The sequence below is a fragment of the Pithys albifrons genome, chromosome 5, assembly GCF_047495875.1.
Source record: "Pithys albifrons albifrons isolate INPA30051 chromosome 5, PitAlb_v1, whole genome shotgun sequence".
Classification (NCBI taxonomy): domain Eukaryota; kingdom Metazoa; phylum Chordata; class Aves; order Passeriformes; family Thamnophilidae; genus Pithys; species Pithys albifrons.
The window spans coordinates 38508766-38652944 of NC_092462.1; the positions used below are offsets into that span (position 1 = coordinate 38508766).

The 144179-nt window shown below is 37.0% G+C and overlaps 1 protein-coding gene and 1 pseudogene across 5 annotated transcripts; one reads left to right on the plus strand and one right to left on the minus strand.

Annotated features, from left to right (window-relative positions):
• Positions 1 to 3086: 3086 nt before the first annotated feature.
• On the minus strand, positions 3087 to 97561 carry GLRA3 (glycine receptor alpha 3). 5 transcript variants are annotated; one of them, XM_071556259.1, is made up of 10 exons: positions 97166 to 97558; positions 74262 to 74389; positions 67919 to 67986; positions 46131 to 46354; positions 43177 to 43259; positions 30891 to 31028; positions 18304 to 18518; positions 16608 to 16754; positions 11967 to 12086; positions 3087 to 8163 (listed from the first exon to the last, which is right to left on the minus strand). In XM_071556259.1, the coding sequence occupies exons 1-10, from the start codon at positions 97282 to 97284 to the stop codon at positions 7894 to 7896; spliced, it is 1512 nt and encodes a 503-aa protein (XP_071412360.1). In that variant the 5' UTR covers positions 97285 to 97558; the 3' UTR covers positions 3087 to 7893. The 5 variants fall into 5 exon arrangements, with proteins under 5 accessions (XP_071412360.1, XP_071412362.1, XP_071412361.1 ...); XM_071556263.1 differs by lacking the exon at positions 11967 to 12086 and adding an exon at positions 12862 to 12956 and having other exon boundaries at positions 8112 to 8163; XM_071556262.1 differs by lacking the exon at positions 3087 to 8163 and adding an exon at positions 12862 to 12956 and having other exon boundaries at positions 12033 to 12086.
• LOC139672669 (5S ribosomal RNA) lies at positions 66994 to 67109 on the plus strand (annotated as a pseudogene).
• Positions 97562 to 144179: the final 46618 nt, after the last annotated feature.

Genomic DNA, 144179 nt, shown 5'->3' on the forward strand with positions numbered 1-144179 from the left:
AAAACGCTTGCAACACTTCAAAATGAGATATGATTTGTAGCATGAGCAGTAGTTATGCTTTATAATTTTTCTCCTTAATAATGACTGTCAGCGCGGGGAATGTTTTCAGGAAGAATGCATTTGGTTAAAGTTTATCTCCGGGATCAAAACGGAAATACCCACGGCATCCCAATCCGTGTGAGAGTGCGCCATCGTGTGGTCTAGTTTATGCTGTCCTGGGAAATGGCGATGGTTTTGCTACAGTAAAACAAGAAATGGATGGGGATGGAAACCTCATTCGCATATAATGCAATCAAGTATAACTGAAATTTGGAAAGTGTCCAATATCCTCATAAATAAGTTAATCTTACTTCTAATAACGTGTGGGTTTACTCTGGTCTAGTGTACCTATGTAAGGTTTACTCCTACTTCATACAGAATGTGTAAGTTGGAAAGGACCACAGTGGGTCATCTGGTCCAACCTCCCTCCTCAAGCAGGGTTATCATAGAGTGCATTGCACAGGATAGCATCCAGATGGATCTTTAATATCTCCAGTGAGGGAGACTCCACAACCTCTCTGAGCAATCTGGTCCAACGTGCAGTCACTTCTACGTTAAAATTCTTCATATTAGGGTGCAAAAACAAGCTGCAATATCATGTACTTTTAAAAACAACTGTTTAATGTCTTCTGTACCTACTGAATGAATCTAATGAGAAGAACTAAACAAATCCAAGGTAACACCCTGATGTTTAAAAGGCAAGTCAGTGTGTTTTTTGGCTTGTTAAGAGAGGAATGAAAACATGACATAAGTGGGTTTGAGGCGGAACTCATTACCTCAGTAGCAGTTTTAAAGGCAGATCTCTTAAACAGAGAATAACATTAAAAGAACAGGTTTTCCCAGTTTTGTGAGGGAAAGTGCAAAGCTCTGCACCTGGGGAGCAACAACCCCATGCACCAGTGTATGCTGGGGGATGACTATTCTGAAAGAAGGTGTTCAGAACAGGACCTGGGGTTCCTGTGTGTCCCCAGTTGAACATGAACCAGAAATGTGCTCTTGCAACAAAGATGACTAATGGTGTGCTTGGCTGCATTAACACTGTTGCCAGCAGGTTGGGGGAGATGATTTGTTGCCTTCTAGTCAGCGCTGGTGGGACTACGCCTGGACTATTCTGTCAAGTTTAGGGGAATTTAATCAACTTGTGTAAAAATGCAGGTGGAGTTTGGAAACAAGATGGAGTCAGGCTCTTTTCAGTGGTACCCAGTGACAAGATTGACGGCAACGAGCACAAACCAACACACAGGATGTTCCCTTCGAATATCAGGAAAAACTTTACACTCTGAGTGGGACCAAGCACTGGCACATAGAGGCTGTGGAGTCTTCACCCTTGGAGATATTCAAGAGCCATATGAAAATAGTCCTGGGCAGGCAGCTGTAAGTGGCCCTCCTTGAGCAGTAGGTTTGCACAAGATGCCTTCCAACCTCTGCCATTCTGTGACTTTGTGAGTCTGTGAAGTAAATATTGAAATATCTGCTCTATCTATCTATCTATCTATCTATCTATCTATCTATCTATCTATCTATCTATCTATCTATCTAATTTATCTCTATTAAAAACCCATTATATAGGAAACATATATTTGTTTTATTTTTTTATTAAATGTTTGGAAGTATGTTATTCAAATTTTGAAAAAGATTGATTTATTCCTAAATGAAAATTTCCCTGTAATTCTAGTTTTTTGACTTCTGATGATTGTTGTCCTGAGTTTTAAATTTCTTATTCAGAAAAAAAATGTTCCCAGATCCTGACAATGTATAGTACAAAATATAATCCACTGTACAGACTACATAAAATTCAATATTTTAAAAAAAATAAAAATAATGGTGTATTTTAAAAATAATTAGGTATCTATTTATGCAATCATGAAAAAGGATATTCGATATGTTTTTCCAGAATTCTGTGTTGAAATGGCCACATAATTTATGCTATACAATCACATATTGATATCTTTAAGATCTGTTACTTTTTTCTGTGACTCTTGGGTCACATTACCTGGCCTTAATTTCTTGTTTAATTACTTGTTGCACAGCTGGTACAGTGCATCTGCAGTTATCATGCTCTGGGAAATGTGTACCTTATCATGAAACATTTGCTACTGCAGTAGTTTCTAGAAAACATATCTGAACAAGGTCAGAGGCATCACTTATGCTTTGCTTTTCGAAAGACACAATGTTACAGATCTGCTGGAGCAACAGCTGTTGTAAGTAGCAAAGATCTGATCACACAGTTCTATGGGTCTGTGAGGGCTTGCTCAAGATTTCTGTGAAGGTTTCACTGGTGCTCTCGTTATATTTGACTGTTGTTTTGAGAAATTTCCATTTTATAAAGCTCCAAGCCATAAGCTGGCAAAACTGAATTATTAGCGACACAAAATAGACACAAAATAGAAATAGTTCATTTGCGAGTATGTCAAAGTTTTTGTTTTGTATCCCATCAGTGTGAAAGGAGTGAACTGATGTTGATTTTTGTCATATATGGGCAGGGAGTGCGAAACATCTGTGCTGTCTGCTAAAGATTTCTAGCCTAAACAGCATCACACTGACATGTGGCTGTTACTAAGATGACCATTCTCTATGCTCCTTGTAAGTGCATTAACACTGCTGTAATCAAATGAGCAGAACTCAGACTCTTGTCCAAGGATTTATGTGCTAACTTCAAGCATTTTCTATCAAAGAGTGCTTAGGAGGGCTCATGGTTCTATAAAATTTTTAGAAAACTATTTTGCTGCAAGTGAAATTCTTTGCCTTTTTGAATAAGATCAAAAAGACTATTTTAGAGTGGCTGTTCTTATTTTGATAGATAACTTTCCCTGGGTTTTCAGAAAGAGCTTTTATCAGAACTGGAACCCATATAACAATTGAAGGCACTCTATCCTTCTCGCTCAAGTTTTCACACCTGAAGTACTTAGTGGTAATGCACCTTAATTACTGTTGAGGATTTCATCCTTTTCTCCAGTGGTGTTGATATTCTCTCCTTTGACTTTAAACTCATTGTCTAAAATATCATAAAAATAATTACACAATTTCTGAAAAAAGTTGTTTATTTTTTTGAACAAAATATCTACAATGACATGGGTGACACCATAAATTTCACAGTTTTAACACTTCTGCCTACACAGAATGTCAGCCTAAGTGCAATATGATACTGTAATACAATAAAAAGGAATCTAATCAAATCCATGCACAACACATTTATAGATTTTTACCAAAATGAAGTACTTTAAAATGAAATTGCCATCAGACCAAACTCACAGGAGAATATTTTGAAAATCCACAGACAAGTTAATAATATAGTATCATATCAATTTTTTTTCTTGCTGTAGCCTTTAAAAAGCCAGGATCACTAACACACAAAATACTGTATATTATGTTAAACCTTTATGTGAAAAGTTTATGGCACAATTTCTTTTTATACAGCTCACAATTCCACATTCATGGAACTTTAGTTAATATCACTCTGTTATTCATTAAAATACACACAGAAGGAAAGTTTGTTGCATATTTCACAATGATGAAAGTGAAGAAGTGCAGTAATATTTTAGAATGTCAAGAATATAGGATGAGCCAACATTTTCTCTGGCATCAATCCACTGCTTCCAGCAATCTAACCTGCTTCCACAAGCCTTCCAAACTGATAGTAATTACTGTAGGTGATGCATGTTGCCTGAAGACACCTTTTCCGTAACCACTCCAAAACAGAATACCCATTTTAATATTAACAAGTAGTCTGGTTTGTGAATTACATTTTTCTTCTTAGTTGTCTCTAAAAGGAAAAGAGCTGTGAAGATCTGGTATTGTTCTCATCTAAATAACCATATGTTTGCAGCAAGATGTGGATAAAGTTATTTTACTACCTCACAGGGGTACGGTAAGCATTACTAGCTCATTAAGCAGTTTCACAGTTTAAGGCCAAATTCTGCTCTGTTGGATTAGATTAATTCCTATGATAGCTCAAAAGAGAGCAGAAGTTGCAGAAAAGTACATATGTTCCAGCCAAACATGTCAGCTTGGGCTGGAAATGGTATAAATAAATTAATTTCAATCTAATATAAAATTATTTCTAAAAATAATCTTTTTTTCCCCCTAAGGTTAAGGAAGACTTTTTTTCCCCTATTTTTAAAAATATAAGATTTTGTACAGTTTATTATATTCTATTTTTTATCTATATTAACAGCCTACAGTTTTGTAAGAGATTAAACACAAACTGGAAGCAATACCTTACTCCTCAAATGTAAAGTGCACATTTTAATCACCTAAATATATCTGTCTAGTGAGCAGACAGAATCACCTTGCACACATCAAAAATGATTCTTTATAAAGCAGGTTTTGAAACTAACTATAATAAAAGGAATCTAAAGAAAACCAACGCACGATTGAGCTGAAAAGATCATTAAATGCCCTGGTTTTCCTGAATTCAACTAACCTGTTTAAATAATACTGCTTGCTGTCAAAAGTCCTTGAAAGTAGTGTGTGCTTTATTTTGGTGTTAAAACAGCTGAGTTCTAAATAGTAAAATACTAGTATTCCTTATTCCCTTTCTCCTTCAAGCCTCCTATAGTTCTGTCAGCATTAGAGAGAAAGAAAGCCACTTCTCTAACCATGAAACCCTATTGTGTTGATATTTGAATATAGTTTTTAAAAAAAACCAAAATGCACTTAGTTGTTTGGAATTTAAGCAGGCGTTTGATACTGTGGTAGTTGAGTATTGCCACTGAACCTCAAAAGGAGCTTTCTTATCCTCTCTCAAGGTCCTGGCCTTACGAGGGATGACGTGGATTTGGCCACATCTCTCTATAGCACAGGAAGAAAAGACAGTCATATGAGAAGTTCCAGGCACTGCTTTGGGATTTCTCTCTCCATGTGGCCCTTGTTATGCTATGCACAGCCCACACTTTTCATCCTGCACCTTCCTGTTCTGCTTCTCTTGACATTAAGAAAGTGAATGGTGTGGAAGTCAATCTGCACAGGTAGAAACTACTCGCAGAAAACAATATAGACTTTTCAGAAGTTAATATAAATTGTTTCTCCCTGTAGCTACTTCTTCTATCTGAACAAGTGTACCCGTGGACAGGATATGGTGAGACAGGGAAAAATAATAAGGATACCTCATCCTTCCTTTTTTTCCCCTTCACGGTGACTGTGTCAGCTCTTTAGTAGCTGTGTTACTGTGGTATTCCTCCAGATCCTACCATGTCTCCCTCTCTTTTAATTGTGTTACAATGCCCTTCTAGTGTCAGTATTTTATTTTTCAAATATAGGGCTGGTCTACAAAGATCATAAAAATGTGACCTGAGAAGTGCAGGGTGTGCACCTATAGTGAATAATTACTTGGGACAAAGCTGCATTAGCCTGTCATACAGGGGTTGTGCTTGCAAGAAGCCTTCTTATGTGACTTTGCTAAGGGTCCTCTGCAGTGCTCTGGTCCAGTGACAGTGAGCTAAGGTAGCTATCTACTTCCGCCTAATTAATGTTTTTTTTTTTTTATGTGTGGGAGAAACCCTGCTAGATACCATCTCCCTCAGACATTATTTCCTTGTTGATTATTTTTCTGCTTATCCACTGTCTTTTTTCATGGGACTGTAGCATGAATTCTGAAGTCTGATAAACATTGCAGAGTACCTTTCAATTCTTGCATCTTCTTAATATTATTCTCTGCTGTTTCATTACACAGTTACAAAAGAATCAACTTCCACACTAACCTTAGCTGTTGTCAGTAGCTGCTGATTCTAGCTTTGTACAGAAGTCCGGCATGCCTGCTGCTAGTTTTGGACTTTTCCCCCAGTCAGTGGTGGACATAGGCATTTGTGCCTTGAAGTTTCATGACATCTCAAATAACATTTCATTCCTTCTCTTCCATATGACCTTACACTTAGTCATTTAGTAATAACCTAAATGAAACTTAAATTTTAAGTTATGATTTCTTTTGAAAAGCACAGTATTAGTGGACTGCAGAGGCTTCTGTCACCTTGGCAAATGTAACAGAAAAAACCCCCCACAAAACCAGTTCGGGAAATATCTTGGTTGCATTATCAAAATAGAACATCTTTACTCACCTGAGGGCAGCAGAATGGCATGCCAAATGTTGTGTGCATTTGAAAACAGCCCTTAAACAAAATACAATTGACTTTGCTGATAACAGAAACAAATTAACACCCTTTTTCATACAATGCAGCTAATGGTGACTTTGAGAGAGGTGAGTATAACCCAAACGAAATAGCCATTAGTTCATGATACCCCTTCACACAGGTGAGCACCTTCATAAGTGACTGGGATTTTTTGAAACATGCACATGAAGAAATCAACAAAATGAAGACACTATATCAGCAAGAAAAAATATCTGAAATGAATTGCATTAATTTTAAATTACAAATAAACTAAAACTATAAAAGAATAACAGTTTTAAAATAAAGGCAGATTATACACCTTCTTTCTGACACAGTTTAACAAAATCTGAGAACTACTATTTTGGAATGTCTCCAACTAATCCTTGGAGGAAAACACTAACAAACCAAACCAAACCCAAGATTGCTATGTTATAATCCTCAGTGCAGAGTTACATTGCTACTGTTACTTCATATGTACCATGCCTTTGGCAGTCCACCAGATGTTTGCTTCCAGCTGACTTTGCTTTTGTATACACATTCTGAGCAACAACAAATGAAAAATTTTAAACATGTTCAAAATAAAAATATTTTGCAACTAGAATCAGCCTTAGCTACTGGACTTAGAGTATCTAATAATTCTAAATTATACATTTCCATATCTTAGCATGATTTTGTTTTCCCATAGACAAGACTGATCTGTGTTTCTTAACCAGTATCTAAGTCATAACAATAAGCTTCAAGGAATGAGTCAGGAAACTCGACATATTCATAAATTAAACTTTCTGTATTCATGTAACATGTAGGAGATGAATGTACATAAACATAACTGTGTTCATCCTCTAAATGCTTCACTGAAATGACTCACTATTTTTGATCCAAGATATTTTTGCATTGAATCAAAGCGAAGTATTGAAAAATTTTGATGTAATTTGTCTATTTCAAAAGCTGTATGAGTTTTAAGAAATGAGAAAAAACCCTTTTAAAAATACAACAGATTAAAAATATCTCTCAATTATCAAAGATTAGGTAATTAAAAGAAAAAATCCTTTGCAAGTATTATTACTTTACAAATTTTAATATACTTCTCGAGTGGTAGACTGCTAGGCTGTCTACCTTGTGCTATCTTAGATTATTTCAACATACACCTTTGAGGGGAACAGTTGTATGAAGTATATTGAATAAATTATATGATTTTCATGTGATGAATATGTTCATTGCAAAACCAACAGTACTGTCCTTAAGACTAGATCAAGTCCTTTAAACTGTTATTTCTAATCAGTAATTTATCATTATACTGTAAAATGGAAATAAAATTTACAAATGCTAATCTATTCTGTAATACTGTGGGATTTACCTAGAGTATTCAGGAACCATTTTAAAAATTAAATTAAAAATTAAAAATACATCAGAACTAAAAAAAAATATTAAGGACCATCAAAGAGTAGTGTACAGTTATACCACTATGTAATAGTATGTATAAATACCTGGCAGTAACACTTCAGTAGAGAGTGATTTACAATGAAAAAGTTCTTAATATTTAGCTTGACAAGGAAAGTTTGCAATAGCAGATGTATCTTCTCTGGGAGTCATTCTTCCATCCTACTGTAACAGATCATTGCAGGCCATGCAGGATCTTTTCCCCCTCAATGCTTTTAACTCTTGCAATCACTCCTCTGATGCACATTTCTAAGAGAAAGCCTCTGGCTGAAAGTGACAGCCAGACCTTTATGTACTGCAAGCCTTAATCTTACTATTGGTGAATGTCCTCATGCCTGATGATTTTGTAAATTACCCAGTAAAAAATGTTGAATATCAGAAAGGCTAATGGGAAACAAGCTCTGGATATTGTGTCTATCTTCTTGGCCCGGTCAATGAATACCTTTCTCATCTCATCAGGGCTTTTTGGTACAGCTTGAACAGGATTGTTTGGCCCCTTTTGTGCCATTCCATCTTTTGCTTGCACGCATGGGCCCATTCCATATGCTGTAAAGCTAAACTGACTTTCACGTGCGTCATCATCCTGTTGGACAAAAAAAAAAAAAACAAAAAAGAAGGAAAAGAGTGAGAAAGGTTTTTTTTTTACTATTATTATTATTTACAGAAATCTTACCTGTTGCTAAATAGCTATTGCACCATTACCTCGTGACTTCTTGAATCCACAGTTTATCTTAACTGCTTGAAATTTCATCCCTATCATTATCTGTCAAAATATTGCAGGAGATTTAACAACAGCACAGAATTTTCCTATTTGTTTATAGATTCTGTAGTCTACTTATAGAAATTAGAAAACTTAGCAAACTGGTAGTAATTGCGCACATAACTTCTGATTTGGTTTAAGTTTCCCCATTTACAGTAAATATCCACAGTTTTCAACTGGACAAACTTCACAATGGTATTTGAGAGAACAGCCATTGAATCTGTACATTGCTGATAAACTGGAATCCTGGTCTCTAGAGATACTCATCATAAAATAACTAATGTTGTGCACATTAATTATATTAGTGAGAATTCTGCCTCTTTGACCATCATATATTTAGTTAATCTTATCTGTATGCCTTATTTCTGCTGTTCCCTGTGAAGGCATCAGATAAAAGAATAGTATCTAAAGGATCTTCGTGTAAAACATAATGAATGAAAGCTAAAGGCCAGATTTTTCTTCCCACTCATTATTCTGTCAGTTCAGGGGAAAATTGGCAAAGACATTCAGAATTCAGGGAACCGTAAGAGAGTGATTTTTAATGATGTGTCACAGAAACAAAAAGTAGATGGTTGGAATAGATAGATATTTTCATATTTCTTATTTATTCATATTTACATTAAAGTATTAATTTACACTTAAAATATTTGTATTTACACTAAAAAATATAGTTTATTTGTGGAGGTATATTTTTTACTTCTCTTCACCTGGTAATAGGTATCCTGAAGTGAGACACATATCCAGGCAAATACATGATATATAGTCTGTGAAACTAGGGACAAATTGGGTTCTGACACATATTCCAGTGTACTTCTTCATTATGTAGGCTATTCAAGAATAGTCACACGATTTTGATGTCATTCATCATTTTTTTCAATATTAATTTTAATTTCTGGAATGTCTGATTTTCTTGTCTAATTTAGCCTAGTTGCTTTAGGACTTTATGGCATGTAGAACTTATTATGCATATGGTAGTTTTTAAATAAATATTTTGAAAAACAGCTTTCAGAAGTATTATAAAAAGAGTTGAGCTGAAGTTTCCTTCCCATAAGAGATTTTTTGATATCTTAAAGCTCTTCCTGGCTTAAAGACTAAAAAATATTTGCCAAAGTCAAATAATTGAAGTTTCAAGTCAATAGTTCTGAAGTATTTTTTGTTTTACTTTAACCACTTTATACAAATGCAATTTCTCAGTAGGCATAGCTAAAATCCAAGCTTCCAAACTTTTCCATTTTGAAAATATCTGTTACATTTGGGAAATCTGAAAATGTTTTTCAATTGAGAATTAATTATAAACATATTGAAAGCTTCCATTAACTAGTAGTTCCTGGAAAAAACATTTTTAATTACTTTGTTTAAAAAAAATCTGGTCAGGTTTCTTATAAATATTATTTGAATAAGTTACCTAAAAAAGAATGCAGGTAAACTACTCAATTTGAAATTAATTAGTTGTCCATCAGGACGACGGTCCTGCAGAGCTGTATTTAACACCCAACTGCAATAGTTTTTCAATATATGTAAATTAAATAAACGTAGAGACTAATATAGTTTGTTGAAACTACTATACTTCAAATTAGAATGATTAGAATTTTCCTTTAAAACATAAAAAGAAAGATAAATCAACATGAAAGAAAAAGAGGAGAAAAAATCACTGACTGACTTTACTATGGAAATGAATAACAGAAATACAAAATGATAGGATCATTATTTGATGACGTGATAAAACAGATTTAAGGACTACCACAGTATTCCTCTTCTGCTGGAAAAGAATAGGAAGTAACAACTTTAAAGCACTTATATTCCAGAAGAGTTGTAGTGTTGCATTCCAGTTAATGAAAGTATTAAGTTACAAATGCATGGACTGTGAAAATTTATCATAAAGTTGCCATTTAAACATTGTCATATGCACTTTTCAGAGTTTTGTCTATTCCTGCTTCTCCATAAAATTATGCTTATGATTGCACAAGCTGAGGAAGACAATAAAATAATTCCTCTGAGTAGCAGCTTTCAGTTATGCATGTTTTCAGGATGAGGCACTATGCACTAAGACTTTACAGCCTCTGTTTTAGGCTTACCTGAAAGGAATGATCCTCTAGAATGTTTTAAAGGATAGATCTCTTTTTTTTGTTGTTTTGTTTTGCTTTTTGGGGCTTTTGGCATTTTATTTATGTCTGTAGACATCCTGTATTTAGTCTGCAAGCAGGTTGCTTGGAAATGCTCTCTGTTGTTGTAGAAATGATATGAAGGCCTTTTATGAGTCCTGTATTTCTGCCCAGTGTCTGTTGGATGGTGTCTCCATGAGGTTAGGCAGTATGGTTGGATCCTGCCAAGCCAGATCAAAGTGCTAGCCCTAATGGATATGCAAGAGGTGCCACCATAATTCTTTCCTGGGCTAGCAGCTGGAATATTCAAAATGTGGTTCTGCAAGTTTTCCAGCAGGTTCTTAATGCAGAAGAATCACTAACTTGCAGAAGAATAACTAATCCTCAGAGTCATATGAGGGTGCTTGTGCACAGCAGGAAAGATGCAGTTCCTGTTATTACTGATGTTAACTTTTGAGTGCTTTTTCGAAGGCATTTATATAAAACATCAGTGACACCCCATTATTTTTTTCTTTTTAATTGATTGACTTGGATGAAGTATGCCTTTTTTAGTAGAACTATTTCTCAGAATGCATGTGTCTTGAGTCCTCAGCTGTAGAAATAATCTAATGAATGTACCTTTTATGTGCCAGATAAGAATCTGGACAGTGGATCCTCCTGAAAAAAGTAGGTCTTGCATATTACTTGGATTAGTTGAAATTTTTTCCTTTTTTTTTTTTTTAAGTGATAAGGAAGCTTTTTAAAAATTTTATGTATTTTTTTTAGTGGATCATCATTAAAGAAGAGAAAATTATTTCTTATAGATTTTTGGTAAAACTTCAAAAATCTTATAATGAATGAACTTTAGTAACAGTTTGAGTTGAATGCACTTTTCACACATTCAGCTTCAGAATGAACAACTTGAAAGTTATTCTGCATAGAACTACATATTATTATTTTCTTCATCTCAAAATTACTGAGATTTAAAATGGAAGTAAATTTAGATAACTATTTTTATTTAGAAAGATAGAATTCTTTGGACATTTGAAGGACATAATTTCAATTAGTTTATTTCTGTATCAGCATTGCTTTGCAACATACTTAACTATAAATCAATAGACAGGTGTCTATATATATATATATATGAGCAATAATATAGATAAGGGCTGAAAATAACTCTATAGCCTTTTGATTGTAGTTTGTGGTAGCAACTTGAAAGCTTATCTGAAAGCCTCGACTCTGGTAATTTGAACACTATAAATTTTAGTGTTCAGTTTTGAGAAGGAAAGTGTAATTGTGCTGTTTTGCACTAAACACAGTGCAAAAGTTTAATACTATGTTGTAATCTGGATTTAAACAGATCAAAATGGCACATGAACTTAACAAGACAGTACCTTTATTAACATTTCACGTCATCACATACAGGTAGCAATGAAGGTATAGGAAGTTCACATGGGAAGACATTATTTCAGACAAAAGGACAGGGCCTCTATTAATGATTGGATATAACATTATGACAAATGGGAAATCTTCTTCATAGTTTACCCTTAAATTTGTACTGTAGATTTGAGGCAAAGTCCCGTCTATAGGTCCTGTACATCTCAAGCCATTGCTATGCTGTAATGATTCACTGATTTCATTTCCATCAAGAACTCCCTCAAAATACTTTCATCAAAACGGATGGGTTGACCAAAAAGAAAACAAAAGAAAGAGGTATGATTATCATTAAAACAATCTAGTTTGCATGTCTATTTTCCTCTCTAAAGATATAGTGATCTTTAGATTTTGAAAATAGAATTAAAGGATTGAATAGTCCTGAAAACTAAATATAACAGCAACTGATCTAAAATCAAAGTGTTATTATTCATATATGTACACATTTAATATATTTTTCCCTACAGAATATAAATGCAACTAAGAAAAAGCACTGATTAGAGTTGTGTTTCAGTATCCCTGTATGACTTTTAATTCTGCCATTTTTTCCCTTTTTTCTTTCAAGATGAAAAGGCGTGTAACTGTAAATGATTGATTAATATTCATTCATTCTGAAGGAATGGTAATATAATGTTTCTGAAGTAGTTCTGTTCACTGGACAGGTTTCTTTCTCTGTCAGAAACAAAGCATTATGGTTCATACAGAGTATCAAATGAAGTCTCAAATTTGGAACCAAAATTCCCCTGTTCTCAGGATTCGTTATCCTGTTTTTGTAATCTTAAAGATACTAGACCCTTTAAAAAAAATTCCTATATCTATTGTGATGCTTACTGGAAAACAATAACGAGTAAGTTGTACATTATGTTGCAATAACAGCTTAACAGCTTTTATTTATAAATGTATTTGTAACACAATCCCAGCCACTTCAAAAGTTTTGTTAATTCTGTGCAAACTGGATTGGGCCTCTGGAAAGAAATTTACCTTTCAGTTATTATTCCATACTTACAATCATAAAAATGGTGGCCAGAGGGTGCTGCTATACCTAAGAACCGCCTTTGATGCTGCTGTTACTGTTGTCTGGGAAGGGAGGCCGCAAATGAACTAGATGGTGTAAAAAAGAGGCAGTGACTATAGTTGGAAAAAGCATAAGGAAAATGGCAAGGATAGATGAGCTTGCGATGCCAAAATATCTTGTTACAGCTCTGCACATAATTGCAAATTGTATAACTGTATGATTTACTGCAAGTATCTTATCTGAGTGCCATCATATGCTTTTTAAGAGAGAGATTCCAGTTCCTCTGCATTTTTAATCAGCAATGAGAAGGAATATCCCATAGTTTCAATTAAATTTACAAAATATTCCAACCTATAAAAGCCTTCAAATTTGTTGAGGATATGTTTACAGTTAAAATTGAATTGAATGATTTGAGCAAAATATCTGAAAAATAAAGGAGAGTCAGCAGATATAAATACAAGGTACTACATTTAGTGAGAAATAATCAACTTCACAAGCACAAGATGAAAAGCCAATGGCTCTGCAGTAGTTCTGGAAAAAGATCTGGAAGATATTGAAGGTTACAATCTTGATATCAGTCAATAACATGATGTTGTTTAAAAGGCAAATGGTAAACTGGTTTGGATAAACAAGTGTATGACTTGAATAATTTGATCTTTTGCCTGCTCTCAGCTGTTAGGCTTCATGTTGTCCATGTTGAAAACAGTTTTGAGGAATTATATGGACCTATTAGGAGAATTTCCAAGGAAGGTGAATGAGGAAAAAAACAAAACAAAACCAAACCCCCCAAACCCCCAAACTCCAAAACAAAACAAAAAACTGTACTGACTGGGAATGTTTAAAGAAAAGACTGAATGAAAATGTGCAAATGGGGACATCAAGGAATGAAGTAGGCCATTTTCTGTGCCCTTTCTAGACAATCCATGAGAGATCAAAAAAAGCATTAGTAAAACCTTTTTAAACAGTTGGAATAGATTTCAGGGGAGCTTGTGGAATTTTTGTGACTGAGATGAGTTAGGTATAAATGATCTTGACTCCTAAAGGCACTGAAATTCAATTGTTGCACTATTGCTTTGGTTATTTGGTAAAAATAAATATTTCCCGCAGCAACCATATATTTCTAATTACAAAGAAAATAGACTTTGGAAATTCTTCAGCTGCCTTATTGCAAATAGATATTATTCATATATGTTCTCTTCTGTAAACAGATATGTAAAATGAAGTATTTCCAAACCAATTTTTGGACTTCTGCAATACAGTTGTATCACTGTAAGTTTTGCTGTACCCTTGCAGATAAAATGCCACTGCCAAAAATTTCTGTATTTAACAATTAGAATTCACCTGGTAGAGAAACCTGACCTTAGTCAAATGCCCCAAGATGGGAAGCATACAGAATGTAAAAATCTAGTAAGTTATCCTAACTGCTTTATTTCTCCAATAGTTTTGAACATAAATACTGAATAGAATACTGTTTTTCACTTTGGAAAGGAAGAGGATTTAATCTTCAAGTGAGCCCCTGAACTTTATTTTAAATGCAGCCTTTTAATATAACTCCTTTTCACTGCTTTTGACTTTGTGGACAAATGAACATTTCTTTATGTATGCTAGTTTTAAAAATCTATACAATCTAATTCCTAGTCCAAAAGGATAACAAACACACAAAACTTTATAATCATGAGCTATAGTAACTGACTTTGAGACAGATACAGAAAAAACAAGTTATGATCCTGGAGCCCCCATTTCATGTTAGAAATCGTGGTGAATAAAATAATAACATTTTTGGTAAAGAATGCTTGTTATTAACTTAATTTTTTAATCTGTTAGATATCATTTATTATTCGTATATCAGAGGGTTTGGGATGTGATCCAAATATACATTATGAGGAAAAGCATTGAAATGCATGTCTCCATCTTTCAGAATCTAAAGGGAGTACTTGATACTTTACTATAGACTCTGAAGTCTCTAAACCCAATCCTATAATTTTATGACTACCTAGCAGGCAACCTACTTGAAGCTAAAGATTGTCTAATGAAGTGTAAAATTAGAGTAAGGAATTTTAAGCATGAATTTGATAATATCATTCTGGCAACCACTGATTCAGCAACCTCCCTTTAGTCAATGAGGTTATTCATGCGCATACTTGTTTTATTTAAGAGGTCTTCTCCTAGAACTGCTTTATATATTGTGGATCCTCTGTCATATCCCTCTAAGCTGAAATTTCATTGATTGCAATTGCTGAACAAGCATCTTTGGTGAGCTTAAAGTCTTGCTAAGAAGGAACTGGAAAGAGATTCAGTTTGATTTTGGTGAAGGAAGATATAACCTGCTAGTTTCTAACCCTCTCATCTTAATAACTCACCTGTATTTAAGAAAGATATCACTAAAGTTGAGGGTAGTAAATTTTCTTGAGATCCAGAAGAAACAGTAATACACAGTGAGAAAGATGAATGGACTAAAGGTGTAGTGACATACCACTCACCACAGCTGTTTGTGTTTGATACATAATGCATTTGTTGTGGCTCATCTACCTCTGTCCAGTAATCCATGTCTGCCCCACTCCATCCTTCCTATTCCAAACCTTAAAACAGTTTTTCAAAGAGCTCCCATATTCCAGAAACTAGCACCCTGTCACAAACCTGCTATTTTTTCTGTTACTGTCAGTGAGAAGAAAAAATCACAGGACAGGCAAATGTATGAAAATGTTATTTTCACTTGACTGTCCAGCCTGCCTCTTAACCCATAGTCCTACCAGCAGAGAGTGCTTAGGTAGGCTTTATAGGAGTGCAGATTTTCAATATCTCCTAAGTAAGAGGTAAACAACCTATCAAACATCTTCTCTTTGTGATGTAAGCAGTAAACAGAGGTAAGTCTTGAGGAATGAAAGACAACAGAACTGAATCATGTTGCTGTGGGCAGACTTTCATTCATTAGTTGTATTCTAATGATTGAAAGCCTGTGGAAAGGTGGGTACCCATTTAATCAGTAGGATGAACAATTATTTACTGTTCATAAAATCAGGAGTTACATATCATTGTAAGAAATTTTCAATATTGCTTGATTTAACTACATACTCCAGAGTTCAAAACTGTAGCCTTAGCTATTTGACTTTGCATGCTGGTAGTGAGTTATTTTATGGTAGTCTAACTTCATCTATAAAATAATTAATAACCATTATTATATTAAAGATTCATACTATTTATATGAAGAGTTTACACTAAATTAACAGAACAGGAGGAAAACCCCCAAACTTATCGCCCTTTTAATGTAAAAAGTTTGTTTTTCCACCAGTAATGTTATTTGAAAAAGTATTTTTTGTATTAAAAAAATATTTGCATGAAACACAGCTGTCAAGGCTTTGAATTGGGTACTAAAATGAAATTAGGAAACATTATTTGTTGAATCTCAACATAGTACAAACTGCTGCAAATACCAGTAGCATTCATTCACTGAAGTAAAATCTAACTCTTCTAACAGAGTGAAATTCATGCTTGTGCAGATGGCTCCCCCATGGTCCATGCTTCATTTAAATCCCTCTTAATCCCACTTTTGAGAATTCAAGTTGGATTTATGCAACTCACAGTCCTTGTAGTGACCCTCTGCCCATAGTGAATTATATGCTGTGCTGCCATTTTATTTATATTGCCACTTTAAGCTGCAGTATTTTTGCCAAACTAATCCTGTATCCTGGCATAATTCAGTCAGACTCTTTCAAAGCTGTGAATACCATTACTTTTACCTTGCTCTTCTTCCTTTTGCGGTGGAATCGCAGAAGTTCTTTATGCTGCCTTGACACAAAGTTTACAGCTGCATACTCCAAAAGTGCAGAAAATACAAAGAGGAGACACACTGCCATCCAGATGTCAATCGCTTTGACATATGACACCTATGGAGAGAAGACAGGAGAAGACTGAATATGTTAAAATCAGAGATGTAAAGTTTAGTATTTCGTGTCAGGAGGAAGTACAGTAATATCTTCACATTCCAATAATACTTTTATGAAATAAAAGTTAACATGAAAGTTACATAAGAGGAACAGCAATTCAATCTATAAATGTTATTTTTTTTTACATTTACTCTTTCACAAAATATTAAATGTTCCTTATAGTGTACTCTATATTACATCACGAACCAAATAATCCACAAGAAACACGTGCTTATCCTCCATTTGTCCCACTGAGATCTGTGAATGACAATAAGGAACCAGAAAATAGCTTATTGTAGGACCAGTGAGAATTCCTGTATTAAAATGGCTGCAACTGAAAGTTCCTGGAATAAAAATTAGGTGGAAGAAGGGAAGATATGGAGAGCCCTGATATGTTAATTCATGGCTAATATAGGCAAGTAAATAAATACAGAGGTTTGAACTAGTCCTGTAATTTTTACACAATGAGAGTACTGAAAATCAAACACAGAGTACCGCTCATTGCTATCCTGTATTGCCAAGCTCAGATGCAGGATATAATCTGAACCAAGAAGGCATGGCCTGCTCCCTCTTTGTGTGCACATTTACAAGAGCGTTTTTATATAAGCAACCATAGCCAGCTTCAGGCCTCAAAATGTGAAAGATCTCATCTATAGCTCTCTGTTAACCTCTTACATTGTTGTTTTTCTGAGGTTTTAGAGGATTCCATTTTCTTCTCTGTTGATGCTACATTTGGATGCATTCAGATTCTTATGTTTGAGACATAAAGCATGCTCAGCTCTCTTAGAGCTATCTATTTTATTTAGAAAAAAATGTAGTTAGAAAGCCTAAAATTGTCATGGTAAAACTAACACAGAAGTGGACTTTTTATTATACGCATTTTATTTCTATTAACCTCTATGGCACATGAAGATGATAGAGGAATAAGCCTTAAAATGAGAAAATAAAATATTTAAAGTAATTACAATTCAGAAAACTGACATAGGTAATCATATAAATGAACTTTAAGTGGTTTACATTGTGTTGTAAATTTTTTATACAGTCGTTGGGAGCTGTTTGGATTCACATTTTTCTACATTTTTAAACAAATGTGTTTGTAACTAGTGAGTTAATTCATAATGTAGGCAACTTTTGAGATAGGAATATAATTGCGAACAGGTTAGAATCCATGGCCTTTAGAATTGCAGTCATAGCTGCAAGAATGTCATCAGATACTGGGATGTGAAAAAGGATGAGCCAGTCACTTGATAAGCAGGATTTATGTAGTATTGAATGACATTGTTTTAATTTCTTATCAAGGTTTATAGTAGATATGTAGTTGGCTAAGTAGTTGAGACAGGGGAGACATAGAATATATTTGACTGGACAATCAAAAAAACACCTAAATATTCCAATTCTTTATCTCCTTTAAATGATTGAATGTTAATCATTAAAACACATAAAGTTGACTAAGCGTGTTTGTCACATAACATTATGACTATATAGTACAAACAAAGGAAATTTTGCCTACCTTTGGAAGAGATGCTCGTGAACCTGAGCTTTGTGTTGTCATGGTCAGTACCGTTGTTATGCCTAAAGCCACTCTGGCTGGAGCTGCATCCATATTGATCCAAAATGACACCCAGGAGAGAATCACAATCAACAGACTCGGTATGTACATCTGGATGAGATAGTAACCCATCTGCCTCTCAAGGTGAAATCGGACTTCGATACATGTAAACTTTCCTTTTTATAAAAAAGAAGAAATATTCAATAGAAATGGAGTATTTTTTCACTGTTAACATCTAGTGCATGCTCTACAGAATGTATGCTCTGTTAAATGTTAAATTTGATCACTAATAAAAGATTAATGTTTTAATTTTTCTACAGTAATTTTTAACATGCACAGTCTCCATTTTAACAGATGTATCTATTGGAAAGTAAAGGGACAGAAAATCTGAAAAATTAAAAATTCAGTAAATCCTGAAACTATTATTTACTTATAAAACCTGGATAACAATTCTATGAGAATAGGAAATTTCCTCTGGGTGATCACACCTTTTTTGCCTCTTATGATTTGGAAATATTCTGTGTGCAAAAAAAAAGTGCTTGTTTCCCCATTGTATTTTTGGCTCAATTTTAAAGTTAATTTTATATTTTTTACTCTAAAAAGTTTGGGAAAAATATAGTGAGATCAGTATGGGGCATTAGGTTATCAATAGGAAAGTCTGCTAAATCTCTCCCTTTGTCCCCATTCTACCTGTTCCAGCTCATAAGTGCAATGATCAAGATTTGAACAGAAATTCAAGAACTGAGATTAGGCAATTCTAGGAAGGGAATTAAATGACCTGGTTTTATCCAAGTACTGAAAAACAAAGAACTGCTACTGATTTAAGCAAAATAGAATAAAAAAAATCTATTGCTCACCCAAAAAATGCCATAAACTCATTTCTTTTAATATCTAGATTGCATTTATTTTGTTGGGGGTTTTTGTTTGTTTGTTTGATTGGGGGGATGTTGGTATTTGTTTGTTTGTTTGTTTGTTTGTTTTCCCCACCCTGCAAACTGTAGATCATTTCATAGATCTTGACATGGCCTGATCTCATCAGATTTTCTAATTCTGCTCAACGCTCATATTAGCCGCATATGAATGATGCTGAAGGCAATGCTGTTACTGTAAGTGGTGTATACATGAACAGTTTCTCACAAAAAGAAACATATATGACTCAGTTTTCTTCCTTATTTTGAATGACAGCATTTCCTAATTCTAAGTTTAAGGGGAAAGCTATATAGTTATTTATTTCTTAAGTGGTATGAAGCTTTTTCATTATTTTCCCAATCAATTTTTATTTGGCAAAATGCCATTTTATTCAAAATTGTTCCACATTAATTGTTATTTGATATGTATCATATTAAACAACGTGATGAATTTATTTAGGAGCTTATCCTATACTAATATAATATGTTGTGTATAATGATGTGTCAATAGCATTAGGCATATAGAAATGAGCTTCAGATAAAGTCAAAAGGAAATATTTTTATTATAGGCATATTAAGTTATTAGAAATACCTTCTGAACATTATTTTCATAACAGTTCTCTTAACAGGCCATTAGTTCTTTCTATAATGCTATAATGAATGTCATTTTATGACTTATTTATTCTGACAAGGCACTAAAAAAATTTAGAAAGACATTTGTTATGATGTTCAATTTTAAAATTACATTCTCTATCTCAGGATTTTTATATCTGCAAGCTCAATTATTAGTTTCATTCCTAATTGCCAGTGTTTTCTGAATCCTATCTACACTCCTCGAAATCTGTGTCCCAAATCCTGGCTCAACCATCTGCTGCCCCGGCTTCAAGACTCATTTCTGCTTCAATCACGGGAAAAAATCCTGGTTTAATGAAGTGAATGGAAATTTTGGTATTTACTTCAGAAAAGGCCAGGATTTTTCCCTACACTTCTTTTCCATGGTTTTCAAAAGAATAGCTGCACAATACATTCTTTCACTTAGCTGTTCAGTACACCCTGAATAACTAGAAGTTCTGCACCGACTGGCCTTTGTCTGAATCATATTCTTACTTCCAGCTGGTTCTTACCCTGAAAATTTCTTTTTTTGTGACATTCATTCTGTTAATTCAGCAGCCTTGGACAGCAGCAGTTTCTCCCTCATACATCACAGGAAATTATGGTGGTAAGGAGTGACAGAAATGTACCAACCAAATCTAGGTCTCTTGCAAAGCCACTTTATTTGGCATCACATCAGTAAGAATTATTTAGCATGCAAGGTTTTCTTCTTATAGGGTCCTATATTCTCCTTTCAAAACAAAGTAGGATGGAAAAATTAAGGCACATCAGAGTGCATAATAAATGCATATGCGAAGTGTCAATAAACATTGGCTATTGCTTGTACGTTTTTTTTTTCCTCCAGAGGAACGTGCAATAAGAGATCTGAATCTCTTTCCTGAGTACTGCAATGGACTTGAATTATTACAGACCACTCAGCACAAAAATCTTGTGGTCCTAAACATGGAACAGTAAATAATATAGTTGCTCTGGAACAGATTATGTGGTTTCAAATTTGACAGGTGTATCTGAACTAAGGAGAAAGAGAGGAATAGCTGTGGACAACAGAATCCTTTTGAAATGAAAGTTACTCTAAATTAAAGAAGTGCAAATGGAATATATTGTAACCACAGGGAAGGAGAAAAAAAATGGGGATAATGGAGTGACCAGAACTAGGACTGAATGATGTCTTGGAGGAATTATACTTAATTTTTTGCTCAGTTTTGTATTTTTGTAAACATCATTGGCTAAGGTAAAAAAACCCCAAACCTTGAAATCTACAGCACCAAAACCAAACCAACCAACCAACCAACAAACAGGACAAAGGAAAGTGAGGTGTGTCTCAAAGTGGAAAAATACCTTTGCTTAACTCCACAGCATGTGTGACTTAGAGTCCTGCCTTTGTCTTAGACCCAGTGAGTTTATGGAGGTGCCAGGCATTTATCAGCGCTTCCTAGTCGAGACCACTGTCTTCATCTGTTCCAGTACAGCACTAAACAAGTAATATGTGGTAACTCCCCAGGGACACTGGTGGCTACCAGGTAGACACTGTTACTCCACTACTGACTATTGGAGAAAAGCAGCAGTTGGAAGTCAATCTCAGCACTGCAGTTGCAGCAGTTGCTGGTCTAAGTGTGGAAGAAGTGATAGTTCTGGCCCTTCCTGACTGAAATCAGAATCACCTGCATAAACTTAGCTAATGAAGCAGAGTGGAAATAAACCCTCTTGCAATAAGAGATATGAGCTTCAGATAGGAGGCAGCCAGCAGAGTCTGTGGTGTTCTTTCCCATCTGAAGCCAGCATCCACCTGTGGGCCTCTTTTCTCTTCCTGTATCCCATCTCAAATACAAAGCCAGCTTAGCTGTGGTTTAATCCATTTGATGAAATGCTTGGTCAGAACAGACATACCACCTATAAAGTCACCTCATCTGGCAAAGGAGATAGACAAGCAGCTAAGAGCATTTCTCTAGTAATTCATTAGCAGTCATAAAAGGTAAGCTCTAATTAATTTTGATGTGCACTGTAAATGTCATGGAGAGTGCCTAGGAGGAGGATGATACCTTGCGGTGGTGTGGTTTTGTTGAGGCTTATCAACAAATTAAGACTGATGTTAGTTTTTGTCTTGAGCTAAATATAGATGTGCTTACAATCCATAAAATGAACAGATTTTTGTCATGCAAATGAAAGAAAAACTATTGAGGTCTTCCTAAAGGCTAAACAGTCTTTCCTGAAACAAGGCAATGTTCTTTGTGTTTGTAAGTCTAGCCTTACCAGGGAGTTAAGTGTACTAAACGTACCAAAAGTGTTGACTTGTTCAATCTTGTACCTATGCATGTGAAGTGAATCTACCGGTGTGTTTGCATGTGATGGTGCATTTTTCTCTCTTGCCCATATTCTTTAGTAACAACGTTTGAGCTGCTGGGCTGGCATGATTTCCCTGCAATGTGCATGCTGAAACCAATAGTGTAGTGAAAAAAATATATACTGTAGTCAGTTTATATGGTTTTTCTTCCATCCAGTCAATGTCTAGACCATGTACTGTTTTTTTTGGTTGCTGCTGTCACGGCCAACTGTGAGTAACCCTAAAAGAGCAATTTTCTTCTTTAGCACATCTTCACACTGCACAGCTTCCTCTGATCATAGCAGGTACTGTTTAAACAATGGGTTATGGAGGCAGCACTATGCTTGTGTGATTAAAAAGTACTGTCAGTAGTGTGGGATGTGAAAGAGAAATCAAGCATAAATAGTAAATTCAGGTCATAAAAAGTCCTTCTTTTCAATTTTATCTGTCTCAAACTGTTTCTGAGGTAGTAGTTGGTAGGACTTTGTTCCCTTTTAGCAGCCCTTACGATGTCTTTTGGGGGAAGCTTTTCTTAGTGTAGCACTACAGTGTCATAATCATGTTTGCAATTCCCAGGAAGGCTGAGTAGCTGTTTCTGAAGTTACATAGAAAATTTTCATAAGGAAGAAACACTTTTTAAAACTGAATCAAGGAAATAGTGTGCCTGAGAAATAATTAATAAAGAAAGGACTAATATTTATTAAATCACTATGAAGTAAAAAATAAATAACATAATGAAATATAAAATTAATAAGTATAAAAAACCCAAGAAAACAACTAAGGACGCACTGAACTGTTAATCCATGCAAAATGGAGAGTTATCTGCTGAAGGTTCTTGATACTGCCTTAGATAATAATAAATGCTAGTCTGACCTTCCTTGTAAGTCACTGATAATGTTAACTGTTCTACTGTGAAATATTCTATGGATGTAGAGAGGACTGTGGCTTAAAGACTATATAGTTTAATACAATTACATTGATCTATTTACTGAAAACTAGTAACTTAGACTTGCTGAATAGAGATGATTTAAAGTTTAGCAAAACAACTAAGTTAGGCAAATCTGAATAGTTTTTATGGAGCCCTGCAGAGGATATATCTTGGATCTTGGAAGGAGATATTTTGTATTCTGATTCCAAAACATCTGTCAATATGACTGTAGACTATACACTACTAGTTTTGCCAGTGACTGATGGTCAACAGTCAGCCAAAATATTAACTATGAAGATTTGTTAAGAGAGTCCTGTGGCAATTGGACTGTGAAGATGACCCTCTTTTATAACACTACATTTTCCCCCTTGAAAAAAATATAGAGACAGGTTTAACATGAAATTAGGTACTAAAAGACAGCAGAAAAGGAGAAAGAGAGACTGAGACTACTTCAGTGGCTAGGATATGCTTGAACCAAATGGCTGACTTACTTAGATCTCATAATATAATAGAGAGCTCCTTCCATTTATCTGTCTTTAAAAATCTCTTTCTTAAGCAACTTGTCATGGAGATCTTAAACATTCATGTTCAAAATGAGCTTGAAAATTGTATTAGACAATTTGCTTCTAGGTGCTATTCTAAACCTCAGCAGTTTATAATTTCTAGACTTGTAAAAACCACAGTTCCTCATTTTATGTAGAAAAGATAACATTGCAAAACCCAGCAGACAAACTTTTCTCTATAGAAATAACAATCAAGACAGTTCTTTCTTCTAAAGGCAAAAATTAAAGAGTCATCTAAAATAAAACAATAGGTGAACTCAAGAAACAGATTTTCTATGGATTGATGTAGCATGACTACTGCATTTTATGCCTTTGACTGTTTTCTTATGTTTAATACCTTGGATTTACAAACTCTTACTAAGTAGTTGCCATTGCAATGTTTTAAGTATTCTTATCTACCCTCTGTAGCTCTGTATGAAGGAAAGAAGGACAAAGATTTACTCAAAAAAAAGTCTCTTGCAGGACAACCCACACTAAGAATAGTGTATGAGAAAAAATACGTATATCAAATATGATCTATCTGAAGGCCATCGTAGGAGTAGAAGACCCTTTGGAAGATTTTACCATGAGGAGATTAGGTTGTTTCACCTAAGAAAGCTTTCCTGCCCACAAGAGGCAGCTTTACCAGAGACAGTTTTAGATATTTTCTTCTGCATTCTAGAGAAACTCTTCCTGGTATGAGAAAAAGATAAGTCCTTGCAGACGTGTTCGAAGGCCACCTGCAGAGGAGGGTGCGGGGATGATAAAGGCCCTGAGACGAACAGGGGGTGTGTCTTTCCCCAGGCCCAGTGTTTGAAATACCATTAAGGTCAATGTTCTTTAGTCTTCTCAACTTTGGAAATAAATTTTTCTACAGTCTTTCCACTGCCTGGCATTTTGGGGTACCTGCACATTATCTTACTTCACAGCCATCATAGACCTCCCCTTTTCTGTATTTTTCCAAGCCTTTCCAAATGCTGGTTCTGGCATTCATCTCATCCTGAGCTGAGACACTTCAGTGTGTGGGATAGTAGAAAGCTAGTCTTTTATGTATGTGTGCATTAAAGCCCCAGAAAGATGAAGTTTTGACCAGTACTGTCCTGAAACAGAATCATTCTTCACATAATTAATAAAGAGGTTTTTTAACTGTCCTCCATACATAAATGCTAATGTTTTATCTAGTACACCTTGGCAAATGTTATTGTCTTTAGTGAGAGTGTGGGTATTGGCTCCAAGTGTCTTGAGACAAAATGGATTAGTGAAAAAAAGAGACCCCAAACACCAAATAGAAAACTTCCTACTTTTAAAGTTTTTCATGTTGAAAAGAAATTTTCTGAGGACAGTTTAATGTTCTAACTAAAGTAACTGATTAGCCAAAAATACACAGAGTCTCAAAAGGATAAAAAACTCTATTGCCTTTGGAGGGATGACATAGACCACCAACAATTTCCTTTTGCCTTTTGTTGTGTGCTTCCTTTTTCCTCTGCATCTGCTAAAATAAGATTGTAATTAACCTTTCATGGCAACAGCATGTTATATATCACACTGCAATCGTAATGGCAGATGATTTTCACATAGAGCATGAAGTAGAATGAAATATGTAAACAGTTGTTTGCAAGATGCAATATGTCTTTTTTACTTTCTCTGCTGTTTTAATCATTACCAGAATTACCACAAGGCAAGCAGTTTACTTGATTTTTGCCTTGTCCAACACTTCCTTTTTATTTCTCCCAGCATGTGACAGCATCATTTGAGAGGAGCTCTGCTTTGCTTAGTACTGAAATACAGTTTGCCTTCCAGTGACAATATTTCTTAAAAAAAAAATACAATTCATAAATTATGTGCATGCAGAGTTCATTATTTCAAGACATTTTACCTCTAAAATTGATTACAACTAAGTACATTTAGCTGAAGTTATTTTCATACTTTTCTAAGAAGGAGTCAGGGTAATAAAAAGCACTTGATAAGTTCAGTCTCCAGAAACTGCAATTTGCACTTTAATATAAATTGGAATTTGAGTGTATTTTGCTGACAAAAACTGCTTATAAAAATACTCTCCTTTTCCTCACCATAAAAAAATATAAAACAGGCTTTATCTTTCATCATACAGCTCAAATAGAAATTATAATTTTCCAGTGTCTGGCATAAAGAAGTTCTCAAGCATATGGCTATTGTCTATCTAAATCCAAGATTCACAGAACGACTCTAGGAATGCACTACCACTCAGTTTTACTTTCAAGTCTGTGAATATCAATAGTATATTGGGGGAAATCAGTACTGATGCTCTCACCTGTCATTGACTACATAAATTCCTGGACAGGAAGACAGTGTCTTTATACAGCCATTTTGGAAACAAATACTAGAGCGGGTGGTAAACTTTACATTGGTGTATGACTGATAATGACTACAGTAAAAGAAAGTTGAAAATATACATGGAAAAGAGAAACTAATTTTTTTTCATCTTGATAAATTTTCACTTCAGTTTCCATCTCTCTCAGAATGGAGGACCAAACTGTATTGAGCAGGCCCTTCACATGCTGGACAATCCCCCGCTACATCATGGCAGTTTACAAAGAGAAATATACAGTTCTGTGATGAGGCTGGAGTAACCCCATGCCCTGATACAGGCTGGGGATGGACTGGGTAGATAGCAGTTCAACAGGGCAAGCTTGGGAGATACCAAGTTGAACAAAGGCTTGTGATATAAGAGACTAGCCATGTGCTGGACTGTGCTAGCAGGGGCAGTTTGGGGAGAAGTATGAACTAAAGAGACGTCTAGATGTAACGTTTCTACTTTCAGGACAGCTGCTGAATTTTTGTTCAAAGAGTCTTTAAGGTAGAATCCTTAAGTTTTGATCAGTGCTGTTGTGACAACTGAGGCCCCTTCCCCCTTGAGAAAAATGCCTTGCTGAGAGTCAGGCAGTGCTGTTTTTAGCATCGCATTCTCAGCCTGCCATAGACAGTTTTTGAAAATGTTTATAATTTCTGCTTTGCAGTGACGGAATGAGCAGCTTCAGAGATTCTGCACCTATAGACTACCTCCTGGATAAGCAAATTTCCTTTGGGAAAAATGGTCTGAAAAAAACCTACAAGTTAAAAAGCTATGGCTTAAAAATAACTTCTATAGTCTCAAAAATAGTGGGTTAGGTGTTTGTCAAAACAAGTAGGGGTTTGAATTGTTGTGGGCAGAATAAGGCATCAAAGTTATCTCTCTTTTAATCACTATCATTATCATGTTCCTAGCAAAATAGCAAAATACAAGGCATTAGGTCAGTTGAAGATGAGACCTAGAAGGACCACAGTCTACAGGTTGTTAAGCAATTTGCTTGACCTTATGGGGGAATCAAAGGGATCATGAGAAAAGATTGTGTCTGGGACGTGTGTTAGAAGGTTGAATGGGAAATGTGGAGTTAAGGAAACATGTCATTCATCAAGATTGTAATTATTAGAAAATTGTTAGACCAGAACTAATGCTACCATAGCTCCACTGTTTCCAGGACCACTATAACCAATTCTGGGAGCCAAAAGCCATTAATAGACCTAAGACAATTCTGAGCAGTATCATTCAAGTGCAGGTGTGGTGCATTATCCATGAAGCAGGAACAAAGCCATGACCCAGAGTACTTCTGTTTGTGTCCGTTAGCCAATGCTATTATGCACAAATTGATGTTATTGTATATTGGGCTTTCTGCAGCCATGATTGAAATTATCTGTGATTGAAATAAAAATTAGGTGTTGCATAACAGCCCAGGGGAGTAAAGAGTATCACATTGGAATGTGATAAAGCAAGACCATCCTTGCAACATAAATGGTTTATATGTGATTTTTCTGGTTGTTATGATTCTACTTCACTTCCCAAATGAGTCACTGCAGATATGCCTGTGGACACAAAACATTAAAATTATCAGAAATGTTGTTGTGCCACTTCAGAACACAACACCTGATGAGCTATTTTGCTGTACTTTTGCTGAAACTGTTATGTCTCTATATTTAGACACAGCTTGGTTTTTTTTGAGCTCTGGTTATACTGATTCATTTTCAATTGGGCATGAAACACTGATGAGACATGCACTGATGAGTTTCCACATACTGTCCTGAAGCTTTATGTTAATTTGTTTCACAGGGAGGATCTTGGGATTTTTTTTCTGTTTTACAGGATGTCTTAGAAGAGCTTTCCGTCCTGTATTGCAACTAAATTTAATTTGAAAAGTGTTCTTGGTCACTTACTTCACACCAGCTGCAGTTGCTTAGCCTTATTTTAAGAATTCATTTTATCTAATCTGTCATAGGCCTGAGAAATAGACTTTTTTTCAAGTTTTGAAAACTGATTTTTTTAAAATTTTGTTTCTTGTGATGTGCAAATCTTCCTGCTGCATCTCCTTGCAAGAGTCTTAAGAAAGCACATTATTGATCACATATGTAAGTGACATAGTGAAAATAAACTCTTAGTTGCTGTTCCCTTTTAATATATTGCTTATGGTTTTTTTTTTTTTTTTTTTTTTTTGCCTACAAAGGGTAGTCCGTAATACTGGTTGTAGGAGAGAAATAAAAGGCACTCTTATGCTCCTAGAAACCAAATCTCCCTAATGTGATTAAATTCACTTCATACTAAAGACTTGAATAAAAAAATAATACTCTGGAGAAAATACTATCTTGAAGTGTATCACAATAAACGTAGCTCTGCATAAGTAAGACCAACTTTCCATTCTGATTTGCCCTGCCGAAGTTCTTCTAGATCTGTATCTGTAATTTTGGTGCTGGAGCTCAGAGCAGGCCGCTCTGCTGCTTCCTCCGTTGAGGATATACCCTTCCACCTGCAGATGGTGCTGCTCAGCATCTCATTTCTCCCCTCTGCCCATCACAGGCAGGTTCCACAGTTGTCTTCTCTTTTGCTGATGTTTTCTTCACTCTCCACACTCTAGCTGGATTCAGCCTTCCACGTTTTCTGTGATAGCATCTACTTTGATTTTTTATGGACAAATTAAATGGTCCAATTTTTTTTTTTTCCCAGTAGACTCATGAACTTCCTCCATCTTTTCTAGGTTGTGAATTGAACTCACATTTTAGAATGTGCTTGGGCACAGAAATGCAGTTTGGCCAAAGCAATACAAAGTACAACAGACTGCTGATTGGCCACACTGCCCTCTAGTTTTATCACAGCAGTACCCTCCTTGCACCTAAATGTGACAGAATTGCAGAGATAAGCACACTTGTCTTGAGAATCACAAGGCCTCACATGCCTCGTGTTAATAACGTCTGTTGCCCTTGCTTCTCCACTTAGTTTAGGCCAACAGCAAAAAAACGGCAGATGTAGGGTGACCCCAAGCAACCTAGTGTACTATATCCTGGCATATTTTACCTTGGATGAAAATTTATATCAAATTAAATAGGCTTGAAACATAGATTGTGAAGAAAAATGTAATGCCTGAAAAATAAAGTTTAATCAAAAACATTAGATTTAAAGATGATTATTATAATGTAAGTTCTCAGAGAAATGAGTAAGAGTACAACAGCTTTGCATGTGGGGTTTGGAAATCACTGGAAACTATGAAATTTTAAGACAGGTTTCTTCAGTGTCAGGTTAAGCACCATGGTAATGTCTTAATTCCTCAGTTAGAGATTTTTGATTCATCATGTTATGCAAATGAACTTCGGAAAAATGAGAATACTCTGTACCAAGAATGCTTCTTTTTTTGATATCACTGTACAGGGTATAGAATGCAATTGCAGGCACACATTAAAAAGGCACAACAGCAGGAGAATCCTAAAAGGAGGATAAGTTGCCTGTGTATTTCCAAGGAGACAGTGGAAAAGCATGAAAATAAAATTTTCTTATTTGTCAGAAGGATTATGGTAGTGAAAAATAACCAACAAAACAACCCTGCTATAGTATATGTATTTCCATTTTGAGAAGGTTTTTAAGGATTATCCAGGTATAAGTATTTGTACAGTAAATATGTATATTAGGTATTTCCAATTTATTTTAGAGAACACTTCAAAATGTCTCTATCAATACCTTCTTACTCTAGATGGAACTTATTAGAGAACCTTTCTTTCTCTTAGCAAAAAAACCCTCAGTGTTGAAAAGGCCTTGTCCTTAATCACAACAAGATATTTCTTATGGACAGCATCTATATAATTTTCTCACCCTGACATTTTAGCAGCATCCAAATTAGTAATTTTAATCTTAAATTTTAAGGTATCCTTAATCTAGAATCATATTGGAGAGTGGAATTTAGAAGGGATATGGATTAGAATAAATGATTTCTAGCTTTATTTTTTTTCAATAAAGAATAAGCTATGCATTCTTAGTCTTTGCTACATCTTTTTTGAGGATTATTATGCTTGTGATTGTGTAGCTATTGAGATAGTTTTTTAAAATTAAAAATAAGATAACTATATTATTAATATTAATCCCTCCTTTTTTAAATAATCCCAGAGATAATGAGCTAAATATCTCAGTTCTACAAAGGCTTCAATTCAGTATGCTAAATCATAGAATCATGGGATGGCTTGGGTTGCAAGAGACCCTAAAAACTACCTGGTTTCAACCCCCTTGCCATGGGCAGGGACACATTCCACAAAACCAGGTTGCTCAGGGCTCCATCCAGCCTGGGCTTGAACTTCCAGGGCATGGGGCATTCACAGCTCCTCTGGGCAAGCTGTCCCAGTGACTCACCACACTCACAGTAAAAAATTTCTTCCTAATATCTGATCAAAACCTACTTTTTTCCAGTTTGAAACCATCCCCCTTGATCTGCCCCTGAATGCTGACATCTAGTTTGTACACCTGGACATTGCACGCTAAGCCTGATCTCTGCTTGTTCACATTGCCCCCTTGCTGTATAAACTAGGGCAGGGATACCTGGCTTGGCAACCCTATGTCTTTTTTTCCTGACTGAGCCAGGCTATGGTTAGTGTGCAGCATATGGACCTTTGGATTTCAGTAGTGTTTCAGATCCCACACTATAAATATGGTCATGGCACTTACTGACTGAACTGCTTCTGAATTACTTTGACTATATTTTCTTAAGGTAACTAAAATAGAAATTTGGTCAGTCTTCAGGTAGTTTTATTTTCCAATTATTTAAGATTGCAGTATCCTGCACAATGTACCTGTACATTTTAATCTTCTGAGTTCACTGAGAACTTTTAAAAAATACCCCAACTGTGACATTTATTACAACATGTAAATATAAAATGTCTTTCCAGTTGTAATCACTAATATGCTTTCCTACCTGTATTATAATGTTTGGTGCAATAACATAAATCCTTTTCTTCTTTCAACAGAAACTGTGGTAGAGTGAGACCTTCTGCTACTTGAACTGCTCCCTTTTCTTGCCACTCAAAAATGAGATCATTCATTGTGTATCCAACTGAAAAAAGAAAGAAAGAAAGAAAATAAAAGTCAGCTGCAAACTTTGAAAAACAGGAATGCATCAAACTGTAATATTTAAAGTAAATTTCCTAAAAAGAAGGCAATACTGCTTGTACCTATTAATCACAAATTATTATCTGTCATTCTATACCTCACAGAACCAGAGGGAAAAAATGGGCTTTGTTATGAATCTCTTTTAAAATCTAAGTAATCAATGATCTATTAATGGGTTAAACAAAAGCATCTAAATTAGCTAAACATTCAATTCTCTTCGATGTGTGGGAACATCTTACACTCCCCAAACCATGAATGATAAAGTAAGCCCTTCACACTCAGATATCTTCCTCCTGTTACTTGAGGTGAAATGGTGAATTGTCAAAGCTATGTTTATGGATTAATGTCAATTTGAATTGTTATGTACAAATTCTTCAAAGACAACAATGAATGTAAATTTCTGCAGTGGTACTAGTTAAATTGAAAAACTTTTTCTCTGAAACTGGAACAACACATGGGAAAGCAATTAATTGTAATCTCAACTCTCTGTGGCATATAATGGTATTATAAAACATTCAGTTTTAATATGCAGATTCCTGCATTTATCCATACCCCCGCATGTGTGTATAAGATTTAAAATAACAGTAAAAGCCATACTAATCAAGGACCAGGCTTTGTGAAAGGACAAGTACTTTTTCTTCTGTTTCCCCCCCCCCCTTAGATGAATATTTACATGGGATATCACTGGTGAAAATATCCCTACTTCCTTTGAATATATTAAATTTCCAGTATATCCCTGACATTTTTTTTTTCAGAATAAATTTTATCTGGTTATTACAATGGAAGAAAAAAAAAGGCTTCCTATTCTAATTCAGGTTTCATTAAGACTTTCTTGGATCCTAATAGATATGGACAAAGTGATATTTTAAGACTGAAATCTAAAACTGCATAGCTTCTATTGTTGTGATAGATGAAATGATAAGGATACACATATACCAGAAGGAACCAGAAGAAAAAGGGATCAATTTTTATGATCTAATTTATATAGCTTTCACCTTCTTTGCAATACTTTCTTTCTCTATTCTGACGCTATGGAGCTGCTGAAGATAACCTACTGATAATTGGAAATTCTTTTAACCTTTCAGTAACAAACTACTGCTTAAAGTATTGTTCAGTACTTTCCAAGAGTAACTGCCCTTAAATACTGAAATTTTGGGTTCCAGTGAAGAAAATAACCTGTTTGGTGTGTGGGCATAAATCTTACCCCTTTTATATTCAATTACTTCACTACTCTTTGAATACACATATAAATGCCATTTAGTCGTACATAATGACCCAACCTGCTGACCTGAAATCTGAGGCACACTTCGTCTTTTCGGATCTGCCTATCTTGAATGAACCTAGAAGCTAAGAATTAGTGCTTATAAATTTTAAAATGTTTTCAACACTTCTTCTTCCTTTTAGCTTCTTGATATTTCTTTTAGGGAAAACCTTAGTACAAGCTATTCACAGGGACTCAGGCTGGCTGTTGGTTAATTTGCTATTTTGTTGGGGCTCGATGAATATTCTAAAAACAAGACTGCATACTTGTAAATAAGTATTTAATTAAGATCAAACATTACTCAGCTCATTACAATCATATATCAACTGTGCAAAGAAACAAGTTTCTGTCTTATTGATTGCACGATATTCCATAAAAACAGTCTTAAAATTCATTATTAAATGCCATAAACTATGAAAACCCAGAAGTATATCTCATCAAACTTTTCATAAATTTAGACAAAATGCAGTTGTGTGTAAAGCAGATTATCATTTGGAGCATGTAGATTATGGCCAGAAGTGATATTCTCTGAATAAAACTCATTGAACTGGCAAGAAACAACTGCTGTGTCAAAATGCATTCCCCTAAATCAGATTCATTCATTTCTAATGCATGATGTTAATTTTAATTATCTATCCTGCCCACTAATTCTACTATAATGCAATGTAGTAAAAAAAAAAAAAAAGTAAAAAAAAATTGATGTATTCAAAATGTTGATGTAGAATTAATTTTTTGTCATGTTTACATTTTAAATACCCAAATTTAGCTTTAGTAGTCAATATTGTAACTTCAGTTTTGTAAGTCAAGGCCATAGTAATAAAGTAAATGTATCTTATAATATAGAGAACTTGATAGAGATGTGAGAGATGTGAGTTTGAGTAACACTTAGTAAATTTAAAATAGTATAATGTTTCCACTAGTTATGTTAAATTAAATCAACTTGAATTAAATCTCAGTTAAATTTATGACCCTTTGTTAAATGTGAATGCGTGGCCCAATTGAATGTGTTCAGTGAATTAGGGAAATCTAAAGTCTTGTCATAGTCCCATAACTGGGGAAATAAGAAAACATAAAATATGTACTTATTGAACTATGCGATAACACAGATTTCATTATTTGGTACAGGTCCAAATAAATATCTCTTTATTTTTTTCAAACCACTACATCATTCTTTCTTCTTGGCATGGTGAAAAAGAAGACTGTAAAATATCTAGTCACTAGCAGAATTAAAGCATGATCAGAGAATTTCCATCCCAGGGCATTCTATTCACAAAAGGGCTAAACCCCACATTGTTCTGGGTTAGAAATTTTTCAGGAGGAAGAATAATACTAATTAAGCTGAGTTTCCTCAATATCTCAAAAAAAAAAAGGAAAGTATTTTTGTTTTTCAATTAGTTTTATGAAAAGGACCTGCTGATAGTCCTTAATAATCAGAATGCTCATGGTTCCATGTGCACTGTGTGGAACCTGGGAAAGGCATTTCTGTAGAAGTCACCCTTTAAAACAATCAGTGGCTACGATATTTGAGTATATATACTAGTAAAGTTTAGGTGTGTAGTGTTAAATATGCAATGAGCCTAAAATGCAGTGCTCCAGCACCCTAATTTTAGGACCGCTGTTGATCGTAATAACTGTCCCTTTTTGAATTAGCTGGACTCCCAGCAGTACAAGAAGACATCATGGCAGATTTTAAAACTACCTTAAAGTTCAGCCTCAGCAATGAACTAGAGACTTGTGATGCTGATACTGACAAGGCACCAAATTGTTTAGTGCTGTCAATGGAGGGCAGGAACCCAAGGGCACAGCAAGTAGCAGAAGTGTAGGGAGCTTTGGTCATGAAAACTTTGAAGGCTCAAGGGCAAAGTTTTATTTTTTAGATATAGGATCCTAGAACTGCCAATCACAAATGCTTGTGGTATTAGACCTGTGTGTATAACTTTAAATTCCGATGCCACTGCCTGAGTTCAGTGGGACTAGACAGATCTTTCATGCATATGTATTACATGTTATCTACATAGGCCCATGTTTGCAATATGGAAATCATAAGATGCCATAACAAAGCAAGTCCCTTCTAAAATGTATTTGCCTCACTCATCTAGATGAAAAAATGACATATCCATCCACTGATGAAATGAGCTGCTCAGGAATAAAAATGAAAACAAGTAAATTATTTTACTTTCTGTATAAGCTTAGCTGAGAAAAGGCAAGATGAGAGAAGGGAGTAATGGTGCTCTTCTCTCTGTTCCAGATCTATGTAGCACCAGTCAATTTAACTGATCAAGCTTGTAATTAAATCTGAGTGTTCCCAAGACAGAACTACAATTAGAAAAAATTGATCTGAATGCAGATACTGAAATAGTAAAATTCAATAAGAGATATCTTTGTGTGGTCTCTGAAATTTTCCTTTGATAATCTTGAATAGTGGCACCACTAGCAGAAAGGGATAGTTTGATGAATAGATGTATACAGGAGGATTTCAAACTGATTATCTTCTAGAATAATAAAATGGTTTGGGTTGGAAGAATCTTAATGTCTCTTTAAAAGATCATCTAGTTCCAACATCCGTGCCATGGGCAGGGACATCTTCCACTAGACCAGGCTGCTCAAAGCCCCGTTCAGCTTGGGCTTGAACACTTCCAGGGGTGGGACATCCACAACTTCTCTGGGGCAACCCATTCCAGTGCATTACCGTGCACAATCTTAGGAACCTTTACAATCCAGGAATAGATTATTCTGGCCATGATTGAGAAATACATTACAGGTTTAATGCAGTACATTCATTTATAATAAAATAATCAGAAGGCAGAATAATTAAAATAGGCAAAACATGTTAAACTAAATCCTAGAAATATTAAACTTGAAGGTGATCTGTGCTTTTGGTTCTCACTTAGCTGCTTGTTACCTGATTAATAAATGCAAATTATCTTTAAAGAAAGAAAAATTAACATAAATTTAAGAAAGTCTGAATGTCTGTTGCTGATTTTGATCTGCTTTCAAAGATTAGAAATATACTGTATTTTCCAAATGGTTTCTGAGATAAGATTCCTCCCTGGAGGTATTTAAGAAGAGGCTGGATGTGGCACTTACTGCCATGATCTAGTTGACAAGGTAGTGGTTGGTCAAAGGTTGGACTCAGTGATCTCAGGGGTCTTTTCAAACTTAGCTGATCCTGTGATTCTGTGATCTGAGAAGCTGTGTAAAAATAACAAAGGCAATACTAAATCACATTTCCTATGCAGCTAAAATTTCTCTCAGAAGAGCACTGTATTTTGTTTTCCTATAGAAATAATTTTAGTGGCCTTTTACTCAACTCTAACAGTATAAAAACAGATGACTCAAAGCCAAATCAGAAGAGGGTAGTACATAACTTTAAATGTTTGTTTACTCTGTTTATAGATGCATGGGACTTATTCTGTAGTAGATATAAGTGCTTGGCTCTGACTTCTTGGGAGAAGAGTTGAGTGTAAGATGTTTCTCTCTCTGACTTGCTTTAATTGTGTTCTGCTTTCCATAGGAAATGTGGTACGTATCCCTGAAGGCAGTCTATGTGTCCAGAACAAAAAGCTGTGAATCTGCTTTCTAAGCACGTTTGCCTTTCAGGATAAAATTTTGCTACATTCCTTGTAAATTCTCGTTGTTCAGTCTTACTATGTTATGTCTCTTGCTGCTGCTTTGTGAACAGAGCATATGTATCTCTTACTTATTTGCATTTGCTGCAACCCAACATGATATTCAGCCTCTCACTGAAACAGAAGTCTTCTGACTATGAGGTAGTGTTGATGACTATTATAAGTTGCTAACAGATATTTTTATAACAAGTTGCTGGGAAATACAGTGTTATATAGGAAAGTCTTAGTGGCTACATTTTATTATTGAAAAAAGGACAATCATATTCATGAAGGTGCAGATCACTTTTTAATTGCTGGTCTGAATAGTGACCTTTTAATTCTACATAAACAGCTGAAAGCAATGCTTACCTAGCATGTTCTGCAGGACCAGGCCAACCTAAGCAAATCATGTGCGTTAGTAAAGAGTTCTGTCACTGAAATTCAGTGTGCTAAGGTTTGAGTTTGCAATGCATGAATGCATGAAAGTTCATGAAGGAAGTAGAGTTGCCAAATTGTGTTTTATGTGATACAAACCAGCTTCTGTGGCTGAAGAAGCGAGTGATTATCCATATATTTCTTTTTGTCTGGATGCTGTGCAAGTACTTGCTTGTACTTAATTCTATAAGCGCGTTACTAATCACACAAAATCTAAGTGGCATCATCATAGGATTAGAAAGAAAGGACAGAAAAAACAACATTGTTATGTTGAACAGTGGTATTAAGGAATTACAGGACTGGTTAGGTTATGTTAATACTGTATTAACCCAAAGTCTGAGGTCTTGCTCATCTAAAATGCAAAAGTAAGTGGTAATAGTGGCCAATTACATGAAAAAGATATCATCCCTGGAGGAGAAGGTTGTCAGAGGGAGTATTTCTCAGGAAAACTCAAGAACTGGATGAATACATGGCACTGTATCCTCTGTGCAAACAGCTCTCTTAAAGGGATTTATAATTTTTAGGAGCCTGAAGTCATTCAAGGTAATTAGCTGGAGAAGCATGTACTGGGAGACTGAGAGCTCTGCCTGAGATGAATATGAAGAATGGACAACCAAAGTAGAAATTACAATTATCTGGAAGGGAAGAGGGCCTGAAAAAATTAGGAATCTTGGATTTGGTCTACAGAAATTTTACTTTAGAAAATGATCTGCCACAGAGATGGTGAGAAGTGTGATAAAATGGAAGTAAAACTGTGTGGTCACACTCATGGAGGGCCAAGGCGGAAAAGTTAAGGCCTTGCTGAAAAGTGGTTGTCAGGACTTGTGCCTGGGATAGTTGATGCAGGGTTTTAAATATGTGGAAATCAAATAAAATGAAATGGTGGTGATAGTTTATTTAATTTATCTATACAAAACTGACAGATGGTGGGCAGGAAAGACATATTAATTCCAGCCTTTAAACAGCACTAAAGATTTTCCAGCTAGCATGAAAATTTACAGCATGTTCTATTACAGGTTCAGGAAAAATTTCAGGGAAAAATAGTGATCCTGCTGGAAAAGAGCAGTCCTGCTGAAATATTTCTAAGTATCAAAGGCAATAAGTAGCGTTTGGAAAAGAAAGAACCCAAACTTTTCCCTTCTTCTGAGTCATCTTTCCCAGGAAAACTTAGCTTTTCAAAAATGGCATTGACAAATTGTTATCAACACTTATATTAAGTCCCTGAAAAAAATAATTAGATCGTATTTGTGGGGTTTTTAGCACTATTACTAATAATAAATATCACCTTTTCATTCATCTGGTTTTAAAAGTATAGGAACAAAGCCTGCCTTAAACAAATAGGGTTCCATTTGAACCACATGAGTCCACATGACTCTACAGAACTTATTAGAAGCAAGCTATTTATATCAATTTATGCATGCATGCTAAGAGTAGGAAGACTTTATCTTAGCTAATTCAGTATCAGTGGTAGGCATTATTAAGCCCATTATTTCACAGGTGAGACAGTGAACATCCAACAAGTTTGTCTTGAAGATTATTGAAGCGTTAAACATCTCTTCTCCTGCTTATCCAAGGACTACACCATTACAGAAAAATGAAGTTTGTTATTCAAGGCAGACAATTCCCCTGCACCTTCAGAGACTCCATACCTTTGAACTACCATTGTCTTCACAATTCCAAGAGAGCTCCTTTTTTACATCTGCTGACACAGTCTCATTTGCTAAGTTCATTCCTTTTAACCACCTTTAGCATGACTTTCGAAGCCATGAGGAATAAAGGTTTCGAGAAAACTTGCGATACAGCTGAATACCAATATATCTTGTAAATTTTCTGCTCATTCCATTTTATTACAGAAAGGCTGTGCTTCCCTTGTGTCATTTTATAATCCCTACAGGTATATTAAAACCTCTTTCCCCCATGTTCAATAAAAAATACAGAGATAGCAAGAAACAACTGAGCAGAATATCTAGCATGTTTTTAAAAGAGAGTTTGGTTCAACTACAGAATTTATTTTTTAATTTTTAATCTCAGTGATTTATCTAAATTCCGTTCTCACTTCTTTAATTTTTAGTAAGGTGCAAGTCCGAAAGTAACATTCAATTTAGTCAGCAAACCAAGCAGTTCTTTAGATATCCAGCTGAGTCAAGGACTACAGTCATGTTGACTAGAGTTATTTCACTACTCTACTGTTAGACATCCCAGCAGTTTGCCTCCAGAATAGGCTGCCTGGACATTACTGTTTCTAAGAGCATGACAGAATGAATTGTGCCCTGAATTCCAAGCAACATAGCAGGGGAAAGATATGACAGAACTATCAAATCTGATTTTGGCTTGAGGTTAAAACAAATTATTCTACCATATGCACTAAAAATATTAGCTTAAAAAATCAGCTGTGTTTCATTTCAAGGCTAAATTTATGCTGGAGCTTCAGGAAAACAGGATTTTATTCTATGTATTTCTGAGCTGTTTTGCAAAGAGTCTGCCCCTTGCACTGCCCTCCAAGTCATTCTGATGGAATCTCTCCCTTAGGAATTATAGGTTTATCCCTCTTAGCCTGAAATTCAGCAAAGAATAACATTTTAGGCTCAGCACTCCAGCACATCTTCTTGCTAGATTTTCAGTTGTCACTTTTATACTAGTTTCTGTATGTTCAGCAGCACTTGTACAGTTACTATTGCCCTTTCATCCTGCATTCATCAGGAGTTGAAGACTACAAGTATCTTGATCTTTGTAGCTGTGTATTAGGTCTCACTTCAGATAGGGACAATAGGCAGTGTCACCTGTCTGCAGAGTGAAAACCATAGGATGAGTTGTTGACAAGTTTTGTGCTACTGAAATGGAAAGGAGAGAAGCAGTATGGTTTCTACATTTTCTGGCACAGGCAGGCATTGACCTAGTCTGTCCATAATTTCTGTCACTCAAATAGATGCCTGAGGTTTCCTGGCAGATAAGAAATACACTCCAGTTCTTTCATCTTTCTTATGGTGTCTTTGTGCTGTTGTTGGAAAGGAATAATGTGTACAACATTTTCTGTAATGCATTAGTTTGTACTACTGTAGTCTGCCTACACATCTTTCCCCTTTTACAATCAACAGTTTAGAGATTGGGGGAAAGAAATTGTGCATTCAGCATCATGTAGTATGGAGTGAATTTTCTTTAACAATCCAAAATACAGGAGTGTGATTGTTTAGAAAGACTAAAAAGCCTTCATAAATAAAAATGGAAAATATAAAGACCACTGTTTAATTTGATAATAAGCATCAAATTAAAATTAGGAGGTAAGCAGGTGTTTTTCATAGTATATTATTTCTTTTGTAACTTAGTTTTTCACTATTCTTTGAAAATTCAGGAAGATTAAATGTCACATAAAATTAGAATTCAAACATATGAATAAAGGAATGCTGTGAGATAAAAGTGAAACTTATAAAAGACAGAGAAGCCTTGGCATATGAAAGAAAACCACTTCTTTCCTGGGAGATAGGCCACAGAAATAAGTATGTATCTAGCTGACATTTCTTTGTATCTTAGTCAAGCAGAATAAAGCTAAAATTATCTAACATGCCTATAGGCTGCCCTGTAGTAAGGCAAAGAAAATAGAAGAGATTATTTCATATGTGCATTTTCATTTGCTTCCTTTCTAAGATACAAAAGCAGCTCATTCTAGTTGCTGAAACCATTTGGTAAAATAAATCCTTTAAAAATAAAAGACATTTCCACCCAAATATTTTTCAGTCACTTCATGATGCAAGTGAATTACTTTTACTAGGGGCAAATACAGCTGCTTAGACTGATCTCAGAAAAAACTACATGAGCCAGCCAAAAATAAAAATGTCATTTTGGAAGAAAAGCTATACATGAATTCTCTTCTTAGACCTTTCTGTGCTGGAACAAAAGTATTGATATTGAAGGAAAGTGTCTAGTAATAGAAGAAATTATTTTTTAAAGCAGAGGCAAAACCTAAGATCTCTCTTTTACATTTAACTGTCAGTCTTTGCAATCTGGTGGTAAGATGAGTAAATTCATATTTGCACAATGTCCTAACCAACTTGGCACTCAGTGGCAACACCAGCTATGATCACCACTTTAAAGAAACATCTGTAAGCTCCTGCAAACACTGATTTTTAACCACGGTCTGATGGTCAGATCATTTACTCAGGATGTGAGAGGACTGTATTCTCAGTTTTGAAACCAAGTGTCTTCCACTTCCCCAGACAGGGCAATAACCACTAGGGTTATTGCTTTGATCCCTCTTCTTACATTGTCTCACTGTGCACCATAAAATGCAAGTCAGAGAGCCACACGAGAGTATGACACTGTGGCCTAGAAATTAGAGGTGCTTGGATGCATTCAGGCTCTCAGGATTATGTCAGCTCCTGCCTCAGGAGATTTGATGTGATGCCTGGGAAAATGCCAAATGCACCCATCCTCCTTTTCCCTTCTGTAGTTTTAAATAGAACTGGATACATTTTCTTAGCCAGAGACTCTGGAATTTTAATGTTTCTGCTCATCCTTTTCTATTTATTATAGATTGGTCAGATTTCACACTTTTTTTTTATCTAGTTACTCTCCTGCCCAGCATGTAGATATTTTTTGTAATGCTTCCAGTTTATCTATTTCCTTTCCTGTCCTTCCTCTACAGGGAAACTGGCTATGGAAGGTGAATTCCTGCTCTTGAGAGTCTAGGATCTTGGAACCTATGTCACTGTACCTATCTGCTTTGGATCTGTCCCAAATAATTTCAGGGAACTGCTGCCTTGATCTGGCTATCCTAACTGGTTATTCCATTATCAGACATGTAAGCATAGCCAGAGCTCCCACATGCTTCAAAACTTTCTGCCTCAGGCCACTTTCTTTTTTCAGTCTCTGTTTTTTTTGATGCCTGAAATTACAGGTGAAATGAATAGAGACAAGGTAATATAGGGAAAGCTTTATTACTTGTGACTTCCTTAAGAAACAAAATTTGATCCTTCTCTGCAAATAGAAGACTTTGAAGCATTCATTTGTATTTTTTTCAGATCTTCTTTTTTGAGCATTCTCTCTCTCTCTACTATATGAATGGGCAGCTGGGAATTTACTCCCACTGAATGGAATGATTAAAAACAAAACTTCAGTGAAAAATGTTCTGCTGCAAAATACAGTAGAACATCTACAGAGCTATTCAGCTAATGAATGTTGGTTCCCTGTGGTGCTGTTTAGGGGAAATGTGGTCTCCTGTGAGGTTTCTATAAAACAAAACAGATGCCTATTTTTTCAAGAATCTTCAATTGTAGTCTGACCTGTCCTCACAATGGCTGAAAAAGAGGAAAAATGCAGCTGAGTTTTATGAAGTTGTTACAGCAAAAATTACAAAACTTTTTTAAACATTTTTTTTAAAATGTGACTTTTGCTTGTTCAGTCATACATTACGATGCTCCCTCTTTAAAGTATAATTGTATAAAGTAAATATACCTGACACCAGTATGTACTCTGATACAACTGCCTCATATTAACCTTTTTTTTTAGTCACCTTAATAATACAGGTGCTATACGCTATTACTAGGATCATCTGCTTGGGTTGAATATGGAGTTTTACTTAAAGCCTAGATATGTGTAATATTTTCCTAAATTCCTTGACATTTGCAGCAGATCTCTCAATTTTTGTCAAGAAAATTTCTGCTGTCAGATTCAGCCATTGTTCTTATTTTAAAAGCCTGCTTCATAAAGTTACCATCTGTCCATTGTAATAAAAGATAGATCTGGCTTTTATAATCACCCTGAATTTTTTTATCATAGTATACCACTATTCACGCAATGAACAGTTCTGACATACTGACTGATAATTACCTTCCCAAGATTCTACTTTGCTCTAGTAAAAGAAGAAGTCAAGAAATACTTTAATCAAATTACACGTGTTGTACTTCTCATCTGTAATACACTTCAAATAATCCAGTATGTTCACTCTACATGCAGAATTATTTTTAATATTTTGAAATATTTACAGTTAGTAGAATGATAAGTCTAGATCTTTTAGATGGATGTTTCTTAATCTGTTTTGCCTCTGTCATTAATTTTCACAAACTTCAGATTGATGGAATCTTTCAAAGGATGCTTTATTTTATTTTTGTTCTACGCATCATTAAGAGGACTTTTCTGCAAGAACTCTCTTTTAAAGTCCTCTCATTTTACGGGAAATGGAAATTCCCAAACACTTCATATCACAAGGAAAATGAAAAGTTAATGCTCGTCGTGCCTTCCTCCTCACACATCCTTTGTTAGCTCAGGTCATAACAACAGATAGAATAGTTGATTTATCCTTTTGTCTCTGTGTGTGTATGTGCCTTGAAACAGCATAGCTTCTTTACACTTTTTCATCCTCTCTTATGAAGTAAGACACCAAGGAAGATGATGGAGATGATAAGTACAATATATGACAGGTTAGAAAGTGCTAATTTTTTTCATATGAAATCACATAAATCACCTAATTAAGTTATTCTTATGTTTTCTTTATGCTCTTCCATATTATTAAATTATGGTGAAACCCTATATACAGAAATTTTATATAAACTGTCACTGAGCACTTAAGTTTAGTGTTAACTTCAGATTTTCACAAAGCTGTTGATTACCAGTACAATTAAGGATGAAAGGATCTCTTCCTCTGAAAATCATGTATAATTCACAAATTCTTTTGATAAAATAGAAGATGAATTTTGAAAATTTGCTCTCGTACCACTACAAAGGTTTTTTCTACCTCCTGCATAGTTGCAATCCCTGCAAAAGTATTTATACGATAATACATTACGCAAACTTACAGCTTTCCAGCTGCATTATACATGTTTGCACATCCATTGGAAAATTTTTGAGATCCATCGGACAGGACAGTATTAAAGTCAATCTGAAAGAACACAAAAACCCATTAAAAATATACCACCAAAATGCCATAGAACTGTGCAGGAAGAATGCATTAATACATTCGAACTAATTAGAAGCGGAGTAAATGTTTTCATTTGAAAGCTATCAAAAAGAATGTATATTAGCTGAACCCATTTAACTCACTCAGCCTAGTATGACAACATGGAAAAAAATAGTACAGACTTTCAGAAAAAAAAATTTTTCAGGATGGTTTCCTAACTTTATGAGAAGCCTAAAGGAGTGCAGCAAAAGAGTGCCTTTTTGTGCTACCAACAGAATTATTGTACTGTTCCAGTATTTCAAATCCTTGACATAAAATTTACCTCCAAATTTTCAAGAATTTTGTAATGTATGTCAACTGCAAATCATGATGGCAAAGGAAATTATGTGGTGGTGTCCAGAATAAGATGTTTAAATGTCACGAGAAAGATTTGAGGTAGCATTTTATGATACTGATGGTGGACTGAAATATGCCTGTATTTTTGAACTGCAGCTGTGTTTCACATTACTCCTGATATACTCTGTGAAATACTTGGCAACGTATGGGCAAATGAGGTATTTTTACATTTTACAAAAATACACTAATTTATTTTTGCAGTTATACTCAATGGAATGAGAAAGAAGTATGTAAGAGTTTAAGGCATGTTTTCCCCCACTGGGCATGTTTAGGTATCTCTTCATCATTCATGGCTATGACTGTACCTTCATGAACCAGTTCGGTGGATAGAATGTCCTAAAAAACCTGAGGAGCTTGAATTCAGGTACTTACACATAAGGCTTTTCTAGCACGTTAATGCTGTAATCTTCATCTCTTAAACCCACTCCTCCATTTTTGTCATTGGGTCTAAAGGGAAGTGGACAGTAGGCAGCAAGACTGGCTGTGTATTTCTTTTACCTAGTTGTTGTTTTTTTTTTTTTATGCCCAAACCTTCTTGATTTGTTATAGCTGTAATTTCTGTTTAGCCTGCAAGTGACAAAGCTGCTAGAGGGTGGGTGGGACTGGGGGGAAGACTGAGGAGGAAAATCAGAACCAGGCCCTATTACCATGCTATTAAAAATAGGTCCAAATGCAAAATCTAACAAGTAGGCTGGTAATGCAGCAAGTCATTTCAGAGAAGAGGCATCCAGACTTTGTGCTTCAGTAAATATTTTAGTATTTTATATTAAGAATTCATTAAATCAGGCACTGTAACCTTCCATTATTTGCTTGTCTGAATTGTTCCAATGGAATTAGGGAAGAAGGAGACATTAGGGAATGAAAGAAAAAAGCAAATTTAGAATACTTTTTTCCTGTTTTTTTTTTCTTTTAATGTCAGCACATTAGCAATAGCATATCTCTATTCATCAAAAACTTAACTGACCGAAATGCGCATAACTAAATTAGATGCCAATAATATGATTTTAAATTTGTTTCAGAAATTGTAATAGTTTTTAATTAAATCATGACAACATAAACTTTCTGCCTTCAAAGAAACAGAGGCAATCTCTGATATCTGCTTTCATCACAGTCAATGTTTGCATTTATAATTTAATATTATAATATTTCTCATGTTTGGCTTCTTTTCCCCCATTTCACATGGCCACAAACTTGGTCTGAATCCACTGAAGTTGCAATCCAAACTTTCTTAATTTGAGTGGTGGGGTCTATGCTCTGTGTTGTATGTACCCAGAAGGATTAGGTACAAAGGGGAGGAGTTACTTGATTAGAGTGGAACAGCTGTCAGTGCCTCTTGGGGTGACAGGCATTCTGGATCTAATTGATTTAGATCTCCTTGAATCCAGAGAAGGAAACCTTTTAACTGTTTCTAGTGATAGAATACATATTGTGACACTGAAGACTCAGTATGTTCCCAGCATAGCAGAATAACCTCCTTTTTGATATGAAATGCTCACAAGAATTTTCATCCAATCCTTTCTAGCCATGTCAGCTTGAGAAGGTGCTGCCCACTTGCATTAGAAGGGGGGACGAATGAAACTCTGTTGCTGTTGGTACTTCCATGCCAATCACAAATGTTTCCTTCTTCTCTAGTATACAAACTCTTTTACAGATTCCCGATGTCTCTTCAAAGAGTCTAATTACCCATTCAGTGTCATAAAAGCAAGCAAAGCAAAGCAATAAGTAGGCAATAGTATATTAATTACAAAAAGTGTAACATTTTGCACTGCTTCAATGCAAAATATATCTCATGTCTGATGAGGCTTTAACATAATTATATCCAATGTATTTCTCCTTAGATTGGATTTTTGAAGACAGTGGTAAAATGCCTACTGATGTCTGTATCTGAATTAATAAAAGTGGCGAGAAAAAAATGAGGATAACTACATTTTGTTAATACTTGTGATTGCTGCTTATAGCTTCTTAAACCTTTTCAAAAGTTAACTTTGTACTTTTCTCTCTAATTTCAACACATGACTAATCTTTAAATGTCATACTTCCTCAAAAAGATCATGTTTCTATTTGAAGTGCAACTGCAATATCCAAAAAGGTGAAAGAGAAATAATATTGGATTGCCATGACATTGGAAGCTACAGATTGTGAAACTCATACATAGGCCAAGGCAGATTATAATATTAGAGTATTGTTTACTCTGTGCAGTTTCCTAGTTTCTCTAGGCTCAATACTTCTATGTTAAAAAAAGAAAGATACTTTTCTTATTATTTTTACTATGTGCAAGCCTTAAGAAGGATCATTTTCTATTTTAATATTAACAATGAACAGTAATGTGGACAAAGTTCTGTATTCAGAACTCACAGATGATAGTTCTGCATGACTAGCAACTGAATATATCTTTTAGCAATTCTTAGATATAATTTTGAGATTCTATCTGAAAAAATCATTTCATTAGAGACTCACCTGATGGAATAAAGTACATTTCCATTTTTGAAAATCCGTAACAATTTATTATCTGTTGTAACTTCATGAAAGTTCGCACCTTTTTCATTAGCAAAGAACAAATCAGGTTTCCAAATTGAATCCAACATGGATGGATCTAAATCTAAAGAGTCATCTGGATATTCACTGTATGCAAGACGTGGATCATTCCAATTCTGACGGAGAAAGATGTTCACTCGGTAATCCTGAATGAAAGAGAAAACAAGCCAAGCTTTATCAAGCATAGGGATTTTGCTTTTATTTCATTTCTTAGCCATGTAATCCCCTGTCCATCTGTGAATGACAAAAGAATTACTTAGCTGAGTGCCACAATGATATCTATTTATATTAGTGGGGACACAATGGATAAGAATAAAGATGCATTTCAGGACAATTGAAAAAAAATCCCAGGATAAGGAAATCTGAACTCCATGGACAATTCATATAACTCCATATAGCTCTACCCTTACCACAACTTTGCCTTGAAATGACAATGAGAAGCATAAAAAGAGCTCTATGGAGTCATATTTTGCTGCCCAATTCCTGGCAGGAGCATTCCCACTTCCCTCTCTGTCTGTGAGAATCTGTCCCACTGTAATGGAAGTCAAAACAATTTCTTTTTTTTTCCTATATAATCTAATTAGACTCACCACTTAGGCTTTCTGTGCCTCAATTCTTTACTGAAAATTGTGTGAGCAATAACTTGCCATGCAGCAGCCTGAGGAGGACACATATTCCTCCTCTGTTCCAATGTGATGGACATCATATAAAGCTTTATGAAAAATTAGCTTCATTACAAGTGGAGTCATCCTAACTTCTACAGACAGTCTTGTCTTAATCAGGGTGCATTTCCAGAAAAAAATGAAAGGAGTGCTTTAAAGTTCTTGAATTAATTTTGGAGCTGTATAAGCTTTCTGTCAGTGACATTGTATTTATGGCTGCACACTTTCTTAAAATTTTACTACTCTGAGAAAAATATTTATTTTTAAATGAAAGTGATTGTCAGCATCTTACTACCTTGTATTTAGAATTAAGACTGAGCACAAGGGCATAAGAACTATACTTTTATTTGTCATAATAGGATCGTCTTCATAATTTGAACTGCATTAATGAAAAAGATAAAGTAGAAACAAAGACATATTAGCTACAAAGGGGAAAGAGGAACTGATTGTCAAACCTCACATGACATTTCTGAATGTGACAAAAGTAAAAACATCACTTATCATTAAAAAAGGTGATGAAAAATAATTTTAACCACAAAACTTTTTAGAATAGGAAAAGAAGTGAGCAATACAATTTGGCCAATAACTATGGGTACTAGTAATTATAGGTTAGAATAGCTAGTTAGAACCCATTGGTCTAGAATTCCAGTGTTGTACCGATATTGCTCTTAGGAGACTTGAAACATGCAGACATGTAGTTGTGAGGATCATGTCAACAGACATAATAAGGGACAACAGGAACCTCAATATGCAACATTTACTCCTGAGAAACAGTTTTCCATATACAGTATCCTGCTATTTTTGTCAATTTAATTTACTCAGCTTGAATAAGAGTAGCCAAATAGGCAAAAACATGCTTGCCAAGCATTTGTTACTGATAATGAGAAAACACTGCACATTGTATAGAGAAATTCCCACTAGAGGATTTTACATTTGTGTAACCTTATACATTTTCAAGACAAAGAAAGTAAGTGAAAACTACACCTGAAGAATGAAATTGTTCAAATTTCTATTTTCAGCAGAGAGGAGAAAGGCTCTCTGTTCAAATGAAAACATTGAACATGTAATGCCAAGTGGAAAAACATAGCATTTGGGGTTTAAAAAAAATTTTAATTTGTTCAACACATACACCCCAATCCTCATCAGGAAAGGACTGAAAGACATTTCCTTTCTTTTTCATCATGGGTAGTGACAGCCTCAAGAGTCATAAAAAGTTCTTAGGAGAAGCTGCTAGCATTTTCCCATGATTAGCACCATGGCATGATGAAAACATAGCCACAGATTTGTACTTTACCAATGTAGAAAGAAGCTTCTGTTTTTGGTTTTTCTAAATGTCCTGGGTTGAGCTGGCAAAACGCCAACTGTCCAGGACAGAGAAAAAGTGTTCCTCCCCCCCCAACCAGCCAAGGGAAGAGAAGAGGGAGAGAGGGAAAAAAAACTTTCAAAACCAGGTTTATGCTGAAACTAACTACATGTGTTTATACAGAGAAGAGAAAACTAAGAGAGAACTACAATATAACACACACTTACACAAGTTATGCATATATAACAAGGAATAATTTCCCACTTTCCAATTAATACAAAGCCCATTACTCTAAATTCATAAGCACTCCAAAAGACATTCAGCAAGAAAGAGAAAGTATAACAACGAAATATTTCTACTTCCCTGAATGCAAACAAAATGCATGCAGAGGCAACAGGAGCAGGGCCTGGCATAGTAGAGGAGCTGCTAGATGTCCTCCTCTTAGTGCAGCCATGATGGAACTGACCAAGCCACTCCCACACACTGGATTTACACCCTTTGAGATGTAGTATGGTATGGAATACAAGATTATTGGCTGGAAGAAGTCAGCTGTTAGCTAGCTCAGCCCAGCTTAAATCAGCTGACAATCTTAGGCCTAGCTGAACTTTAAAACCTAAGTTTAGGCCCACCTGGCTAAACCCATAACACTAAAGTAAGCCAAAATTCTTAGACAAGCTTATGCCTCAGTGTTCATAGAACTGAATTTCTGGTGTCTTCTAAAGAGGATGTAATAACTGCTGAAATCCCCCTGTTTCTTTGCATGATATCCCTAATACCATGTAGTACCAATTTGCTTTCTGGATTCCTGTATGAAATCAAAAAGACAGGAAGAAGCTGGTTGTGGGAGCAGTGATGGTTCTATTGCCTTTCTCAGCATGGGGAATCCTTGTGCTGAAGGAAATATTTGCTCTAAACCTGGGGCACTGGGTGGGAGCACTGCAGCTCTTGGGACTTTATCTGCACTTCAGCCCAATCCAAGTTTGTATAACCTTAGCTATGTCTATTTACTTTACTTTTCTCAATAGAATATGAAAAGTTTGTGAATGTTATTACTTGTAATCCTCTGTGTAAGACAGGTGAAAAATGCATAGCAGAAAGTTGAAATGAAAAAGGAAAATGGAGATAGATAAATGATAGACTCTTTTCAAGGTTATGTTAAGTTATTCTGTATGTCAGATTGAGTAAAGTTTATTGGTTTAAATTGTTTTCAGCTTTTAAGATGAAAAAAATCCTTGTTAAATTTCTCATTGAAGCTATTTTTCATTGTTCCTTGAAAAGTCTGACTTAAATTGTCTCTCATTATTCATTAAAAAAATCCTCATCTATCAAAAGGAAAGATATAAATTTGACTGGTATTTTATGAAGGACAAGTATTCATCATCTCAGTTTAGAAATAGACATTACGAGCACAAGTATTAATTGCTTTAATCAACTAGGGTTGTTTGATGCAACCACAGACACAAGAATCAAATTGCCTGAATTATTCTTTTTTATCCTGCAAGAGGCTTACTATTCCCATGTGGCATTTACCCAAAAGGGTGACTCATAATTCAAATAACTGTGATAAGGAGGTTCCCTGAGGGGAGAGAGAAATAATCTTTTAAGGTGTGGTGACTTCCACAGCCTTGTCTGTAACCTCAAGGCTGGCATTGTCTGAGCAGCTGCTGTACCCTGGTTCTGCAGAACGAGACTGCTTCATGGGTCTGCACTTGCTTCACCTTACTTCAAAATCCTTTAGCCATAGGGGGAACTTTCTTAGAGGTTCAGGATACTTCTTATCTGCTTCATAAGGTTCAATAAAATAAAAATTGGAGATCAGGTAATTGGTCTTTGCTGCCAATGCTGAGGCTGAAGACATTATGGTCTCCAGTACTAACATTTTGATTAGCAATCTGTAAATTCTTATGGTGAAGCCTCATCTCTAGTCATGCCTGTTTGAAAGAATATGTAGAAGAAAGTGCAGAAAAGGATGATACAGGACTGGACAGGATAGTCAGTTCTGTGAGAGCAGACAGGAAAAGTTGGATTTCTTTAAACTGATACTGCAAAGGACTTCTATTAATACTTAATTGATGCCTGCCATCTGTAAATATTTTTATTTTTTATCACATCTTTGCACTCTTACTGGAGTACTGTGTACAGTTCTGGTGTTCCCAGCATAAGGACACAGAATTGTCAGAGCAAGTCCAGAAGAGGGCCATAAGGTTGATGAGAGGACTGGAGCACCTCTACTATGAAGACAAGCTGAGAAAGTTGAGACTGTTTGGACTGAAGAACAGAAGGTTGCGTGGACACTTCATAGCAACCTTCCAGTGTCTGAGAAGGGCCTATAGGGAAGCCAGAGATGGACTCTTTGTCAGGAACTGTAGTGATAGGACAAGGAATAATGGGTAAAAATTGAGAGAGGAGAAATTTAGGTGAGATATTAGGAAGAAATTTTTTACTGTGAGTGTGGTGAGACACTGTAACAGGTTGCCCAGGGAGGTTGTGGATGTCCCACCCCTGGAAGTGTTCAGAGCCAGGCTGGATAAGGTCTTGAATAACCTGGTCTAGTGGAGGAGTCCCTGCCCATTGCAGGAGGGCTGGGACTAGATGATCTTTAAGGTCCATTCCAAACCCTTAACATTCTATGATTCTATGACTGTAAGTCTGAACTGCAGCTAGGATAGTGCCTGTATCTGTGCTGTATGGCAGTTCAGCTGATGACTGCAAACCAATTGAAACAAGCTCTATGATCCACCATGAACTGTAACTCCTTAATCTGTCACGATTTACCATAGCAGCTAAAGAGAAATTAACTGTGATTTAATTAGTACATCAAAACTGTGTCAGAGTATCGAGATTTGACTAATGCCAAACGTCTCTGAGAAATGCTTTTCTGTATGAAGAGCTGTAGGGCATTTACTACAACAAACAATGTAGATATGTTCTTGATTATGTTCTCTTTATTGCAAAACATTCAAAATCATTGAATTCCACAATGTGCTAGAATATCTACTTATTTTCCATAGGTCTTAGGATGAAAACATTGCAAATGGACAGGTTTAGTTAATTTTAGTGTTATTTTGTTGAGTTTATTATCAGTATCAATACCGGATTTCAGTTTCTGTGCTCAAAAATAATAATCAAAAGTCAAAGTTAGTTAATATCTATGAAGTTTATTCTTAAACAAAATAAGTAAACATGGTACTGACCTACTGCATAATGATGTTTGTCACAGCTCCAACTGCATGTGCTAGACTACTTATTAGTTAAAGACTCAATATACTACTTCCATATTTAATGGAAGCTGTGTATTTCCAACTCCTAATGCATTACACTAAAATCACATTTTGTAACTTGTTCAGTGTAATTGCTTTTTTAAGCTTTAGCTCAGGGGCTTTTAAAATGTTTGCACTTTCAAGCAGTAGTATAAGGGATTAGATGCAAATGGACATGACAATTACATGAACAAACAACATGCACTAAGCCTCGGTCTTCATTGGTCCTTTTCATGGTCTCAGTTGACAGAAGATTAGGGGTTTCTTCTGCAAACAAATGATGTGTCCCTGAAGAAGCTTTTGTTCTAACAGCAGAAGACACTTCTTGCTAAGTGAAAAAATAAGTTTTTCTGAGATTATCCATTTGTTCACATGATTTTTTGCTCCCATATATTCCATGTTGTTATTAATGCATTTTATGTATTAGCACTTAGACTATGACAAGTTTTAATGAGTAACTGAATGGGTTAATAGAAATATTTACTGAAAACCTGTTTCACCTCCTCAGGGAAATACAGCCAAATTAGATCAAATACAATTTTGGGAATTCCATATTAATTTTCACTGCTGCCTTCCTTGTGTTGGTAGGCAAATATGACATTGTCTAGAATAGGGTAAGTAATGTAAAATAAAGGGTAAAACCAAAATAGCTCAAGTCCAGAAGCAGAGCCTGATAACTCCATCAGTTTAAACTGATAAAATTGGCTATGAAAAGGAATATATCTCTAATTTTAAACAAACTTGATCAGATGCAAGTTGACTTTATTGATATGCATGAAATGCACAGAGAGGCTTATCAGGAGAATCATGTTGTTTTAGAGGTTTTACAAGTATGCCATGGCAATACATAAAAGTTAATGTGGATTTGAGGAGAAAGGGAACAATTTTGCTAGACAAAAACATCATCTAGTGACATTTGAAAAGCCCCGAGATAATCTACCTTTTGGCTGCTGGTTCAAAAAGATGCACATCTCCTGCAATCCTAGAAAACCAGGGACTCTAAGGGATTATTAAGGTCTCACTAAATACACTTGGACAACTAAATAAAACAGATACAAATTCCATTCAGTATCTGTTTGTTCAACCTGCTCCTTTCATGAAGAAATTAACTTTGTGAACCAGTGCATATGGGTACAGATGAGTAACAAGGGAGAAAGAAGAAATTCCAAGTTGATGGGCTTCCACTAAGTCCATGATGAAGCCGGTGGAAGTACAGGTTACTCATTGAAAAGACAATTCTTACTTTGATAGCTCTCAAGTACTGTGGGTCGTAATACTACAGTAATACCAGAACAGTAGTCACAGGCACAAATCAAATATTTTCACTACATTTTGCTAAGCTAGGAAACAGCCTTGTTACCCTGTAAGGTCTAGTATAAACATTTAAAAATAGAAGTAAAACTATCAAAATTAATAATTAATCAATGTAAAGTAAAAATATATACTTTGAAAACTGTTGTTATACACGTATGTTGTGTATATTATATAATTTTATCAAGACATGCGAATTATTTGCTTTATATATTCAGTTTTCTGAAGTTGTAGAGTAGCCAGGTCCATAACATTCACAAAAATAAGGAAAAATATATTGCAAGCAAAGGAACTAATAATGAATGACTAGAAACATCAAATTTTCAATATTCTAGCCCTTCATACCTACCAGTAGTTAAACCCTTATTCGATTTAAATCTTTTATAAGAAGATAGAGGAACTTAAAGAAGATTGTGAGAGATCCTGCATATTGTAGCTCACAATGTTTGTAGATGGAAAGCAGACTAGAAATCTTCTTTAACTAATCCTGTTATGCCAATAAATTAGCTTTCATATGTTCCCATACATTTACATTCTGGAAATCCATTAATTTGTAAAAGAAATCTAGTGACTGAAAGATCCGGCAATGTAAAGGCTGCTTATTTTTTAAAGCAAGGGGATAAATTCAGATTTGACAGAAGTGCTTTGGAAGATTATTGTTTTATTAAAAACAGGTAAAGAAGAAATAGTGAATACCTGCTTTTTCTTGAATATGTGTGTTCAATATATTTATTTTTAATTCATCTTCAATATCCTCATGATTTTTTATAATGTTTTAGGTCAGTATCTGTTCACACTGTCTTAGTTTCTCACAAGAAATTCCTTGAGAAGGCAGCTGCCTCTTTTGAGTGTTTTTTTTCTGGGAAAGAAAGATATGGGATTAAATTTAGTTCTAGACAAAATGTAGATTTTAAGCCCTGAGGCCTGCCAGTAGAGATCTTTCTAAACTGTGGAGAAGTCTGCATCTTATTTGAGCTGAGTTAGAGTTAAGTTTACTTCACAGTGCCTAGTGTGGGACTATGTTTTGATTTGTGCTGAACACATGGTTGGTAGTATAGAGGTGATTTTTGTTATTGCTGAGCAGTCCCTCCACAGAGCCAAGGCTTTTTCTGCTTTCCACACTGCCACACTGATGAGGAGACTCTGGTTGTATGGAAGATTGGGAAGAGAGAGCCGGGACAGCCACCACCCATTAAGCAAAGGGACACTCTATACCGTATAGTGTCATGCTCAGTATATCTTGGGCCAGGGTGGCAGGGGGAAAGAAGGAAGGGAGGCATTTGGAGTGATGATGTCTTCCCAAGTAACTGTTTGATAGAGCCCAGCTTTCCTGGGAATGGCTGAACACCTACCTGCCTATGGGAAGTAGTGAATTAATTCCTTGTTTTGATTTGCTTTCACGTGCAGCTTTTGCTTTCCCCATTAAACTGTCTATCTCAACCCACAAGTTTTCTAGCTTTAACCCTTTCAATTCTCTCTCTGATCCCACTGGTAGTGAAGTGAGCGAGTGGGTGTACGGTACTTGTTTCCTGGCTGGGGTTAAATCTTGACAAGAGGCGTTTTTGTAGGCTTTACAGTGCAAAAAGGCCTTGGATGAAGTTGGTGAGAAACTCAAAGTCTCTGCAAGTTGGAGCACAAGATGCAGAGGCTCAGAGAAGCCTGTGAGCTGGGATTACCTGCAATTTGGAGAGTGAGAGGAAGGTGACAATCTGTAGATCTCTTTTTAGAGATCCCTATCTGGTGAATCGAAATGGCAGGGTTCTGCTTCCTGGGTAAGGTAGCTAACTAGCTGAGGGGACAAAGGGAAATACTTGGGAGTGAAAGAAGACCCAGAACCCAATTTCTGTGCTGTGGGCTGCTGCTGCTGAGGTCCATGTAATAAGTGAGATTTTGTCATAAGGGTTATTTTGTGCTGAAGAAACAAAACTGTCTGAGAGATGCTGAGGTTTATTATAGTGTAAGTTGGTATTAGAATCAAGAAGGATTTAGGAAAAGAAAAAAAAATAGAGGTCTGGCCCCACTGTTATAATGGCAGTAATGACACAGGAAGGGGCATGTCAGTAAAAAATGTTTATCAGAACACACCTTGCTGTGATCATATTAACTTTTAAAGAAAATTAAAGCCTGATTCACAGTCTCATAATACTTCTTGTTCTACCAGCCATTGATGACTACAATTGATAGGATGCTGTGTATTCTTTATGGAAAAGGAAAAAGACTGTGTAAAAACAGATATTTACAAGGTTCTTTGATAAATTGTATAATTTTATGGTTTAATTTTGAAGTATTATAAAATGTTTTCTTTTTTCTTTTTTTAATATATGATTTGGGATATATCTTTGTACTATGGCTTTGTGTACTGGCTTTCTGTGTCAGATTTGGAAGCAGTGGGAACTGTAGAGGTGGCTTCTCTGAGAAGCTACCAGAAGCTTCCTACAGGTCTGTAGAGCCAAGGCCAGCTGGCTCCAGGGCAAACCTTCCACTGACCAAGACCAAGCCAATCAGGAATCAAAGTAACATCTCTGTGATAACATTTTTAAGAAGGAATAAAACAAAACGCTATTGGGCAGATGAAATTGCCTCCAGACAAGAGCAATGCAGACACCAAGGTCAGTGGACAAAAAGGAGGAGGAGGTGCTTCAGACACTGGAGCTGAGGTTCTCTGCAGCCTGTGATGCAGACTATAGTGAGACAGGCTGGCCCCTCAGCCCATGAAGTCCACAGGGGTGCAGAGATCCACCTGCAGTCCATGGAGGAGTCCATGCTAGAGCAAGTGGATGCCCGAAGCAGGCTCTGTCCCCATGAGAGGACCATGCTGGGGCAATCTGTCAGGGAAAGAGGAGCCCAAGCAGAGGCAAGTTTTCCTGGTGGGAGTGGTGGCCCTGTGGGACATCCACGCCAGAGTAGCCTGTGCCTGAAAGACTTCACCCTTTGGAAAAATGACCCACATTCAGCAATTTGTGAAGAACTGTCTCCTGTGGGAGGGACCCCATTCTGGAGCAGGGCAAGGACGTCTCTCTCTGAGCAGCAGCAGAAACTGCGATGAACTGACCATAACCCCTATTCCTCATCTCCCTGCACTGCTAGTGGGGAGGAAGTAGAACTTGGGAAGGAGAGAGGGGTGGGAGGAAAGGTGTTTTTAAGATTTATTTTACTCGCCATTATCCTGCTCTGATTCTGTTAGTAATAATTTCAATTAATATCCCCACTTCAAGTCTATTTTGCCCATGGCAATAATTGGTGACTTATCTCTCCCTGTTCTTATCTCAACTCATGAACCCTTCATTGCATTTTCTCTCCTCTGTTCTGTTGCAGAAGGGAAAAACAGAGTGGCTTTGGTGGGTACCTGGCATCCAGTCAGAGTCAACACACTAGAGTCTTTTCAGATAAGGCAGTTTACTAAAGCAAAAGCAAAAGTTTGCACGCACATAAGCAAAGAGGAAAATAACAAGGTGTATGGATCCTCTACTCATTAGCAAGTGGTGTTCAGCTATTTCCTGGGAAGCAGGGCTTCAGCACACCTAGCAGTTTCTGCAGAAGGCGAACATTGTAAATGATGAGTGGTCTCTACTTCCTTCTCCTTTCCTTAGCTTTTATATGGTCTTTTCTTAATTCTAGTTCATTCAACAGTTATTCTAAAATTGACTGTAGCTTTTGTTTCTGTAAACAGTGTTAGTAAATTGAAGAATCATGCAAAACTGAGACTGGTTGTACTCTTACAGCAATACATGGGGATTTATGGACTTGACTGCTATTAGAGTTAATGGGAGTTATAGACAAAATCTGCATACATCATGATGAGATTAATTTCCATTGCTTAAATACATATCATGAGACAGCTATACTATTTTAAAAAGTATTACTTTTGGCCTAGTCCTTTGATTTTATATTATTTTTATAATGCCTTTACACTGGTATCTGTGTTCTTATAATTTTAGGAAATATCACTAGTGTTATATAATCTCAAAGGAGTTAATCTTCTTGTATGATTGTAAGAAAATATGAAACTTTATAAACAGCATACTTCATATAATGTGAACAGAGCCATGCAGTGGTGCCATAATCTTATTTCCACAGATCCTCAGATTTTCTACAATAGTGACTGAGTAGCAGTCAGATTGCAAATCAATTATCTTCACAGCTTTTTCTGGATAATGCTGTAATTGCTGTATCAGGAAAAAGATTTTTAGGAACAGCCTATCTGATAGCTGCTCTTCAAGCAAGGTGAAAAGATTAATACAAAAACATGAAAGTATGTAAGCAAATACTGGAAGGGATGGAAGTAATACCATGGGCTTTCATAGTGGAGTGCTATACAAATCATAATTTTCCCTTTAAGAAAAAGAGCAGTCAGAGAAAGAAGAACCAAGGTAAGCAAGCATAGGGAAGTGGAAATAAGAGGTGTGAACTGTTCCTCAGCTTTTCTGGGAGATTGGATGGCTGTAGGTAAACCAAGGATGTAAAAGGGAAGACCTCATTGCAGTCTACAACTTCCTCATGAGGGGAAGAGGAGGGGCAGGCACTGATCTCTTTGCTGTGGTGACCAGTGACAGGACCCGAGGAAATGGCCTGAAGCTGTGTCAGGGGAAGATTAAGTTGGTTCTTCACCCAGAGGGTGATTTGGCACTGAACAGGCTCCCCAGGGAAGTGGTCACAGCAGCAAGCCTGCCAAAGTTCAAAAAGCGTTTGGACAATACTCTCAGGCACATGGTGTTACTCTTGGAGATGGTCCTGTGCAGGGTCAGGAGTTGGACTCGATGATCCTTGTGGGTCCCTTCCAAACTCAGCATGTTCTATGTTTCTGTGATTCTGTGTAAATTGGACTAAAGGTAATGTCTCCTTTGGAATAAGAAGATAAAGATTCTGGAAGAACCATTTGAGTTTTAGGTGGCATTAGAACAGGTGATGAATAGTATTATATATCAAAACTGCCTGCAGGAGCAAGGGCTTGTGCTGATGGTGCAGGAGGTCACTTCAGGTCTTCTGTTGATAATAGTTGCAGTAAGTGGCTATGAAGAAATGGAAAGCTTTGTGTCTATAAACTGAGACGTTCATCTTTCTGTGTTGTACAAACTGCTTTGTAAAATCTTTAACAATGCTTGTTAAAATGGATCAGAGAGAATGATAAAATTATTAGCTCTAGTATGTCTGCAGGAGCTGATTATAGCATCTGTCCTGTAAAATTTATCTGTTTTACATAGAACAGAACAACTACTTGTGGGCTTAGAGTACTAAGGCAACTGTAGGCCTGAATTCAGTCTTTTCTTCAAATGAGGTAAAAAATATTTGAAGCTAGATTTCCCTTGATGTAAGCAAAAATTTGTGAAAATATCTCCCATCATACAAGCGGTAAGACTACTACTGCTACCTGTACCTTAGACTTAAGAAAAAATCTCTGACTAATGTGTTTTAAAACATTTTCAAAACTTGCTTATATCTTAAGTTGATATAGGTAGTTGTATAGCTGATATGACATTTCTCCCAGGATCACGAAGTCAAAGCAGAAGATACCGTACACATCTGGCAGTAGCTGAAGAGAGCTTGAATGAGAGGATACAGCCATTCAGCTTTCACTAGGCCTGGGGTATCGGAATATTTTCCATGTTTTATATGACAGCTGGGACTATAAACTATTGGTTGTGTTTCAGGAAGAATCTTGGAGATTTTACTCAATATTTAACATTTAGTTGTTGCTGTTGTTCATCAAGGAAAAACATTTGTTTGTGGATTTATGTATTGGCACAGAATACCAAAGTGTTTAAGCTTCATGCCTTAGTCTTTTGTGAAACTGAATGACAAAACAAAACAAAACAAAACAAAACAATAAAATTCAGAAAGGGAAGACTATCAGTATTTGCTTTTTTAAAAATTGCAGTTCAATAAATTTAATCTGTAGGTATGAAACTGCACCTTCTGGCATCACAACAATATGACCAGCAAAGAGCATTGCATCTTCAAAATGAGAAAACCTCTTGTCAGTCACTTGAAGCTTTTCTGCATGAGCTCAGAGTGCCTGTTGTCTGCATATCCCATAGTCTAGAAACACTGGTCTTTCCTGTTGGATTAAAGAAGAATTGAAACTTCCTTTATGAAAGGAAATTATTTCATGTAATCAACATCTCTAGACTAATTGCAAAGTTGCAGTTTAGAATAAGTGACACTGCAATGATGAAAAACTGCTAGGCAAAGTTTTGGACATCTTTGAGAGCTTTAGATGAAAGGACTGTCACAGAGGATCTCACTCAGTTGTTAATGTGTGTTTGCAGCATTCCCTGGCAGGCTTTGTTTGCTGCTCCTTCGGCTATCAGCAGGTGACTCAGAGGGGAGTTGGAGGCGGGGCTTGCTCGTTAGCAGGAGAGTGAGAAGGCTTTAAGAACATCTCTAGGGAGCGCAAGCGACCCGGAGCGCGGCGAACAGGAGCGGGCAAACAGGGGCGTGGCACGTCTGTGAGGGCGTGGCACGGCAGTTTGCACGGCAGTTCGCACAGGCAGGGCAAACAGGCAGGGCAGAAGCCTAGGTATTTCTGCAGCTTTTTTTTTTTTTTTTTTTTTTTTTTTTTCTCTCCTCTGTTCATTTGTTTCTTTGTCTCTTTCTACCTTTCCCCCCAGCTTAAGGCAGTCATGCCTCCCAGAAAAATGAAAGCTGTTGCTCCTGTCACCAGTAGAGGGGTGTCAATACAGACAGAACCCTCTAAAAAGGATGCAGCCACTCAGGCCTCCGGCTGCATAGACTGTCTGAGCCTGGACCTACTACCAGAGGACAGTATGAGAAGTGCCTGCATACGATGTGAGCAGGTGAACGATTTGCTGGGTCTGGTGGCAGAGCTAAAGGAAGAGGTTGATAGGCTCAGAAACATAAGGGAGAGTGAAAGGGAAATTGACTGGTGGAGTCACACCCTTTCCACCCCTAAGGAAGCCCAGCAGGAGGTGGTGAAGCCCAGCCCCTCCTGCCATCAGGCAGACGGAACAAACCATAGGGTTGGGGATGAATGGAAACAGGTGCCTGGTCAGAGAGGCAAAAACACCCCCTCTCGACCCCTTTCACCTGCCAGGGTGCCCTTAAAAAACAGGTATATGGCCCTGGACTCGGGCAGTCTGTTGGAGGACAGTCAGGAGGAGGATCTATCTACAAGATCTTCTGGTTACCCCCAGCCTACCGGACGGGTTACGACTACAGGTAAGAGAAAAAAGAGAAGGGTTGTTGTAATAGGTGACTCCCTTCTGAGAGGAACTGAGGGCCCTATATGTCGGCCAGACCCGTCCCACAGGGAAGTTTGCTGCCTTCCTGGGGCCAGGGTGAGGGATATTACCAAAAAACTTCCTAAACTTATCCAACCCTCAGACTATTACCCACTGTTGGTTGTCCAGGTTGGAAGTGATGACATTAATAAAAGGAGTACCAGAGTAATTAAAAAAGATTTCAAGGCACTGACCCGATCTCTTCAGGGGACAGGAGCACAGGTAGTAATTGCCTCAGTTCCTGTGCTAGCTGGGATGAATGAGGAGAGGTTTAGGAAAGCCCAGCTTACCAACAGGTGGCTTAGGGGATGGTGCTATCGTCAAAATTTTGGGTTTTTTGATCATGGCGCGAACTCCGTGTTGCCCAGTCTCATCAAAGCAGATGGGCTTCATTTATCTAGGGAGGGCAAAAGAACTGTAGCCCATAAGTTGGCAGGGTTAGTTAGGAGGGCTTTAAACTAGGTTTGAAGGGGGAAGGGACGGCAACTGGGCTCTCCAGAGACAGGCCTAAGAGCATAGAGCCTGAGTTGAGAATGAAATCAATGGCCCAGCTGAAGTGCATGTACACCAATGCACGCAGTATGGGAAACAAACAAGAGGAGCTGGAAGCCATAGTGCAGCAGGAAAACTATGACATAGTTGCTGTCACAGAAACGTGGTGGGATGAATCACATGACTGGAGTGCTGCTATGGGGGGCTACAAGCTCTTCAGAAAAGACAGGCAGGGAAGGAGAGGTGGAGGGGTGGCTTTATATGTTAGAGAGTCTCTTGACTCTGTTGAAGTTGAGGTCAGCAGTGACAAGGTTGAGTGCCTGTGGGCCAGAATCAGGGGCAAGGCCAACAAGGCTGACACCCTTGTGGGTGTCTGTTACAGACCACCCAACCAGGAAGATGAAGGGGATGAATTATTCTACAAGCAGCTGGCAGATGTCTCAAAATCTCCAGCCCTTGTTCTTGTGGGTGACTTTAACCTGCCAGATATCTGCTGGGAGCTTCATACTGCAGAGAAGAGGCAGTCAAGGAGGTTCCTGGAGTGTATAGAGGACAATTTCCTTCATCAACTGGTAAATGAGCCTACCAGGGGAAAGGCCCTGCTAGACCTACTATTTACAAACAGAGAGGGGCTGGTAGATGATGTAGTGGTTGGAGGCCGCCTGGGGCATAGTGACCATGAAATAATAGAATTTTCAGTCCTCAGGGATGTAAGGAGAATCACCATTAAAACCTCTACCTTGGACTTTCGGAGAGCAGATTTTGGCCTATTCAAAGAACTGATTCAGAGCATACCCTGGGAAACAACCCTTAAAGGTAAGGGGGTCCAGGAGGGATGGACATGTTTTAAGAGGGAGATTTTGAATGCACAGCAACAGGCTGTCCCAGTGTGCCGAAAGGCCAGCCGGAGGGGAAGACGGCCAGCTTGGTTAAATAGGGAGATTCTGCAAGAAATCAGGGATAAAAAGAAAGTTTACAGACTATGGAAAAAAGGGCTGGCTACTTATGAAGAATTTACAGATAGAGCTAGGTCATGCAGGAAAAAAATTAGGGAAAGAAAAGTGGAATTTGAAGTAAATTTGGCTATTTCAGTTAGGGATAACAAAAAGTCCTTTTATAAATACATTAATAACAAAAAGAGGGGCAAGGAAAACCTCCATTCTCTGTTGGACTTGGAGGGAAATATAGTTAAGGAAGATGAGGAGAAGGCTGAGGTACTTAACACCTACTTTGCCTCAGTTTTCACCAGTAAGACAGGTGGCCCTCAAGACAACTGGCCTCTGGAGCTCGTAGACAGGGAGAGGGAGCTGAATACCCCTCCTGTATTCCAGGAGGAAATAGTGACCGACTTACTGAGCCAGCTGGATCCTAACAAGTCTATGGGACCAGATGGGATCCATCCCAGGGTGATGAAGGAGCTGGCAGAAGAGCTTGCCAAACCGCTCTCCATCATCTTCCAACAGTCCTGGCTCTCTGGGGAGGTCCCAGATGATTGGAGGTTGGCGAATGTCACCCCAATCCACAAAAAGGGCTGCAAGCAGGACCCTGGCAACTACAGGCCTGTCAGCCTGACCTCTGTGCCTGGCAGGGTTATGGAGCAGTTCATCCTGAGTGCAATCACACAGCACCTTCAGGGTGGACAAGGGATTAGACCCAGCCAGCATGGGTTTAGGAGGGGCAGGTCCTGTCTGACCAACCTGATCTCTTTCTACGATCAGGTGACCCACCTGGTGGATGAGGGGAAGGCTGTGGATGTGGTCTATCTGGACTTCAGCAAGGCCTTTGATACTGTCTCCCATAATATACTCCTGAAAAAGCTGGTAGCCCATGGCTTAGACAAGTGTAGCCTCTCCTGGATTAAGAGCTGGCTGGAGGGTCGGGCCCAGAGGGTGCTGGTGAACGGAGCTGCATCCAGCTGGCGGCCAGTCACCAGTGGTGTTCCCCAGGGGTCTGTGTTGGGTCCAGTCCTGTTTAACATCTTTATTGATGATTTAGATGAGGGGATTGAGTCCATCATCAGCAAATTTGCTGATGACACCAAGTTGGGAGGGAGTGTCGACCTGCTGGAAGGCAGGAGGGCTCTGCAGAGGGATCTGGATAGACTTGAGAGATGGGCTGATTCCAATGGGATGAAGTTCAACAAGGCCAAGTGCCGGGTCCTGCACTTTGGCCACAACAACCCCCTGCAGCGCTACAGGCTGGGCACAGAGTGGCTGGAGAGCAGCCAGGCAGAAAAGGACCTTGGAGTACTAATTGACAGGAAGCTCAACATGAGTCAACAGTGTGCCCAGGTGGCCAAGAAGGCCAATGGGATCCTGTCCTGTATCAAAAATAGCGTGGCCAGCAGGACCAGGGAAGTGATCCTTCCCCTGTACTCTGCATTGGTGAGGCCACACCTTGAGTACTGTGTTCAGTTCTGGGCCCCTCAGTTCAGAAAGGATATTGAGATGCTGGAGCGGGTCCAGAGAAGAGCAACAAGGCTGGTGAAGGGACTGGAGCACAAGTCCTATGGGGAGAGGCTGAGGGAGCTGGGGTTGTTTAGCCTGGAGAAGAGGAGGCTCAGAGGTGACCTCATCACTGTCTATAACTACCTGAAGGGAAGTTATAGCCAGGTGGGGGCTGGTCTCTTCTCCCAGGCACTCAGCAATAGAACAAGGGGGCATGGGCTTAAGCTCTGCCAGGGGAAATTTAAGTTGGATATCAGAAAAAAATTTTTTACAGAGAGAGTAATCAGGCATTGGAATGGGCTGCCCGGAGAGGTGGTGGATTCACCATCCCTAGAGATCTTTAAATGCAGATTGGACGTGGCGCTGGGTGCCATGATCTAGTAAATGAGCTAGAGTTGGACCAAGGGTTGGACTCGATGATCTTGGAGGTCTTTTCCAACCCAATCGATTCTATGATTCTATGATTGAAATTTAAAAGTGAGTCCAGAACTCTGTGTATGAACAACTCATAGGTCTGAAAATACAATAACAAGTATCTACAGTGAAACAGAAGTTCAAACTGAAAATTTTCACTCCGTTTGTGAAAACAGTTGCCTTCAATCCAGGATGAAGTACTAAAATTTCCATTTCAATTGTTTTGATTTGTAATCTGGATTAATTAGTGTGGTTGTGACCCATAATTTATTTCAAGATTTTTTTGAAAGAAGATGAATTGGAATAGTTTGTGTATTAACCCCAGTAAGGTTGGTGGGTCAATCACAACCAACTTCTGTAATGTTTTCTGGAACCTGGAACTGAAATGCAATGAGGTCTTTAGGTAATATGGAGAATAAATGAAAAATACAGACTGCTTTTCCCATTTAACTTTCCCTACTGATAAAAACAGGCCATCTGGATCCTAATATGACTAATTTCACCTGTTTGGTGCTGTCAAGATTTCAAGACAGAACTTTTATTACTTATTGCCAGTAAATTGGTCAGCCATATCTACTAAAATAAAAGCAGACTTTTTGGAATGGCCTAATATTACTCAATAGCCTAACTGTTCTGTAGCCTTTGTTTTGTGTATTCAGTATTTTGACTGTGAGTATTTGCAGCTGAAAATGTTGCCATTGATGTTATTCTCACGCTGTAAAACAGAATAATCTGTTCTTTTTGTTTGTTGGTAATTGCCAGCAATACCACATTGCTCGTAACAATCAGGAAATTTTTTAGCCTTAGGAGATACAGTGAAAGTACAAGCTTAGCACAGTCTGAGCAACAAAAAAACCTGTAAGGAGCTTTTCAGGATATTGTGATAAAAGCTGAAATTTAAGTTCCAGTGCATCAGTAAGAAAACAAATTGTTTTCCAGTAGGATATGGTTCCTATATTGCCAATAAATATTTAACTTTACATGAGCAATCCCACTGAATTGTCAGATTTTTAAGGTTATGTGTGCCTAGGTATATCATCATCTCAAATGAAAAACTTCACATATTAATTCATGTTAATTATGTCAATTTCATATAATGAAATAATTTTATTATGGGCTTCCACATTTTTTTAGTCTTATTTGTTCAGAATTCTAAATCCTTATATGAAAAAAACTTCAGAATAGTAACAACATGTAAAATATGAAAGACTGGACCTAGATTCTCCTTTATATATGTGATGAAATATGAGTTATACTTGGCTAGAGGATGAGTGTGAAATTCTCACTTTGTGAATATCATTGAGACATGCACAGATCTGGTACTACCATTCAGTTCAATAACACAGAAAGATTGGTGAGGTTGGATCCTAAGTGGTACTGCTGATAGCAGTTTGTTTAAAGGGGTTTGTAGTTTTGTGGTTTACTTTGTTTTCTGCTTCCTCAGAGCAGAACCTAAGGAGAGCAGGTTCTTTTCCCTGCTATGAACAATCATTGATCTCTTTTGAGACAAAAAAAGAGAACAAGAAATAACTGTAACTCATACTCCAAAGAAAGGGAAAGAAGTGTAAAAAACCAAGAAAAGATAGAACCAGTTTACAGAGTTAACAAGCTGTAAACCAAACTAAGCTCTTTTTTGGATTGTCTGTCTCCTGAGCTGTTAGATCTCGTGTGGATGACTTTAAGAGAATCTGTTCGTCTGAGACACACAGTGCAGTTCCTATAGCACAGACAGACTCCTCGTCCTTAGTGAGAGGTACTAAGTCTGGTAACGTGAAGTTGGCATAGGGCTACTTTGCAGCTCCTGCGGAGATTTTTAACCCCTTGTTCTTCTGAGACTGTTTACTGTGTTATACACATCCGAGGCAGCAGAGGGAGCTCAAAGATTTTGGTCATCATCGAGAGCACCAGAGAGGCACCGAGGGCCACTGGCAGTGCCAAGGGCAATTACAATGACAGCGAAGGTCGTGCCTCCATGTATTCAGATTTTTTTAAAGCTAGTAAATTAACGACATACCTCATTATCAGCTGGAAGTTTAAAATGCAAGATATCGCTCAGTGGCCAGGTTTTATTTCACACTTGTTGCTTACTTAAACTGTTCTGTTTACAGTTTAGAAAAAGAAATCTTTATCAAGAATATGAGTCATTTTTGAGTCTAAAAGATTGTTCTAATGAGTTGTTTTATGCACAATGATTTATAACAGATATTAAGATGCCTGAATTTTAAGGACTACAGTAAATACAAATGAGAAAATAGTGACAATTGGTGAAATATTGAACTTCAGGGAATTGACTTCTGTTAAACCATTCCGAAATTCCATTTGTAAAACAATGCAAGATGGTTTTCATTGTCATTTTAAGTCAGAAATATTTCAGTGTTGGAGAGAAGTAAAGCTAATAAAACATAACTAGAGAAAACCATTTTTTCTTCTACAAAAGATTTGAGTCTGAGAGGTTAACAGCTGATGACAATAAGCAGTCTGTTTTGAACTGTACCAGTGAACACATTACAGACAGAAGACAAGCATCATGAAGGTCAAGGTTGTGCTTTAAGTGTCCATTTTTTGAATACATATAATCAAGAAAATGAAAAACCTTGTGGTTCTGACCAGGTTTGGTATTTTCTATAACACAGTACATGGAACTATCTGTTACAGGTCAGGTCATTGTCTATTTTGGCTGTTTTAATTTTCTATCAGGGCAACACAGTATAGAATGTACTTTCATTATAAAATAGATGTACTAACTTACTAAATTGCACTAACAGGAAATGTTTATAATTCTCTGGTTTTGGAGAGAAAATACACCTGAGATGTGAACCCTGCCATCCTCTTAACAAATTCAGGACAATTTTAGTAAGTGGTAACAACTCTAGTTTTCTATCTATCCTTTAAATAGTGATGGATCTTTGCACTTTACTGACCCTGTGGTCTGTCTCCTTTTTTGGCCCAGATTCACTCATCCAGATATTAGAAAGTAGCTGTGAAACACTATTCTAATAATGTGGGTATTGCTTAATCCTCTGATTGAACCTGAATAAATCTCTTTAGATACCATGTCAATCTGTTTGGGATTTGCAATCTGGAAGGGCCCCCAAATACAAATTGAAGTAATTTTTCTAACTGAAAAAAGTCACCTACCTCTCTCATTAACATCTACTAATCTGTTCTAAGGTGGGTAAAGACCAGGCATTTGTTAATATCACTTTGGAGATAGCGGACTTAAATTTTTGACTTTATTAATTTGTCTTATTGTTTTCCTAACTATAGGTCCTTGGTTATGTTAGGGGCTTTTCAGTTGTTTTTTGTTTGTTTGTTTTTGCTTTTTTTTTGCTATATCAATTATTTTTAGTCTATGTTCTGTCATTCCAAGTACACCCCTGAAACTGTTGGGATTTCAGAGTATTTACTATATTTGGATCATAAAAACTCACACAGTTGTTCTGCTATCTCGCTGTATTTTAACTCTCTCTGTCACCAAATTACTATATAACAGCTTTCAAACAGGTATTTTTGTCTTCAAAAAACGTGAAGCACTTATATAGATAAGGAATGCCTATATCTCCCATCTAAGCAAATCTGTGCTCCAAGTTATGAACAAACATGTTTCAGTTGTTAAATGAGAATTACCTAGGGGGTTTTTGTCAGTTCATACTTCAATGACTATGGCCATGCCACCCTGACGCCTGATCTCATCAGATCTGGGAAGCTCAGCAGGGTCGGGCCCTGTTAGTACTTGGATGGGAGACCTCCTGGGAATACCGGGGGCTGTAGGTTCTAGTCCTGAGGACGTCGCTGTCACCGTCCAAGCTCACTCGGCTGTGGCAGATGAACCTTAGGAGTTAAAGGGGAGGTCAGTTCTGCGCACGCTGTGCCTCAACTAAAAAATCCACTGTGCAGGCTCGAAGGACACACCCAGGTGGGGAAAGCCCTTCCCAAAATCTTTGTTTGCAAAGCCTAGCCGTGATGATGATGACTTAGTCTTACTACCTTTAGACTTTGACCTCTTTTTCTCCTTCTTTCTTAAAGTTTCCTTTTTTTTTTTACTCTATCATATGATTTTCTTAACTAGGTACATTTTCAGTGTATGTACAAAAGCTTGCAATCTTATATTTTATCCAAATTTTATATACCAGTTCAAAATTTTAGTTATTCTATTATTTCTCTGCAATAGCCCTATGGAAAAAGACTTTTAAAATATACATCTCCGTATGCACTGAATATAATGGAACTATAAAATATTATGAGCAAAACAACTTAATGAATTGGCATTTTTGAGGTTAGAAAGGTGGAACACTATAGAAACTCATATCTATCTAATAATTATTTCATTAAAACTGTCAAATAAAATATACAGAGAAATAAATAGCCCAAAACAATCCTGGGCTTTACTTTTCCTTATGTGTGCTGGTATAATGATGGATTTTCTGTTAGAAAAAAATCAATTGCTAAATAGACATTCTCACTTTCTATTCTCAGAAGTGGATTTCCTTTTTTGTTTAGTTTTAAGTGAAGAGGAGCCCTAGCTAGCGTTAGAGCTTGTGGAATATATCTAACTTGAACTTCAAACATTGCCTATGTCTTACCATGGTTGTCTCTGCAATGGATCCAAAGCTGTTTATAAATATGTTGCATGTGACATTAACTGGAGGACCTGCAAAAGAGAAAAAAAAACCACCAGTCCCTGTTCCAGAATTATTGCTTATTGAGTGACTGTTAAATATAAACCATTATGAAAAAATGCTTACTGACTTAGGAGGAAATAATGCTGCATTCACAACTTACTAATGCACAATTAAATTGCATGATTTCTAATAATTTTTCCTTTTTATTTTTCTCAGAGGTACGCTACTTCACTGGTGAGTTTTAGCAATTAAAAACAAACAAACAAACCAGAGAGCAAGCTCAGTGTAAACTCGCACAGATGGTTCTAGCAAAAAAACCCAAAACAAAAAAAAAACCCAAACGAAAACCAACCAAACAAAAAACCACCCACACAACATCCCATTTGAAATATATAGTAAAAAAATGTTTACATGTCTTTCAGTGAGAATGCATATCATTTCTCACAACAATTAAGGGGAAAAGTGACTTCACTCAAGGCAGCTGCTACCTTTAATGTTATCTGGCATCATTAAGAAAAGAATTGCATTAATGCTGATCTTATCTCTATTGTTTAATGGGAAAATTATTGAGATTTTATTCCAATTTCTCTTAAAATCACACAATTGTTTGGAGTCCATTTAAACTGAATTCTCTGTTACCATGGGTTTTCAGTCAACAGTTCTGTCTTATCCTGCATTTTGAAGTATCAGTAGTGGCAGAGCAGTCATTATGATAACTGAACAATACATCACCTCTTCAGTGAAAAAGGGTTTAAATTATTTTTCTACAAGTCACTTTAAAAATGTCATTGTGGAAGAGCATGCTGATTTCTCCATTATTTTTTATAAGTTTCAGTCTGTGTACAACAGAAACAAAGTTTTTCCATTGAAAGGATTTTTTTATTATATTCTTGCAACTCAATATTCTTCAATCTATAATCTATTTGAGCATTGGAGAACTTGGATTTTTTTTATAGCTGTAAGCAGTTACTAACAATGACAGATCTGTATGTGAAATTTGAGGACAGGTCTTGCAAACCTTTATGTAATATTTTGTTTTTAGTACCACTGAAGTAAGAAACTGCTTTGCCTCTACTGGCAGTTTGCAACTAGCAAAATCTAACATGGCCAATGAACTTGAAAATAAACACTTGCAATATGGGAATGTCCATTAAAAATTCTGTGAACATGACACAACTTGGAACATCCTATTTTCTTTCCTCAATGCAATAATTGTTTTAAAATGCTGTATAGCAATTGCACCAAAACATTTCTACATGTACTTTAGTCTTTGTAATACACATGACTACTCCTATAGTTAAGAATTCTCAGGTAAGGAGGTATCACTTGCAGTCACTTTGATACTTGGTTATTATTTAGGTTGTTGAGTATATGCAGTAATTTGTAGAAATCAGTAAAAGCTTTACATGCACAACCTGTGAAAATGATAAGGAAAAAAGAAAAAGCGGGGAAGATGAGCAAAAGCAGAGTCACTGAAAAGAGTTGGGGGAAAATTGTACTTTCTGCCCATGTCAGTAAATTTCTTTGCAAGGCAGCTTTTCTTTCAAACACTTCCATGTTGTAGGACTTGCCATCATTTCAAATTTGATGTGATACTACCTTGTTTAAAATAGAACTATGCTTTAAAGTATAAGTTAGCTATATAACCATAGTTGCTTTTATTAAGAAAAACCCATAAGTCACTACAGTGATGATGCCTAATTTCAAAAGCAGCATTAAAATAAAATAGTTAATAACTAGTTAAAAGGAGTGCAAAAGTAGAAGCTAAAAGTAGCTTGCTAATGGTTTAGAGATAACTTAAAAGATACTGTGCCAAGAGTGAAAAGAACTTCCCAAAAAAACATGGACAAAAAGAAGTACGAATGCTAAGCTGTAAAAGTTGGAAGTCATATTCAAACATAGGAACTCAGAGAAGCTGAAATAGATTAGAGGGAGAAAAGAAATACAGCTTAAACCCACAAGAGACAGAAAAGCTAACAATGATAGCTATCTACAAAGCATTAAAAATAGAATCCTGCCAAGATCTGAAAGGTGAGGGATAATGATTAAGATATAAAAGTATCCATGAAAGTGCAGAAGGCCAGACTAACAAAACTAAATGAAGACTTTGTAGCAGCATTTGTCTTCAATTGCCAGCTGTGTCAAATACTAGAGTCATTCAGATGGAAAATTTGTATGAGGGTTGTAGAAGACATTTCAGACTAAGTGAACAGGAACAAGGTGACAGGCTGAGGTGATATTAATCTAGACATTATAAAAATCTCTGCAAAACTGTGGATATACAAATCACTTTGAATCAGCTATCACCTGTGCCAATTTTGTAATAGTGGAAATATGTACCATGTCCAGCAAGTATAACTTGAATTAAAAAACCCCACACTTCAGGTATGGTGGTGGACTACATCAACAATGAACTTTTATCTGTGTAAACCTTCACTCTGTGCCAGACAAACTGGTAGAAATTATGAGAACTTTTATGACTATGAGCTCTAGTTTAATATTATATGTAAATAAGAGATATGGATTAATATTATTATATATCTTTATTATATATTGTTATTATCACAGCACCAAGCCTGTCTGAGTTCAAGAAACATTTGGATGATGCTTTCAGGCACATGGTGCAATTCTAGGGGTGTCCTGTGCAGGGCTAGGAGTTGGACTCAATGATCCTGATGGGTTCCTTCCAACGCAGGATATTCTGTGATTCCATAATTATTTTTGCTGAAATAGCATATCTCAGACCTACTGAAGCTCTCTGAAGGAGCTGATGAGGATGTGGACAAAGTTAACCTCATTAAATGAATATTAATTTTAATTGTCATATATACATAATTAAAATAGTTTACTTGGGAGTTTTGAAACTTTTCAACATAATATTTTATCAGAGGTTTTTTAAGAATATTAGTCTTGATCAAATGAATTCTCTCATAGGCTTTTTGCTTTAAAGGTTTTTAATATTAGGAATAAACAGCCATTTTTTCAAAGTTTGAGATGATTGCTGATGAATTCTCACATAGCTCTTCACTGAACCATTATAGATGAAAATGAATGACCTAGAATAAGAAGATATAGCAATACAATTTTGCTCGTGGTATAAGATTATTCAATGTGGTTGTGTATAATGCTGACTGCAAGGAGATGCAGAAAAATCACACAATACTGAGCTATTAAGCTATAAAATGTTTGATGAAAGTCAATGTCAGTAAAATACTAGTAGATTCTTACTATTTATTCCTGCTGATAGGCTCCATATTAATGGTTTCTGCACAAGAAAGAGGTTATAGTAGTTATGGATGGTTCTCTGGAAGCATTTTTTGTAATCAATAAACATATGACAATGCAAAGAATTACATAAAAAATGGCCTAGTATACAAATAGATTGTGAACGTTCATCTTGAATACTTAAAAATTCCCTCTTTGTCTGCTTCAAAAGGATATATTAGGAAGAAAGTCAAAAGGGATCAAAAATTGTATGACAAACTGCCACATAAAGCCAGCTTAAGTAGAACAGGACCCTTCACATTGGAAAAGGTATACAGTAAGGAATAATATGTAAATATGCAAATCTGTAAAGATCAAAAGGAAGTAAGGCTTCTACTTCATTTGTCAGTATGTCACATGGCAATAGAATCAGTGAAATAGTGACCAAATTTAAAGCAAGCAAAAATAATACTTTCCAGTATTCCAAAACACAAAAATTGTCAGAAAATAATGAAAAAGCCAAAAGTGTAAACAGCTTCCAGAAGTGATCAGAGGAATGTATGTGACTGAATTATTGTTGTTTTTTTGTTTGTTTGTTTTTTTCAATTAGGTCTCGGCTTACAAAGTTCCTAAACTTACTATTGTTGAATATATTTGTTGATACCGAGGGAAGTAACACTTTACATTTTCCTCTGGAAATCCCCAAATTACTACCTGCGTATTTCAATTGTTCAATCTTGGCTATATAGGTCTGAAAATATGCTATACTTGTCAGTTTAATTCCAAAAATCTTGAGGCCACAGAAGTTTTTACACATGGGTTAAAAAATTGTGTCCAAATTTGAATGACAGTGAAGTATTTCCCATATTTGCAGGAATGGATATAGTCGGCAGTGTAGAAACTGAGTAAGAGAAGCACCTTGCTATAGATTTGATATAAGGGGGAGAAATAGAAAAGAACTGGAACAAAAAGTTACAAGAGTTCTTAATATTCTGTTTTTATTACATAGCTGAATAAAAAACAAGTCTGCTCTATTATTTTTATTGAACAAATACTGATATGTAGAATTCCTTATGCAAACGCAGAGCATTCAGACAAAATGTATATTATGTGTTCTTGAAGAAGATTCATTATGACTAAAATTGGTAGTTAAAGATATTTTCTACATGGGACTTCTACTGGAATAAAAAATTATCAAAGTGATTGTTGAGTTCTATTATTAGTACTCATCCCTTTTCTTTAAAACTGTTGCTATATTAAAAGCTCAAAAAGCATGAAGCCCCAGCACTTGTTCTAGGAGTAATGCAACTAACCGGAGAGTGGCAAAGTCACTTAAGGAGATACTTATTCTTAGTGGTAGATCTGAATCATTCTGGGCAGATTTGTTCAAACCACACAGCTGTCTAGAAGATTTAGAATGTGCCCTTTTTGAAAAAGAACAGTGTCAAATTAGGTTTTTCTCTTTAAGTTTCAAATAGTTACAAAACAAGGCTCTGAGTCCTTTGAATTATACTTTCAAGAAGTATTGCATTGAATTTGCTAATTTTAGAACCAACTGCCTATTCTTCACTGTAGCCTTATTAGAAGGTTGTAATTGCATGCTGTCGAGGAGAAGCTACAATATCCAATCCTCAAATCGACTAGAGATGTGTTTGAAATTCTAGTGACAAATATCAGCACTTAAAAAAGCAAAAGGCATTCCCAGCTGCAGTAAATCCTGGGTAGTAAGTTTATAGATACAGGACCAACTGTTTATGATTTACTGATGAGGAAGTAATTTGGCAAATCACTTGCATGGTCCTTATGAATCAGACTGGGCAAATTCTGGCAAATCAGCACATAGTGGTGGCTTTAGAGTAAAAACAACTTAAGTTTCTGGAACCTGGAGATGTCAAAAAATTATAACATTTTACTGTTGAATAAGAATTAAGATGGAAAGGCAGTGACAGATGAATTGCAGGAGAAAGGACTGTCAATGTGAAGGAAAATTTTTGTTGTAAACATGGCCTGCTTTATAGTTAAATGTTATAGCTAAGAGAACCTCTTGAACTCAAGAAGATAGGCACAGGAGAAAACAGGTAAGAAAAAGTAAGAGTAATATAATTTTCAAAATGCTATTTCTATTCTGGATGATTTTCAAGACTGATAGCTTGTTTAAAAACTCAGTAATAGAGTTAAATGTGATTCAACTATACTATTGGAACTCCTTGTTTTCAAAAAAAAAAAAAAGGATAGTCAAATTTACATAAACTTTCCAGACTGCAAAAGTTAGAATGGGTGGTGTTTGTCTGTAAAATACTTTACATTTTCATGTAAAAATATGGTTTGTGTAATCCTTCATTAAATACTGTACTTTAGCTTGCCAGAGTGGATAATATGATTTACTCTTAGACCCTTGAAAGATGTAATCTTTTCATTTGCAAGTTTTGGATTTTCAGTCTTCTTTGAATCTTGTCTTGTTTGAATCTTCTTTGTGATAAGTGCCTACAGAGCACATGCCAAGAGACAATTCCAGGTATTGAGAACTCACAGTTTTAGTGGAGAACTGAGAATAGGAAAAAAAAACAAGAGGAAAGATGATCCCTTTGGCATTTCAAAGTATAGCTGGGGCACAGGAGCAAATGATCTAATTTGGTGATAGAATTGGTAACTAAGGTAAGCTGTCTTGAGTTTGAATCTGATGGTTAGGTCATAGGACACTCTTCCTTTTAGTTAAAACCAGGCAGATATGAAGATCTGGCCTATCTTTCACAGAACTTGCTTTCTGGAGTGTTTTAGGCTATGATAAACTAAGATTGAAATCTGAATCCACTAGCAACATTCAGGAAAGAAAATAGATCAACAAACCATATTCAACAATTCAAATCTAATGATAGCTAAATTTATAAAAGGTCAGCAATTGGTCAGCTGCAAAAGTGACAGTGATAGAGTGTACTACTACTGAAATTAACTGCCATACATGCAAAAGAAAGGGAAAAGGAGGCCCCTTTTTAATTTTTCCAGTGAATGTACTTTAACTTCATATTTGTTCCAGAAATTGCATTTGTGTGAGCAGTGATACTGAAATACTGAAAACCTGAAGACTTCATTTTTAAATTACCTTTGAAATTTGGTCTTATCCTTGCATCATAGCCTGACATTCTACCCATTAGTTTATCCAGGAAATCTGATGGCGACATTGGCATGCTACGAGATCTTGCACTGTCCGTTTCCTTTGTGGCTACCAAGCTGACAGGAAGGAAAAATAAACAACTTGTTAGAAATTTTGTTAAGCAAACTTTAATTTCATTTAGTCAGTCATAGTTACTATTTGTATGAACAAGAAAATAGGAAAGCTAAGGCTGCCTTTCCAGCTAATTAATGCTTCAAAAATAGTAATAGCAAATATATTGAAACATTTTCTTTCTATATCTGACATTTAATATGCAAATTTTATTTTGCTAATCTGCAGTTGTAGGTGGCTGTAACTTCCTCAGAACTTCTGAAGATGAATAACACTTTCAGTCAACAGTTATCAATATGTTATCACCGAGTTAAATAATGTCATCTGTGGAAATAGCTGTGTATGTGGAATGCCATATTTTGGAGTCTATTCTAAGATTGGTCTGTTTAGTCAGGTGTGGTGTAATGGTAGCCTAGGCCAGGGGAAAAAAAAAGAAAAAAAGAAAAAGTAGTAAGAATTTTGAATAAAATAGTAATATCAATTTTTGTTTTATGTTGATATTTAGACACAGTAAGACAGATGTTAATCTTTACATTGTCTTAGAGGGGTTTTTTTTTTCTGTTAAAAGAGACTGCTACAGTGGGAAAAAAACCCCAACAAGTTACTGAAGGAACTATTCTAGGACAAAATTTTCTTCTCAGTGCCACATGACAAATTTCATCTTCTGTAGCCTTCTCTCTATATGCATGCAAAACTTCCACTGACATTCTAAAGTGTGCTCCGCAGAAAAGTATTGGCACTGTGATCAGTCATGTCGACCCAAAGAAAAAAATCTTTATTGTTATGGAACTCTTACCTGAGTGCTGCCCACCATATTGAAAAAAAATACAGTCAGTAAATATATACATAAATAAAATTTTGAGTAACATTTTGATACACAGTGCAACTAAAATAATTTGTGGCTTTTGGAGCCTCAAAAAAGATAAAGAGCTTTGGCTGTTTGTGCTGAATTCTAGAAAAAAAAACTGTTGCAGGGGATTTGAATGCCTTTTACTTACCTACTTCATTGTCTTCATGCCAATTCACTCTTTTAGAAGTGCTTAAATATTCCTTTGTTTAGAATTAAGCATGGGGAATAATGTAAAATCCTTAGGAATTTTCTAACATAAGAAAAGGATGATAAACATTAATTGTTAACAGTGTGTGGAGTTTCAAAATGGAAAACTTCCATACAGATATTTGTGTATGCAGAACTCGCGTGGAGTGCAAACTGAGAATGTAACTTTTTCTTCTCAAGACTCTGTTATTCAGGATATAAAAAGTTACACTTTTATGGCAAGTTCCATTTACAAGGTCTACTAAAACTTTTGTCTTCAAGTTTGAAATTTGGATTTAATATCTTAAATAAAAAAATATTTCATATTAGATCTTGAGTGTTACAAATTTGGACACACAGAATATGAACATTGAAATTGCTAGAATGCTATGGTTTACTCATAGTTTAATTAAAACTGGAAGTCTTTTAACTGTAATATTAAATAAAATTAGAAAGGTAAAATTGTTTCTGTTGTTTTGGGGATTTTTTTGCTTATCTAGTGTTTATTCTATTCTATGTATGTAAGTTAATTTGTATTTTTCTAAATTTTTCATGAATTTCTAAATTGTTCTGAATACTTTGATATCATTTTCAGTAAAAATCTTTCTTTGCTCTCCTTCAGTAGCTAACCTAGCTGTATTTCTTCCTATAGCTGGAGAATGTATTTCCTTTTCTGAGAAGGTAAGCAGTTAACTTATTTTTATAGTTCATTTTGAAATTATACTATTGCTATTGTGTTCATTATCAATCATTCTGGGTGGATCTGCTTCATCACAGTATTACAACTTGTAGTCATTTATATTTCTGTAATATCTGATGGATATTATCTACTTGCAAGACAGGAGAATCAAGTCTCTGTGTGTATACATACCACTTAGGTTTCTTTCTAATACTCTTCTACAAGAAATTTATATTTCTATTTTATAGGGTATATAGAATTTCTATACTACAGGATATGTAACCCTATATTTTTATTGCTATTATAAATAAATTATCCAGAACACAAACATAGAAAGAACCATTGCTAGCTTCAATATGAACCACTTTCTCTGAATTAAGAATTTTTTTGTTTGTCCTTTTTTCACTTCACTGAACTTTTCCTAGGTCTGTCTTTGTTGTACTTGTAGTTGTTGCTTTGCCATGGAATAGATTACTTTGAAGATAAGGTAACTAATGCTGAATAGGAAAATTAGTAATTGCTGTGACTGTGGATTTTCTCAAAGTAACATTTACCTTTTTGTATTATTAGCATCATTAATATTTGTTTCATTAGTCAGTTATAAGTCTCAGAATATCTTGAATAATTTTTCCGCCTGCTTATGAAAACAATACATTTCAATATAATTAATGCATTTTGTGTAAGCAAGTTTTGTCTCAGAAACAAGCTGTAACTTGCAATTTCTTCCAGGAATGTTTTCCCTTTAACTCAGTTTGGTGTGCTGTGAGTAAAAGCTGGTTGAGTACTGCAGAATTCTGCACTTTCAATTTAACTTTAATCAAAAACATGTATTTCAAGAATTCTACTGGACAAATAAAACTTTCCTCTGTCTGAGCTGACTTGGGTAATACTCATCTAGTTAAGAATGGGCAAGACTTGATACTACAGTAAAACCTGAGTAAGGCAGTGGATTTTAGGAAGGTAGTTTCTGTTTACAGATTAACATAAAAATTTATTATACATGGTAAGGGATCTTCAGTTTTATTGCACACTGCCTCTGAAAACTAGGCCTCTGGCTAAAGAGTTAGAGAAAGCTACATTCCTTTCATGAACTAAGAATTTAGCTCCTTGTAGTGTTAATGCACAGAGCTTCGTCCTTGACACACAACTCTTACATAAGTCTAGGAACAGCTTTGCGTGCCTCCAGAGGGAATTTATTCTGACTGGTCACAGTTTTTTAAATAATTTGTACATGCATTTTCTAACAGGAAGAATTATAAGAATTTTAATATCAACAAGAATTTTAATATCAGTAAGTGCATTCAAAAGTAAGGTACAATGGACTTGTGATTAGCATAAAGACATTATGCTATTTTAAATTACTGAGAAAGAAAGCTGTACAATTTTTTTTCACATGTAGAGGCCTCCCATTGCTGGAGTCTTTTATTGGAAAGAGATTCTGACCTCACAATCTTTGATTTGTTTATAATTTATGAGGAGAAGTTACCAACAAGAATGTTTGCCTGGGGAGTGATTCTGTGTTGTTTCTCTGAGATATTGGTACATGTTACTGACAGGTATACGTATTTAAACAATTTTCCAATTTCTGACTTTGAGCAGTACATAATTTCACTTTTCTGAATGTATCCTGAACATTTTTACAATGTGAATTAAGCTCTTCCAAAACATTAAAAGGAAATTTGTTAAAGTAGTAGACAAGAATCAAGAAAAATATTGAAAATATAAAGAGATGCAGTGAAAAATTATTGTGATCAATTATGATGAATTTACACAATCAAAAGTTAGGGTAAGAATTTTTGGTTTAAATAAGCTGTTACACAAAGCCAGAAATTAAGAGAGAATTAGAATCACAAGGACTATAATTACTCCTGTCTTTGGTCTAGTCATCTAAAATCTGAGGACAGATAAGCTTTGCATCAATACTGGAAGACTGTCAAATTGGAATTTCATGGTCTGAGATAGGAAGAAGTACTAAATCACCAGGCTCTGACAGTGCAAAACCTACCAAACATCATATTTGAGTCAGAAACTGTTAGGTCAAGCTGAAGACATTAACCCAAGACAATGTGATAGATAGTAAAAAGCAGCCCAGCACAGACAAGATGAAGTTTCTCTAGATGAGCACCCACAGTCTAAATTCCAAACAAAAACCTAAAACCTACTAGTAATAATGGTGTTCAGCACTGCCACATCTGATCTGGAAAGAAAACACAAAATCATTGATGGTTTAAAACTAAGAAATGCAAGAAGAATTGACAGATGTATGAACAGTGATGATGTCAAGAAAATAACCTATTTCTTAAGTTCAATCTATTTAAGTAAAACCACTTAAAACACTCTGAGGAGAGGTATTAAGAGATATATGAACTGGGAATATGGGCAGAGTTGGAGGAAAGAGTTGTGTCTGAAGAAGGATTCAGAATTCATGTCGAACAATTCAGCATGGTGATGGTAAAGTTCTCACTGCACCACTGTGCTATCCAGTGGTGTGGAAAGATTGAAAGAGTAAGTAGAAGCATGAAGGTCACTTATTATTTATGCAATATTAATGAGACCAGTTCTGGGACGTTGCATCAAATTCCAAATCCAAGTTTTAAAAGGACATTAAAACACTAGGAAAGGTACTGAACAAAGCCACTAAGCCATGACCTGAGACTTAGGGAAATTTGCATCAAGTAAGAGACCTTAAAAGCTTAATCTGTTTAGTTTATCAAAAAAGAAAGTTGAAAGAATTAGCATGATTGAAGTGTATAAATACCTTAAAGAGCAGAAAATGTTGGACACTTTATCTAAAGAAGTCAGGCAGAAGAAAAATCAATGACAGTCAGACAAACTCAAATGGGAATTTGAGCACACAGTTTAATAATAAAGATGACTTAACAGAAGATCACACTGTATCAACCAATACAATACAGCTTTCTGAAACAAACAACTTAGCAAAATATAAGGTACTGTGTTTCATATATGGCTAACTTGGTGAAAAGGAATGAACTATGATACACAGAAAAGCAGGCTAAATTCAGAGTAGACATTGCAAACCTCATGCAGAAATCTTCAGACTGTCAAAAGACACTTGATGGATTTGAGGAGCGTAAGGAAGGGAAGTAATGGGCATAGTTCCAAGTGTAAAATGGTGTCTTCTCAGGGTCCTTCTACACAAGACAGAGTTTCAGGCTAGCAGTTGCCTGTACTGTAACCCATAATCAGGGTTGCAAGTTACATGTTGCACTGTTGGCTCATTTTGCTCACTTCCTTCACAACTGGGCATTTGACTTACTAAGCAGTTGTAAGAGCATCAGCTCTTTGCACAGTATAGAATTTAGCTCCAGAATGGAAACTGCGCTTGAGCTGTCCACAAAGTACAGGCATCTTAAAAACTCAGAGCTTGACCACTACTAGAAAAAAATGAGCTAATGTTCTATCTGTGGCATACACCTGCAAAGAATAAAGAATTTTAACCTAGATTTTAATGTTGAATGAAAGCAAATGGATAGGAAGTGGCCAGGAACACATTTAGACAAAAATTAAAATGCTTTCAACCATGAAACAGTTCAGGAATAGTTTAACATGTTGAGCTGAGATAGAAAGCCCTGTGTGTTTCAAGAGGCAGCTAAGTCTTAGGAAGCTGTGACACATATGACTGTAATTGTAGGTGACGGGACTCAGTTCTTTTCCTCTGCTGAGAATATGTTTGCATTATTATTGATTCTTTTATGTTTTTTAAATAATTGCTACTAGAAAAGTCTGATATATATATATATATATATATATATGTGTGTGTGTGTGTATATATATGTATGTGTGTGCATGTGTGTGTGTGTGTGTGTATAGTTAACACAGCTATGCAGCCAGACCATCAACATCTACAGACTTTAAATGGGAGTTCTCATAGCAGCCGGCAATTTAGCTACCAAGATAAAGCATAGGTCATAAATCTGTGCTCCTGAAACGTCTATTTAAAGTAGGCATGTTTGTGAGAGAAAATTTCTCTCTTCCCTTCTTCCAAAAGGAAACAATTAAGAAAAACTCTTTGTAGGGAATTTTACAATCTTCACAAATGTTTCCACCTCTAAAATATCTAAAGCTGCAAAAATCTGATTGCTTTCCCATGTTTTGTTTTGGTTTGTTGTTTGTTTTGTTTTGTTTTTTTAAGAATCACTCTGTTCTACTCAGAAGCGGTCTCTTTTCTACCTATCCCAAATTTCTGCACATTTTTACCAAAGCACAAATAAAGGAAAGGAACTTTACATATGAAAGTGTTTTATATAAGCTTTATTTTTAAAGATTTATTTTCAAAGGCAATTTCAATCCCACTGTCTTTGAGGCTTTTATATCATTTGTGTACTGCAGAAAGTTCTTGTTTTCAATGATTTCTCTCTTTTCAACATTTCATGTTCAAGATGTGTTCTTAAAAATTGCTTCAGTGTGTTGTTTCAGGCTTAAAAATATTTATTTATTTGAAAATATTGTAGAAGAAATGGACTACTGCTAGCATTTGAATAAGAAAGGTTGTATCATTCCAGAAGGACTTAATAAGAATAGTATAGACAAAAATGAAGGAAGAAATTACATCTTACACTGTTTGCTGAGTCTTTTTTTATGTTGCTACTGCAGGCAGGTGATAGAGACTAAGAAAAGATATGGTGTGCTGTAATTATACCTTCCACTGCAATGTTTCTAGAGAAAAATTTCCAAGTCCAAGTTAGAAGAGTTCACTAATTTATCCAAATGATTCTGAGTAGTCTCAAGTCTCCCTGACTTACTTTTGAATGCAATTGCTACAAATTATCTTTGAATTATACAGTAAGTTAAATATTTTTCTTCCATAGTTAAACTACGTATTTTATATTGAAAATGTTATATTAACACCAAGTTACTGTCTTGTAATTTGGCTTGTTCATTTTTCTTATCTGATCATAAATTACTTCTTTTGTCTCAAACACAATCTATTTAAGTCATTCAAAGAGGTAGAAGGTTTGCGTTTCATCTTACAACACATACTATAGTGCTGCTACATGCATTGTGATGGTCCAATAGCTCTTTCATTTCATTACTTAACTTATTCTCTCAGACAGCATGGCCAAATGCCTGGAGCAATTGGATGTTCTGTTTGTGGTCCATTCTCTCCAGCTGATGTTTGAATGTTTTTAATGCACTTTGTATTAAAGTGGTTCACAGAGAAGCTCAAAGAAATTAATTACACCCTCATAAGGAAAGCAAAAACTACAGCCAATATGCACTTAGTTACATCTCTCAAAGAGCACTAAAAAAAAGCATTTCAGTAAATAAGTAACTGGTACTTATTCACTGGTTCACCAATAATGGTTAGGTGAATTAATCTCATGACTACTGCCCTTGATTCTGTAAGTAATGTTGATAGAATTCATCAGTTTTAAAAGAAAAACTTATTCAGTGTAACCATGTTATTAACGAGGCCTGCTAAAAGGAAATGATACTCAAATTGGTAATGATGGATTACAGACATTTCCTTGCATTTTGAAGATTGTAGCAATAAGATTTCATAGTATGAAGAAAGTCTTTAAGTCCTCCTCTGAACAATATAGGTCTTCATAAACTACATTGGGTAGAATTAACAGGAAAAACAAACATAAAGTCCAATGTAAAGAAATACTAATTCCTTTAATTTTTGTGGATAATAAAACATCCATGTCATGCTACTTAACTGAAAAAAATGCACTTTAATGAAAATCTGTGCAAAAATTTTGAAAAACCTTAGCTTTATCCACAGTTGTTTAGCAGAACCAAGTGCCTTGTCCTGCACTTTGGCCACAACAACCCCTTGCAGTGACACAGGCTGGGCATAGAGTGGCTGAAGACTGGCCAGGCAGAAAGGGATTTGGCGGTTCTGATCGACAGGAAACTGAACATGAACCATCAGTGTACCCAGACAGCCAAGAAGGCCAATGGCATCCTGGCCTATCTGGAATAGTGTGGCCAACAGGACCAGGGAAATGATTGTTCCACTTTATTGGTAAGTGGTGAGACCACACCTCAAGTGATGTGTCCAGTTCTGAGGCTCTCAATTTAGGAAGGATGTTGAGGTGCTGGAGCATGTCCAGAGCAGGGCAACGAGGCTGGTGAAGGGTCCAGAACATAAGTCCTGTGAGGAGTAGCTGAGGGAGCTGGGTTGTTTAGCCTGGAGAAGAGAAGGCTCAGGGAAGACCTTATCACTCTCTGCAACTACCTGAAAAGAGGTTGTAGCCAGATGAGAGTTGGGCTCTTCTCCCAGCCAACCAGCGGTAGGACAAGAGGACACAGTCTTAAGCTGTACCAGGGCCCATTTAGGTTAGACATTAGGAAGAAGTTCTACACAGAAAGAGTGATTGAGCATTGGAATGGGATGCCCAAAGAAGTGGTGAACTCACTGTCCCCGGAGGTTTAAGGCAAGACTTGATGTGGCATTTAGTGCCATGATCTAGTTGATAACATGGTGTTAAGTTATAGGTTGAACTTGATGATTTCAGAGGTCTTTTCCAACCTAATTGATTCTCTGATTCTTTTGAGGTATGATGTGTTTAAACTGGTTACCTGAGATAGCTGTGGCAGAAGGGAAATACAATTTTCTAAGTTTTATTGCAATAAACAATTTTAAATTTTGAAAGCCTTGAAGATGAGGCAAATATTGTGGAATGGGAGTTCAGAAGGGGTAGATATTTTTAAAGCAAATATTTTTCATAATTTTAATAAGATTTTAAAACAATCTCTTTACTGAAAATGAAAATTTATCATAAGAAACAAAAGACACATAGAGTTCTGTTATGGGAGGCCATTCATCAACAACATTTATTCATAAAAATTCAGGGCCATTCTGGAAATCCAGAAACTGTGTCAGAGGGTCATAGCTGCATGGATCCAGTACTGAAAGTGACATAGAATAGGCTGTCACTGCTGTCCTGTTCTAGCTCACACAGAGAGAGTTTCTTTTAAGAAACAAAACAAAACTGAAAAATCATCTCTTTCTCTGAATTATCCTTTGGAAGACTCAAGCTCTTTACATTATCTGCATTGTGATCATTACCTTCCTCAAGGTTCATACATGAGGATAAATTCCTTCCAACTCACTTGTATTTCAGCATGATAATAATTCTGCTTCAAATATACTTTATTGCTGAATAAATTAATTTCATTCTGAGGGACCAAGAAAACCAAATGGTGATTCCAATGGGGAAAGAATAGTGGAAGAGGTTGGCATGTAATACAACAAAAGATTGTAAATGAAGGAGAAAGAATTAAGTTAGCAATGTGGTAAAAAAGACTCATTTCTAATGCTTTTCCTTTTATTTGTGCTAAAACTGACAATAATATGTTTTTGCTAAGTAAAGATGAAATCTCTTTTATTTGTTGTAGGTCACAAAGTTGACAGTTCTTAGTACAATGAAAATGCAGATTTTCATATCCTGCAATGTTTTAGATAACAATAATTTTATCAGATCATAGAAAACACACAACTCTCAATTTGTACTTGCCAGAGAAAAGACTGTCATTTAAACTTAGAGAGGAGCAGTGGCATTGTATTTCTAAGATTTTAAAGGGGTATTTTCTAAGAAAAACCCTCAAGAGAATTTTAAATATTTTGTGGAACAAGTTAGATTTTCTGCTGATTTTTCACACTTCTAGATTTTTCTAATTGCCCTTTTATCCTCTTATTTTGACTAAGTGCAAATGGTCAGATTAATTTTTTGTTATAATGCTGCAGAGATCAGTAGAGTCACATCAGGACACATTTTCAGTCAAAGTAATAATTTTTATATGCAACAAACAACAAATTTCCATTTTAAGTTCTCCAATTATCCATTCTTTATGATTTCAGTGGTTATAAATGAGAGCTATATGAAATATACATGGGATTGCACTTCCATACACCTACTAAGAAAACGTTTTCTCTCTGATTTGAATAAAATTAATTTTTCTATTTCAGTGATAGAACTAACATTAAATTTTAGTGCTTTTGTAGCTTAGACAATGACTACAAGAATTTTTTTAATGATGATCCTGATACCTTTATGGTGTCGTGTTTTTTTTTTTCCTTTTATTAATACAGTTGAGAATCCCTTCAGCTCTACGGTGTTCCTCTGGTCTTTTTTGTCATGGTATTAAAATAGCTTGTTCAAGTAAACACATTGACTTTATGTAAACACATGTTTCAAAACTGTACTGTCCTCTATTAGATTCAGTAATGCACAGGAGAGTCCATTCTCTGGGCATAGGTAGGCTGATACATCCATGAGCAGGAACCAACTAATCTTCCTGTTTTACATAAAGTACATAAATTATGTAGAATAGTTTCAAAAAGCTTTGAATTGCTTTGGATTGTTTCAGCTTTCCTTAACAGAGAGAAAAAATGGAAAATAATTGGGTTTTAAGTCTTCTGATTAAGCCATTGTGACAAGATCACCATTATACAGGTCAGAGGCCATTATATTCTATATATTCTATATATTATATTATATAAGGTTAGGTTTGTATACATTTGTTTTAGTCTGTGACTTGGTAAATATATATAAGCAAAATGCTTTACTATCCCCTTATTTAGGAAAAAAACAATCTCTTAGGGCAAAGGAAGAAAACTAATTCAACAGGATTCCTCATAATCCTATGGACAAAGCTTTCTATTGTAATTAAGATACGATTTCAACAAACTATGTGTTGTCTCTGTAATTTTGCTTTCTTGTTTAAGCCAAGTTTATTTTTGTCAATTTCAGCCATGCAGCATATATATTAATATAGTATATAAATTATTATTCTGTTCTGAATATTCATTAACTTTTTTCCCAGAAGCACTTGCTTAATAGTCTTTTTTACCTGTTGCATCGACTATTTTTATAAATTTTCTAAACTCAGGTCTTAGTTTCTTTCAATTTCTGAATTTATTCAACCAACTTGGGGCAGAAAATATTTCAAATATTCAAATTCTGACAAATATTCAAATATTCAAATTCTCTCTCCCAAAGACCTACTAAACGGGTTTAGCTTTTGACAACTTTAACTTTCAATTAAAGATAGTTAGATTTTCCACAAATGCAAATAACTTTTTTTTTTCCATAGCTAATACTTGGCTAGACTGAATGGAATATTTTTGAAAATAGAAACTGTAAACTACTTACTCATAGCAGTCTGAGCATTACTATTTCACTATAAAGAATAATTTGTGTATTAACTGAATAATGGAGAAAAGTTATTGGAGTAATGGATTGACTGCAAAACGACCAAGGAAAATAATTTCTGCATATTATATTTTATTACACCAGATATCCTTCTATAAAAGCCATCAGAGTTGAACTATTACATTTATTTTCATGATTAATGAATGATTCCTCTAACCAATTGAACCTGTACAGGAACTGACTGGTGTCTTTCACCACTATAATGCATAGTAATTTAGCTGATGACAATGAGGAAACACTAGACTGACAGGTGAATTAATACAACTAAAATCTGCAAACTACTGTTTCTCTAGCAAATTCTTCCTAGATCTAAGAGCAGCCTTTAAATTCTGTATATAGATTCCTACAGGTTAATAGCTGCTTTGTTGATTCGGTATTTAAAATACATCTCAAAATGTTCTTTAAATTGTTAAGCTGCATATTACTGGCTGCAAGGCTGACCCTGGCAACTACAGGCCTGTCAGCCTGACCTCCGTGCCTGGCAGGGTTATGGAGGAGATCATCTTGAATGCAATCACACAGCACCTTCAGGATGGACAAGGGATTAGACCCAGCCAGCATGGGTTTAGGAGGGGCAGGTCCTGTCTGACCAACCTGATCTCTTTTTACGATCAGGTGACCCACCTGGTGGATGAGGGGAAGGCTGTGGATGTGGTCTATCCGGAATTCAGCAAGGCCTTTGACACAGTCTCCCACAATATACTCCTGGAAAAGCTGGTAGCCCATGGCTTGGACGAGTGTACCCTCTGCTGGATTAGGAGCTGGCTGGAGGGTCGGGCCCAGACAGTGCTGGTGAACAGAGCCGCATCCAGCTGGCGGCTGGTCACCAGTGGTGTTCCCCAGCGGTCTGTGTTGGGTCCAGTCCTGTTTAACATCTTTATTGATGATTTAGATGAGGGGATTGAGTCCATCATCAGCAAACTTGCTGATGACACCAAGTTGGAAGGGAGTGTTGACCTGCTGGAAGGCAGGAGGGCTCTACAGAGGTATATGGATAGACTTGAGAGATGGGCTGATTCCAATGGGATGAAGTTCAATAAGGCCAAGTCTCGGGTCCTGCACTTTGACCACAACAACCCCATGCAGCGCTACAGGCTGGGCACAGAGTGGCTGGAGAGCAGCCAGGCAGAAAGGGACCTTGGAGTACTAATTGACAGGAAGCTCAACATGAGCCAACAGTGTGCCAAGGTGGCCAAGAAGGCCAATGGCATCTTGTTCTGTATCAAAAATAGTGTGGCCAGCAGGACCAGGGAAGTGATCCTTCCCCTGTACTCTACATTGGTGAGGCCACACCTTGAGTACTGTGTTCAGTTCTGGGCCCCTCAGTTCAGAAAGGATATTGAGGGGCTGGAGTGGGTCCGGAGAAGAGCAATAAGGCTGGTGAAGGGACTGGAGCATAAGTCCTATAGGGAGAGGCTGAGGGAGCTGGGGTTGTTTAGCCTGGAGAAGAGGAGGCTCAGAGGTGACCTCATCACTGTCTCTTAACTACCTGAAGGGAAGTTTTAGCCAGGTGGGGGTTGGTCTCTTCTCCCAGGCACTCAGCAATAGGACAAGGGGGCACGGGCTTAAGCTCCACCAGGGGAAATTTAAGTTGGATATCAGAAAAAAATGCTTACAGAGAGAGTAATCAGGCATTGGAATGGCCTGCCCAGAGAGGTGGTGGATTCACCATCCCTGGAGATTTTTAAATGCAGATTGGACGTGGCACTGAGTGCCATGATCTAGTAAATGGACTGGAGTTGGACCAAGGGTTGGACTTGATGATCTCGGAGATCTTTTCCAACCCAATCGATTCTATGATTCTATGATGAATCTATGATACTGTGGTTTTTAGTTCTAATGGATTTTTTTGCTATTGTGGCATTGCCCCATCAGCTTTGCATGTACTAGGTTGCTGTACTGTCACTCAATATAAACAGGAACAGTGTCCACTAAAGTGTATATCTGTAGAAAAGGAATATTTCTTGTACTTATAATTAATAACCAATTAGAATATTATAAGTATTCTGCTCTTCTTTGTCTTGATTGCTTTTATGAGTTGTAAACTATAACCAAAACTGAAAATGAGTTCTTTGCTATGCTTCTTCTCAGTTTATACTCTTTATAAAATTATTCACACAAAATCTTCAACAGAATTATAAGGTTGAGGTTTACCAAAACTAGATACAAAATTGATTTTTAATTAAAACCTCAGGTTTGTGAAGGTTGAAACACAATTCACTTAAACACCATTCTGTTTGCATTAGGGAAGCTCTGCTTGTGTCAGTTCTGTATCTTGAGTGAGCATGTCCAGTGACTCTAGAAGATTAGTCTTTTTCTCCAAAGTAAGTCTGATGTAAGTTGAGTTAGAGAAAAGCTGAGTATAGCCTGAAAAGTCACTCTATAAAGTGTTTTTTTCCAAAACACTTCTCATGAAAATATTTTGATTAGCCAGTTAATTCTATTGTAGATGTGAGTTATTAATTTAAAAGTTGCACTTCAGACAAAATGTTTTCAGTTGAAAAAACACTGTTTTCTTGAGACAGAGTTTTACAGAAACATATGTTTAAATATTTTTTTATGAAATGTTGGCAGTCTTGGGTAGAATATTGTTCAGTGTCCTTTCTATTTTGTCAGCCACAAACAGTTTGCTAATGTTAATGGAAACTGAAGTTGGGCGCTTGGATTCTAATTTTCAAAAACTCAGAACATCTTCCCTATAGATTTGGTAAAGATCTTTCCTGCATTCTTCAACTTAAACTTCTTTTTCAGCATTGAAAAAACAAGAAAATATTTTCAGAGCTTTGGAATTTTTTGTGAGATAGGAATGGTGATGTTCAACCAGCTGTGTTAATTTATGCAAAATATGTGGATTAAGTAATTTTTTTACTTTTTTATTAAGTCTCTCCAGGATCAAGACTATAATCATTCAGTATAAGACCTTCTTTAACAAAAACAGAGTTGAGCTTCAGGGTGATGAAGAGAATGACAGAATTCATGCCACATTATGACAGAACCCAGTGTTCCTAATGCATGCACTGAAGCATATTCCTTACGGAAAAAGTCAGAGGAAATAATGTGAAGGTTAAAAAAACAGTGCTGCTAGCCTTTCATGCTTCCACCAAAATTATCCTGGTCCACTACACGCATTCTGTTTCACACACAGAAAGTGATGCTTAAACTTCCTCTCAGATACATATTTAGTCTATGCTGTTCTAGTCTTCACTATGTCAGTACCCCCCTAATTATCATCTCAGTCATCTAAGCTTTGTGTTAAGAACTGGAAATAAGCTGCTTGATGGAAAGATCATGACCTGCACTGACCCCCTGCTGCCCCCACAAAGCCTACAACAGCTGAGCGAAGGACTTCATGGGGTCCAGGTAGAGCATTCCCTCCCCTTCCCTGCATGACCATGCAGACATTGAGGACCAACCCCTCAACCAACAAAGGGTGTTGCAGCCTCTATTATGTGCAAGATACCTTATCTCCTGAGGGAGTCATCCCTGTCAAAAAGGATGAAAAAAAGACATTCTGTTAATTATTATTTAGAGAATCTGAATGAATGCCTTTGTACTCACATTTTGATTACAGATGAAAATTTGAGCACTCTAAGAACCAAGGATATGTGTAAAGGCACAACAAAGATAGATAGAAAGAGATAATTTGAGAGGTCATTTGCACAGTGGGATTTGGGGATAAAATTGGTAAAATATTAACACATATATGAAGAAACTTGAAAATAGCATTTTTAATTCCAGTTCACTGTATTGTAGTTTCTGTAATCATAGATTACAGTCTCAAGTGGGGGCACTTCATTTTGTGTAGTAAAAACTTGCAATATTATGCTCAAAACAATTGACTATCAATATTTAGTGTGCAAAAAGTGAAGGAAACTAGAAGATATTTTATTTTACTCTAACAGTTGCAAATTAAGAGTTTAAACAAACTCTGATAAATCTTTTTTTATTTTTAACAAAAAACAAAACCCTGAAAAAATCCCTTAAAATTTTCCATAAAGGATTCTTTCTAACAGACGAAAGCAAACACCCACTATGTCTTTTATGGGCTATAGTGCAGATTTGATACTGAAACCTGCCCACTTTGAATTTAGTTCTGATACTGCTGAGTCAGAGGTAATGGATTTGACATGATACCATCAAGGAAAACATTGCACAGATGCACATTCCTTCACAGAAGTGCTATATAGATGCTTAGGCACAGAATTAACATTTACCCTAGAATACTGGTGTTAGCCATAATTTAGCTGTGTGAAATCAGTGCTTTAATCATGATTGATTTCAAAGTTTTATTTTTCCCAGCAACTTACTACTTCGTGACATTTATTTATCTAGTAGGGCACTCTTAGTCAGCAGATATGTTGCTCGTAAAACTGGAAGTTTAGTTGGTTCCTGTTCATGGATGTATCAGCCTACCTATGCCCAGAGAATGGACTCTCCTGTGCATTACTGAATCTAATAGAGGACAGTGCAGTTTTGAAAACTCTTTGAAATTAAAAGACTTACCAGGACAAAAACTCAGGATGTTTTTCATAATTGAGTCACTTTGTATCCCAGAACATTATAAACCAACTTTCCACAAAATAGCCTCTAAGCTCTGCATCATCCACCAAGATGTAAAGTCATAATAGTTAAAAAAAAAAAAAAAGGTCAACCTTTTGGATAACCATGGTTGTATAATTTTATTAACTGCTGAGTGCTTAATTGTGGAATTAAAATTAATTAATTGTTAATATCATAGAAAATTGTAAATAGCCAATTTTGTAGGAATTCATCTGTGAAATTACATATTCTGGCACTTGTGGATTCTTAGAGATGTTATGTAGGATTACATTAGGTTCACGATTTACCTTCCAGAATTCAGACAGGCAGAATATGTTTATAATATATTTTACAAGGAACTGGAGATAAACTCTAGATATAGTGGAGTCTTACGCAAACTGTACATAGTATATGAAGCCCTGGGCAATGGTGTGATGGGTAGCTTAAGCCAATTTTTTTTTAGATTAAATATATTTATATTTCTATTTTATATCAAAGATGGAATGCAATAAAGAGCCAAATATTAAGACAGTAAGTTATGTAGTTATAACTACAGTTTGAATTTTAATTGGGAAGAGGAAAAAAATTAGTTTTTTAAAAAATGTCATAGCTGTTCTGATTTTGTTTACAATACCCTTCCTAAGTTAGTTTTAACTGTAAGAATCACAAGCAGGTTAACAGCAATTAACTCAGTCTCACAGTTTGAGATAATTTAATACTCCTGTGTTCTACTCTATTGCTTCACCAAGAGAGTCTCAAGGTAATCTGCTGGCTTGCAGTTTCCTATAACCATTGATTTGTATTAATCAGTAGCCGCCCTACTTGTGCAGCTTCACTGTTTCAGCAGTCCCACCACATGACTTTGTTGGGCCAGAGTCTTCCTGAAATTTTCTACCTTTTTGTGGTCTCAGACTGTTTCCCTTGAAAACTGCATTTTGCTAATGTTTCATGTCACCAGAAAGAAACTTCAGCATAACAATATTGAAGAAGACTGATCTTCCTCAGGGAAGTTCCTACCTGGAAATAGCCCTGGCTCTCCCTGCTGTCCCCACGTATTTTGTACATTTGTATTAAGTCCAGAGAAACAACAGGGTGGTGTGTGGTATAGAAAAAATTCTATAAAAAAAAATTTGGAGTGTGAAGTCACCATTTCTGCAGGTGTTTGAGAAAAGACTGGATGTGAAACTTAATACCATGGTCTAGCTGACCTGGTGGTCAGTCATAGGTCAGACCTGATGATCTCAGAGGTCTTTTCCAACCTAATTGATTCTGTGATTCTGATCATTATGTGGAAAGTCCAATTCAGTGTAGATCAAGTATTTCCCCTGTTTGTTGTTGTATTCATCACCGTGTGTGTAGGAGCAATTAGACATCTGACTGGAAACGTAATAATGATATACATTCTTTTATACTTTTATAAACATATGCTGCCTATTTTTTTGCTTTTTACTCATTTCTTTTTATCCTCAGTATGGAGGTTTAAAGACATCAGCTAGAAAGGATCATGTTGCTTTAGAAGCCATAAAAAAATAATGGATTGTGCTAGGAAAAGAAAGTAGTCTTAAAGATCCTCACCTTGTTTTCTCTTGAATTTACTGCGCAGACTGTTCTGCTTCCTGCTGCACTTCTCATTCTTCTGTTTAGGTCCTGCAATCCTGTTAGACACAGTTTTTAGCCGCGTCTTTTCCTACTCTCTGAGATGCTTCCTTTCTGTTGGCAGTTGATATCCCTAAAGAGGTGTTTTTCACTTCGTCTATTCATGATGTCTACATATCAATACAAGTGATACCTTCTATTACCTATCTTCCTTTATTGATTCTTTCAATAAACATCAGGAGAATCAGTAGGAAAAGCAATAAAGAGGACAAGAAGCAACACACACATTCATTGCTTGAGAAAAGCTGATTTGCAGGAATAATTCCCTATAGGTATTATTACATAATACTCAGTAAGGTCATTTGAAGCTTGTATTCTGAACCTGTTAAAATAAGAAGCTCTAATCTTGTAAAAATTTTCATTCTCTCTGGTTGTCATGATTTCTAGGATTCCTGGACAAGACTAATCTGATAGAGGAGCTATTACATTTATCATCATACCAAAGAACAGCATTTATCTCACAATATTACTTGCTTTCAGTTGCTGTTAGCGTCAATTGGCTAGGAATGCATTGAGAGAGGTTGAAAAGTAAGAAAATGTCACTAGCACTGCAATTGAAAGATTCATGGTTTTAATTAAAATTTCTTTTTTCTTTTTTTTTTCCAGTTTATAGCACTATAAACTGAAAAATATACACATTATTTTTCCCCAAAATTATATACATGGTAGACACTTAGAAAAATAACTGAATTTTTATAAAAATAAGGAATGGATAGCAAAAGTTCTGATCAAGTTTGTACTCATGACAAAACTCCTGATTGGTACAAATGGATTTCAGTGTCTTCATTGGTATAGTTGAAATACTAGGGAATTTGAACATTCTTAGTCAGAAAACCCCTGCTTCATTTTGGCTGAGTCTTGGAAAGTACAATGCCTCCATGTGGATACATGCAAGGGAACCCCAATGCTCTTCTCCTAACATTTTATAAGGACCCTTATCACAAGGGTTTGACTACCTGGGCTCAGTGTAAGCGCTGCTAGTGCAGTAGCGCAGCTTGGATACAGAGCTGTTTGTATTGTAAAATCCTCAGCAGGGCTCAGCTCTGTTCTCTCAGGATCTGTTTTTGTTTCTCTTTCCCATGTTTGGTTTTCCTTTTTTTTTTTTTCCCCCACCCTCTAGAATGACAGGGAGATAAATGAGCTAGTGACTAAGTGTATTTTCACCCATTCTTGTACCTTCATAATTTTGATCCTGAGCCTGATCTGCTGACCTGACTCTTTGACTGTGGCCTTGGACCTATCTCTTAACCACCAACTTTGCCATTCAGCCTGATCTGTTTGTTTGAACTGTTCTTCTCCAGCACATGTGCTGTGGGACTGCAAACATTTTTGGTAGGATCCTGCTCCTTCCTGACATGCTGTGAGTCTCAACTCCCAGCTCACCTACCCTTTCCTTGCTACTCTGTGAGACACGTTACATCTTTTTCTTTAGGGCTGGAGGCTGTCAACCAATTTATGTCACAGAAACCATCTTTAAAATTGTGTTTGAGCTGATGAGAAGAGGTAGTGTACCTCAGTGCTCTCATCTTGAATTAATAAATTTTCTTTCACACGCTTTTATGCATTTCCTGATTTTAACAGACACTTTTATTTCTGGAGTAGTACTGTAAGTATAATTCTTAACATATTAATAAACTACTGAAGTCTCATTAGAACACCTGAAAATCTTGATCTTCAAAGATGGGATGCTATGTCAGATTTAATAGTTTTTAGGTGATCTTTTTTCTCTTTTGTTATTTGAAAGCACTAATGCTGGTTTAAAGAATAAGAACTTCTTAAAGCTATTCACCTGAAATCAATTTGCAATGAAATGCAGAAAAAAATTCAAAACCAGTTAACTGTGAACTCAGATATGCCCCAGAGTTAAGTTGCATGGAGGCTTTTTCCACAAGAATCTAATTTCTAAGAGCAATTACCCATGTCTGTGATACTGCTTCTTCAGTGTAAGGCCAATGGAGTAATGAGAAGGCAATACCCTAATTGTGGCATGATTCTTGATCTGTACTAATATGGATAACTAAAGAAATACAACAATAGGAGAATCTATTTTGCATTTGCGATGCCACCTAACTTTTCACCCTCTGCTTTTCCCATACACAGGTCTACATGTAAAATCGATATACCACACCCTTTAATGATAAAACGAGCCTCTGGCAGGTTCCTTACAGTGTTGTTTTAATAGAACAGTGCTGGTGCCCATGCAAGTTCATGGGCTGTTATAAAACTCACTGAAAAATATGATCTCTGTGTTAACTCCACAAATATGATCTTGCTTTCCTCATGACCCCTTGGAATCCAGGCAAATCCAGAGCATTTTTTGGTAATACTATTACTTTAATGAAAACTCAGAAGAATATTCAGTCTTAGGTATTATTATAATTTCAAACCATATCTCAGGAGTGCTTTTGCTTCTTTGGCAGTGAATTACAGTTAATTTTATGCTACATTAAAATCTTTTCCATAGGTTTGACCCTCTCTTTTACATCTACCCCCTCATGCTGGAACTTGGACTGGTAGTCCTTAATAAACAATATTTATTTTGGGGATGTCTGACCATAACTTTTCTTCCCATCCTCAAAAATATTGCATAAACCAGACTGCTGTGTGCTTTAGCCATGTTTTTTTGTGTTTAAAATCTATGAATATAGGATCAATAACTGTGTTTTTCATCTGTGACATAGTAGTATGAACATGCACAATATTATGAAAGACTATTAATAATCACAGAATCATTAAGATTGGAAAAGACTTCAAGATCATGGAGTCCAACCTTTGACTGAACACCACCATGGCAACTTGACCAGAGCACCAAGTGCCATGTCTAATTTTTTCTTGAACACTTCCAGGGATGGTTACACCACCACCTTCCTGGGCAGCCTGTTCCAATGGTCAGCCACCCTTTCAGTGAAGAAATCCTTACTGATGTCCAACCTGAGCCTCCCCTAGTATAGCCTGAGGGCATTTCCACTTCTCCTGTTGCTATTTGCCTGGGAGAAGAGGCTAACCTCCAACTTACTACAATCTCCTTTCAGACAACTGTAGAGAGCAACAAGGTCTCCTCTGAGCCTCCTTTTCTCCAGGCTGAACAACCCCAGCTCCCTCAGCCCTCCTCATATGACTTGCTCTCTAGACCCTTCTCCAGCTTTGTCGTTCTTCTAATGTTTTAATCTTTCTACCATGTCTTTTAGAAATCAAATTGATAATTAGATCATGCAATGACCAATATACATCTTGTTTCAGTCATTGCCAATTTTAAGGGTCTTTTGATGTGGGAAGGGAAAATTAATTATTAAAAAAAAAAATCAGGTGCAGTTTCCTTTTGAAGCATTCCAGTCTTGAGACTTTGCTCATTAAAGTAGCAAGCCTGTAATTTAAACCAAAAAATTCTTTTTTGATTTTATTTGAACTGCACTAAAATAAAACTAAATATCTATCTTCACAGGCATATCATTTAAACAGTAATTTTAAATAGCCTCAGGGCTGCTGGACAAGTATTGAAAGCTTTTCTCATTAGGTTCATCCAGTCTTCTCACACAGCCTTCTGTTTCTTAATGAAGAGCAGAAAAGTTTTGATGTTGCACAATGTAAGAGAAGATAACGTTATTTTTTTACAAAATGTCTGAACAAGTAAAACACTTGACTGCTCCTAGAAATTCACAGCACATCCACTTTCTCATCAAGTGTTATATAGGTGCTAAGACTGTACTCCGAGGGTCTCACAGAGAGTGGAATCAGTATTCTACTATTCTCTGTTCCCTTTGCTCTCATGGAAATAATTTCACAAGGGTTAAGCTGGAAAAGAACTAGCAATAATCACTCCAGGAAACTTGAGAACTTTACATTTGTTAACATTTTGCCTGCTTCTTTCCCCACACTTCCCCCCCACCCCCTTTTGAAAGCATGGGAAAGTCTCATGGGTGTCTTGAACTGACTCGGGTTTCTCATGCATTATTGCTGGATCTAAAGTCACCAGCAGTCTCTATATTGAGATTAATATGAAAGATATACATAGATTCAGAGCAGTTTTCTGAACTCTTTCTCAATCTATATAGTCCTTGTGCACAGTACCCACGTTCACTGTCATAAAATGACAGTTTAATAGCAGAAGGCTATTACAATACCACAGTTATCTGGACATTGAAGACAATAGTTTGATTTTATGCTAAATAAGATACCTGCATATATTTGGAAATATGTTAGTCCAGAATCATGTGATGCAAAATATCTGACTGCTTTTCAAAATTGACATAGTTTCCCCATGCCCTGGATTAAGTGTTTTTATATCATTAAAATAAAAGAAAAACAATCCAACAGTAGCATGACATTTAAATAATATGCAGAGGAAAAATAAGTGCTATAAAAACATTTTAATAAAATAATAATAGCATAGTACTGCTTATATTGAGTAAACCACACAAGGGTTTGGTAATCTAATCTGAACATTAATACTCAATGAAACTGGAAAACTTAAACTGTAATATATGTGAATTTCCTCTTTCCTCACAGTGTAAATTAATCCCTTACCACGTGACTCAGTTTCTTAAATTATCTTTCTTTTGGCACAATTACAATAAAATGACATTATAAACTATGTTATGTATGTTGATAGAAAGCAGGTAGTTAACATCAAGAAAGAAAGATTTGCTGTAAGCCTGTGAGCACTTGTGAAGTGTGCCATCATTGTGAGCCACTTCACGCTGCTATATTAACCTTGTGGTTATAAATCTCTTACATGTACAATCCCCAAACTCTCTTTTCAAATTCAAGTTTCTTTTTTTATCTTTATTCAGTAACAATGTGATTCTTAAAATTGTCTGGCATATTATATGCCATAGTTTGTTTATTGTGATACAGAGCTAGAATATTTGTTGGTAGCAAGCATGGCTAACTGCATTAGTAGTGAATACATGATAACATTGAAGTCTGTTTTGTACATGTGTGATTTTTGTTTTAAAGTTTTCCCTCACGGAGGACTCAAGTTTATTTTAGCCTGCTATCACCTTACTTCCAAAGAATGCTTGTATTAATAGAATAACATTATCTAGAAAGGGTGTGCTAGGCAGAAATCAGAAAAAGCTGAATGAACCTCAGTCTTCTACTCAGGTCATAATTTATGGATATGTTGCCATCTTTCATAACACAAATGCTAGACTCGCAGTAATACAGCAAAAGCCTTCCCTCTTCAGGGAAGTTCTGTAGACTATGCCATCCCTTCACTCAGTGTTTTTCTGTTGCTGTTTAAGACTTCCTTGACATAACACAGTCTGTGATTTTCCTTTACTGAAAAGAACTGAGACAAATAAGGAAGTTCTGTATATTCCAAACTCAGATTACCTTTTGCAACTTTTTTTATATAGACACTTTGCACCTGAAGAATTTCCAATACCATTGATGTTACAATTCCTGTTAAAAACAGTGACAAAACTCACAGATTATAACTGCGAGAAGATGAAGCAGAAACACAGCCTCCTGCTTGAAAAATGCAAAATTCGAGGCAGCGCAATGCTACGCAGTCATTCGCGAAGCGTGGAACCCACGCATTTAGTTGCCGTGCCCTGAGCCTGGCTGCCGAAGGCAGTGAGAACAGGCGGTGACCGCGGCGGTTCTCCGTGCCAGTCCCAGGCATTTCAGCTGCCGGAAAACCGGGAAGGGGGACACTTTTACTTTCCCAAAGCAAGCGACTCACCTGAGCAGTACCGCAGCTTCCCAGAGATAAAACCCCGAGACAGCCGCACGGAGGTACCTAATCCGGGCCATGCTGCTCGGAGATGCGACGGAGCCCGGGAGTGGTGCTGTTCGAGGCATCAGCGGGGCTCGGTGGGCGGCGCGGCTCCCCGCCGGCGGCGGGCAGCGCCCCAGCACCCTGGAGAGCTCCGGCGGCTCCGCGCCCGGCGTCCGCCGCCCACCTACTGTCTCTCGCCCCGCGCCCTCCCGCTGGGCCCCGCCGCGCCCGCCCCGCCGCTCCGCATCGCAGCCGAGCGGGAGCCTAATCCCAGCCTGGGCGGCGGCGCCGAGCCGCGGCGGGAGCCCCCTTCCCCGCCCGCCCGCCCCCGGCTGTTACTAGCAGCCAGCGCTCCGCCGCCGGACGCATCGCGGGCACAGGGCGCGCCGCGGCCCGGCGGCAGCGGGGCGGGCGGGAGCAGGGCGGGGGCCCAATGCGGCCGCCCCCCGGAGAGCGCGGCAACCACGAAGGCAGCGAGGCGGGATCGGGCGCGGCGCTGCGGCGAGGGGGCGCCCTGCGGAGGCTGTCCCGGGCAGCAGAGGTGCCCCGCCGGGAGCGCGTGGGAGGGCTCGGCTGGGGCTGGTGGGGGATGTCTGTGCTCAGAACGACTCCTGCCCTGAGCGCTTTCGCTCCCCCGGGAAGAGGGGCGGCGGGGTCCATGCCTACGCAGGGCAGCGACCGTGAAAGAGACGAGATGAACTCACTGAACCTCGGGTCTCGGAAAGGATTGGTGAAAGAGGGGTGGTTCTGATTTGCCTGTATGGCTGGTGGTATACTTTTTCTTAGATTTAAATGGATGAGGGTGGGGGATTTCAGAATAGTGCTGACTGACACAGGAATCCTGTTCTATTTGACTTTTTCAGAAAAGAAAGATGATCTAGTGAAATAAAGTGGACTAGTAGGGAAATCCAAAGAGTTTGAAAGTTTAGCTGAGGAGGAGAGTGGATGGGACTATGGGAAGGAACAAGCGAAAGAACGTTGTAAGAGGGAAATGAGAAAGTTATTTGTGAGTAGAGGGAGGAACAGAGAGTGATGTTCCAAGTACAGCTGGCAGTAGGAAAGTGAATACAGAATCACAGAATTTTCTGAGTTGGAAGGGACCCACAAGGATTATCAAGTACAGTTAAAGTAATGGTCCATATGGGGATGAAACCCATGACCCTGATGTTAGCACTATGCTCTAACCAAACAACATTTAATGCAAACTAGGAGTTGCTTTCCTTAGAAAAGGATAAGAGTTTATGAGTTGATTTGAGAAGTATTGTTTGAGAAATTCTTGTGGAACTCTGTATGATTTGTGCATGAAGTAAAATGAAAAGATTTATGATGAAGGGCTCCACCTGGAGAGGGACAGAAGAGGAAAATATGTATGAGATTCTAAAGTAGGGAAGCTCAGTGTGAAACTAAAAGATAATGGCCTTCAAACACCCATGTCATGTCTGGGAGAGCCAATAGAAGGAGAAATCTGTGGGGACCAGTTCAGAGACAGACCTCTGCATTTGCGAACTGCATCTGGCTGGGCATATCCCCCTCTCCTTGACTGCCTCAGTATGCAGCTGCTGACTTGGTTTTTCCTGTAACTACTAATTAATGTTAGATAGCAGCCTCACTACTCGTGCAGTTCTATTAGTTGCACAGCCCACATGATTATCTCATGCTGCAGTCTTATTAAAACTATTAAAAAGCCATATAAAACCTAAGTGCCAAAGAAGGAAGCAGATGTGGAAAAAGGCGAGGGTTCAGCATGATAAGGCACATGAAGAAAAGCAAAAGAAACAAAACTGAGAGAATTATAAAAACCTCATTAAAGAAAAAGGAAGATGGAAAGAAAGAGTGAAATATAAAACAACTTTTAATACAGAATAGAAAGAGATTAAAAGGTCATTTAGTAGGGAAGACAGGGAAAAGAAATAAGAAAAGGAATTTTCTGTATTTCTTTTATCCAAGGATAGTATGTGAGTTAGAAATAGGGTTTTTAATTAGAAATTTTGAAAGCAATCACATGTTCCACCTCTGAGTATGTTGTCTTTTTTTAAAAAAAAAATTCTAAAATATTCCACATGTAGGTTTCATCCCACCCAGTTCTTAACTTACATTTTCCAGTTTCACAATATCCTTATTATATTTTTAGCTCCTTGTCAAGATTATTCCAGCAAGTACTGCTAAATAATAAAACCTGCCACATAATTGAGAATCAGTTGGGATTTTTTTCTTAATATATATCAAGTGTACGGCTGAAGAATGCACTAGAATGTCACTAATTTACTTCCTCTCTTCCCTGACCTTTTAAAATAAGTAGTTACACAAAGACAAGGATTCTTTAAATTTCTAGATAGTATTTGCAAGAAGTTGATTCTTTTTTTCTCATTCTCCCTGTAGTCCTGGATGACAACAATGATCATGAAAGGAACTTGTTTAAATTATTGACTGAAAAACATACTAACAAACAAATTAAAGAATCCTTCTATTTACCCAAAGACAGTCTGTCAGTGTAGGTGCTCTAAAGAATCAGTGTAGAGTAATTCCTTTGTATATTCAAAACAGTGGATTCTTATCTTTCCCCTTAAAATAAGTATGTAGTGAGGCTGCTTCTCCAGGCTCTATTTATCTTTGTGCATTATGTACTCCAGTAATTAATTGGTCTAACATTTCATTTATTTGCACTGAGGCAAGGACATTTTTCTTGCACGGTATTAGTTAAAACTACCATCACAAACAGTCCAGGTCTCTAATAGGAACAGTTCTATTAATTATAAATGCACTTTGGATATGCAGTACTCAAGATTCTCAAAATTCTTGTGGGAAAAATTTACACTTACTTGTGCTTTAAGTAGCAACTTTGCCATTGCATCATTTTGTTCTGCTACATAAGACTGCTGTTATCAAGATTTTCAAAATTTTCTGTGGGTAGAGTTGAATATTAAAATACTGTCTTCTGAATTAATTCAGACAACTCACCTTGATTTATAAAAGGTTAGAGTTCAACAAAGCATTCAAGTACATATTGTTGACTACAATGAGGTTAGAAACATACAAGCATACTTCATTTTTAATCACAAAATTTGATAAAATATTCTCTAATTGTTTTAATTCACTGTTCTTTTAATTGCATAATACCTTGGTGTATGATTTGATGCTGTAGTTGTTGCTCATCTTTATGCTCATCTAGTCTAGAGACTAGACAAGTTAGAATTTTTGTTGGTCTCTAAGGGGGGAATGAGGCCTTAGGATTTTTATGTATTTGTAGGTTTTTGTACAGCTCTACAGTTTCTCACACTTGAAGTAGCAGCTAACAGTTTATAACAGCTTCTCACAGTTTGCGCCACATTCCTAAATTTCTGTTTAGTGGTATTTGCAGTGGACAATAGGAGCAAGAACATCATGTTTGGGACACATACACCTGGACCAGAATAAGAAGACATATTGTAGTCAAAACAAGATAGAAGACCCAGAACCCTTGGAGGCACTCCAACAGGGCAGTTCGGGAGGTGGTACCAGGGGCAAAAGTTTTTGGGTTGGATCTACGCATTAGATATGATAATTAAGTAGTATTATAAATTTGTAAGAACCCTATACAATGCACGCACCTTAATACTTCATGCACCTGAAAGCTTCCATTAAATAACTGCTATCTACTTACCTATATTAGTATTATCTCAAAACATTTTTTTAGCTTGATTTTAGGCAACATTTGTACTCAGCAAAAGGTAAGATAGGTCAATTTCATAGAGTGCCTCACTTCATTAACACACAATTTATACAACTAAACACAAAAGCATCCAGCTACTTAAAAGTATTTATACTGAGGAAACAAAGTGCACATACGGATGGAAGGATTACATAGTGTGCTTTTTGGTGTGACAGAGTTCTTCTGGAATATTAAGCCAAACTAATCATAGTGTTAGTCATGAGGAGCTGTTTTATCATTTTAGTGTGACCAGTTCTAAACATGTTATGGTTCAGTATGTTTAAATAATCATTTCATAAGAAGGCAACTGACAAATTTTAAAGGTTTCCGAAAAGAACTACAAGAACACTACAGTTTGGATTACTTTCCTAATATAAGATTTAAAATGTTCAGCTTGTAAAAAACAGAGAGGTTTAGAGGAGTCTTTAGATGCCATCATGAAGTAAAAGCAATTGTGAAGGTCATTTTTAAAATAAGTACAGGTAGTAAATTAGCAAGACTGGAACCTGATAAAAGATGAATTCAGCATAGAAAAGAAATAATCCTACTCTGAAGGAATTAAAGGACTGAAAAAAATAAAGAAGGAGCCAAACTGATCACCATTTAAAGGCTTTAGGTCAGCTGTATCTTCTGTGTTTGGTCCGTAAGGCTCTGGGTAAAATCTGATGAGGTTAAGTTCAAGTCAACAATGGCTTCAGTGTTAAAACGTGAACCTATAAACTCAAAGTGTTTTGTAATGATATATTTAGCTACAAAGTAAAGGTTATTTATTTTCTTAGAAGAGCAATACATTGACCTTACAAGCATTAGGTTGGCTTCCAAGCTGACAGTTGAAAACCACATATATCAAAAAGGTAAGGAATAAAGACCCTGTGTATGTCGTCTTTATCACACTTGTATTGCCAGATTGAACATTCCAGCATTTTAAAAGGGTGTTTTGATGGGATATGACATCACTGTAGTTTTAGATACTAGTTTTACTGAGACATGTTTGATTATGTTAATTAATCTGCCTTTCTCAGTACACAGGATTTCCCAGGATGTAATTCATTCAAGTGTGAAACCCCAGAGGCTTTGACCTATTACTAAACACAAAACTACAAATAGAATAGATGGTTTTTGGTAAACATGATCCTAAAATAGAAAGGCCAATTTCAAAATATTAGAGTAACTTCACTGTAAAAAGAAAATTTAGTTGTTCAATATACCCCAATTGTCGGAGTAGACCCGGGGTTTATACAGTGGCAGAAGTGCTGCGGGAGATGGATGGACGAGGACGCCGAGGTCCGGGAGCCCGGCTCCCCGAGTATGGAGGCTCTGCGAGAGATTTGTAGGGACTCTAGTGGGTTCATGCCCTATATTGATGTTTCCCCAGTTTGAATATTGTGCCCTTGATGTGGCTGCCCTGGTTGTTTTTCCCTTGGTCGTTCCTTGTCCAGGTTTCCTCTTCCCACAAGACCCTCCGGGTCGCGTCCCCCTGTCCCAGCCCGACCCGGCCATGGGGGCGGTTTGCCGGCAGGGCCGCCCACGAGGCGCTGCTGGAGCCCGGGCGGGGACTGTCCCTGCCTCGGAGTGCCGGAAGCCCTACGGTAGAATTTCCCTGCCCATCTCATTCTCCTATTGGTCCTTTTGCCGCTCCTCCCCTCCCTCCTTCCCTTCGTTTGCATGCACCCAATGAAGTGCGTTACTCCGCCTCGTCTCCGCCCCGTCTCCGCCCCTCTTCCCCGCCTACATCCGGGGAATTCCCATGCTCTCCTTATAAGCTAGCGCGCGGCATTAAACTTGGCTTTTCCTCGTGGACTCCTGGCAAGTGCAGACTTGCTCTGTTCGGGGCGGTCGCCGGGCCGGGGGTGGGAGGAGCCGACCTCGCTTCTAGGGGGCTTGTTCCTAGGGAGCCCCGCTGGCCGCTTTCCTAGCCTTGCTCCTGGAAGCAGAATCCTTTCCACCGTATCCGTGGGTTATTCACAATCCGCTGATACCCAATAAACAAGAAAAGGCTTAGCAATGTATTTCAGTCTCTGAAAACAAAGTGGGGTGTCTGTATAAGATCATTTCCTAGACAGTTCCCTCTGTAAGAAATACAGTTGTTCACTTCAAGGCTGTAACATAACATTCCTCAAAATGTATTACCTCAAAAGCATGTCTCGGGATAACTAAAATAAATAGACTTTTTAGTTTGGTTTGCTTAATTGTTGGCAATAGTATTTAATTTTGGGATGCATACAAAGAAGTTGTTTGCAATTCATGATTAACTAAATTTTCAGTCTTTTAGATAACTGTGGTATGAACACCAGATTGCATGTGTTTTTCTTCAGATAATTTTTGTTCTCAAGTACTATGCTTGTTTAAAGGTAAACCGGCCGGTGAAATGAACCCAACTCAAGAGATATTAAAAGTCAGAGTTACAATTTAATAAAAAGATTACAATAAATACAATGATATAGAGAAAAACTTGGTTTCAACTACAAAACCCAGATGTATAACCCAGCACTCTGGGGCACAAACAGAATGATGTTCATTAGCCCCTGTGCCAAGCACCACGTTGTTGCCCTGAATCCAAAGTAAAAGAAAAGGAAAACCTCTTGGTGAGGATGATGCTAGCAGTCTTGTTGAGAGAGCAGTTGCAGGCCTGTTGAGGTTCTGGCCCTCCTCTGGATCTGATGAATGGCACCAGATGTCCCAAAACCTGAAGATTATCTATGCTCAGACTCAGGTGGGAATGCCCAGTACCTGCCCCCTGGGTGTGGAGTTTCACAATGGGCGATTTAACTCTGTGAATCATGGGATATTTTTGGAATCTTTGATGGTCTAGGTTGTTGCAACTGCCTGTTGTGCCAGTCTCTAATTGCCCATAAGCAGACATGACCCCTCAGGCTGGGTGTGAAGGTGCTAATGCCTCCCCTGGCAGGGACTTATCACGCCTAAGTCATTGGTGTAAAGACAGGAACACTCCCCTATGTCATAGGGTTCTCTAAAGCCTAGCCTGTACTCTGAGGTGTCAGGTGTGCCCTGAGCAGCTGCTGCAAAAGATCCATGATTAACAATTAATCAGAAATTAATGGAGGGTGTAGAATATACAGTTTTGGTTATACCCACACAGTGACAAACTAGTCCTGTCCACTGTAACTAGGGCAAGTACTTTCTGTATTATGTCTTAGTTCTCCTAAGTCAGATGGGGTTCCCCAGTTCCAGTGGCAATTGTTCTTTCCATCATGATCTTTAGATCTGTGCTAATCTATAGGAGACACTAGTCTCTTGGGGGATGGGGAGGGGAGGTTATAGTAGTAGGAGAAATTAAAATGCAGGTAAATGGTCTACATATTATTCTTAGTGCCAGAGCTCATCCAATGTTGAGGTATATATCTCACATGTACATATCAAGTGCGTATAGAGGAGAATTTGAAAAATATATTAATAAAGGGAGGACAGATTGGAAACTTTGATGAAAATGCTCACATTCTCATAAGGAACAGATACATACATAAAAATACTACCAAATTGTCTATCTAAATATGAAAATGTGGTTAAATATTAGTCCCTATGGTTACAAAAAGTGTGAATATACAGTCACTTTATATGAAGACAACAAAGCAAGGATATAAATAAAAAGTATATTTGTACTCCAGAAGTGGTCATCACTGAAAAAAAGTGCCCAAGTGTAGGTGTACCTGATATGTTAATGTTCACTGTGGTGTCTTGACTAACTTGAAGCAAACTATGATCTTTTCTTTATATGTTTATAAATGGAATTTCTGTTAGATAATGGATCAGTTGGAACTTAGTATTTTCTCTATGTTTTAACACAAAAGAACAGAACAAACAGTGGTCTATAGAGAGGGCAGAAATGCCCATGAACCACTGTGTGCAGAGTTCCATCAAAAGCAGAAAGATTTGCAAACTATGTTATTAGCTTTGTTTATTAATCAAGGCTTTAGTCCATGAAACTCTGTTTAGCTCAAAGCAAGGGAGCTGTTCTGCTGGAGTCAGCAGCCCTGTGAGTGTTTTGCTGGCTCAAGCCTCAAAGGAGACCAATCCTGCTAGTTAGTGAGTGCTCTCTCTCTTTTTTTTTTTAATTTAATTTTGCGTTGTAATCATAGCAGAACAATTCTTAAATATCCAGAATAGCCTGCCATTTTCCCAGTGTGAAACTTTCAGTTCCTTCCATTTTCTTGAGTGCTTTTGATGGTGTTTTTTTTTTAACTTTGCCCATGGGATAATGTTATATACAAAAAAAATTAACAGAAAAGCAAATTGTACCTGTACAAATTAACTCCCATGGATTTTGACACTAGAAATATGTTTACTTGCATGAGTAAGATGTAGCATGGGTTGAGACTATTTTAATGATATAGTTGAAAATGTGTGGGTCTTGTGATAGGAGGAATTATTACAAGAACACCTCAACTCTATGTTTTATGCTGTGTAGTTGGTGCTTAGAGGCAGGGTTTAGATATGACATTTTTGAAATTTGTTGATGTTGGACTTTGTTTCTATTGGATTATTTCTCATTAAAATTTTAAAAGAAAAAAAAAACCAAACAAAACAGAAACTCAAACAACTTTCAAAACACACTTCTCAGTCCCCAAGAACAGATGCAGGAAAGTAGTGACAGCAGGTGTATACGAAAAGGAAGAATTTAAAGCTGAATACACAGATTTTTTTTTTGTTTGTTTTTTTTTATCCTGCCATACTTTACAGCATTTTTCTTATTCATCTTGAGAATATATGGATTTCACAGCATGTTCTGGAATCTAAGAAACACAAGTATGAATTTAAGGGGACAGTGAATACTGCAGATGTAGAACAAAGTGGAAAACCTCCCATTAATTGTTCTTTCTCTCTTGTTCTGGTCTGTGCTCAGATCCAATGTTTCTACTAACTGTACAGGATACATCTAGCATAAGGTCAGAGGAAGGACATTTTGAGGATATTAAGATACTTTCGATAACCCTTTGATTTCCTGTATGACTTAAATAGGTTGCAGGAGATCCTATATAACAATCTGGGAATGGATTCCAAAGTATAAGACCTGGGCTAGCTTAGTTTGGTAGCTGACTGTCACCTTATGAACCCTGCTAGCCAGAACTGATTCTCAGAATTGTGACTGAAAACTGAAGTATTTTTGTCCATCTTTCTCCCAATAATTTTTCTGAAACACTTTTTGACATCTACTTACTTATTTCAGCTAATTACTTTGCTGTAAAATGTATTATTTTGGTAATGATGCCGTGAATGACCCTTCCCCCCAAAAACAGGACTTCGAGCCACGTTAGTGTAGGGTAAGATAAAAGTGAAGGTCCTTAAATAACACAGGGCCTACAGCCCACAGGAATACAGGGTGACATGCATGTGTCTTAGTTCTTGTTTCCATGGCTTTTGTAATAAGATCCCTCCAATCATTGCTTTACACATTTCTCAGTCCAGTCCCAGTCCCACCCCCTGGTCCAACCCCCTGGAATTGGGTCTGGGGTCGTCAGGACCCTCTGTCTTCATCAGCTCTTCTTCCTCAGGCACACAAAGGTCTCTTGGAGTTCATCCAATTCTGGCTTTTGGGTCACTCTGACCTATGTTTATGTTTCATTCTGTAGGCCTTCTGATATCCTTCAGCTCTTTACCTTGGAAAGGAGTCTAAACAAGATTAATTAACTAAAGGAATTTGAGCTCCCTATTCTGGGACAGGGGTAGTGATAGAAAGGCATTAAACTTAAACTGTTAGAAATATTAACCCTCTAAAAATCTACAACTACTGTGTTCCTAAAATCTACAAAATGTGAAAATCAGAACAAAAACCCTTTTGGCATCAGTAATAATCAATTACATTACATTGCTTTCATATGCACTTTTTACAAGGAATGAGTGCTTGTTAACATATTTTGATTTGCTTATAAGAAGCTGGACAACTGGATCATTTGAATTGAGGTATAATTATCCACCTCCCTGACCTCCTCCCTTCAGCAATTTACTTGAAAATCCTACACTTGGAAGAATCCTTCACTTTCAAGAAATACAACAAATAAATATTTTCTCTGAAACTAAATAGGACATAGTGTAACCACCTTTTATTGTTCTTTACAGCAGTGGACCTAATAGACATTTCCTTTAGGGTAGAACATGAACTATAATAATTTGTAAAAAATGGAAATAGATAATAAATGAGATAATTTATGAGCAGAATGAATTTATAAAACACACCATAATGTACATTTCTTTTACAGTAAATGACTTAATACCTCAGGATTTTGGAAACTGTATTTATGTGAGCAATCCTGATGGTGTACGTTGTGAACTATAGCTTTATAAAAACATAATATATTAATTATAATCATTATATTAATATATTTTCAGAAAGAAATTCAGAGGTACCAGCAAGAATTTCCTCAAGGGAAAGCGAATGCATCCCTTTGCTGCTGTATGAGTTCAGAGGAAAGAGTTTGAAAGAATATGTCAAATGCAGGTTTAAGACCCAGTTTCAGTTTGAATGTTGTTCCTCATCTCTTGTTAGCTAAGCCCATAACCTCATAATCCATCAGACCCTGATAAACCATAAAATACCTCATAGCTCACAAAATTTTGAAAATGTTCATGTTCTAAGTGAGATACAAATGCCTTCAGTTTACTGATCCTTTTTAATATCTTTCTTTTATTTTTGCCGAATTCAACTGGACTTTTTAAAATTCTGGATTCCACAAAAAAGTTTTTCCTGCTCGGAACCCATGGTTGAACACTTTAAGACATCAAAGTCAATTACGCATGATATTTTAAAATTATATATGTAATAGCAATCAACTTCACATAAATAATTTTTCCTCATTGGCATCAAGTCTTGAAGATAAAGGATTGAAAAAGTACTAGCAAAAGATTGAAAAATTTTCTGTTACAAAGCAGATGGTTTACAGTTAGCAACTTTAATTTTAGCAATTGTTTTAGTATTATCATGTAGTGACATAGTTTATTGGTGAAATTTATTATAATTATATATTATAATTTTAAAATTTTATTAGTAATTATTGAATATGATCAATTCATTAAAAACAGGGAAAGTAACATATGTCAATGATTGGTCATAGTTATGGCTATTCTATTTTATTCTCACTTTCTTTGTATTTATCCTAGCTTTCACTTAACTACTTTAAACATAGAGTGCTTTCTGTAGGCTTTCTGTGTAAGAGAAATCACTGTCTGGGACAGAGAAGAGGACTATGCTGTGAAGTCTGCTGTCAAAGTGGTCTGAGCAGCAATATATTGATAGAAGAATTTGCTGTTACTCATGGATCTATCTGACTCAGTGTAGTAATCTGTAATCAAACCAGCTTGAAACATTTTGACAACAACAATAGCCATGCTATGGCAGTGCTCTGCCTTGGCCTAATTAGTCAGGTTGGAAAGATGGTGGGAACAGGATATACACCTGCTTGCATAGCACTGATTCCTCTCCAAATGAGATCTTTTGTTTCTTCAGTGCAGTGATATATCTGTGTATATTGCTAAGGTGATCACAGATCTGGAAGTTCACTTCTGAGACAGTAGGTTTAGTTCACAGGTATTTCGAGTAATTGCACCATGTACTCATTTGGAACCTAATCAAAGAAAATAAACAAAAATATCCCTGTTCATTGGTTTTGAACCATTTTGTCAGATTTTATTCTAGGTGTTGTGCTGGTTTGAAGGTAAACTGACATGAGAAATTAACCTGAATCAAGAGAGATTACAAGTCAGAGTTGCAATTTAATAAAAAGATTACAATAAATATAATGGTATAGAGGGTGTAGAATACACAGTTTTTGTTACACCCACACTGATAAACTGGTCACAGCCACTGTAACTAGAACAGATGTATTGATTATCTTGATGCTTCATGAGCTCACAAAGTCTGCTGGATTTGGTGACTGTCATATTAAAACAATCTATTAATAGTTTCATCACATTCTGAAATATACTATAGTGATCCTACACACTCATGTCAAGGTCCTAAGTGCCCTAATGGCCACTAATGACCCTGACACAGCCTCATCCATGGTCCAATCACACTCAAAATCAATATTGCTATTACTTTTTCTGTTATTTCCTTCTTTTACCAATTTGTTAATCAGCTCTAACTTCCCGTGCCTTTCTTACTGAGATCCCCAAAGAACCGGCACTTCCTCAAAACAACCCTGCACATGCATGCAGAAGACCCATTTAAGCTCGAGATTGAGCTTTCAGTCACAGTCTGACCTACCTTGTAGGCATGCCAGTCTCCAGTTTTGTCTCTTGCTGCTCTTGTCTGGACCCGTATTGTATGTAGCTTTTCCTTCAGTCCTCTCTTTGGCCCATCTCCTTCTGCTCCTTGGTGGATCTCACTCCTGGACCTGGTTCAACCTTTGCAGTGTCCAGTACTGTTGATGGAGCATTACTGTCATGTTGTGTCCACCCTGCTTGGGTGCTGTGGGACTGCACCTCACCAGAGAAGGCATGAGTTGTATTTAGTATCTTCTGGGCTCCTGGCTTGCCTTCCATCCAAGGCCAGCCACCCCTCATCGCTCCTTCACAGCTTGCTGTATGTGTTACTGGAAGCTTTTAAACTTCTAGGAAAATATAGTCTCTGTGAAAGTGCATTGAAGAGTGGGTATGAAAAGCTTCTGTTCTCACAAGATAGTACGAGACCTACTTTGATCCTACAAAAGGCCAGTCTATGAAGACTCAGCAACATAGCATACAGCTCATTGTACCCACATTCATGCTCTAATGATTTTACAAAATATCCTAGTGATGGCAGCTCTCAAAGAGTATGTTCTCCATTGGCTTATTCTTCTCATGTCTGCTTCACTGGTATAGCTTCACGTCTAGTTTTCAAACTAAATATATTAACTTGATATGCCTGACTGAATTTAGGTTTGTTTTTTTTTTTATTCAGTGCAAATACTGAACACAATAATGCAGAAATGCAGTACAAAAATATGTGACTTTATGCACATTATTCTTTTTATTTTAATGCTGATATGCTGTTCATACAGGCACCATACACCAACACAATCTACGAATAATGAATGCTGCTTTTTAAAAACTTTAATAAATGTCAAATCAAAGTATAAACATGTTTGAAATTCATAAACATAATAAAGAAAAAATTCACCTCCTTGTTACACCTCTGTCTAGAAGCTTCAAGCTATACTGAGCATTACACTTTAAGACTTGAAGAGATTTTGCCCACTTGAACTCTTGCAAAGCCTTTGTTTTTTTGATACCTTGAGTTCACATTCAGACAAAAAGCTACACACTTTTCTTTAAGACATTTAATTTAGTGATAAAATAGACATTTTGGCAAGAAAGGATTTGAATGAGCAGCATAAACTGAAGAAAATATTTCACAATATCACTACAGCAAGTGACTAGGAACAAAAAGACTTTCCTATTTCCCTCCGAGCAGCCTTCTGAGCTCTGCTTTATACCCTCTCCCAAGGGTTTCAAGCTATCAGGCATTGCTGTAGAGTAAGGAGCCTTCCCTGCACTCAGCAAACACAAACCTCGTACAACTTAAGTGTAATACCATTACTTAATTGGTTTTAAGTTAACCACAAGAGGCAGGAAAGAAGAAGAAAGATTATGAGAACAAAGGATAAAGATAGAAATAGGGAAGAGAAAAATATAGTTGCCACCAAAAGGTCACTTGGCAGATTCCAGCAGGAAAGGACAGGGGAAGATAAAGATAAAATGAGGGGTTCTGCAGGCAATTAGAGGCTCAGGGGGCGCATGATGTGAGCAGGCTACCAGATAGGCCTTCCTTGATTGACAGCCCAGCACCATGGTTCCTGGGCCACGTGTGCTCTGTGCAGTCTGCTGTGTTGGCTACAGACTTTACCTGTACCTCACTGCCATGAGGCACAAGCATGGCCCCTGCCCTGACACCCCCCCCACACACACCCACAGACAAAATGGTTGATTCAACCCCTGAGTCAGTAAGACATAAATCCAATCTCTGACACTTCTATAAAAGAAGAGTTTTGAGAAAAAATTCTGATAATAAAATATTGTAAAAGCCTCTACACTTGAGATGCATGTAAATATGTTTTTAAATTATTTCTAATAATGACAGCCTGTTATGGGTTTACCTCTTACCAATCTGCTCTATTTCAAACTCAGATAGATGCTAATGCCACCACAGGCAGAATCAGGTGTTCAGCAGATGAATTATATTAAGCTCTTAACAAGTTAACTAAAAAAAACCAAACAACCTGAACTAAGGTACTGCTCATTTCTTTACATAAAGAAGGACAGAGGAGATATCCTCTTTCTCCCAGGCTACTGAAGCAGTACAGGTACCCAGAGAGGTAATTATTAGATGGCTTTATGGGGTGGTGGTGTGGGTTTTCTTTTCTCTTTTCTTTTCTCTTTTCTTTTCTCTTTTCTTTTCTCGTTTCGTTTCTCGTTTCGTTTCTCGTTTCGTTTCTCGTTTCGTTTCTCGTTTCGTTTCTCGTTTCGTTTCTCGTTTCGTTTCTCGTTTCTCTTTTCTCTTTTTTCTTTTCTCATTTCTCTTTTCTCTTTTTTCTTTTCTCGTTTCTCTTTTCTCTTTTTTCTTTTCTCGTTTCTCTTTTTTCTTTTCTTTCTTTTCTCTTTTCTCTTTTCTTTTCCTGGATTGCTGTTTGTTCTTTGTGAATATGGTTAGTTTAAGTTGCCTTAGGATGAAGTAGCTTTCTTTGTATGCTTTATTTTTGTTTTGTTAGTATTTTTTGAGTACAGAGATGAACAACACAGAGTAACGATTTTTAAGAAAGGGGTGTTTAATGTGGTTATGCTTTCTAATTAGGCTTCTCTAACTAGTGTTGTTCACCAGTGAAACACAGATGTGGTGAGAGGAAGAACATATGGAAAAGGTCTTGTGATGTGATTGTTAGTTGATGGTAGTACAACATTTTCTGTCAGTATTGGATTTGTGCCTACATTTTGAAATTATTTCAAGGAGCTTTTTGTCATTGTCTTTCTTTCTGATTTTCTTCTGTAAATGAAAACTCTTTGGATAACTCCACTTCCGTCTAGAGTGCAAAACTCTCCTACAACCAGGCATAATGTGCTCTAAAATTCAACTGCAACCAAAGCAGTGGACTCTGTGTAGGTGTGCACATGTAATTTTTTGCCTAACTAGCTTGACGGTAGGAGAAGATTGATTCAGTATTTGACCACTAGGTGTTTTCGAAGCTGTGCAACTCTTACCACTCACTGTCCAGCTCATATTTGTGTGTAGCAAAATGCTTTATATGATGAGGGGGGTTAGGGATGCTTTGAGAGATGTAGTTCTGTACAGATACTCTTGCTTTGTTGATTTGCTTGATGAAACTATTTGACCATTCTTTTAAAGATTTTTTCCCCCCAACCTCATTCTGGAAAGGAGGAAAGGGTAAGTGGATCATGTGGTTATAATTTAAAGGCTTGTAATTTGAAAATGTCATGCAAGTCTTGAAAGCATAAACTTTCAGTAATGATAAGACTGTGTCAAGCACTCTTTGCATGAAGAGTTCTTTAATATTAGAAAATGGTGAAAAAAATTGCATTCACCTGTTTCTCAAGGTGACTTGTTTAACTTACATTTTAAGACATCTGTCTGCCTTCTGAGACTTACTTCACTAGGACTGACATATGCAGCCTGCAGGGCTGTTCTTCAGCATGTGTGCTTTAAAGAAAAATGCATATAGGACATAGTTTTGAGATTATTAAACACTAGATTGCATTGGATGGTGTGGTCAGCAGGGCTATCGCATTGATCTTCCCCTGTACCTGACACTCATGAGGCCATAGCTTGAACCCTGTGCTCAATTTTGGACCCCTCACTACAAGAAAGGCATTGAAAAAGACAGCAAAGCTAGTGAAGGCTCTGGAGCACAAATCTAATGAGGAGCAGCTGAGGGAGCTGCTGCTTTTTAGTCTAGGGGAAAGGAGACTGAAGGTAGCCTTATTGTTCTCTATAGCTATACTGCCTGTGGCAAGGTGGAGGTTGGTCTCTTCACCCAAGTAACAAGAAATAGGATGAGAGGAAATGGCCTCAAATTGTGTCAGAGGAATTTTAGCTTGGATATTAGGAAAAATTTCTTCTCTGAAATAGTTGTGAAACACTTGAACAGGATGCCCAGGGAAGTGGTGGAGACACTATCCCTGAAAGTTTTGAAAAGTTGTGTAGATGAGACAATTGGGCATGTGGTTTAGGGGTGGACTTGTCAATGCTGGCTTATTGTTGGATTCTTAAGGCTGATGATGCTATGACTCTAAATAATGCTATGATAGACTCAATCTTTCTAATTGGTTGAACAAGTATTTTATAACAATTCATACAAAATGTAGGGTTTAACCTACATTTGGTGCCCAAGTGATTATTGACATGCACGTATTGAATTCAAAGTTCTTATCTACTGGTAAGAAACTGTATGGCTGGATTTGATTCTGAGTCAATAGCTGACTTTGTAGAGCTGTGAAGATCATTGTCCTGATGTGATCTGTGAGTCTGTTATCTGTGCAATGCTGCCTTCAAGTATCTGTATGCAAAAATTAATCTTTGGCTCAATCAGTTATACACTTCCTTTGTAATCCTTTAGGAGGAAGGACAGAGGATATTTGTGCATTTAGCACATTATTGTTGCACTTTGCAGAGAACAGCTCATATATTTCTGAAGGTGAGGTTTTGTTTTGGGTTGTTTTTTTTTTGGGGGGGGGTTGCTTTTAGTTTTTTTCTTTTTTAGACAGAATATGTTAGTGTCATAGTGAAGAAGCTTTTTCAGTAATGACTCTCCATCAGATATTGACTACAAAGTAGCTCTTATTAAATACATTTTGTTTTGTTCTTTAAGATGTGACTTCATAAGTATTCTTTCTCATAGGAGTTTTGCAGGTTATAGGTTAGGTTGTTAACAAACAACACTAATAAAGATTTTTTTTTGTTCTTTTTACATGTTTCAAATGCCTACAGTTTTAAAGGTTTACTGCTGCTTTTATGACTCCTGTATGCTGGAATATAAAGTGTTAGAGAAACTGTTTTTTCTCTCCAAATGCACTGTAATCAAAGACTTTTGCCTCAAAGACACTCACTTTATTCTCAGTGTATTTTTTTGTTATGATATAGATAATTGTTTATCTACATGTAGTAAATTTTGTTTTAAAATTTCTGTTCAACAGTCGCACTTCCTGTATATTTATATTCTGATCATGCACATGATGCATCTCATCTTTAAAGCATCTAAAACCAACTGAATCTTGGATTGACTTGTAGGATTATTTAAATGAATAAGGACAAAACCACAAACAGCAAACTTGCTTTTGTTTTGATTTATCTTTGCTAACTCTTTTCTGGTCCAGTACAGCAACTATTTTGTTCCTAGTTTATCCAATTACAGAAAATCTGAACTGTGTTCTCCTGGATGCTTCAACAGCAGGAGGTTAGAGTGACAACTAGATGCTCAAAGGAGGCTGGAGAGACGATGCTTCTCTGGATGCTGTCGAGGTGTACGTGGAGGAGAGATGTGATAGACAGCTTGCACTACTTAGCTACAGACAGTGTTTTGTTTCTTCTCTGTTTTATTAACTGTTACATGGCCTGAATCAGATATGTGTATTTATGACTTGAGTTCACATGCAACACAGCTTTAAATTTTGTCTCAAATAAGGTTCAAAAGAAATATTAAAATTAGTGATTGAAAATGTTTCTTGCTTGACTTCAAGTATTTATTTTCTATTATCTTTGTTATGTTATCAAGGAGTAGAGAAAATTTCAGAATTTTTAAGTCCCCTTTTTTTGAATAATTGCAACATATAGAAACTTTTCAGAAATATAAAATGGCAGTGAATCATAAAAATGTGTTCTCTTTTAGTGAAATATATATTTTACATATTAAATGTAGCATCCTTTCCTGCATCTTTAGTTCAACATAACATGAATTTTACTTCAGGTATATATAAAGCTGATATGGAGCTTAAGATTTTGTTTCATTTATTATTAAAGCATGCAAACTAACTTAAGTAAACAATTTCAGAAAACAGCAGGTACTGCATGTAAAATTTATAGAAGTGCATTTCTTCCTTAACTTGTAGTAAATTCATTAAATAATACAAAATCATAGCAGAATAGAGATTTTTTATTTCAAGACTTTATCTAAATGTTTTCCTAATGTGAAGAATGACAGTGCCTTCATGAAGATTTTACATTAATAAATAAAACTATGTTTGGGACTTATTTATAGAAACACTTCAAGAGGATCACTGCTGGGAAATAGAGAAGGACCCTTACTCCCAGACTCCCACTCACATAGGTCTTGAATGTATTTCTATACTCAGAAAGTAATTGCTTTGCCACTGAGTAGCCTTTGCAAAGCACAGGCACATGAAGGACCCTATGGTCCTGCCCCATGGAGAAGGAAGTGTGCCCTTCTCTATGAGCAAATGTGTATGTTCTTTCAGAGTGGTATTTCAGAGGATGTTTTTACATGGCACAGTCACCACAAAGACTCTAGAGGCTGAATTTTAAGACTTTAAGAATTCAGCTAATTAACTGGAAGCTAAGTTTTTAAAAATTTCTAATCTTTGTAAATTTGTGGACAATATCCTTAAGCATGCTTTGAGACATGAAGATGGGGATCAGTGGAAATCTGTAGTTTTATATGTTCGTATTTCAGTACTTGTAGCATCAAAATGCATAGTTACTTCAGAGGGAAAACTCTTTCTACATTTACAAAAAAAAAACAAGTGAAGTGGAGATCCATGTGTGTTGTCAGGATGGCAAATTCCCATCTGTCTCATAGTTTTGGCCTTACTGAAGTTTGGAAATGATCATAGAATATGCTGAGTTGGAAGGGATCCATTAGTATCATAGAGTTCAACTCCTGGCCCTGCACAGGACAGCTTGAGAATCACCACCATGTGGCTGGGAACATTGTCCAAATGTTATTGAACTCAGACAGGCTTGGTAGTGTGACCAGTTACCTGGGGAGCCTGTTCCAGTGTTCAAACAGCCTCTGGGTGAAAAACATTTTCCTAATATCTAGCCTAAACCTCCTCTGACAACTTTGTGGTGTTTCCTCAAGTCCTGTCACTGTTCACAGGAGTGAAAACATCAATACTTGATCCTGTCCTTTGCCTCATGAGGATGTTAAAGAGTGTGATGAGGTCTCCCCCTAGCTTCCTCTTCTCCAGACTGAACAAACTAAGTAACTTCAGCTGCTCCTTATAAGGCTTCCCCTCCAGACCTTTCACCACCCTCATGGCACCCCTTTGGATGCTCTCTAATGGCTTAAAGTCTTTTTAAATTTTCTGGCTCCCAGAACTTTGCACAGTATTCAAGGTGAGGCCGCCCTAGTGCAGAGCAGAGTGGGATAATCCCCTCCCTTGACAGGCTAGTGATGCTTTGCCTGATGCACCCCAGGGCATGACTGGCCCTCCTGTCTGTCAGAGCATTGCTGACTCATATTCAACTTGTCATAGGCCAGGACCCCAAGGTTCTTTTCTGTGGCACTGCTTTCCAGCACCTCATTCCCCAGTGTACGTGTACTTCCAGGGTTGCCCCATCCCAGATGCATAATCTGGCACTTCCTCTTGTTGAACTTCATATGGTTGGTGATTACCCATCTCTAATTTGTCCAGGTCGCTCTGAAGGACTTCTCTGTCCTTGAGAGGGAACAGCTAAACTAGGACAGCTTCTCTAAATTTAGTCTTGTCAATAAACTTACTATCCATTCCAGTTCTGTGTCCAAGTCATTAATGAACATGTTGAAGAGAAATGGGCTGAGGATGAAGTCCTGAAGAACCCCATTAGTGACCAGATGCCAGCCTGATGTTTCCCCATTCACAATAACTCATTATGCCTGACCTGTGAGCCAGTTGTTCACATATCATGCAACATGGTTATCCAGCTGTGTGCTGGACATTTTGTCCATAAGGATACTGTGAGAGACAGTATCAAAAACTTTGCTGAAGTCCAAGAAGATTATATCAGCTGACTTTCCTAGATCAACTAGGTGAATTGCCCATAAAACTAAGCTTTGACTGAGATGCCTAAGCAGTGGGAAATAATGTTCTACTTGTATACCTTACAAACTCTGTTAAGTAGCCTTCACAGAAGTATTCTGAAAGCATGGGAATCTTTCTCATGATTATTGGCCCCCTTTGTGCAGATAAGGGGAGCAATTGTTCCTATTTAGAAAGTAATTTGGGAAAGAGAATAGATTTTGCTGCAAATGGATTTTATTGTAAAGTTTAAAAAAATAACACAAAAACCCCTAAAACAAGCTAACAGAAAACACATCCCCCCGCAAAAAGAGGCCAAAACTCCACAACCAATACAAAACACAGCAATAACCAAAAACAGCCCCCTCAGCCCCCCATAACGTAAACCCTATACAATAAGTTTTACTATCTTTTGCTACTATAGGAATGATTTAAAGATAGAGGATTTACACCAATAAGGAAAACCAGCTTATATGTGCCATCTCTAGCCAGTAACTACTTTAAACTTTTTCAGAAAAACTTTATTTGGCTGACTCATAGAAGAGAAGGATGTGTATTCTATATATACACACACACATTCCCCAAAGAAGTATTTTGCATGTCCACACACCTCAAAGAATTTCATTCGGAACAGAGGGATGTGGTACTTAAGAAGACACAACTGCTGACTCTGATGAAGCTGTATTTAGTTGTTTCCCATCTGGGATGTTAAAGTCTTCTTAAGGAAAAACAAAAATTGTGTGTGTGTGTGTAAAAATATAAAAATATATGCTATAATTTGGTTTTCCTTTTATGTAGACAGTGTTACTTCATCCACATCTTCCTTTCTGTCTGTTAGAAGGTTATCTGTATGTCCCTGGGGAAATTCTCAGGGATAACCTTTTAATTCTCAACCACTTCTCTGAATCAGTTAAAACAAAATGCTATTTACTTGTTAAGATAATTTCTTCCTTTTACACAGAAGAGAAGATTTAATGTGCATATTCCTGTGAGTACAGCTTGATCTCAAATAAAGATTTAAAGTGTGCATATTTAAGCACCTTATTGTTGATGGTTTTTATCTAGGAGAGTTAAGTCCATGCATTGCTTTCTGGGGTGATCTGCAGCACTATTGAACAGCCTGTGTTGGCTGGTTTATGATTCACCTCTGTGGAAGTTTGGAATAACTCATAGCATCACCAGACTGAGATGCACTACTGAGAATGGTAAACAATAAGACTAGGAAATGGGAAGAGGAAAATAGGGATGATATTCTGCAACTCTTCTGCAGTTTATATTGTTTCTCTTCATATTGTCTACACTTGTCTCTCCTTTTCAGAAGAGATGAGGCATGGAGGAATTCTCTCTCATCCTGACTTCATTGTCTGGGAGGTAGGAAATAAAAAGAATTTATATTTTATGTAAACTGTAGCAAAAATAGGACAGTGACAACAAGTGGTTGAACAGATAGTATATGTGTTTCTTTTAGAGCAGAGAGGAGTGATGGGGTTTTAGTCAATTAAGCAGGTTGTTCATTGGATGATGTCTTGGTTCTGCTTATATATCAGCTGCAGTCTTATCTGGAGTATCAAGTTTATTCATTCTGAATGATGTTCCTTGTATATTTTTGCACCTTTTTTTCTTTTTTCCTGAGGAGAGGAAGAACTTGAAGCAAGTCTATTTTAGTTACAGATACAGACATTCAGATTCAGCTGAAATCATAAAAAACATGGTGAAATTGGAGTGTATTTTTAGTATGTGTTTTAATATTAAGTTTCAGTGCACAACTCCAGAGATACTGGAAAAATTAACAATATCAAAGTATCATCACTGTTTCAATTGTATATATGTGGTACTTCCATTCTTTATTCTCAGTAATGGTGCTTCTTGCTGAAAATATCAAAATATGGGAGGGTTTTTTTTTCAATAAATGGTCCAGTATGTCAGCCCAGGAGATGAAAGACACAGCTGAGAAATATACCTGTAGTTTTATTGGGTGTGAAATCTTGAAACAGATGAGACCATGATGGTTCAGGTTCAAATTCATTCATATTTGATGATACGGAGTTGTGGTCTCTATGCAGAAATGATGTTGAAGAGTGATTCATACTTTCAGTATGGAGATGTAAATGTGCAAAACTCAAATACTCTCTGACTGATGAGTAATCCTATAGTGGATTTTTGTGACCTGCTCCTTGGAATAAAAGAAGTTGGATGAGAAACTGCAATACAAATGGAAATAGCCTTGCATTACAAATGTAGTGTGTCAGTTCAGCAATTAGGATATCTAAAGATATGAGGCCTATTACCGAGGGAGCAGGAATGCAGTAATGGCAAAAAGTAAATTAAGCTGCTGTGCATTTTCTGGCCTCAGTAGGGTTAGAATGCAGTCTCTGGGAGTACAGATAGAAAATGATGCTGTCAACAGTTCTGTTCTTGCTTCTGTGGCACTGCTTCATACCACTTAAAAGGAAATAGAATTAAATATAAAAGTCAGCAAAGGAGTTGGTTTGGGTTTTTTTGTTGGTTTGTTTTTGTTTTTGTTTTTGTTTTTTTTTCATTTCTCTGAAAAACCAAGGTGTCTCCAAATCCTTTGGAGTTTGTAATGTTCTCTAATTGAGAGAACAGGTATAGTTATTTTCAAAATCTGTTATATGGACTTTTGTTATCTTTCCCAAATCTAAAATGGCAGCAAAAATTCTGTTTTCTGCTTCTTGACATAGTTGAATGACTGAATGTTGATGTGAGATCCATCCAGCTTGATGAGTACAAGATCAAAGATGGATGTAAAGAAAAAATCCCGTCTGTGAGATTTTCAAGAAGACTTGACCTGCTGGAAATATTACTAGTTTTTCATTAATGTCAAGATATTTCTGCTAGAAGAAGGTCCAAAATATTTTTGCTGTATAGAAAAATCTTGACAAAAATCCCATTCATCAAAAGGTTTTAAAAAAGGGGGAACTGCTGAAGCTTTTAAGACATACTTGTCAGCAGATGAGACAACAAAACACATTTAGGAAAAGGCAACTGCTACCTCCACTTAGTTTGAACAGCATTCAGCAGAAATAGTAAGATGAATTTTGACACAATTCAGGAGTTCTATTTGCACTAAAAAGAAAATAACTATGCCCTGCATTGATAAAAAAGTGGCAATACAAAATATGTGTAAAACAAATCCAACCTAACTCATATTGGATTCTTGAAACATCTTAATTCTCTACTTCCTCAGGCAACAGTAAGTTGTATACTTGTTTTACAATCTGTTTCATTATCTTAAAAAGATTGTGAGTGACTGGAGTAAACTGTGATGTCAGTGAAAAATAAGATGAAAGATTTTCTGTTCCAAATATCTGAGCAACGTGTATCAAAAATCCAGACATCATCTGGATGTTTTTATTTTCCGTATTAAAACATGAGACAGAGTATTTTTGTTATAATGATGTAGTCCATGCAGAGTGAGGAGGAAATGTAGAAACATATTTAGACTTATCCTGGCAGTTATGTTTCACTGTTGGGCTTTATTTCAATGATTGTATTTAAAATTGAAATCAAGGAGTGTGCTTTGAAAAAATCTTCAATTCAGTATAACCAGCATGACCCTTCTTTTGCAGTGCACTTTCTTAAAGGTAGTAAATTTTTGACTATTACTTCAGAAAAATGTTTTCTCATTATCATGAATACCTAGATATCTGTTGGAGTCTGCTTTGAATAACTAAAGGCCATTAGGTGAAACAAATGTAAAATGGAAAAACTGTTAAGAGTTCATAACAAAGCTACTTCATGCCTGTTGACAGTAGTTAGCCATAATGTCCTTTATCAGAAGGTTGCACATACAAATGAATTTTTAAAGTTAAATGCAGTTGCAGGCATCTGGCAAAACCAGTGGGCAGAAAATAAATTTCCCTGGGAAACCATGAGGCATTCGGAGCCTGGCATTACAATGAACTAGAATTGCTTTCCAGTCACAAGAAAGGCAAAATTCAGTTATTTGAGACATTTGCTCTGAAAATATTTGAAAGATATGTCTCAACAGACTCTAGAATGCAGCAAGGAAGATGGCTTAGTGTACCCCAGTTTTTCTTTTTCAGCATAGCATTCAGAAATGTTTTGAATGCAAATGTGTTACAAAGAGTGAATGTCTTTTTCTTTTTAAAATATATTACTTATTGAAAAATCACAAATGGGAGGAATTTCAGTATGCTGCAAATATCTTGTTATAAAATACTAGGATATTGGGAGCAGCCTTTCCATGGATGTGACCATCATCAGTCCTCATCACTGAAGGTTTTAAGATACAATTGGACAGGTGCTAAATAATCTTATCTAGGCTCCCTTTCCCAAGAAATATTAGACCAGATGATCTATCAAGGTACCCTCCAACCTGTGCTTTTCTATGATTCCTATGAAGTAAGTAGCTTTTATAATTTATGTTGGACTAGGACTCTTGCTGACCATTTTCAGATAGAAATGCTTTTTGTCCATGATTTCTGAAGGGTTTGTGTTTACTGTTGAGGCTAGAAGGAATTTTTCCTTGTCTTAGGAGAACAGTTTTGAAATACAACTTTTTCTTTTTTCACTGACAACTTGTCAAAGTCAACTGTAACTTATGACCAGTAGTGATTGATATGTCTTATCTGAGATCATTTGCTTTCCAGACAGTGAGACAAATGACAAACTGCCCATTGTGATTTGGATCTATTTGTTTATGGAAAAGCTTGTACTATTTCCCTTAGCTGATTAGGTCTAAGACAGGGCCATTCTGACAAGGTGATGTTGACTAGATCCTGCCAGGTCTTAAAAATGACCGAGACTTAAAAATCTTGAGATGAAGTGAATCTAGATAAATCCTGAGAATGGTGTAGAAATACAGCTGGAAAAGTGAAAAAAAAACCAACTCTTAAGCATGAAGGACCCTATCAGACAGAGTTTAGCCTTTGGTGCCTGATTATTTTCCAGATATTTTTGTATCTTTTGATTTATGAAAATTAATTTATGGAGTGGTGGTTTTGATAGTCTGCTGAGGAAACGTAAATATCTGCATATGTTTCTAATTAAATGTTCAGGAAGAAGAGACATAGATGTATTTTACATAAATGTAGGCCAGTTCCCTTCTTACCTCTACCTAGAACCATCAAACACTATGAAAAAAAATTAATAGAAAAGTTGAACAGAAACTGAAAGCTCCTGACTGTGCTTTATTTAATCTAAGAAAACTGCTCTTTGATAGACTGAGTTATTTTTTTCTTTGATACCCTCTCACAAATGAAATTTGTCAGTGTAACCAAAAATCTACCAGATTCACAAACTTTCCTACCCAAAGAGAAAACAATCCTGCAGTTTGTCATGGTTTATGAGACTCATGAAGAGAGTTCCCAGCATAGTTATATTGGATTTTCAGTAGAGGGATAGAGGGAGGGAAATGCAAGAAAACCCTTAATGTCCTCACTATTTTTTTTCCCCCATGGATATTGGAAATGAGTTTTAATGTATTATTTCACCAAGGCCTTGGAGATACTTCTTCACAGCCTGTAAAAATTCATGTGTGCTGACTGTGTGCTCAGGAGCTTGTGCATGTTGGGGATTGTAAGTGTTTATCTGTTGTTACTGGTAATTCTAACAAAGATCTGACACGTGATGTTGCACTTGAGATTACTGATGCTGTGTTGCCTAACTGCCAATTTCCAAGCACTATGTAACAGGGAAAGCTGTTAATGTGATATGAATTTGTAAAATGCCTTTAAAATAACAGGGTGTTAAATGACTTCCCTGATGTGTTTAGTGGGAAGCCTGGTCAAGAGTGTTGGCTGAGCAGCATCTATGCTGATTAGAAACAGAAGTGTGTAGCAGTATGTCTGGGTAAAGTCACAGCTTATCACTGACAGACAAATGGTGTCATGTACAAAATGACCAAAACTGGCAGATCTTCACCTACTGCAGGTGGCACTGCAGTTCCTAGTTCTAAGACTGTAACAGCAACAAAGGAAACTCTCACCTGGGTAGATGAAATCTCTGATTTTCTTCTTGCAGAATAGGAGAGCTGAACTGCAGTCTCAGCAAAACACAACTAATTCCCAGGGTTGTGAAGCATATTGAAAATAATTCAGTGGTATTCAGCCCTATTGGAAGTGGTCTGGTTGCAAGCGTGCACTGAAATACTGGGCTGGTTTGCAACAATGCACTTTGATTTTCTGTGCTTATGCTTCCCATAAGAAGAAATTTCTTTGCACTCATTAACATAATAAACAAAGGGAGGTTTTAATTTGGCTTAACGGGCCAAATAGAAATTGCCTGACCACTTCAGGAGTTAATACTAACATGTTGGTCACACAGTTCATAGTATCATATAATAGTTTGGGTTGGAAGGGACCTTTAAAAAGATCATCTAGTTCCAGTTGACTTGCCATCACCAGAGACACTTTCCATGAGACCAAGTTGCTCAAATTACTTTCCAACCTGGCCTTAAACACTTTCAGAGATGCAACATCCATAACTTCTTAGGGAAACTGTTCCAATACCTCAATACCCTCATAGTGAAGAATTCCTTATAAACTTAGAGTGATTTTAATGGATCCTTTATCAAACAAAAGCTGAATAAGTGTACATCAGGGATTGTAGTGGAGATGGAGGACACTTACTAGGCTGAAGGGGGATGAGGGGATTTTTATGTAGTTGGTGGGTGTTTGCTTATTGTGGGAGAGGGCGGTTTTATAGTTGGTTTTTTCATGGGACTAAGATTTCTTAATTCCTCTTTTGAGGTTTGTGTTTTAAAGAGTTAAGATCAGGTCATTTTGTAGTGATAAATATTTATATATTAAAAATTATAGGAAATCAGTGCACATCAAGCTAGAATAACTGAGTTGATTCTCAGTGTTTATTTCAATAGGGAAAAAAAAATCAGAAATCCGCATCCTAGATCACATTTAAAACTTACCATTAAATCTTAGATTCCCAGAAAGAACCTCTGCAAGTTGTCAGGTCCAGTCCCCCTGATCAAGAAGTGTCATGTAGAGTAGGTTACCTAGGACCACATCCTGTTGGCTTTTGAATATCTCCAAGGATAAAGGCTGTACCACCTCTCAGGTCAAAAAATGTAGCACACAAATGCCTTTTAGGTACTTCTTGGCCAAACAGATGCTGAAAGGCATATAATTGTGGAGATGACTTCTGTGAGTTGTATACAAAAACATTTTATTTAAGGTTCTACTTGTCCAGTAACTTCTCCTAGAATTATTAGTATTCAGGATTTTTTATTTATTTCAATGCTGTTTCCTTAAGGTGGCTATGCTTTTCAGTGCATTGTTGTAGAACAATTGCCTGGGAGAGCACACTCTTTATAGCACATCTGAATAATGAAATAAAAGAGGGGAAGCCATGTCTCCAAGATGTAAACTGCCTCAATTTACCTTTTGTGGGGTGATGGCCCTGATAAGCCTTGATGGGTTGAGGGAAACGCCTCAGCTCCCTGTAGTGGTGCTCCCAGCTGAGAACAAAGGCTTTCAAACTGATAAGATTAACAAAGGGTGGAGTGTTTTTTTAAGAATGACAGGGCCCTCCTTTGCGATATCTTCTATGACCACTCAAAGAGCCACCACCCTCAGACATCCGTATCACCCCCTCGTCATTGACTTAGAAACACAAAACCACATGAAGAAAAAAAAAGTATTAAAAGTGTGGAGATTAAACTCAAGCAGAGAGGGGGAAAATGCCACGTCTCTGCGAGGGTAACTGCTGGCAGTCTGTCCTGCCTCCTTCCCTTGGAACAATGTAGGGGTGAGAACCATGTGTGTTTTATACTCTATACTCTACTTTCTTTACTTTCTTAAAAAGCTTATTCCTTTATACATTCTATCTTACATCTTATGCTAACAGCTACTTTGATTCTTACTTTATAAGCACCTTCTTTGCTAACTGTATTTTGCTACCTTAATACTAATAACAGTAACTTGCTTTACACTTTGCTACTTTATATTAGTTATTGCTTTCCTTTGTAATGTGCAGTTTCTTTTTTCAACATGTGTGTTGATAAGAAGCAGCTCTGTTCTTTCCTTTTGCTTTGTGTTACAGAGAGAGTGGTGTGCAAGCTATTTTATTGTCCTGTGTTATTGAAAGAGTGTCTAGATAAGTGTTTTAGGTGGCTGTGCTTCTGGTTAGTAGTTTTTTGTTGCTAGTTTTGTCTGTCATGAAAATGGGATACATTGCTGTGTTGAAACTTGAGTTTGATGTGCTTGTCTCTGTAATAATGTGGTTTGTGCTGGTTTCTTTTGGTGTCTTTTATTGTCTATTAAATACCATCTTGCAGCTAAATGTTACTGGCAAAGCGGAACCCACAATAACTGTCACATACTTGTATTAATAAATGTTATTTCGGGAGCTGTTGTGGGGAAAGTTCTTTTCTAGCTATTAAGTGTGGCTTCAAAGCAGAGGTTAGAAATCCTTCCAGTCAGTGTTCTGCCCAGAAGTTTGGCAGGCAGTGCTGGGTTCTCTAACTTTTCTGGAAGTGCTTATTTAGCTGATGAGTTCTCTCTGGCTTCAGTGTGACTTCATATCAGAGGTCAGAAACTCTTCCAACCTGTGTGCTGTCCGTAGTCGACAGGCAGTGTTGGGAAACGTAAGGATCTGGTTGTCTGGAAGTGCTTATTGCTAATATTTTCTTGTTAATACAGTTAAGACTAAAATCTTTGCATTTCTGTCTCTCTCCTCCCTTTCACGTGACACCGTTCAATTAAAAAAAAAAGAGCTTGTGTAAGATATTAATTAAAAATATATTAAAAATCACTATTTGCTGCCTTCATGTACTGAATCTTAATGTAATCCACTTACACCTGATCAACTATCTGCTGAAAATATCAGACTGCTCTTAAGCCCTGTTCCTTCCCCTTCACCAGCAGATACTGAAAAATACATGGTGGAAACAGATACATTTAAGACATTAAAAAAAAAAAAGACGAAGAACATCAAATAGTACTAAGGACTGAAATATTTACTTAGAAGTCTGTCCAAAGAGGAGAACTGCCTCCAAAAGATAATTCAAATGCAACTATATTTTTTGAACTTAACAAGTGAATGCATTCTTTAGCTTTATGTAGATTTTTTTTTCTAATAAACATCTTTCCAAATAGACATATTTAGCAAAAAGGTGCTTGCTAAACTTCATATTTGATTCTGTTCCCTCAGACTTATTATTTTTCTTTTGGTTTTTCTTTTAAGGAATCCTGCTGGAAAACTCATTTTGCACATAGATTACCTAAGGTATGCATGCAGATATTTTCTTTATAGATTATTTTTGATGTGCACTACGTATTTTATTGTAGGCACATTTTAAACTTTCTTACATGTTCAGAAAAATAACAGACTTGTGTATTGTGGCATGAATCTTAAACGTGTGATATTAGAGTACTCTGTGTGATATTACGCTGTAATGACTCCTTTTTGTTGCAAGAAATATTCTCTTGCTTTCTTATGTAACCTTGTCTTTTAATGTGTGAACAATGCAGGCTTTTTCCTGCTGCCATTTCAATGTTTCAATGCCAGTATAGTTTCCTCAACTCTTTTTCAGATATTGAAGATTTTAGGATAGAAACTTTAATTTTAGAGCAAAAAATATTGAGTCGATGATCACATGTATGTGTTCAAAAAAATTATAGCTCTGGAGTATATGGTAAAACCTTCAGCTGTGAATGCTTGATATCCTGTGGAAGTGGGCAGGCAGTTAACTATGTGTAAGACGGATATTAAGTTCAAGTCCTGAAAGACTTGGATATGTGCCTGTAATTCCCACCAGGAAGATGATACTTTAAATGTAGAATTGTTTTAGCAGGACATGCTTTAAAAGGAATCATGGAATGGCATGTGTATCCATGTCTTTGTGCAACCAATGCTCTTCTGGCTGAGCTGTATCACTCCACAGGAAAACAGGTGATTCAAGAGATTACAGTTATTTGCAAATAATCCTAAGATATTGTGTCATGTTTTACAGGCTTTTAAATGTATGCATGCATCATTACAATATGCATATGTAAGTTCAAACTTCAGTCTTAATTATCCGTGAATGTCAGCTATATGCTGGAATATCCATTAGAAGTGTTTCATTTATTGGTCTCGGTTATTTTTCTCTGCTTTTCCAAAACATATATTAATGATAATAAAACTGATACACATTACATAGCATCCTTGGGATTTTTTTCCATCTCTGAAAAAACCATACAAGATTTTACTGGAATGCAATATTAGAGGTTAGTGAACTCACTACAGAGAGAACACAAGAAAATAAATATTCATGTTTAAAACTTTTATAGGCATTATGCAGGATTTTGGTAGCTTTATGGTGGTCTTAATTAAGACAGTAAATAAAGCCTCAGTTTAGAAATATGATTATAGAAAAACATTGATCTTTTGAGGGTTTTACAGGTTTTCACTTTTGGTTTCTAAGGTAAACATGGGGAGTGCTGGTTGACAGTAGCTGAATATGAGCCAGCAGTGTGCCCAGGTGGCCAAGAAGGCCAATGGCATCCTGGCTTGTATCAGAAATAGTAAAGCCAACAGGACAAGGGCAGTGATTGATCCCCTGTACCTGGCATTGGTGAGGCCATACCTTGAGTTGTGTCCAGTTCTGGGCCCCTCACTACAAGAAAGACATTGAGATGCTGACGCTTGTCCAGAAAAGGGCAATGAAGCTGGTGCATGGTTTGAGGTATTATCAGGAACAGCTGAGTGAGCTGGAACTGTTTAGGCTGGAGAAAGGCTCAGGGGAAACTTACTCAGTCTCTACCACTACCTGAAAAGAGATTGTAGCAAGAAGGGAGATTGGACTCTTCTCCTAGGTAACAAGCAATTGGACAGTAAGAAATGGCCGCGAGTTGCAGCAATGGAGCTTTAGATTGACTATAGGGGAAAAGGTCTTCACTGGAAGGGTACTCAGGTGTTGGAATAGACCATTCAGGTAATCATGTGTGGATGTGGTACTTGGGGGGGTGGCTTAATGGTGAACATAGCAGTGCTAGGTTAATGATTGCACTTGGTAATGACAGAGACCTTTTCCAACCTAAGCATTTCTGTGGTTCTAAGTGGTGAAATTGTTGGGCAGGTACTTTTGTAGAATTTGCCTCTCATGACTCCCCATCCCAGATAGAAGTTCATTTATGGTGCACGTGGCTTTTTTAATGTTTGTACCTTCAGAACTATGAAAATGTCATTGGAGGTAAACTTTAAACTCATCATCATGGCTAGGCTTCGCGAACGAAGATTTGAGAAGGGCACTACCCACACTTGCTGCAAGCGTGCTGGTGGCTAAAAAGGCCGGTACGGGATAGGCAGGTCCAGTCACAAAAGGCACAGCGGAACGTCTCCCTAGGTGACATTGGCAAGGAAATGTTCTTTCTGCGTTGTCTTTTCTCCTCAAGACTGACTCTCCGTGCATTCTCAAAGGAAGCAGCAGCGTTGTGAATGGTGTGTCTCCATGAATCCCGATTGGAGGCCAGAGTGGACAAGTGGTGGCAGTCAATATGGCCAAGGCTAAGGTGTTGTTTCAGGGAGTCCTTGTATCTCTTCTTCGGGGCTCCTCTCTTGCGGCAGCCGGTGGCAAGTTCACCATAGAGCACAATCTTTGGAAGGCGGTGATCCTCCATCCTGGAGACGTGCCCTGCCCAGCGCAGCTGCGTTCTCATCAGCATGGCCTCGATACTGCTGACCCCTGCCTGTTCAAGAACAGACACATTGGTCATGTAATCAGACCAGTGGATGTTTAGGATTGAACGGAGGCAGCGCTGATGGAAGCGTTCGAGAAGCTGCAGGTGGTGGTGGTAGACGACCCAGGATTCAGACCCATATAAAAGAGTAGACAGTACAATGGCTCTGTAGACACTAATCTTTGTACTTTTCTTCAGGTGTTTATTGGACCAGACTCTTTTATGGAGTTTTCTGAAGGCTCTGTATGCCTTTGCCAGCCTATTGTCTATCTCTTTGTCAATCTTACTGTCTGAGGAAATGATACTTCCCAGATAGGTGAACTGCTGGACTGACTTAAGCTCTGAATTGCCTATGGTGATGTGAGGATGATGGAAGACTTCTTGAGGTGCAGGTTGGTAGAGAACTTCCGTCTTCTTCAGGCTGACTTCCAGCCCAAAGAGCTCAGCAGCCTCTGCCAAGCAGGATGTTAAGCGCTGCAGAGCTGCTTCTGTGTGAGCAACGAGGGCGGCATCATCAGCAAAAAGCAGCTCGCGGACAAGGTGATTCAGGGTCTTGGTGTGGGCCTTCAGTCGCCTTAGGTTGAATAGGCTTCCATCGGTACGATATCGGATGTAGATGCCGTTTTCTTCATCAAGGTCTGCTGTGGCTCTTTGGAGCATCATGCTGAAGAAGATTGTGAATAAGTTGGTGCAAGAACGCAACCTTGTTTCATACCATTGGTTATTGGAAAGGGCTCAGAGAGTGCATTGCCATATCTGACTTGTCCACGCTGATCCTCATGTAGCAGGATGATCATTTTGAGGAACTTGGGGGAACATCCTAAACGTTCCAAGATCTGCCACAGGCCTTTTCTGCTCACAGTGTCGAAAGCTTTGGTGAGGTCAACGAAGGTTACATAGAGACCTTTGTTCTGTTCCCTACACTTCTCTTGCAGTTGTCTGAGAACAAACACCATGTCTGTGGTGCTCCTATTGGCTCTGAAACCACACTGGCTGTCAGGTAGAAGATCTTCTGCAATAGTGGGTACTAATCTGTTCAGAAGTATTCTTGGAAGGATTTTACCAGCAATGGAGAGAAAAGTAATACCTCGGTAATTTGAGCAGTCTGATTTTTCTCCTTTCTTCTTGTACAGGGTGATGATGACTGCGTCATGGAGATCTGGTGGTAGTTCCCCTTGTTCCCAGCAACGCACAACAAGCTCGTGGAATTTCGCATGGAGTGCTTGACCTCCATGCTTCCAGATTTCAGGTGGAATTCCATCAACCCCAGCTGCCTTGCCAGTTTCACCTGTTTTATGGCCTCCCATAGTAGGGGCTGCATCCACTTCATGTTTCACTGGTTGTTGTGTAATGTGCTGAATTGCTGAGCCTTGGACTACACGGTTGGCACTGAAGAGAGTCTGAAAGTGCTCAGACCATCGGTGCAGGATGGAGGTTTTATCTGTTAGAAGCAGTTGACCATCTGCAATGAGTAGGGGGCTTTGAACCCGACATGTGGGTCCGTACACTGCTTTCAGGGCCTCATAGAATCCTCTTTGATCACCCGAATCTGCGCATAGTTGTGTCTTTTCTGCTAGGTTGAGCCACCATTTGTTCTGGATGTCTCGAAGTTTCTGTTGGAGCTTACTGCATGCAAGACGAAAGGCGGCTTTTTTTATATGGCAAGATGGTTGAGCAAGGTGTGCTTGGTGAGCAGTTCTCTTTTCTTCAGCAATTCCTGGATCTCTTGATTGTTCTCATCAAACCAGTCTCTGTTTTTCTTGGAGGAGAACCCTAGGGACTCTTCAGAGGACTGCAGGATGCAACTTTTAATATCTTGCCAAAGTGCTTCAGGAGAGGGATCTATGGGATTATCTTTAGTTTGAAGGTTTCCCTGGAAGCCGTCTCTCACTGTGGCTGTTTGAAGATTGCTGACTTGGAGCCTCCTCCTCGGAATGCCGCCTCTCTTAGGTTTGGGCTTGAAGTGGAAGTTAAGTTTGCAGCGCACAAGACGGCGGTCTGTTTGACATTCTGCACTCGGTATCACTCGAGTATGACGGACATCACTGACATTTCTCTGTTGTACTAAGATATAGTCAATGAGGTGCCAGTGCTTGGATCGAGGATGCATCCAGGTTGTCTTCAGGCTGTCTTTCTGTTGAAAGATAGTGTTGGTGATGGTGAGCTGCCGTTCTGCGCAAAACTCTAGCAGGAGGCGTCCATTGTCATTGCAGTTTCCAACGCCATGCTTGCCCAGGACTCCTTTCCAGGCTTCAGAATTCTTACCTACTCTGGCATTGAAGTCACCAAGGATTATGATCTTATCATCTGCAGGAACATTTTGGGTGAGGCGGCGCAGGTCTGTGTAGAATTTGTCTTTTTCTGCTGGGTCAGCTTGGAGAGTTGGGGCATATACGCTAAAAAGAACAACATGTTGCTTGTTGTGTAGAGGGAGGCATAAGGACATAATGCGATCGGAATGACCTGTCGGCAGATTTTCAAGTTTGGAGGCAATGGAGTTTTTAATCATGAAGCCAACTCCTGAAAGGTGTCTTTCGGTTTTGGGTTTGCCTGACCAGTAGAGTGTGTAGCCAGCACCATGTTCTTCAAGGCTGCCTTCCTCATGAAGACGAACTTCACTGAGAGCAGCAATGTCAATGTTGAGCCGTGACAGTTCGTGGGCAATTAGAGCAGAACGATGCTCAGGACGTCCACTATCCCCAGTATCAAGCACGGTTCTGATGTTCCAACATGCAAGTGTTAGTTTGAGCACACCTTTGCAGGCAGGTGTATGCCTTTGAAATCTCTTTGTTTTTGTTTGACCGCATGGAAGATGCCGGTTGGCTGTGGTTATCCAGCTGGGTGTGGAGATGAGCTTTGTTTAGGCCACCTTTGCTAGGCCCCTCTCCGTGTGGAGCAAGCAGTGCTGTCCCTAGAAAAGGCTGCTTGGTCATTCAGGATGCTGCCGCAAGAGACTGTCATCTCCGGGGTCAAGTCTCTAATGACCCATATCCTGAACCGCCTGCATGCAGGGTTGTGTCTGTGGCTTCCAACTGCTTCCTGTCACCTGCCGTTTTCGACCCTCACCTGTCGCTACAGGGCTTTGCAATGTGGGTGAACCCTTCAGGCCTGCGCAATGGATTTTTTAGGTGAGGCACAGCGTGCGCAGAACTGGCCCCACCCTTTACTCCTAAGGTTCATCTGCCACGGCCTAGCGAGCTTGGACGGTGACAGCGAATACCTCAGGACGTAGGTTTGGTTAGAGTATCCTTCTCTTAGATGGATGGCCTTACAGGGCTAAACGAGCTCCATCTGCCCGGGTTTGGGGTTGGAGTTGTCCTTCTCCTAGGATGGTTGCCAGACGGCTAGCGAGCCCATCCTGCCCGTGGACACACTTTGTCTGACCCTTCAGCTGAGACCTGTCTGGCATGGGAGACCCTACCGGCGGCACAAACCACCTCCAGCATAGCTCTCAACCTCATGAGGGCACGCAAGCTTCTCCCCGCGACAAGGGGGTGTCCCCAGAGAAGAAACTTTAAACTAATACTGGGGTAAATATTCTTATTGCTTTCAGATATAGAAAGTAGGAAATAAGGCCACAGTAATTCTTGAACTTACTTTGCAGGTGTTTAAGTATCTTGATAGTATTGCATGTTATACGGTTCTGTGAACAATTCAATTAAGAAAAGTATCTAGAATGCGAGTTTTCTGTCTTCAAACAATTGCTTATATGATTCTGTCAAAAGTAAAACAAATATTAAAAAAGTAGCATGGCAGAATATCTCTGAAATTTTCTGTCTGAGGAAGATTTGGGAAGGAAGAACTCAACAACTATTTCAGTAAACAATCAGGCTTTCTATGTGGTAATAAAGTGGAGCCTGCCAGGGTCTGTGGGTTCTGGCTGTAATTCACTACATGGATCTAGGTGACTAAATGAGCCTGGCATTCAACATGCAGTGTAGAAGCACATCAGCCACCTTGTGTGCACCCATGTAATTAACTCTGAGGTAGATTGCCTCCTTGCGTTTGATATGTCCACAGAGTTTATAAAATCTAATTGCTTGATCCATTTAATTGAAAGCTAGTGAAGCCTTAAACTAGTGTCAACTATGCCAGTTTTCTTTAGGTTTTAGGCTGTGATTGAATATATTACTACTCAAAGGTGACCAACTGTGAGGAAGAGGAAGTTGGACTTGGTGAACCTTATGAGTTCTTCCCAACTTGGAATATTCTATAAGTTTATAAACTGTTCCTGAATAGGTAATGAGAAGTCTCAAATTTGGGGGATTTATCATTCTAGATTTGTATATGGTTTACTTCTGAAATATAACATCCAAATTTTCACGGTATTTGATCTTAACAAGAGCTACTTTGGTAAATGAAAACTGACAGGGGATTAAACAACTTTAAGATAAAACTTCAAACTTACAGCAGCTTCTTGAAGATAAGTCGTCCAGAAACTTGCACCCTTTGAGTTTTGCAAAATATTCTTTTTAACAAAAAGTTCTTCTAGAGTATCAATAGAGCACGCTTTCACATCTCTGTAGAGTTGCTAATTTTAAAATAATCAGTTTAGCTGTGAGTTACTCATATGCAAAACAGGAATTCTTGAAAAACAAGAGAAAAGTGAAAGTCCTTATTCTTAAATTTAGAAGAAATATGAAAGTCCTTTTGTTGCAATGGCTAGTTTGTTAGGGTTTTGTGAGGTTTTTTTTTCTGTGTGTGTGTGGTTTTGGTGAGGTTTTTTCTTTTTTCTTTTTTCTTTTTTTGTTATGGAGTATAAATAGAATGGTTTCTTCTGTGTTTGTAAGATCTCAAAAATGTTAAATACTTGAATATCCCTATGCTTTGTTTTATGCTTTTTTGCTTGCATAATTTTCTTTAGTCTCTTTAGTGTGCTGGCATTTTCCCTACAACCTTCTCTCTACCCTACAGCACTTCTAGCAGCAGATCTGTTTTCATAAATCACTTTGAGAGAAGCCAACAGTCATAAAGAAAATATATGTTGATTTCTGCACAGTCCTGACATCTAATGGAAAGTTAAAATAAAGACCACAATAAAATTCTGCTGCAATTCATACCATGCTTGATTTGTGTTGTATGGATGTGCAGTTTTTCCTTTAAATTAGAATATCGTCCTGATTTTAGTGGGGTTTTTGTTTGTGAAATAAGATGGTAATGAAATGAAACACAACTAGGTTCCAGTCTTGAAATCTGTTCTTGTTTTTTCATAAAGGCAAAGCTTGCACTGATGTCAGTGACAGTTTTGCCTGAGTCAGAATTGCAGGATTGGGCTGATAGTGTCTTACTTAATGAGTTTCAAAGAGGAAATTTCATTTCATGACCAGACAGATCATTTTGGAGTATCTTTCACAGCCAGTGGAAATGTTTCTTGTGACCATGTTTTTGTTTTCCTTTTGTTTTCATGCTTCCTAAGGGTTTTTTTCCACTGGGATATGGTAGTCTAACAAATAAGCAGAGTGTTTTACTTACAAGGATAGTAATGAGATTAACATAAGACCATTTTAAAGTACTATTGAAAGATGCATGGATTTTCCTTTTTTTTTTCCCCCCTTAGTTTTGGTATTAGGACTGAAAAAGGTTTTGCTGTGACATTCTTTTTTGCGGCTTTGCTGCTTGGTAACTGCAAGGCTTATTTAATTAAAATAGTAAAAAACACCACACATTTGAATCCTAAGATTGGTTCACAATCACAGATACTTAGCAAAGAGAAGGCTCAGAAGAAAGAAGAGGGAGTTTCAGATTCCATAATAAAAAAGGGAAGAAGTGTGTGTACAGCAGGGGTTGATGTTGCTTTTTTAAAAAATTCTCCATTTGCTTTGACAACAGAACTTGCTGCCTGCTCAGCCTAATATGTACTACCATGCAACTAGTGCCATTTTTGGAAGTAACAAATTTAACCAGCCCTAACCTAAACCCAGGTCTTAGCCAGTTGGTGTTGATAAAGGGAAAGTAGTTATTTTTAGTAGATCTGCTATGTAGATCTTATTATACTTCTTTTTATGGTTTAGGGATTACATTTTTGGGTTTGGATTTTAAACCATGGGCAGTCTTTGTACATGAAGCTCTTTACCAAGCTTTGCAAATGACCTTAAACTAAGGTTGGCTATTACTGAAGTTAAGCCACTCAGCCACAGGCTGTTTCACAGATGATACTGCCTACTAGTATGCAATCACTCCCTGTTTTTAGACTTCAACTGTAATGACTACCACTTCCTTTTGGCCACACACAGTGGAAAACAGATTTTTATTCTTTAAACAGGTGCAAACACTAATATATTTTCCCCTCACACAATTGCTTAATATGTGAATATTTGAAATGGTGCTGGATCAGAGCTATATCTTGCTTGCTGGATCTGTTTTTTGTAAATATTGTTAGAGAACCTACATTAATAGTAATTTCTCAGAAATATTTTGTGAGGTGTTTAAATTGCTCTGTTTTACAAACCATGTAAAGGAAGAAGTTTATAACAGGAAACTTACTGAACTGAACTTTTGTCTGTCTTTTCAGACTTCTTTTCTCACTTTTTACCCTGCTATTTGAACCTGGTGAGAAAAGGCAGTGAAATAAGGAGCTACAATTTTCAAAAAGGATGAAAAACAGGTGGTGTAGGACAGGTAGATCCAAATTATGGTGAACACACTTCAGGATGGTCTGATCTGTATTAGAAAACATAGTCTAAGTATGTGGCAATTTCTGAGTATAGGATGGATCTTATACTTATTGGAGTAAGTGCTGTGGATTGCTTTCTGTGTCTTTTTCCCATGAAAGGAGAATATCTTTGACATGCTGTGCAACACTGAAGAAGGCAGTGACATATCAAAATAAATGCAGTGAGCTCAGAAATGCTGAGTAGAAAGGGGGGTGTATCCTCATCGGTACATCCATCCCATAAAGCCAAACTTCTGGTTCTTGTACTCTCAGAGATGAGTTTCTACTTAGTAAACAAGTGATCCAAACTCAGTCAAGTATGCAGCTTTTGCCAAAGATAAATGCTATCTTCATTTAGTTGCATCATTCAAGACATGCTGACAGATCTCCTCCTTCTTTTCTCCTAAACTATTTTGGTTTGTCTTTATTTCATAACTATTTTTTTCAGTTAAACACAAATCTGGAAGAAGTTGAACAGAAAAATTCCTTTTGATGCCATGCTTGCATAAATTGAACTTTGCTTAAGATGCTTCTTTGATTGTCAGTAACAGGATAAATACTTCATAAGCTTCATTGCCTAGTGTAATCTTATGTTCAACAAAGTAAGTGTGTAATTATTCTTAGTTCCTGTGGTATTCAAACATGAATTTTAATGCCACCAAATTGGAGTTTTCAAGTGCAAATATTGTTATAGTGAAATATGAGACTCGTTTTGTCCTCTTTTTGCATATTACTTTAGCAGAAGTGCCACACTTCATTGTTATTTCACAGTTCTGCCTTAGTCATTAGTGTTGAATAATTATGTTCCTGAGAGAAAGAGGAACAGCTTTATATCTCAAGCTGTTCAGCCAGAGTCAGCTAGATATCAAAATTCAAATCTCAATAGTTGTCACTTGATTCTTTACTTTAAAAAAAAAACAAAACTACCCAAAGATAAGGAGTGGTCAGCATATTTCAAAAATCAAAACATTATTTCTGTTGAAAATATAGGCATAAAAGTTCAATGAAAATCAGATCTCTCTAATTCCACAATGCTTCCTAATGAAAAAGCCACACAACACCCAGGTAAGAAATGTCAACTCATAATTATTATTTTACTTTAATTATTTTGCTTTAATTATTATTTTACTATTATTACTCTAATTGTACAGCAATCACCATAACATAATGTGGGTAGCATCTGATATTTTACTGAGGATATAAATTATTCATGTTAACTTTGAGATTTTAACAGGCAGTCCGTTGTCCTTAGAAATGTCCTGTACTTTTTTCTTCAGAATTTTTCTGTTGTTCAGTCCCATTTCAGTGAGCCTAAAAAGTATAATAGTGGTAGGTGTTGGGTCCTGAGCTGGAGGACAGATAGTGTAAGACAAGATCTCAAACATGGAGGAAAGAACGGGCATAGCACATGTGTGGAGGGATCTTTTTCTCTTGCTGTAGTTTCAAGTCATAGGACCATGTATCAGGTCTTACGAATTAAAAATGGAATGTAGTTTTACTTTCAAGTCTCTCTTGTGGTGGACAATATGTCCTGGGACAGGTAGGTCAGAAGATACAAATGGGAAATCAGTACTGAAGATCTGCCGCTGGCTAAGGCTATCAGTGATGGTGGTGACAGTCTGGGATAAAAAGATTTAAGAGGGGAAAAAAGCCAAAAACCTGTGCAAGTGCAGCCAGAGAGGGGAGCGAGAATGTGAGAGCAATAACTCTGCAGATGCCAAGTTCAATGAAAAATGAGGGGGAGGAGGTGCCCTAGGGTACCAGAGCAGAGATTCCCCTTCAAATGAAGACCATGGTGGGGCCAACTGTCCCCCTGCAGCTCATGGAGGTCCATAGTGAAGTAGGTATCCACCTGCAGCCTATGGAGGATCCCTGAAGGAGGCTGTGACCCTGTAGGAAGCTGGTGCTTGATATGTGGACACACAAAGAGAGAGGAACCTATGCTGGAGCAGGTTTGCTGCCAGGCCTTTTGACCCCAGAAGAAACCAACACTGAAGCAGTCTGTGAAGAACTGCAGCCAGAGGGAAGGACTCACTTTGTAAGGAGCTGGTGGAGAACTGTCTACTGTGGGAGGGATCCCACACTGGAGGAGGTGAAGAGTGTGATGAATCCTTCCCCTGAGAAGGAAGAAGCAGCAGAGACAACATGTGATGAACTGGCAGCAGACCCCAATCCTTTCCCCCCTGCACTGCTGAGGGTGGAGGTAGAGAAAACTGGGAGTGAAGTTGAGCCTGGGAGGAAGGGAGGAGTTGGGGGAAGGTGCTTTTAAGATTTAGTTTATATTTCACATTTTGATTTGATTGGTAATAAATTAATGTTCCTCAAGTCAAGTCTTTTTTGACTGTAAAGTAATAGATGAGTGATCTCTCCCTGCCCATATTTCGATTTATACACCTTTCATTATATTTTCTTTCCCCTGTCCAAGAGAGGAGGGAAGTGACAGTGTCTTTAGGGAGCGCCTGGTGTCTCTTCAGGGTCAACCTGCCACAGGATTCAGAAACGCCTCCTATTTTAACTTCTTGGAGGATTTTCTTTTAAGACTGAGAAATGTTCTTTGTTTTTTTTTAAAGGAAGAACAGAGACCTTTCCACGATCATGTGAAATAGAGATTATGAATGTCTGCCATCTATTATAAAAGAAAGATCTGCAGTTGACCATGCATTTTTTTTTCTATGACTTTTTTGGTGGTATTTCTACTCTTTTTAATAGATTAGTGTTCAGCTTGGAACAGCTGTTTTATTACACCTGAACTGATTGTAGTCCTTCTTCATACATACTTTAGAAGCGAATTTATGTTGCTACATCAATTTAAGTATTTTATTGTGGCCTCTGACAATCTACTTATTTGTACCTCTGGAGTCCTATAGTCCTATAGGTTTTGTCTGACCTATATTCAGCTGCAGTCTTAGACTGGATTCATGGAATTGGCAAACAAATATGACTTGAGCAAGATGATAACTCTTACTGCAGCCTCCATTTCCAACATCTTGATGTTTGTGTTCAAGAAAAAAATTGCCTTCCTTCCAAGAGATAGTAGGTGACCATTTGCAGTGCTAAAATAACATATTTGAATTTTAGGTATGAGCAGTTTAGAGGATTTTTTTTTGTTGGTTTTTTTTTTTTTTTAGTCCTGCTTTGGCTAATTGAGGGTTGCTGCAAGTAACAGCATACATTCTTTGTAGTAGTCCTATGTTTGCATGTCCTTATCTCTATCTCTATTACTCGCTGAAAGAGATTCCTACTTTCCACCAGTGGACAGTGGTGAACTTCTGTTGCTTTGATTTTTCTGGAGCTTTGCTTGGTTATTGGAAAGGAAGCCTTTAGACTACTTGTGATGGAAACCTGTCTGTTTCATCAAAAGATCGTTAAAATTGAATTGTCTTCTTATAGTAAGATGGCATTTTTATGAATTCTTGGGTGAGAACTTTGCAACTGACTTTTGATCTAATATTTAAATTAATGGACATTTGTCAAAATGAAATTGCAGTTTCTGTAAGTAATAAGACAAAATTCCACTGCACATGATGTAAGATTTTTTTTTCTTATATTAAGGACATGTGATTTGACAACAGTCACAAAAAAGAAACTGCACTCAAGTACATACAAGTGAAATTGGTTCTCCTGTAGTAGAGGAAATTCATGATTTTTTCTGCTGTACAGACCAGATTAAAAGCAGAACATTTTTTGGATAATCTTATTTTTAAAAAATTGCTAGCAATGTTGGCTTTCAGTGAAAATGGCCAATATTTTTATTGGCAATTATACCATTCTGTAATTTGTGAGATGTTTTAATGAACATATGTTGAAAGTCACATTTCAGAGCTGCGCATGGGTTAAAAACTCTAGATGGAAGATACCTTACAGCAGTACAAATCACTCTAGTACATGTTGGAGTCAAGATGACTACTTATATTATTTTCACTGCAAATGTATTTCTTAGGGGCTGGAGACACTCATGTAAATATTCTTCCATTTCCTAGGTCTTGATTTATTTAAATTTTATTTTTTTTAAGATATGTGCCTGTATTTTAAGGTCTTTCGCTGCATATTTTAAGTTTTGGAAAGCAAGAAGATTTGTAGATCAGATAGTCCTTTTCCATAACATCTCTTTTAATTAAAGTCACTGTTAACTAATTCAGGAAGCATAGACTGATGGAAAGTCTGTGCCCCATCTCTGAAAGTGTTGAAGGCCAGTTTGGATAGGATTTGAGCTTGGCAAGTGTTCCTCATTGTGTCAGGAGGGTGGGAACTAGGCGATATTTGAAGTCCTTTTCGACTAAAAGCATTCTATGGTTTTATAATGGATTCCTTAGGTGTTGAATCTAAACCAAATAGAAACTCTAGCCATTTAGCCAAAATTTTTGTAAGGAAGGAAAACAATTATTTCTTTCTTGCAGAACTGTATCATATAAAGGTCAAAAATAAGTGACTTAAATGCTGGCCAGTGTTCTTTATTAAACTCAGTAGTAGCTGTTATGTTTTCATGGTGTATTGAAATGCTTGCTTCTTGGGTGTAAGTTTCAATGGCCTAGAGGTTTAAATTTTTGCAATGAATAAGCCTACTTTGTCCAGTTATACAAGAAATTATCCTAATTATCAGGCTGTCAGGTATTCTTTCACCTCTTTCAATCTTTTTTTTTTCCTGTTTTTTTGTCCTCCTGGGATTTTTTTCTAGCCTTGAGTACATTCTAGCCTTCAGTAAATTCTTTAAAATTGGAAAATTTTGAAAAGAGAATGTAATTCTAGGCTGACATGCTGAACCACTTACAGAAAATAGTAGTCTTAGACTCTGGACTTTTCCAATTCTGAATTGTGACCTATAGCCCTTGTTCAGTAACAATGTTCCCTTCCTTATATTTGTTCAAAAAAGGAAAAAATGAATTTATACTCACATTCTCTGAAGAAAATAAAGGAATATTTAAATAAAATATTTTTTCCAGCTGTACTGAAAGTGTAGAGAAAAGTTCTTTCATTCACAATCCAGAACAAATGTGTTTTTTTAATCAAGGCTGGAACAAATTGACATTTTATCCTATAACATCACAGAAAGAAAAATATTGCTTTTACGCAGGACCAAAGGAAGGAAAACATTGCTGCATGAATAGTATGGGGTAGGGGTGAGGTGAGATTTAGAGGGACATATGTGAGAAAATTATTTTGGTCTGCAGCTGGTTGGAACTGTCACAAACACAGAGCAAGATGGTCCTGACAAGTTGGTGGGGTAATGTGACCTGGAGAGAAGGCACAGACCTCTAGTTATTTGCATGAGTGTTCAGAGCCTCAGTGGAGAAGTGAAAGGACTCTTTTTCTTCTGACCAGGAAAGTCATGAATGTTGTAAAGATTTGAGAAAGAAATGTGGCTTCTCTGGACCATTACAGAACGTAAGTCGTTCATCATCAGTGGCATTGTCTGTGCACATGCACACACCATGTTTTCATTCTTACTGTGTTTATAGCACTCAGGGCTGACTGCAAACTATTATTTTTGCTTTTCTTCAGCAAGTAGCAGTTTCTTCCTAAAATCAGCATAGCTGTGAGAAATGAAGAGGGTCCTTTGTATTATGACATCTGAAAGAAACAATCTCTGCTTATGGTCTTCCATTTGGTAACAGTCTCACATGATAGATGTTCTATAAAGTTTTTATTCATGAAGACTTTTGCTTTTACTCAGGATTTACTGAGCTTTACCCTCTCTAAAGAACTTCCTATTTGGGCATATTTCTTCCCTCTGCCCTCCTCTTTCCTTCCCCCCTCAAAACCAACATACTTTACACTTTACTTTGACTTTCCACACAATATTTATCCTAGACAGCAGCAGTCCATGGTCTTTTGGAAGAAATTAGCTAACAGCTCTTGTTTATACGGTCTGATTGCAAAGAAGTATTGCTCTGAAGAGTGCCGTACATTTATCTTCCTGCTGCTGTGAGATAATACATTTGTATTACCTTAGACAAGTATAGTCTTTCTCAATAGCATTTCAAGTGGAAATAATGCCTTAAAAGAGGTGGATGTGATAAAAGGGGAATTTCCTATTGTATGACAGGAGCCATTAAAAGAACATACTGTTACCTAATAACATACGCCACCGAGTCTTTTGTTGAAATAGATCAGCCAAGCACCAACAGGATATTGCTCTGACAGTCCCACAGAAAAAGATCAAGGCGAAGTGGCCCTGCCATTGATAGTCCTAACCTGATGTTTGAAAATGAGATATCTCACATAAATTCAGAAGAGGTCAGATTAAAATTCTGTCTTACCTAGGCTACCCATTACAAGGTAAGAACTGACAATTTTTACTGTCCACCACAATAAAATGTTTAAGATTTTTAGACATTAACAAAGGGATCTCTATTACAGTAACAAGTAGAGGGAAATCAATTTCATTTCTGTTTTCCTAATCTAAAATTAAATTAAAGAGAAAAGCTTTCTTGTATCATGGTTGGGACCACTGCCAGGAGTTAAATGGTATGGCTAATGATAGATTGTAGGTGTAAAATAGGTAATTTCAGGTGTGTTTTGAACCATGTGTTTTTAATTTCTAGTGTAGCTGGATGAACAACACCTTGAAGAGACAAAAATCCAATAAATATCACAGTATTTGAAGGAGAGAATATTTTTTTTTCCCATTGCAGTTCCTCATGTATTAGGCACCGTTCACAAAAAGATGTGTGGCTCAAGTGTGAATAAGGTTATGCCGTACGCTTTTCTATGGTGCAAACTTGTCATGGCTGCAGTTTACAAAGAAACAGACTTTATCTGGTCATGCTGGTGCCTTGCTAGTCAATTTTCAGCTGGCTGACAAGTCCTATGTAGGTAGATTAAATTTTGACCTTTTCTTAACAAGGTACAAAAGCAGTACCTATATTTGGACAAAGACTAAAGGTATAGCTTTAGTCATTTTTGGAGTCTACAGTCAAGCAGGGTTGTGGTAGTATAAAGGTTCATTATTGCAGAGTTGTCAGTAGGAGAGGAGAATAGCTACAACAGGTAAGAGCTGTGGAATTATTTTTCTTGTAGGGTTTGGTTTGGTTCCTTTAACGAAACTTTGACTTCTGTGAACATACTTGCCATCATGCTAAAGATTGACCCCCTTATCAAATTAGGTATATAGAGTACCTAACAACAGTAATCAGTTTGCCCTTTCTTAAAAACCTGCAAAAGAACTGTTGTAAATGATTGGGGTTTTTCACTCTGTATCTCCTTTTTGTAGCCTAGATAAACTTACAGTATATATTTATAAAGTTTTATTAGTAGAAGCTCTACCATCACTGGAAAGGTTGTTTTGTTTTTTCCCTAAAGTTACACTCAGCAATTTTACCAAAGCCAATTGCTGCTAGACTAAATGAAATCCAACATTATTTGTTTTCCTTGATAAACATTGTTTTTGAATGTTGTCACTGAAAATTTAGTTTCCTTTTATGCTTAACTGCTTTGGATTTTTCCACTGATAAAGCCTTATAAGAATTATTATTGAAACTAAGAAATAAAAAGTCCAATTTATTAGTTCAATTGTTAATTTCACAGCTCAGTGATCATTTCATAATATACACTGGCTGGCTGAGATACATCTGTGGCCAAATATTGATTTTTCAGGTTTGGTATTTTTTCATGCAAAGGATTACTTCACCTAATTCTCTATGACCTTTTTAATTTTTTTTTTAATTAAAAAAGCAGTAAAAAATTCTACTCAGTTGATCAAGAGGATGATATGAAACTTTGAATTAAAATATTTTCATTGTTTCTGCAGAAGTAGCAAGGACAGTTTTGTTTTATACAATATCTATGTCTAGTCCATGATTGCAATCACTTCTTCCTGGAAGTAAGAAATCAAAATTTCTTTCTGTATCTTCTTTTAAACCAACAGAAACTTTCAGTTTAAAAAGACGCTGTTGCGGTTAGCTAGCAACTGCTTATTGTTGCTCTCTTAACCCTCCACTTACTTTCTCCATTCAGCAAAACCTGTTAGCAGTTCCTTACCTTTTAAACACAGCAGAATGTTTCTGACCACAGCAGGAGTAGTATACAATATGGATATTCTGATATCTGCCCAATTCCTGTGCTAGTGGAAACATGTAAAAACAACCAGTTAAGAAGAGTCAAAATTGTAGACAAAGTTTGTGTTAAAAGACCCTTCTCAGTCCACTGATGTTTCATAATCTATATAAAGAAACTATAGAAATCTATTTTATTGCACAGGGAATCTTAATGTTCTGATTCTGGAGCTTTTGTTTCAATTCTAAGTTAGTGTCTCACAAAACACTCAGCTCCCTGTGCAATTTTATGCAGATCAAGGCCTCTCTTGCTCCATCCTGTCCTTTGGTCCAATAAATTTATTTTGTGCTTTTCCTTTTTTTTTTTTTTTTGGCTTTTTTAAGTTTTTTTTTTTGTGAGTGGACTTTTTTAACCTTTATTAAGCTGCTTTTTAACATGATGGGAAACTCCTTATTGTCGTATAGCTTAGGGCATATTCCCTATTGTTATATTTCCAATCTTTGTTTTGTTCTTAGGCATTGTCCCTAATTATATGATTATTTCCTAGCAATAAATACTGAAATATTATTTAATATCACTCAGATATTGGATCAAGAGAGACAAAATCTCACAAAATAAGAAATGTATTTTTGTATTGCTATGGTATGAAAAAACAAGATTATAATGTAAAAACTTTCATAAAGTTGTACAAGACTAAAATTTCAGTGTGAAAATTAACTGCATGATTTTTCTATAAGCGGTACTATACCTGAATAACTTCAACAATATAATTTAGAGATATTAATAAGGTCTCTTTTAATGTTGCTTTCAGAAATGACATGTCTGACTTGAGTCAGTATTTCTTAATTTTTTTCTTTTATTTCACCAGAGATACTTCTTTTAAGTTTTTGTCAGTAAAGAGTAGAATCACCAGAATCATGCATGGCAATGCAGCTTAAGTGGCTCTTTCATGTTGTATGGATAAACCAAATGAACTTCCTCAGCTATGGAAGATGCTTTTCAACCCATTGTTGAATAAGTGAATTT

Excerpts from the sequence above, each read along its gene's own strand:
- GLRA3 (XM_071556259.1), bottom strand. The coding sequence starts at position 97,284 with ATGCCTCGAACAGCACCACTCCCGGGCTCCGTCGCATCTCCGAGCAGC. Across the intron at positions 18,519-30,890 it reads CACCAAACATTATAATACAG|GAAAGTTTACATGTATCGAA; the intron begins GTAGGAAAGCAT and ends TTTTATAAAAAG. Across the intron at positions 16,755-18,303 it reads CACGAGCATCTCTTCCAAAG|GTGTCATATGTCAAAGCGAT; the intron begins GTAGGCAAAATT and ends TTCTCTCCATAG.